The sequence below is a fragment of the Emydura macquarii genome, unplaced genomic scaffold (assembly GCF_026122565.2).
Source record: "Emydura macquarii macquarii isolate MOO-44397 ecotype Brisbane River unplaced genomic scaffold, CSIRO-AGI_Emac_v2 contig_1253, whole genome shotgun sequence".
Taxonomy (NCBI): Eukaryota; Metazoa; Chordata; order Testudines; family Chelidae; genus Emydura; species Emydura macquarii.
The window spans coordinates 33,821,046-33,935,271 of NW_027131390.1; the positions used below are offsets into that span (position 1 = coordinate 33,821,046).

The following is a 114,226-nucleotide window of genomic DNA, read 5'->3' on the forward strand; positions in this document are numbered from 1 at the left end:
GTAAATTTTCTCTTTCTTCTCGGAGCAGCCACTCTCTGAAGTGAGAGGTGTCAGCACCTTCTGGAAGCAGAATGGGATCGTGTAGTTGTGTCACTTGTTTTTCAAGCATTTTCTGAAAATCAAGAATGGATTTTAGGGCTTTATTCACTGGAAATGCTTTCACCAGGCACCAGTCTTTGCACTGAAACTTAAAAGCACAGAAAAGCAATTTGCTGAGGGCCAAGCCCTCCCCTTCACCACCAAAATGACATGGAAAGGAGGGACACATATGCAGTTTGTAGATGTGACTGGGGTATACAAACCCCACGCTGGGCAACACAGAGTTAACGAGCTAATGTGGCTCAGGTGGCCCTGCCCCACCATATCTAAGAGAATTGTGGAACATGGAGCGAGGAGCTTAAAAGGGAGAAACCCTGTTCAATCACTGGCAAATCAGCAAGCAGAGGTAGCTGGCTGGCAACAAGAACTCTTTAGTTGCCTGGTGAGGGAGGCCCTGTTGCAGATCCACTTGTGATGGGACCATTCCTTTCTGCTAGGCCATGAGCCTATTTCGGCCCACAGCTTTACAGAAACCCACTGAGAGCTTTCCCATATCTCTGGGATGATTTGTGTGTTTACTTCTTTTATTGACAACCCCCAGAAAGGACAGACTAACTGGAGTTCCATCGGAGTGCTGGGCCTCAAACTTGGACTGGCATGCTGGAATACCTGGACCCTGGAGAGTGGGGTCCTGGGTGAGTGCTGGGCCTGGCCCAGAGCCCAGGGGGTTCCCTGGGGTGGCAGCGTGGTGATAGTAGGCCACTGCAATTCTGTGGCATGTTCCCCTTTGGGAATGAGCAACCACACCTTTTATCACATCTTTGCCCCACCCCTGGGTTCCCTGCCCCATCCCTTTGCTTCCTGCCCCACCTGAGCACTCAGAGCCCTTTGGGGCTACCTACACCCCCCTTTAGAAAATGTTGGCAGCCTGCCAAGGAGGCAAACTCCCTCTTTGAGTGACTCAAACTGCCAAATGTGACCGTGCAGACTTTTGAGAGGTCTGGTCTTTAGCTTTTCCATTTCTTTGTTTTAGAAAGTAGTTACCTGCTCCCTGCGGGTTATACTGTGCCTTTGAGAACATCAGACACGTTTGGGAGACAACGGGAAAGTACCACAGTAGTACTGTAAGCTTTGCATTTCACCCTCAAAACTTTAGCTGTGCAATCAACTCCCAGAATGTTGTCTGTCAGTCAGCTGCCAAGATCCCTCCCATTTCATGTTGCTAGCAGTGGACTCAACAGGGCTGAAGAGAGGTGGTTGAGAGAGAGGAAAGTGAAGAGGAAAGCACAGCAGGCCTCAAGCACTCGGACTGCGCCAGCTTCATCCTCTTGCCATGCACCTTACACCTGCCCTATGCATAGTAAGGACTGTTGCTCAAGAATTGGACTGTGTTGCAACTTGCAGTGCCGCAGCATGATACCCAGTAATTGAACTAAAACAACGAGAATTCTGTGGCACTTTAAAGACTAACAAATTTAATTTCAGCAGGCATAAGCTTTCGTGAGCCTCAGCTCACTTCCTCAGACGCAATAGGTAGAAATGATACAGCAAAAGGTAACATATAGGAGGCATCATATACATATACAAGCGCATGGAGAACAATGGGGTAGGTGAATAAAAGCTGGGTACTTGAGGTCTAATGACAACCATTGAGTAGGAGGTGAGAATGGGTGATCAAAGCAATTTACCTCTTGTAATGAGAGAGCCATTCCAAATCTCTGTTTAAACCCAGTTTAAATGTGTCAAGTTTGCAGATAATTTCTAACTCAGCAGTTTCTTGAAGTCTGTTTTTGGAGTTTTTTTGGAGAAGTACAGTAACTGTACAGTACAGTACAGTAATTGAACTGCTTTGCTGCTTACACCATTGTCTTTCAACACAGATGGTTGCCACCAGAAACAGTAGACTCACTAACTGTGCTCAGACGTCAGCTTTATAGGCCATATACTCTGCTAGGAACAGAAGAGCATGTTCTCAAAACTATGGTAACAGTCCCACTGACCTTCTAATTCAGGATTAGCTATTAGGTAAACTCTAATGAGAGGCTCTGCATAATTGTAATGTTTTTAGCTGACTGCTGTTTTGTGTTTGTTTTTTAAACAAAACCTTATTTAACTCCTTTAATTAACTTACTTGTTCTCTCATATAATTTTTTTCAAACTCTAACTTGAGGGTAGTCAGATACTGCCGGTATTCATTGAATTCCTTTAGCGTGCACACAACCTAAAAAGAAAAAGAAGTTGCATAGAAAATGGTTATTTGCTCTAGATAGCCATGGATAAAAATACTTTCATGCAGAATGCATATTACTGTCTTTTCAGAGACACTTAGGTTGCTTATCAGTAACAATGGTTCTCTGAAGATTCTATCGCTGCTAATTTCCCACTGAAGGAGTTGCTGCTATGCAAGCCATAGAACTATTTCAAAATAGCGACCCCTGGGAGATCATACATCTGGGTCCTTTGGATCCAGCCTTCTAAGTCAAGAGTGTAAAACCCGGCTCTGTCTAATCATCCCTAATTTCCCCTCTCTCTGCTGGATGGTGCAGTCATGGAACCAAAACCTTCCTTCTGCACAGAATTAAATTTAGCATTTGTGCTAAATTTTTTATATATATTTTATAGGGCTTAAAAGAAAAGCTGTTAGGTCTGTCTGACATGGCAGCTCCTTCGGCTGTGACCATGTTCAGGGATCATTCTCATGATCTGTTATAAGATGAAGTCTGCTGTCTTTGGAACGGGGAAGCTATCGAATTGGTACCAAAGCTGCACTGAGGAAAGGATCTTTATTTGTGGTTTTTTCTTATAAAAAGAAAGCCTGCAAATAATTCTCAATTTAAAAACATATCTTCTGTACAGCTTTCTTGGAAAGATAAAATTCCATATGATTACTCTGGGGAATATCATCTTTTCTTTAAATTGTCAAGATTGCTTTAGGATTCTCAGTCTTCAGGATGTGAACAGTACTTCCATATATCAACAAGATAAAGGCACAAGAACTGTGTCATGTTCAAGCTGGGCAACAATTAATATCAGTACAAGCTTCGAGAATTGTCTGTCAATACCCCTGAGCACTGGCTGTTGGCCATTTTACCATATCTGCTCCTTTTGCTTTCTTAGGTCTGACTTGTCAGTCACACTAAAGCCCTTTTACCCTGCTCTGATCATGCAAATGGGCCTTAAAGTGGGTGACTAAAATTTGAAGCCTTAATTTTCATCGTTTCATGCGATGCTTCACAGGTTCAGGTGAACCTGTGACAGAGCCCCTTCTCTCTCCTGAAGCAACCAGCAGAATCTGTCCATACACAGCACTAGGAGAGATGATACTGATCCATATCCCAGCAGAAAATGAGGCATGTCCAACACTTAACTGCCTAGTGTGTTTGTTTGCCATCATCAATGGCTAAGGGGTGCATGATGCACCTTCTCCAAGTAACATACTCCTGCCTCGCATCGTGGTGGCTTGTTCAGTTGGCTGTATGACCATTTACCCAGCTACATGTGTTTTCTAGGAAGGCAAGATAAAGTCTAACATAATATGGGTGTGAATTTCAAAAGCGCTTAGCGTTGGCCCCGCTCTGTTCCCATGGAAATCCAAAGTAATAGCTGCCCTTACTTTCAATGGGAACTGAGTTAGGACAATACCAAGTGCCTAGAAAATCCCATTTACATAAACATTCATAACATGTTATTTAACCTACTTTGTTATCGTTGGTGACATAACCTCCTTTCTTTAATCTCCGTAGATTATTTTTGCGCTTGTAATAGGAACGCAAATGTGGATCATGTAGACTTTTATACCTTGTTGTCATTAAGCGACAGTAAGGATCACCAAGATCAAAGCCACTAGGAGGTTGATAAAGCTGTAAAAATATATATTCAAAAGTATTAATAGATTATTACCTATCTGAAAAAGAGATATAGAAGTTTCACAGTTCCTAAACAAACCAGCCAACACTTTCAAACATCAGTGGGTTGGATTAATTCCTGCCTTTAGCAGTTGCACTAGGTATGAATTTTAACCAAACAAAAGAGTGCTATATTTGTGGTACTCTTAAAGTGAGGGAATAACTTGTGTCTTAATTTAAAATTTGTCAGCTTTTGGATAACTGCTCTATTGGTTGCGGTACTGAGATAACTAATTATTCTGGATATTTATAAAGAATTTCGGTTGCTCTGCTAACATTTACAAAATTGACTTCTATAGACACAATTTTACACCTGTAGTGAATTGTGCCCAAGTTCTGTATTTGCAATCTATTCATGTCTTTCTCTGGAAATTCTTCATGTCTTTTCACCGCAGTTGTAAAACTGTGGCTGCTGTTCATGGTAAGTGCAGGACTGGACCTGCAGAAATGGAAACCTGGTTTGAAAATCAGACAAGATTTTATTAAATTATTTTGAGTTAATATAAAATTCGGTAGACAAATTTTAAAAAAAAATACAGGCAAAACTCTTTTGACGTTCTTTTCTTCAGTTTTCAGTCTATTGTCCCGAAACAACATATGGTGGAGACTGGGGCTGGTTGTACTGGGAGACAGTGGGGGAAACATAGAGGAACTTGGAGCTGGTTGGCTGAAAGGGAATGAGGAACACTGACATCAGATGTGCAGTTGGGTGGACTAGCACTGACTGGAGAAGGAGACTGGGATTGGAAACCAGAAGAAGGAAACAGAAAAGAGAGAGAAGAGAGGAGATCTGACAAGGAGCTGAGGTGTGGGGGGAGAACTGGGGCTGGCTGGCACAGATAGGAAATGCCAGAATTATGGTTAACTTTTGAGTGCTTGACTTTGCAACCTTAATAATGTTCTTTCAAGATTAGGTTTTTTTGCATGTAATAGGATATAAGATGTCAAGACATATAAAAGAGTAAAAAGATCATTTTCCAGAAAAGGATTTACCTTACCATATAAATTAATTACAGTAAACTCCATGCCAAAAAACTATTCCAATGCAATAGTAAACTGGAGAATATTACTACATGTAGGAACCTAGGAATTTCCGTTCTAGGTTAGACCATGGGTCCATTTAGTCAAGTATCCTATCTTTCAAGGGGCTAGTGCCAGCTACTCCAGAGGAAGGTACAAAAAAACATGCAATGGGCAGTCATTAAATTATCTTTTCGTGGTGGGGTGCACCAGGCATTCGCTCCCCCTGCCAAATACCATATGCTTTGCCATATCCAGCTGTAGGAAGTGGTCCTTTGAGAAGGGCAGTGAGTTTAGACCTCCAGTGGTTTCCTAGAAAGGCCTCCTAGGATCTGCAGCGATGAAACCAGTGAAATTTGGTTCTCCAGGAGCTAGTAGGGCTGGGAACCGGCAGAGACCTCTCAGGACCCAGCAGGCCAGTTAAAAAGGTCTGGCTGCTAACTCTGTGTTGCCAACCTCAGCAATTTTTCACCAGCTGAGTTACTTTTCAAAGGCCTCTGAGACAGAATATCTGGAATCGGCGACAGGTGACTTTTTGGGCTGCAGCTTACTTTCCTGTGGTGAAATTTGTGCGATGTTACTTCAGGCTTGTCTACATGGTGCAGTGGTAAAGTGCATTGGAGGGAATTTGCAGCGCGCCAACGGGGACTACACAGGGCAGTTTCAGTGCAGCACGTTAGTACACTCTACATGTACACCCCTTTGCTGCCGTGGCGTGAAGACAAGCACTATGATTCAGAGAAAATTACTAGTAAGTCTTTGTTCTTTCTGTCATGCCACTTTCAGCTGATTGTCAAAAGCATGAGACCTGGATATGGCATTACAAAATTCAGCTGGAGTAGTTGCTTACAAATCTAGCTGCTTCTAGCTGTTCAGGGTAGCATTACTGTCAAATATAGTTGCCTCATTTGGCAACTGTTGTCACATGTGATAGTAATGCCAAATATTTACATGCTGCTGTAGTTTTCTTAATGTTGTTCATTACCCTTGACTATGGGAAAATATGCCAACTACAAGAGGAAGTACAGAGTTGAATAGGAAAAGAAATGAAATGATGGTTGAAGCAAAGTCCAACTAATGAAGAGTTCAGCCTATTGTACTGCATGCAGAACAAAGTTGTGACCACAGTTAAATGAGATAAGAAAGCATGCTATCAAAAGTTCGAAGCATAAAACTGCTATGGCCCCGATTACATCAGGGCCATCACAGCTAAGACTGGAAGATTTGAAGTGTATTGCTAAGAAGGAGTCAGTGAAAGCAGCTGAACTAGTAACTGCTTACCATATTGCATATCCTTTCTCTATTAGGACAGTTGATCATGTGGTTGATTTGTTGAAGATAAAAATGCCTGGAGAAATTATATCTGATTTGCAGATGCACAAGACTAAATGCACTGCTCTCATCAAAAATGTGATTAGTCTTTGTTTTGCTGAGGGAGATATTAGAAATTCCAACTTTTCTCTTCTAGTACATGAATATGCAGATGTTGCAGTTCGAAATAGCTGTGTGTGTATGTTTGTTACTATGGCAATTCATTATAGAAGATCATTAGTGGTTCCTTAAGTCTGGGTCCAATCATCTGCTGTTGTTGAGATGATATCTTCTCTGCTCTTGATAGTGATTTGAGAAAAATGAACATGGAAAATTGTATTGGAAATGGCATAGATGCTGCCAGTATATGTGGATCCAGTCAGCCACTCTTCACCAAGCTGAAGAGACAGTGTCCAAATTTGGTATTGTTTGGTGTGTTTGTCACACAGTTCACCTCTGTGCTTACAGAGCAATCAAAGACTTCCATCTTGTATTGACTTTCTGGTGAGGGAAACGTATTCTTGGTTTAAAGTGAGCACAACACTTCACAAAGCATACCAATAAATATACACTTTTATCAATGATGGTGAAACTCCTACAGCGTTTGTTCAGTCTTCTCAGGCAAGACAACAGTCTTGTTCTGAAGCCAGAGCCAGAATCCTTGATTCTTGGATTGAGATCAAAACACATTTCCAAATCGCAAGTTCTCAGGCGTATTGCTGCACAGCTCGAATACTCAGTGACATGGATGGTAATGAGAGTAATAGGCTGTATCTTCTGTTTCTGAAACCAGGCTTATCTGAGTTCCTGCTCAATAATTTCCTTTTCCAGAAAACAGAAGCAGATAATTTCTCTTTATTGAAAAAACTCAAAGCATTTGCCTTTTCCCTCTTGAAATGAATCTTTCATCTGGTGCATGTCAGATTGCATGCCAACGTAGATTTTGTTTTAATTTACCTTCTTGACAAGGTTGACTTTGGTTTTGAATTTCACAGAGCATTACAAGCAGTCAACCTCGATTTTGCTTTCAAGACTACTTTGAAAGAAAGGTATTTCAATTTGCTGTGAGTAGCTGTGGCAGAAGTATTAAAGAGACTTCCTCCAGCATTGACTGTACTTCACAAAATCAGACACTTTTCTCTGTCTCATTGTTTGAACCAAATTAGTCAAGTGACTTTCCAAGATCTGCCTTTAGAACTACACTTTGCCCAATGTGAAATGTCAGAGCTGGAGAACCAGTGGTGCAATTTGATATTAAAAGATTGGACAGCGACAACTGAACCAATCCTAACTGATGCTGGCACATTCTGGTGCAAAGTGAAAGACTACAGGGATCTGCTTGGCAGACATCCATTTGATGAAATTTCACAGTATGCATTGAATATACTATTCCTGTCAATATGTAATGCTGTAGCTGAGTCTTTTCTACAATGAATTTGGTAAAATGCAAGATTCGAAATAAGATGCTGGCAGATTTACTGAATGCCATTTTAATTATCAGAGTTTCCCTCAGCGACTATGGAATATGCTGCAAATCATTCACTCCAACATGAGAGATGATTTTCCAGTTTAGAATTTATGATTTTAAGCCCAAAAACCAAAACAATGGCGGTGGCACAAGTCATTCTAATTTAGCAGAAGACAATTCTGATGATGCTGAGATGATATTCCATGTGCTTGAACAGGAGGCTGGAATCAGTGGTTAGTTTGACTTCTTTTCCAACTAGCACTCGTTTTTGTTGTTGTAGTTTCGGTTTTTTATGGCTTTTGTACCTATTTTCAAATAAACTACATACTTTTCTCACCTGACCAGTAAAAACTCTAGCTTTGATGTTGATAACGCTGCAAAGTTTTATCAAATGGGAGTTCTGGGTGAAGGATCTTTCTTTTCCCTTAAACCAAGAAGGCAGGCTTGGTCAGAGCCTATTTTTGACTGCACTTTACATGCAGGTCAATGAGAGACTTTTGATTTATTTTGTGGCAGGTGAATCCAAGAGCTATCCTGAGTTATACATTAATTGGAGCATGGAAATTAGACTAGCTCGCTTCACAAGATGCACACTGGCTCAAGCAAGCTGGTGACACCTTCCCCTGGGAGAAGTTTCCTCTTAACTCCCATTGCTTAGAGGCTGGCTAGAGACTTAGAGGTAATATCTTTAAAGAATCGCAGTTATGACTACATAGCATGAAAATGGCTGAAAAGTTATCACCCTGAAAGAAAGTTACAAGTGTTTTTTTTTTAAATGATCTTTTCGCTGCCATGAAATTAAAAAGCAGAGTCACAGTTAGAGCGCTCTGAGGTGTTCTGACCTCACCCTGAGAGCTTAGCGAAATGTCTCCAAGACAGTGAGATGTTCCAGTGAATTTACAAAGGACTCCTGAATCCTGAGCAAGTTATATACAGAAGAGAAGATGAAACAAAAGTGTAGAAAAACAATTTCCACGTGAGGAAGATGACCAGATCAACAACCTCCAGTGTGCTGGGGTTGTTGACATATGCGAAACATGACAGCCAAAACCAGCTGATAACTCGGTGATGGCTTCAGCTAAAAGCACTGAAAGAGCTGGGTGTTCTGAGGATCAAAGGGAAACAAAGAAAATTGATAAAAAGCTATGGAAACACAATGCACACCAAAGCCAAGGACTAGGTAGATGGCAAAGAACTGGAACATTTAATGGCTTCCGTTCCAGTGGGGAGCTCCTCTGCTGAGTCAGTCATTATCTGACCCAGAGTAAATGGAACTGGACACAAAACAGGATTATAACTGAAATCAGTGGGAGTTGCAGTTCCTTAGAGCCTCTGACAATCATGCCATTAATTTAGTTGTTGAAATATGAAGCTCAGATTTGAATATTTTGATGTTTGTGTTCACATGCGTGGCAAACAGATCCACATGGAGAAACCATAGATGAGATTTATCTTTAAATCAGACACAGACATATGAAGAAGGTAGTCAAGCAGTGGTTTATGGGGAATTTAAAGGAGCACCTGAATGTACCATGCTGAAAACCTTTCCCAGTTCTAGTCTTCTGCTAGACTGCTTTCTAGAGCTTGCAACACTGGTTAAGACCCCCAGGCCAACTGAGCTCTCCCCTCTCAGGAAGCATGATGACAGGGAGAAGTCTCCTGGGTTGGGATGGAGTGAAGTATATTGGGTCCGAGTGAGCATCTGTGAACAACCTCAGAGCTGATGGGATCAGCCACCCCCATCTGTAGCAGGGTGAAGTCAGGACATCTGTTAGGACCACTGAACCTTTGCTTCACCTTTGCTGCATGAGATACAGGTGGGGAAAGGCATGCAAAGTGTGGATGGTGAAGGTGTCCCTTTTCAAAGCAGTCCTCTCAGCATCACAAGCAGCAGACTGGTAGCTTCTTGATTAGATTAAATGACAGAGGTCTATTTCCAGCATCAGCCTACATGGGGAAGATTAACCACTTTCAGATCCAGATACCACTCCTGGCAAGATCTGTCAGCAACTGATTTGGTCTGTCTGTGACTGTTCTCTTTCTCTGCTGGGTAAGTGGTGACCCCGTTCTCACACCTCCAAACATCAGAGGCACAACCTGGTGCCTCTCTGCTTCTTCCTGATATACGACGTGCCCTGATTATCCACTGGAACCAGGACCACCTTTTGGGACTCCAAGTCTCTCACAGTGCTTAGTAGGCAGACCTGCTTTCCTACCTAGAACGTCTGTGTGTAGCTGCTGTTCCTAGCATGAAGTCCCTCTGTGTGGTCTCCACTCCCAAGAGTGGAGGTATCCAAGGTGATTACAACTTGTGCTGGTGGAATTGGAAAGTCAGATCCTAAGTGAAAATTGTTAGTGACTGCCACAAGGGCAGAGAGGTCCCGAGACCATCTGCCACCTGCATGCACCCTGTGTAGTTTGGGTCCACTGAGGTTGCTTTCTGTGCAAGCATGCCATTCAGTACTGTCAATACTGTTGAGATCATAAGATCTAACATTTGTCAGCTTGCCACAAATCCCCTCCATCAGACTTACGAGATCCTGAATAAAATCCTGGGGTGGGAAAACTTTGAGCTAAGCAATGTCTACCAGGGCTTCTACTTATTTCAGATGCCTGCTGAGGAACAAGCTGGCACTTTGGGTAGCTTATCATGAACCCTGTTGATTTCAGCACCTGACGGTTGACTCATGGATGGCAATTCCAGAAAGGAGAACATATGCACTCCCAGCCTATGCAGGTAGATAACTACGTCCGAGCTTTACAGGAACACACATGGCACTGACACTGGTCTAGAAGACAGTACACAGAATTGGTAGCACTGTTCCCCTACTACAGATCTGAGGTGTATCCTGTCATTGAGATGTATCCCTATACATATATTAGGCTGAGATTCTCAAAGGATCCTAAGGGAATCAAAATCCCTTAGGCTCAATAGAAAATTCCAGCCAAAGCACTGGCACTGTCCATAATGGATGGCCAGTAGCCTTGCATGATTGTTGAACTTCCTTTTGAGCAGTGCTTCTAATTGACTAGATAATGATAAAAGCCCTTGAGATGGGTCTGAGCCCTGCTGTCTTTTGGCTATCAGGAAGTACTAGTACTTGGAATTCCTTCCTTTTCCCAATGGCATGGATTTGATGGCTTTCTTTAATTACTTGCAGCATTTTTCCTTATGAATGAAAAACTCAAGAGCTGTAGCTCTGCTCAGAAATACCTGGGCATGCTGCCTGTTAGAGCCATGAAAAAATATATGTATTTGAATTTCTATGCTTGAGAAATTATATTTTGCTAGGATAACTGATTTATGTGTTGACCACCCATTTTTAAGTGCTGTACTTCACACTGTGTAGCAAGTTTATTAACATACAGGGTTATATGAATTATAATAATAAAAGCATCTGCTATTCTCTAGCATACTCTGTATGTTTAGTGGCAGGAGTGAGGATTATAGAAAAATTAGATGTTTTTCCACTTTCTATATTCAATTTTTTACCTTTTCACCCAGATTTGTTCTATAAAACAATGTATTGGAGCCTGGCAGCAAGGGGAGCTTGGCACCAAGTGGCATATCCAGGAGCTGAGTAGGTCCTATGCCTAGTAACTGTCGTCTGTGACTGACCTAGAAAGAGAACACAGTCATGGGATTTCAGGCTGGCTTTTAATAATTCACTTGCATTGTAATGATCATAAACAACCCATAAGTTAATAACTCAAAGATTAGTTTCTAGCAGAGAACAAATGGCACAGCTTTCTAAGGGTGAGATATTTCAATGCTGGTCTCTAATTCTGAACACAGAATTTGCAGGTGTGGTTGAGATCACTGAGATGTCTGTGTACCTGACTACACTCACATCAGGCACTGAAATGTCCAAAGGCCTGATATAAAGGCCACCGCGATCAGTGGGAAGAAGTACATTGCAACTGTGGGTGAAAGCCAAAGGCTGGGATAAAATGAGACTGTGAATCTAACCGTAAATCTTTATTTTTAAAATCTAATCTGTAACATCCAGGTGACACCAACAGTAAAACTCAAGAGCACCCCAAGAAGCAAAGACACATTTGCAAAGATTGTTATCGTGACATTCAGGAAACTGCAGGGTGGGGCGGGAGGGAAGTGCCCGCTGCCTGCATCACTGTCAGTGTTTCCATGGTGCATGTCACATTTTCCCTCCCACTGGGCTCAAATTCACCACCTCCACCTCCCCCAGCCCCACCCCTGGAAGCCAAAATCCCACACCCCTTCCCTGCCCCCATCAGCTCAGCCACAGTCTAGGGACCCTATGGCAGCCTCAATGCTGCCCACCTGCTCAGGACCCACTACGTCCTCTGTTTCCCCCAGGCTGGAGCCCCACCCCGACTCCAGCTTTCCCCCCAGCCTCACAATCCCTGCTCTAATCCTCCCTCACCTCACCTCCAGCCAGCCACACAGAAAAGCCTCATGCCTCCAGTCCAGCTTCTCCACCCCGCCTCACACCTCTCAGCCTGCCCAGCACTCACCTCTCCCAGCTTCTCCTCCGGCCTCAACACTTCATCCGCAGTCTGGGAGCCGGCGGAGAGATAGTGCTCCATGGCCGCCTTCAGCGTCCTGCGCCTGATGCCTGCCATCTCGGCCCTCCAACTGCCGCCTCTGAGCTCAGGCCCCACTGAGGGCCTTTGAGCGGCGGTTCTAGAACTGCTGAGCGCTCTTGCCCTGAGAGTGTTCCATCACAATGACCTTGTTTCCCTCATGCCAGGTGCTTTATCTGGCTTTCCTCATTTCAGGGGACAGGTTCATGGAGTAGACTTGCTCCCTCTTCCTGAATGATGTCCTTGCTGTCTCACCGCAGAGCCCTCAGAGATGGTCTGTCCTGTCCACCATACCTTGCCCTGAGGAAAGCAGGCTGTGGCACAGAATCCTGTGCGATCTGTCAGCAGAGGAGGTGATTCATGCAGTGACCCTATTCTCCATGGCAATGAAGAAGTCCTCAAAACTGTTGGGGACAGCTGCTTTATCTCCCACATAACAGTGATATCATTAACGTGGCATCGGGGTGGCATAATGCTAAACTGTTTCAGTGGCAAAGCCTTCCTGTTTCTGTTCCCTGTGGATATGGGAGCCTCAAAGCATATTTCTCCCATCCCTGGAGAAGTTGTGAAGTGTGGTGGCAGAGCAAGGATTTAACATTTAACTTGTGTCTCTTTCTGATCTTTTCCAAGCAACCTGTGTCCTTTCTGTCATCCTAGAGAAGCACAGGACCCTGTCTGAGGGGAGGGCCTATTTGCCCACCTGCTACGTGTGCAGGTCCATCACAACATTGGACAGAACCTGCAAGGCAACAAGGGTTCCAGAGGTGTGACTGAACTGCAGGTGGAGGCACATCGGTTAACCCTGTGTGGTACCATAAATACTGCAAAATCAGAGTGTTCATGAGAGATAGAGAGAGTGTGTGTATTTCTGTTGTGCCTTCCAGGGCTTGGTGTAGAGCTTCCAGCACTGAAAGCTCTTTGGGGCTGGGAGTATCTCTTACTATGTGTACGCACAGCACCGAGCACAGAGGGGTCCTGATCTCAACCCCAGGAGCTATTGTAACACAAACAATAATACACCTTCCAATACAAATAGCCAGAAGGGCCCTGTTCCATGGGGCTTCCTCTGTGAGGATTAATGCACATGACTATATAGTCCAAGCAGCAAGCAGAGACACTGTGACTGTATCCCTTGGGTAAGAGAAACTATATAAAATAAATAAATGACTTATGAAGAGTGAATGTGAGTGGAGCTGATGTCCCTCAGTGAAACTGTTCTTTAGGTCTGCAGTGGAAGCTACAACGCTCCTCCTCCTCCTCCTGAATGCGGGATATTGCTGGACGTTCCCTTATGGGAAGCAGCAGCAGGCATGGAAATCGCTGACAAGCCTGGAAGCTCTCTGTCATGAGCTGCGCCTGCTTGCAAGGAAGCTACGTGTCCACTTGGCTGTTCTTGGCAGCCTAACGGCAGCCTGGCTTCTGGGCTCTGTGCACAACATGCATTTTCCAGGGATGCTTATGCTTTTGTATTACAGATCCATGCTTCAGTACGAGGCCTGTTGCCTTTTGTATATTCTCCACTTTCTCAACCAGGGCCGTGAGAAGCATGGACTGGCAACAGCTGCATCATGGTAAGACTAATTAACTGATAAAGAAACATGGTATTCAAGACAGCAGCCTCTTCCAATGAAGGTATAAGCATGTGAATATACACCTCTGTGTCTCAGGTACTTGTGCTGATACCAGCTCTTGCCATACTCATCAGGGAGGAAAGGGATGAAGCATATGCAGTATGGTCTGAAGTTTAGGGTTAATGTTAGTTGCTTAGATCCGCAATTTCGACAGGACAGGAAGAGCCCCCCTTATGTGAGACATTCAGAAGTTCTAAAATAGCAGGAAATAAAGGTTGATGGTACCTTCATCCTGGTGTCCCGAGGCTCTGTGCATACAACCTGGTGTCAACAAAGTGGCTGAATCCCATCTCAGGAGAGGACAGAGAAAATGAGACTCTACCTGAAACCTGAATTTAGGAATAGTTTTTGGAATCTCTTACAAGGTTTGGGAAACCTAGAAGGGGAATATAAAATTAAACTAGTACCAGATACTGTGCTCTTTGCCATGTCAGCATCCAGAAAAGTCTTCTCTTTACTGATGCCTAGTGTGAAGGAAGAAACATGGGTGAAGTTTCCAGAGAAGACCAGTGTGCAGAGGCTGTGTGTCCCAAAGGTCAGACTGCAAAGTTCAGATATGTGTAGTCCCTAATAAGCTTATTAAAAACATCTCTGTAGGAAACAATATGTATTTCCATGCATAGAGTACACCAGAAGATAACTCAGGAATGCAAATTGGCATGTAGAGAACTATCAACGTACCCAGTGAAATTCACTCAAGAAGAAGGTCTGCATTGGAGAACCAGTGTTGCTTTTTACTTCTCAGTCCATTCTGCATAACCAATCTTAGGCTTTATTTATGGTTTTGGTTTAATAAGACAACTATCATTTGCAATCTGAGTTCTCAGGAAGATATTTGGAGGGAAATAATTGGGGTCTTTGGAACTCGTGAGGGTGACCAACTCTAACCTCTTTAACTGGACCTGGCTGATTTTTCCATCTGGAAACTGGTAGCTAGACAGAACCATTTTCAAGTCCCTGCTCTGACTGTCCCTTTACCCATTGCTGCTAAACTAGAAATGAGGCAAATGAGAACACAGTGCAGCCAGTACAATGACAGTTATGGATATCCAAGGCATCTGGTCTGGGGACAAAAGTCCTGACTGGATTTCAAGAGCTTTCAGAACCAGAGCGGGCTGGGGCAATATAGCTAAAGCAGCAGGCTGTCTTGCCTCTTCTCCCCTCAAAGCAGCAGTCTCCCTCATCAAGCATAGCTGGAACTGAGGAACCAGGGGCTATCATGTACACAAAGCTATTGCTTTAAAGCCACTCTTCCAACAGATTCCCTGCTAATTAGAGTGTTCTTATTAATGATAATCGCTGATAATTAGAGGGTTCTGAGTCCTCAGGGAGGTCCCCAGAACCTGGGGCATGCGATTCCACAGCAGGTACCAGATATTAGCCAGTTGTATCTGACTGCTGCAATTTTTAGCTTCTTTCTCGGGGGTACAAAGGTTTTTGACATATTCAAGAATTCTGTGCTCTGAAGGTTTCAGAGAGGTGGCATACCGGTAACGCCTGTTCATTATTCACCAGCAGATTATTTTGTGCCATGGAACCTTAAAACCGAAGTTGCCTGTAGATGTTACAAAACCGGGCCGTTTTCACCAGAACCAAGGTTTGCCTTGTCCTGCGTGGCCAAACGTTCCCGACACACACAGTGCTCCGCTTGCTCAGCCCGAATCGGCTGCCTCTCGGCGGAGCTGTGTACACACGGTGTGTGAAATGCTATGGAGGCAGTCGGCAATTCCGGTGCTATATAATCCGCAGGGCAGCCGTTCGTGAAGAAGCAAAGAGACTCACATGACATTTAACAATCAATAGCTACATTTGCGTCCGGGAAGAGGTCGCGGAGCAGTTGTGCTGCAGGCAGCGTAGGGCCGTGACCCCTTTAAGCAGCAGAGCAGACGGCGAAGTGAGCTGCTGTGGCGAGTGTCGGGCGGTCCAGTCACTGGCTCCTCGGGGCGCCTGGGAACCAGGAAGCAGCTACATCACGTCACCGCCGTTGCAAGTGGGGAAAGAAAGTGCCGAGCGGTTAATTCGATTTGGAAGCCGATTGCTGTTTAAAAGGGGAGTTGGCAGGCAAGGTGAGTGGGCTGAGGGGTTTAGTCCTTGCTGGTGCTCCTTGAAATAATGAGCTGAGCAGGGCACAGTGGGTAAAATGTTGCACAGGTTTCAACGTTGCAAATACTGCTACACCCCAAGAGAGGGAGGCAGGAGTGGGGGATGTTTCCTTCTTTCCTCGGTGGCCATTTCCAGTCTCTCCTCTCGGCCTCACGCTGCATTGTCTCTCTGGGGCACTGGTTCCCCTTGTCCTAAGACTCCTCAGTGCTGCCTCCTTACAGGTCTATCAGCATTTGGATGCTATGCGAGACATGTGGAGAGACAAATGGGGTGCCTTTTTGAACACTGACACTCAGTGCAGAGACTTGGTAAGGGATTGGGTGGAAAAATATTGGGGGGGGGGGGGGAGGGAGACACTTGCCATGTACGTCCCAGCAGCTCAAGCTTCAGGTCTTCTCTTGCAGCTCTCCCTGCCTCCTTGAGATAGCAATCCAGAAGGGGTGTCAGAGTGCTGCATGTTTGCTAAGGCAGTCCAGGCATGGCAGGCTGAACTGCTGTCTGCTTTTCAGTGCTTTTTGGGGGGGTAACTTTTGCTATTTTTATTATATCTATAAATGTTTAATTCTTCTAAGCTATTCACCTGAATAATATCATGTGGTAGTGAGTTCCCCAGGCTAATTATGCATTGTATTTTTTTTTACAATTCTTTTGACTGGTTTTCAACTTGCTGCCTTTTAGTTTCACTGAATACCATAATACGCAGAGTGGGTAAAGCACAAGGTGGTAGCCAGAGCAAAGTTTCTCCCAGTTTTTGTCTGTTTCATGTCTTTGTTGTGTAGTTAATGTCTCTCTAGAATTCCCCGCTATCTAGAATGTTAATAATGGAATCACTGTGTGATGTCAGTTGCAGTGTTTCAGCCCTTGCCTTCTGGGATGGCTCTCTCCTGTGCACTGAGGCTGATACGCCTGCATACTTGGCGGCCGGTGAGTCTGAAACGGGTATCTTTGAGCACTGGACCAGATGAGGACTGCAGAGAGGTGACTGGGAGGAACAAAGCAACAAGAAAAAGGTGGATGAAGGAGAAAAAGCCTAGACAAGGCTGCAGCTTGCCGGGCCTGGAGTCCTCGTGGGAAGAGAGGTATAGAACTTTTGCAGCATATGCTATGTGAGTCCAAGGAGTCTGCACATTTTCTCACTGCAGATTATGTGTTTGTAAAGCTGTAATGGGACCAAACTATGTCACTAAAAACTAAACACTCACTCTCTGGGGCGGGAAATGTTCAAGTGTGCACAGATCAGAGTGTCTAAGGTTCATCTACATGATCAAAACTGCTGAGTTTAACAAAGATCTTACCTACACAAAAAAGAAAGTTGTAACATAACCACCCTTGCAAGTCCCCAGCACAACCATGTTGCATTTAACACCCCATACACAGTTACTCCCAGTGATGCACAGATGTTCACACCTGCAGAGGGATAACACACTGGTGCTATATTTTACCATGTGACTCTGCACTGCTGAAGTGCTAGTGTAGACAGCAAACTCTGGTACATCAAGTGAACCAGTGCAATTAGCCCTTCCAGTGTAATCCAGCTACGCTCCTGCCCATTCTCTGTTGACAGCTTGGAGCACTGGCTTACAATCACCTTACAATCATTTTACAGCAGGCTGCATGCAAACCCTAGAGCAGCTCAGCCAGTAACAACTTGCCCGATCCCAGCTTTCCCTTCTCCCAACCCTTTTGATGCAGACTAAAGAAACATTGAGATGGTTTCTCTGGAGCACACACTGATAAATAATAACAGAACAAGAGAGAAATTAAGAGGCAAAGGTAAGGGGGAAAACAACATCGTAGGTGCATAAGATTTGCCACACTGGATAAGGTCAGAAATCCACCTAGTTTGCCAGCCTGTTTCTGACAGTGGTCAACACCAGATGTTTCAGATGCAGGTGCAAGAAACCCAGTAAGGGAAAATTATGGTATACCTGTCTGTCGGGTAAGGTTATGCTAAAGCCAGGGAGTTAGTGGTTGGTGTATATCCTGATATATGTTGGTTTAAATCCTTTTTTCATTCATATCCTTATTTTAATGTAATCCTTTTCTTTTGTGTCCTCTTAATTGCTCTACCTCAATAATATCATGTGGTAGAGTTTTTCACAGATTAATTATGAGCTGTCCGGTAACATCCAGAAATCTGTTGCCTAAGTGGTTACTCAATGTGTATGAGCAGTTCCGATTTTCCTTTCCAATATGTATAGCAGTGCAGCTGACTACACTGTTAAGATGTTTGCTGAAGAGAAGTGATAATAGATGGAAAGATGATCTGGTGGAAGATACAGGATGGTTGTCTTAAATGACAAAATCTGATCTAATAAGGATAAGACTGGGGGGCGAGACAGAAGTGAGACCATTGTCAAACTGGACAGAGCAATGAGGACAGTGAGACAAGGTCTGTGAGATAGGCTGAAGGAAGCCCATGGAGGGTTTTCAAAATGAGGCCTGTTTAGAGCGCAACATAATCTCTTTACCCCTTCTCTCTCTCCTGTTTGAAGTCTTTTCCCCCAAACCCAATATTAGATGAGCACTCTGGTTCTCCTACCTCTCCAGCCTGGAGTCAGTCCTCATGCTGACCTATCTTGGTCCGTTTGAGAGGAAGCATCACTTCTGGCATTGTCAGCTCAGTGTGACTCAGAAAGGTAGCCAGGATTTGCAGGACAACTGGCCTTGGCTGGCCGGTGCTATGCAAGAGGCTAGGTCAATCCCTCTGGGGGGAAAGGAGGACATCCATTAAAGGTTTCTTTGCTCAAAGTGCATGTCACCAAAAGAGGAGCAGTGAAGTGACGACTTGGGATTTAAATTTGGTTTTACAAGTTTAAAGTGCACATAAGAATTACCTGCTTTGGCCATGAGGTAATGAGCAAGCCATTTATTCAGGAGGTGTCTGGTGCAATGCCCCATGCCACTCCATGTGTTACATGGGCCCGAGGTTGGCTGTGTTTAGGAAGCAAGTTGTTCTGGGGTTTACAGTTGTGTTGTGCTTTTCAGGCTAGCCAATGTGGCAACTCCACTGTGGAGACTTCCCTATGAAGAGCAGCTGAAGGTAATATGTGCTCACAAGGAGTTTCCTCTGCCAACCATTCCTCCCCACCTGCTCTAGGGAACTTCCGTAGACTCTTTCACCCTCATTTAATCCTCTAGATCTGTTCTGATCCCATTTACTGCCTGTTTCATTCTTTTAATTTAGAATAACCTCATAGATGGATCTATGCTATAATGAGCTGGATAGAAATATATGTGTGTACTACTTTCTCTACTAGATGGAATCAAAACTGGTCAGCTGTGTGTCATAGGCCCTATAGTGTTATATTGAGATTCTCCATTAGCTCAAGTAGTAGAGGCTTGTGCTTTAAGAACAAGAGGACCCAGGTTCTCTCCCTGCTGTTGCTGTGAAGCCCTGATTGGCCATGGTGTACAACATAAGGACAAATGTGATGCTCCTATTGGGCTATGTCTTTGTTACAGTATTTTCTCCTGCCCAGTGGGGGTGCCGCCCCCCCAGTTGTGATGAGTAGGCTGTCCTGCCCTAGTGCAACTGTTAGTGTCTTGGAACTTCTCTACAGATGAAGGCTGAGAGTCAGAAGAAGGTGTTGCAGACACTGGCCTCTCATCTGAGGGAGCTTGGTACAGACAAACGGGAAATCACACAGAGTCCTGATGGGTGTTGCTGCCTCCTCTGTCCTATTGTGCCCTCTGTGAGTACTGGAGAGAAATCTTTCATGGGAATGTCAGGAGAGCTAAGCTCCTGACAAGTCTCTTCACCCTTCATCACTCCCATTGCTACACCACCTTAAATATCTCAAGGATCCCAATCTCTAATAAATCTCCTGCCCTGAATTCACAGGGCATGACAGGGGAAGAGAGGTGGCTAAATTGCTCCCCTAGCAAACACTGTGGGGTCTAGGTATTGACACACCCTTCCAACCTATGCTCTTTGACAGTCATGTGCTACATTTCATCCTGCCCTTAAAATGCCAAAAATTGATTCCCACCTCCCATCATTTCTTGCTTCCTGGCTTCACCCTTTCCTCTTCTCTCCCCAGCCTGTCATTGATGGCTACCGAAACAAATCCACATTCTCTGTAAACCGAGGACCTGATGAGAACCTGAAAACTGTGGGGCTCTATGTGGGAACTGGCAGAGGTCAGTAAAGGACAAAGCACAAGGCTGAAAGCTGCTTAGATCATGCTTCGTCATAGGCATAGTCACGGCCCTCTGTACTCTCTGATGGCTTGGATCTAATTGTGCAGCAAGGCCCATGAATTCTGCAGAACTCTGGTGGGAACATTGGCAGTTCTGTGGCTACAATGGATAATTATTTTTAAAAAATGGTTTCTGATAAATTTGGAGGTAAACACTACAATCAGGATAGGAGCCCCTGCTATTTCTGTTTATATGAAGTTTATGTTGATTTTATGCTGTGCTCATATTTTCAGTACGCTGCAGGTGTGTGTATTGATAAAGGCTAACCACACTGCAGAACCACATCAAGGGGGAAGCTGAAGGTTTTGGCAGTTGAGTAGGTGGCAGTTGTGGCTTGGGCACTTGAGCAGTCATGGCAGACAGTTTGGGATTGTGGGATAAGCATGTTGGCTGGCTCTTCCTGCTGAAAGTTTGGTAGTGAAATTGTTAGTAGTGTTGACATTTAAACTATCATCTTTAGGCTTCCTGATTAACACTTCATAAAAGTAATGGTCCAGTTCACACCTCTCTGAGCTGTTGTTTCTAGCTGTCTGCAGGCTCAGGAAGGCACAGCTGCTTTTGTTCATACCCAGGGCTTCTCTGCATGGTGGGGTAATGTGCCCTACGAGGGTATGATTTCTAAAGTGCACAAATGTGTTGCGCATTAATTGGTCTATATGTAGACCCTCCTGGTGCACACTAAAGGTTCCTTAGTGTGCTTTAAACATAGTACTGTCTCAAACAACATTAGGAACGGCACTACATTAAATCACACTAAGGAACCTTTAGTGCGCACCAGCAGGGGCTACGTGCATGAATTAATGCGCAACATGTTAGTGTGCTTCAGAAAACATTCCCTCCCCCCCCATGTAGGGTGCATTACCCCATTGTGTATACAAGTCCTCAGCTAACATTTTTAAGCTTTTCTTTGTAACTTTGAGAGCTAGCCACAATTTTTTAAAAGGAAAACTTAATTTCCAGATAAAAATTCTGTGGCAAGAGGTGAATTCTATGGCAAAGTTCACAGCTGTGGAATATAGGGGGCCCTGGAGGTAACCAAAAACCCGAGCTCTGAGGTCGATTAGTTGCAGATGGATCACTGGCGAGGTAGATTAAAGAGGGAGCACAGCCTCAGCCAACCACACCCAGTCTGTTTTCCTTTATATTTTCAACCCTTTTCAGTACCTGATGCAGTGATTGTGAGCATTTCCATTTAGAAATAAATCTCATGGGCTCATTTTGCTTTGCCTTCTGATTGCTGAACTGCAGTTTTTGGTCATCTCACCATAAGCCTGTCTGAGCAATGCCAGGTCAGTCTAGACTCTAAACTTGTCACCGCTCTAGACCCATTCAATTACTGTCCAGTTAACAAAACCAAGTCACTCTGCTTCTACTGTCTAGTATTAAAAACACCTTGCTCAGAGAAAGCAGTTGCATTAAAATGAATTTAAATAAGTTGTCGGCGCACTAAACATTTCTTGCACACTATTGAAATTACATAATTGAGCAAGGACAAACCTGATACTTCCTTGAGGCTCCCTTACACTGTGACTCAAATACAGTAGATTGGGGGAATTGAGACACAGGTATGTTTGTTGTTCCACTCTAGTGCAGTTACCAAAGCTCTGAGGATAGGCTTTCCTATTTAGCTATTGGGCAGTACCTGGCATGAGTACAATGATTTACTATTCCCTGTTACAGAGCACTATAAAAAGGCCATGATGAGAGATTAAACACTTGTCTGTCTTTCCACAGCAAGGAATATTGTCTGTGTGCGATCCAACCACCTGAAAAACATGCCTGAAAAACACAAACAAGTAGCCCAGGTAATGCAGGGCATGCATGGATGTAGATAGAGAGTAAAAAAAAGGACATGATAATGTTTATTTGCAGGAAAACACTATAATTGAGGTTACGCTGAGTTTTCATGATAAGTACATTTTTCACATGCTATGTAACATGCTGAAATTGTCCAAGCTTGGTCCTGACTAACAAGTAGATATTTTTGAAACCTGAGTGCAGTTAATTTGTCCATTCTTGCACATGCATTCAATCCCAGAGCCTTAAAACTGCCCTCCAGGGTGAATTTAATCAAATAACATTGAATTCCTGTAAATCACTCTCTTTCTGCAGGGCAGATGAAATGTTAAGATTCTAGGACAGTAATTCTCAAATAGCTGAATTTTACAAGCTGAAACTTCCAAAGTGGTTTGTTTTCATTGGGAACTAATATTCAAGATAGCTTTTTAATAGGTACATTTAAGTGAATTTATAAGCAGTAGAAAAATTAGTTTTGCAGATGCACAGCATAAATCATCTCATAAGGCTAGAATTATGATACTAGAAATAGGACTATAGATTAAAGACAATTCCTAATGTCAGTGATATTTATCTGTACAACTTCATTTGAACTTAGTGTTATGAAGAGTTTCTTCAGCAGTCCCCACTGGATCCCTGCCTCCTATTTCACCAGGGTGGACACTGGCGTGAGCTCACAGTACGCACCAATAACAACGGACATACCATGGCCATCATCACCTTCCACCCCCAGGACCTTAGTCAGGTGAATATGTTAGTGACAATGACAGTTTCCCACCACCACTGCTCTGGAGCCAGGGACAGTGCCAGTACCAAGCGATGGGAGTCAAAGTGGTGGCAGTACCAGAACCATCTAGTTGATGAGGCTTATGGAACAAAGGGAATGTTGGCAGTATCAGGACAAGAGCTACTAATCCCATGGGAGCATATCAGAGATGATATCAAAACTATGCTGCTCACGAGGGTTATAGCAGTGCTGATGCCAGAAACCAGTCTGATGGGGTTTTATAGTAATGCCAGTACAAGGACTGCCTGGTTCATGGTAGATATAGCCATGACAGTGCTTGAACTGCTAGTTCACATGAGAGAGCTGTGATGTATAGCTGAGGATAGGTATTCTAATAATCAGCATAAGCAAATGCATCTTTTTTTCTCTTGCTCTCGGCAGGAGGAACTGTGTACTCAGAAGGCATTGCTTAAGGAGTTTTTCACTCGTGGGCCTGGAGCAGTCTGCGCCCTGACCTCACTCTATTTCCAAGAGAGGTGCATTTTTTTGATGCTTCATAAAACTTGCATCATGTCAGAAAGTGGAGGGAGGGGCAACAGGAATACTGAAAATGAAACTCTACTGCTAATCCCTATTTCTCACCCATATCCTCAAACCGGCCACCCAACTACTCTCCCTTCAAGACAATTCTTCTAGAGACTGACAAATAATAATGAGATTTATTTGAGCAGCCCTTCTACAGACATCATTTTAGAAAGGTGTGATGGTGTGCAGAACCCCTGGGGTACAGCTGGGGAGCTGTGGAACCACTGGGAACTCTTACAAACTCTTTAGCTGGGATGAGCTCTCCACTAGACTCTGGCTGGTGATGCACAGGCAGCCTTTCCAGACCCTGTTATCACCCTTTCTGACAGCAGGTGGCACCAAACACCCAACATAATTCAATGAATGCTTTCCAGGCACTTACAAACCAACAATAGAGATGCTCCAGCTGGCTCCCCAGCCGGGACCCCAGGACTATACCATCTAGCCCTGGTCAAAAAGTTCTACACACGAACAAGATTTGAATTAGCAATGTCGCACTCTTGTTAGCTGGTACAAGCAGTTTCTTGAAACACAGGCTGGGTAACCTTCCAGGCCTGGGACTCCCCTTCCTCCAAAGTCCTTTTGTCTTTCAGATGATCCTTTAGGTGTTGAGTTGGGGAGAGAGAGAGAGAAGCCAAATGAATAATGATGGTGTGTGTCACGCTCCCCCTTTTATAGTCTGTTCTAGCTTGTTAGAACAATCTGGGCTTGTGACTTGTGGGGTTGTCCTCATTGGTCAGTCAAGCCCCATTGTGAACCTACTTCTTACAGTGAAGCCTTCACTTCTTTTCTTGATGGCCCATTAGCATGTCTGGTAGCATTTACAGAAATATTTTATAACTTCACATACTGTGGTAGCACATACAATCCAACAGGATATTAATGTATAGCAGATCAAGACTTTTAAAATAATACCAAATAAGGCATACTTTGTACAAAGCATATCATCATTACATAACATTGGTGAATATGGGGGTTTTGGGGTGTTGTTTTCAGACACAGGGTGTCACCAAAGGCCATGTTTTTCATTTGAGTATCTCAAAGTACTCTACAAACATTAGTAAATTATACCTTGCAAAACTCCTGTGAGGCAGGTAAATAAATATTATTACCCCTGTTTTACAGATTGGTAAACTAAAGAACAAAGCTTCAGTGACTTTCCCAAGATTGCAAATAGAAGGTCTCATGCCCAGTCTTCTGCTTTGACTACATCAGTTAATTCCAGGTTTTGAAAGTGACAGCATTTTTGTAAATGATCACTTCAACTTGCTGAAGTATTCACAGAAAATAACAACTAGATCAAAGAGGAAATCAGTCAGAGAATTGCCATAGATGGAGATCAGGTCTAGATCAATGGATGTTGGGCTGGGGGAAGATGTTCTCTCTGTGCTTTAGCACTGTAGTAAAAGGAAATGAAATAAACTGGCTCTTTGTTGAAAACCCTGTTCTCTAATGGATTCTTTTCTCATCTCTCCTTTAAGCACCATGACTCGAAGTTCCCACCAGCAATCCCCCTATCAGCTCCTTTATGGAGAACCACACATCTTTGAGGAAGTGCTGGGCTTGAAATTCCGCATCTCTCCAGATGCCTTTTTCCAAATCAACACGGCAGGGGCAGAAGTTCTCTACCAGACGATTGGGAAGTTAAGCCCGGCTGATAAGAAAACCGTCCTTCTTGATGTCTGCTGTGGAACTGGTGAGCACTGACAGTTGCTGTGGAGCTGACACAAATCTGTGTTTGACAAGGGCATGGTTTTATTCTCTGGGGTGTGGAGAATATGGTCTCTCCAGAATTCCCATTGTCTTGCTCCCTATTTCTTCATCTTAGAACCTTGGATTTCTCTCTCTCTCTTTTTCCAGGTGCTATTGGTCTCTCTCTGGCTTGCCAAGCATCCAAGGTCGTTGGTGTTGAGGTGGTGGAGCAGGCTGTAGAGGATGCCAGGTGGAATGCAGCATTCAATGGTGTGAGGAAGGAGTTTAAAATCAGTTGCTGTGATAGACGAAGTATCTCATAGGTGGAGGTCTCCTAACAGTCCCAAGGTGGCCTGCAGACATTCCAGTAAAAGAGAGAAGCTTCATGCTATAACCAGCCCACTGCTTCCTTTCCTACTTCACAACAATGCTCCTTCCCCCTCTCTATCAACTCTGTGATGAAAAAGGGGTATGAAATGGTCTTGGTGGCAAATGGAGGGAGATACAGATACAAGGAATTGTGGGAATGGCAGCACGGGACTATCTAGACTTGATGTCAGGTCCACGTGCCTTTGCTACCTCCACATTGCAAAGTGAGCAAAGGTCAACATACACTCTGATCCACATCCCCAGACGAGCATGCCAGCTTGGGTTCCAAATGCACCTCAAGGCTTTGAGTCTGGATGATGGGGAGGTAAGGGCAAGAACTTGTGGCTCCCCACACAGAAAGCTGGCAATATAGACATATCCTTAGAAGAATGGGGGAAAGTGGTGGGGGAAGATGATCTGGAAGGGCGCAGGCAGGAAGAGTCCATAAGATGTTCTATGTTGATGTGGAAAGCATCCCTATGCCAGGTATGCATTTCTCATGGGGACACCCTCTTGGGATGAGATCCACTCAGGCACAGCAAACCTCAGGGTTTCCTCTCTCTCCATCTTCCAGTGGGGTTAACTCTGTGCCTGCAGGGAACGTTTGGATGAATGATTTTTCTCACAGGAATCTCAAACTGTGAATTTCACACTGGAAAGGCCGAGACGGTGTTGCTGCAGTTCCTGAGTCTGCAAGAGGATGTCCAGCCCCTTGTTGCAGTGGTGAACCCATCTCGGGCTGGACTTCGTAAGAATACGTTATTTTTTTCTGAGCCCTGACAATATCTGTCTTGTTTCGAAGGAAAAATACAGAGAAGAAGAAAACCTCTAACTAGAAACATAGGAAATGTCATCTTGTCATAGGCCCATCTAGTTCAGTATGCTCTCATCAACAATGGCCAACACCAACTGCTTCAAAAGAAAGTGCAAGAAACCCTGCAGTAGGCACTTACGGAATAACCTTGGTCTCAATTATGTATTGTGGCACTGAGTTCTACAGACTAACTATTGTATGAAAGAGTATTTCCTTTAATTGAATTAAATGATGATGCCTTTCAATTTCATTAAATGTCCCCTTGCTGTGGTTTTGAGAGAGGTTGAAAAGCAGTGCCCTATCTTCCTTCTCTATACCATTCATTATTTTCTATGCCTTTATCAGGTTTCCTCTCAAAACACTTGCAGTATTTTAAATCCTTTTTTAAATGAAAGTTTGTGCATGCTTCTCATCAGTTTGGTGAGAGAGTTCACCTCCCATCCTTCATTCGCTTGGGAAGCTGAGACAAGCTCCCTCACATCAGTACTCTGCCTCAAGCAGCTGGGATCCTACTAGCATGGTCTGCCTCACAACCGTGACACTAACCAGCTACCTTGGACCCTAACAATGTGAACTCCCTTGCATCTGAGCACTGCCTTTTTCTCCGCCCTCCCTTCTATTGAGGGTGGTTGGTTTGGGTCAGCCATGTGTTGTTCTGTGACACTGGCCTTATAGGAAAATGTTGACCAGTCCTTAGGGAAATCTCATTCTGGGGGTGTTTCTCTTTGTAAATGTCTGATGTTTTTCTATTCTCAGATTATCGTGTGGTGCGAGCCATTCGAAACTGCAAGGCCATCCGGACGTTGGTCTATGTTTCTTGCAAGCCTGAAGGAGAAGCTATGAGGAACTTCCTTGAGTGAGACGGAGACCTTTTTTCTTTTGTTCTGTTATGAGGGGGAAGTGCCATGCCCAAAGGAAATGAGCACAACATAGGAGTGAAATTGCTTGGGGAGGTTTTTCATTTTGACTGAACTTTATTGGGGTTGCTCTTGTAGGGCTCAGCCCTGCCTGACCAGCATGTGGCCAGCAGTTACTACACCTGTGGACCTACTGTTCTCTCTATTTACAAGCTGCAAATTGTGATAAAAGACTTCCAGATTACCTTAAAGAGATCAATCAGGATGTCGGTTCAGTGCATACCTGCTGTTTTTAAAAAAGAGAGGGGGAGGAAAAAGCAAGTGAGATGCTTAAATGCATTCATAAGGCATATAAAATAATACAAAGCCTATTGTAATGGCACTACGTCAAACAAGCAGCATGCCTTCATCTGGGTTACTGTATGCAGTATATTCACCATAAACAATATAGACTCCCATCTGGCAAAGTGAAGTCAATAGGACCATTCACATGCTTTTAGTTAATCACACGTATTTTGCTGGCTCAGGGCCATATAACAGATAATGAAAGGTCCACAGAAGAACAATGCAGATGGTCAGATAATGCAAAACCTAGGATTATTTTCTAATGGTATAAAAACTTTTCTAGCTCTGGCGATTTGTGAGAAATCAAATCTTAAATTTGTCCCTGATCATTCAGATTAGCCATACTTTACTGGAATTGGTCCGGGACTGAAGAGAGCAGGTTCCAGACCTCAGACCAGTATTAGTTTCAGTCTGAATGGTTGATCTTTCCCAAATAATTATCTTTAATACATCCTCTGATTCTTCCTGTGCTACATATAAGGGTGGAGAGGAGTCAGCTGTACTTCGAGTGCTTGCTCATGTCCATTCCAACATAGGTGTGTGCTTGCCCTGAGCACTGTCGCTGGAAAGTTTTTCCCTCAGTGGTGTCTGTAGGGTTGGCTCTGGTGCCCTCTGGAGTCATGCTCTCATAGCGCCAGTGTATAGGGCCCTGCCACCTCCTCAGTTCCTTCTTACCGCCCGTGACGATTGCTGGAACTGCTGCTTATCCTTGCGTTTTCCCACAAGTACCTCTTTCAATGGACTATGTCATCTGTAAATAGTTCTTATTTTAGAGTTTAAGTTTGTCAGTTAAGTAAGTAAGTAGTGGAACCCGCTTAGTGGGGTTAGCCAGCACCGGGGTATGTCTCAGTCCCCGAGGTTCAAGCCATGTGCATCGTGTCATAAGCCAATTCCAGTTAGTGATCCTCCATCACCAGTGCTGAGAAAGAAGCAGAGAAAAACTGATTGGGGGCAATCCCCAACCCCAAGGTCTGTGGGGCATAGAGACACTGACAGACTGCGACCTGTGCTGGCCCAGTCGGAGACACTAGCAGTGCATACGGTACCATTGACTCCGGCCTTGAGAAGGGCGCTGCTGAGTCTGGCACCTTTGGACTCTCCGCCAAGAGGGAGCCATCGGAATTCGACAGCCCGGATGCTACCATCCACACTGGAGGCATTTGAAGCAGCAAGGGAGTTACTGTCACTCCTGGTACTGCCACCTCCGCCATGTGGGAACTGATCATGGTGGCACCGAAAACAAGGACCTTTGTGATGCCGAGATACCAGGTACCATCAAAAGGCAATCCAGCCATGATGTCGCAGCACTGGTCTCCTCCCTCCCGGCACCATTCTCCACCCCCGGTCGCCAAGAAGCGACTCCTCAGAGTCAGATTCTGAGATGAAGTCATATGCCTCCCATAGGAGCAGACAGTGCTCCGATCGGCGATACCCAACGGCTGGGATGGGTACTTTGTCCCTCCCAAGGAGCATGAATTCCTGTACATTCCCAACACCAGGCTCATTGGTAGTTTCAGTGGCAAATGAGCAGGAGCAGCAAGGGCTGACTCCCCAGGCCAAGGACATCAAAAACTAGACCTTTTTGGCAGGAAGGTGTAATCAACTGGCGGTCTCCAGCTCAGGATTGCAAGCCAGCAGGCATCCCGGAGCCGTTATGACTTCAACTCCTGGAGTGCAATGTCAAAATTCGAGGAGTTCTTGCCACAGGAGTCCAGGGTCAAGTTCTTTGCTCTAGCTGAAGAAGGGAAATAGGTGGCAAGGGCGTCCCTCCTGGCAGCTTTGGACACAGAAGACTCTGCAGCCCAATCTATGGCCTCAGCAGTAGTTATGAGAAGAAGCTCATGGCTTCAGTCCTCAGGGTTGCCCGATGAGGTGCAGCAGACAGTGCTGAACCTTCTGTTTGAAGGCAAGTCGCTCTTTTTTAAGCAAACAGACTCTAAGCTACACAGTCTGAGAGACTCTAGAGCCACTTTGAAAACCTGGGGTTGCATACAATGGCTCCCACCAGGAAGCACTATCATTCCCAACTGATGGCCCGCTTCTACCTACCACAGCAGAGACACAACTACAGCAGGAGTAGAGGTAGTAGGAGTAGGAGTAAGAGAAGGCCTCCGTCCCAGTCCTTGTCAACCTCTGTGCCTGCCCTCTTGAGACAATCAGCGGGGTCAAGCAGGCCTTTTGGTAGGATGATCGGGTATGACATACCAGGACAATGTGTGAATCCAATTTCCCCTATTTTTGAGGACCACTTATCCCACTTCTATCGGGTGAGGGCCCGCATTACTTCCGATCATTGGTTGTTATGCATGATAGGACTGGGATACACCCAGCAATTGAGTTGTTCCCCTCCTCTTCACCCTCCCTTCCCGTCCCTCTTCAGGGACCCTTCTCTTGAGCATCTTCTAGCCCACAAGGTGTGGTCTCTCCTAAGGGCAGGAGCAGTGGAAGAGGTTCCACTGGAGTTAAGGGGCAAGGGGTTCTACTCCCATTATTTCCTAATCCTGAAGATCAATGACAGTCTCTGACCGATCTTGGACCTGTGAAACCTCAATAGATTCATGAAGAAACTGAAGTTCTGCATGGTCTCCTTGGCCTCCATTATTCCTTCTCTGGATTCAGGGGACTGGTACACCGTCCTTGACATGAAACTTCCTACCTCCCGGGGTTGCAGAACAAGTTAGAGGATCATCCCAGCAGATCCTTTCCCAACCATTACAAGTGGTCCATTCACCCAGATGTCATGAGCACTGTTTTCCAGAGGTGGGAAACTCCCCAGGTAGACCTGCTCACGACAAAGCACAACAGGAAGTTTCTTCAGTTCTGCTCCTTCCTAGGCCACAGCTCAGGCTCACTCACAGATGCCTGTCTCCTTCCCTGGATGGTCCATCTCTTCTATGCATTCCCTCCTATCCCTCTCATACACGGGGTCCTGCTGAAGAACAAAGAGGAACAAACCTGATCCTGATAGCCTCGGCTTGGCCACATCAGCACTAGTTCACCACCCTCCTAGAACTCTCTGTGGACACGCCAATCAGCCTGCCCCCGTTTCCAGACCTGCTGTCTCAGGATCGTGGCCATCTACATCATCCAAACCTCGAGTCTCTTCGTTTCACAGCATGGACGCTGCATGGCTAAACCACACAGAACTAGTATGCTCTGGCCCTGTTCGCGAGGTGCTTCTAGGAAGCAGGAAGCCATCCACTGGAGCCACTTACCCGGCAAAGTGGAAGAGATTCTCAATCTGGTCAATGCTGGTTTTGCCTACTCAGTCAACACTGCCCTTCATTCTAGATTACCTACTCCGCTTGAAATAGCAAGGCCTAAGAGTATAATCCGTTAAGGTCCATCTAACTGCAATCTTGTCCTTTCACCCAACAATCTAGAGACAATGTGGGTTTCAGCCGAGCAGTGTTACAGTCAGTATGCCAATGAACTCTGAATCCTCCACATGCACAACTGCTTGGGAGTCATGTTGGAGTGGACATAAGCACACACAAAGATTAAAAACAGTTATTAACCTTCTGTAACTGTTGTTCTTCGAGATGTGTTGGTCATGTCCATTCCAACCCCACTCCCACCTGCCCCTCTATCAAAGTTAGCTGGCAAGAAGAAACTGAGGGAGTGGTGGGGCCCTACGTACCTACATACTGGTACTACAAGGGTGCGACTCCAGGGATCACCAGAGCCAACCCAACAGATACCAGTGAGGGAAAACCTTTCCAGTGGCGCTGCTTAGGGCAAGTACACACCTACATTGGAATGGACATGAGCAACACATCTCAAAGAACAACAGTTACGAATGGTTAGTAACCGTTTCTTACTAAAATAAAGGAAATGGAGAGGGGAAGGATTTTAAAACACCGACTAAACATTTCTCTCGATAAATGGGGAAACTGATGCCTTTTGATCCTTCTATTTTGTATAGGCTTTGCTGCCCACCGGACCCTGGGAAGAAGCTTGCAGGAGAGCCATTTACCCCTGTGTTGGCTGTGCCAGTTGACCTGTTTCCCCACACCATGCATTGTGAGCTGGTGATGCTCCTCACCCGCTGAGAGGCCATCCTGGTTTATGTGTTTTCCCACAAAACAGGACTTCATACCTTTAAAAGTTGGGGGTGGGAAAGAACTACAAATATTCAGAAAGCTGGAATGGATGTGGCTCTGCTTTAATTTATTGTTTTTAAAGTTGTAAATTAAAACCCTCCCTTGGGAATTCTCGGCCTGCCTTACTGGGCTGTCCCTCGCATATCCAACAAAGCATGAAGCCAGTGTGCACTGACATTTTCTGTGTGAAAAGACCCTTTGTTGTAGTTTCTCCTTTCCACTCAAACCCTCTCTCCTTTGACAGGCTAGCAAAAAAAAAAAAAAAAAAGAGGCTAGAAACCTCTTAATCCCCACTTTGCTGTTCTGGGTTTTCATGGGCAGGATTTGGTGAAACTGCTTTAAATATACTAAATACAAGTCAAATCCTTTGTACGTTTTGTGCTATTGCCATGTTATTTAGATATCATTGAACCAAGTAGATAATTAAGATTTAAAGAAGTGACTCTAACTAAGATAAAATTGCAGGGACTATTATGCTTCATGGCAGAATCTGATCACCTGTTAGGGTCAGGAAGATATTTGTCTCATAAACCCCAGCTACAAAGTACAGCAGCTAGCACTGACCACTGTTGGAGAAAGGATACCCAACTAGATGGATCATCAATCTGTTTGGAAATGGTTATTTCCCCTCCACGCATACTTTCTCTCCTGTATATTGCTGGCCAATGCAATAAGAACTGTCCTTGCAAGGTGGCAGCAGCAAGCTGCCATTTTCTTATTGCATTCACTATAGTCTGCACTGTCCCATTCAGAAATCTGGCCTGTCTCATATTTGTACCTCAATCCTCACTCTTTGACATGCTGTATTGCTCCCATTCTATCCTTAAGCTTTGCAGATTGCTAGCTCTGCCCAGTTCTTCAAAGAATGATGTTGTGACAAACTGGGGTCGTCTGTGTCAAATTGTAAACCCAATTTTGTTTCAAGCGCTCTTTGTTGTATTGTAAACTTAATTTTGGAGTGTGACTTTTATGTTATATTACAACCGCCTCTGTGGATTACAGCATCCATTTTGTATCAAGGATTTGACACCTAGTGAAAAAACTATGTCTGAGAAGTTGTGGCAGTCAGTGGTATTGACTGACTCTCCCCTACAGGAACAATGATTTTCTACCTGTAGGGCTATTGACTTTTGAATGGCTCTCTATAGAGAAGCTGATGGAGGTGGGGAGGGGCCCCCACAGAGGACTGGAACCCAGAACTCCCTCACAGGAAGCATAGGGTAAAAGAGGGACAGACACTATTTTAGAGCCATGATGATGTACAAAGAATCCAGGCCAAGAAGATCGGAAGAGCTGCCCTGGGGTTTGGGAGGGCTGGGGCAGTGGTTCCATGGTTTAGGAGGAGGAATTATAGGTTTCCATGGCCTGAGAAGGCTGTCAGACACAGGGTCTGCCCAAGAGACTCTGAGCTAGGATCAGTTACCAGTCACTACCCAGACCCAGCAGGGTTTGAAGTAAGTGGGCCTAGGAGTTGGTTCCATCTACAACAGGCTGGGGCCTATCCAGAAGAAGGGCCAGGGCCAGGTTATTACAGATGCAATCTGTCTGTCTCATTCTTTTGTTTGCCACTAGCCCACTGATACAGGATAGCTCTGTGTTGAACTGGGGTTCTGTCTGTACAACTTCAGAGTTTTGGATGACTTTACAAAATTGTATCATGAAATTACTCTGTCATGGAAAGCCTATATGTACGTGAATCCATCATGAATTGCAGATGCTTTGAAAGATAGGATTACAATTCATAAGATCTGGACAAACTGGAGAAATGCTCTGAAGTAAATAGGATGAAATTCAATAAGGACAAACAAAGTACTCCAACATACTCCACTTAGGAAGGAATAATCAGTTGCACACATACAAAATGGGAAACGACTGCCTAGGAAGGAGTACTGTGGAAAGGAATCTCGGTGTCATAGTGGATCACAAGCTGAATATGAGTCAACAGTGTAACACTGTTGCAAAAAAGCAAACATCGTTCTGAGATGTATTTGCAACAGTGTTGTAAGCAAGATAAGAGAAGTAATTTTTCTGCTCTACTCTGTGCTGATAAGGCCTCAGTTGGAGTATTGTGTCCAGTTCTGGGCACCACATTTCCAGAAAGATGTGGACAAATTGGAGAAAGTCCAGGGAAGATCAATAAAAAAGATTAAAGGTCTAGAAAACATGAAACGGGGGAAGATTGGAAAAAATTAGATTTGTTTCATCTGGAGATGAGAAGAGAGAGGAGGGACATGATGACAGTTTTCAAGTACATAAACGGTTGTTACAAGTGTGATGGGGTGTCTGTCCCACATTGGCACTTAAGGGGTTAAAAGCAGCCCTAGGAAGACTGCGTGGGAGGCAGCCAATAGAAAAGCGGATGAGAGAAACAGCCAATCAAAGGTCAGCAGGCCCATATAAAAGGAGCTGTAGGTCACAGCACAGCAGACATGGCCTGGAGTCTGAGGAGGGAAGGCTGTGTTTCCTATGGGCTGAGAAACCTATAGCACCTGAGGCAGAGCTGCTGCTAGCACGTACTGGGAGAGCTAGAGGAGCTCCTGGTGGGCTGTTGAAAGCTCACATGGAAGGCCCTGAGGAGAGCGGGTAAAGAAGCTTGGACTGGGAGGGAGTGGCCCATGGAGATAGCAGGAGGAAGAGGATGTAGCAAAAAGCTGTGACTCACAGGGTCCCTGGACCTGGAGCAGTGGGTGGGTCTGGGTCCCTCCCCCTATTCACCACAGGGAAGTGGCAGGATAAGTGACTGCAGGTGCCACTGAGAAAGTGGTGGGATGAGACACTGCAGTGACTACTGGGAAAGTGGCCATATTACCGAGTAGCCAAAACTTCCTGTGGAAGGAGGGAAAACTGATTGTGACTTAGCCAGAGTGCTAAGTGAGGAAGAGGACAGTGCAGTTTTGGACAGCTGTGTAAAGGGCTACAGGCCAACTGCAGTGAGAGAGTAACAGTGTGCAGATATGGGTGTTGGCTTGGACCTATTTCCCAGACAATCAGCAGGAGGTGCCAGACCATCAGTGAGTGGTGCAAACCCCTCACACAAGCAGAGAGAAACATTGTTCTTGTTAACCTTTGAAGATAGGACAAGAAGCAACAGGCTTAAATTGCAGCAAGGGAGGTTTAGGTTGGACATTAGCAAATAACTAACTGTCAGGGTAGTTAAGCACTGGAATAAATTGCCTAGGGAGGCTGTGGAATCTCCGTCATTGGAGATTTTTAAGAACAGGTTAGACAAACACGTCAGGGATAGTCTAGTTAATATTTAGTTCAGCCTTGAGTGCAGGGGACTGGATTAGAAGACCTATGAGTTAGCAGGGTTGGGTCACGTCTCTGCCAGGCCAGAGAGAGCGGTGAATGATGAGCACTCAACTATCATCTATTCAGAGTACAACACCAATAGGTTTGCTCTACATGGGAGGAGACACTTTCTCCTCTTGTCTGAAGGGAAGGGTGTTAGGGAATAATGGAAAACTACCACAAGGTGGAATAAAAGAAGCAGGTGACCCCAGTCGGGGTCTATAAAGGGACTGGAGGATGGGGCAGGAACTGGGGGAGAGAGCCATCTTGCAGCAGATTAAGATGAGGAAGGCTGCTGCAGTGGCAGGATAGGCAAGGGACTGGAGGACCTTGACTGCCAGAACACAGATAAACCCCCAGGGAACAGTGAGCTAGCGAGGAACCCTGCATTTAGGATGTTTTATTGTTTTGTGTGATCTGTACTCTCCTGCACTGTAAATGACTTCTTATAAAGAGCATAAAGTTGATAGATTGAACCAAGTGTGTGTGCGTTGACTGCTGCACAAGTACTGCATGCTTCAAGAAGATAAACTGTAAGCCATAAGTTTTTCATCTTTGGGGTGGAGTTCTGGGAGAAGGGGTATGTTTGAGTACTGGGGTATCTGAAGTGTCAGTTGTGGCCAAAGAGGCTAGATGACTGGGCAGCAGGTTCTTCTTCAAGTACTTGCTCATGTCAATTCCAAGCAGGTGTATGCACGCTGCATGCACAGTCATCAGAAGGCTTTTCCCCCCACAGTACCCATCGGGTCGGTGTAGGCACCCCCTGGAGTGGTGCCTCCATGGTGCTGTATATAGGAGCCTGCCGACCCACTGCCTCTCTAGTTTCTTCTTACCACCTGTAACCCTTCCGTGCCTAGTGCAGCCACCTGAGAATGCCAAGGTCAGGGCAGGCTGTACATGGAGAGCAGATTCTCCCAGCACTGGTGGGTGGCACTGAAACAGACTTCTCAACCAGCCACAATCTGTGCTTTTGATTTACCACACCAGTTATCAAGAAGCCAGCCCACAAATACACACAGCCCCCTTTACTGCATTCCAGTCTCCGGCTCCCACTCAGCCACTAGGTCCAGTAAAGAGACCAGTTATTTAAACTCTATGCTCTTTACTAAAAAGGTTCCCTCTGACCCCAAAGGGTCAGTCACAGTACCAGATCAAATATAAGTTTGGATCTTACCCAAGATACCACACTGCCAGCCAATCCTTTAGTAACTAAAACCATACAAAGAAAGAAACAAACCATAAGAGACATGTTAAAGGATTAAAGCGATCAGATACATACAAATGATTTGAATGTCCATATACATCAGGTTTCTAGAAGAATTGTGGAGTTTGCAGGCTTGTAAAGTTCCTCTGGTATACATCCAGTAATTGGATGGGTCTCAGTCCTTTGTTTCACAGCTTCAGTTGCAGATGATTTGATCCAGAGGTAGGTTGGTAGCTGAAGCTGAATCCCGACTGGAGAACAAAATGGATTCCAAAGCCTTGCCTAATATTCCCTCTGCCCCCTTACACACTGCTTGTGGAATTTTACCAGAATCAAACTGAAGTCCAGAGTCACATGAGCCAGTCCTGGTGACTCCTTGGGTCTGTCTTTGGTCTCTCCTCTGGCCTCTGTGAGTGTCTCAATGGGCCATTGAGCAGGCTATTGTCCTGCCACCATCCTGTCTAGGGTGTATCTCAGGCATTACAATTTGAAATACAGGTATATCAAATATATCCATAACTTCCATTACATATATCACACATGAACATAAGTATTATCATCTTACCTAATACATTTTAACCTTTCTAACAGTGCCTGACATGGCATATCTCACATGAATTATTATGATTTTGACATATTGATGTCAAACCATATACTAAATGCCCCCCCCCCCAATCTAACCAGCGTGACACCCCCAATGTGAGACTGGTGTAGAAGGGAGTAATCAGAGCTCCTTAATACACCTTAAGGGCCCCCCTGATCCAACCAGCATGACACCACCCATGATGGTCATTGGCGCTTCAGTCTTCTTGCTTCTGTAAGCATTCCCCATGTTGTTCTTAGCGGTTCCTCTAAATAGTTAGATAGTTAGTTAGTCACTGTTGTTTGCACTTATATAGTTATAGATAAATGTTAAGTAGTGGCAAGGGGTTCTCCCATTTCGGTGACTCCCCTCCCTGGGGCTCTGGTGTATGCCTCAGGCCCAAGGCTTCCAGCCTTGCGGATCCTGCCACAAGTCTATGCCAAAAGGTGACCCACACAACTCTTGCATAAAGTGTTTATGAGAGTCGCACCAGACAGACCTCTGCAGGATCTGTGAAATCTTTTGCCCGAGGAGCCACAAGGAGAGGAGTGCATGCCTAAAGCAGATTCTCATGGAGGCAGCTCTTTGGCCACAACCCCTGGACCCGGCACCAGGCGCATCGGTGCACAGTGCCTTGGCGTCCATTAGAGACCCTGGGCCGAAGAAGACCTGGGAGCAGAGAGAGCCTCGGCACTGACACTCGCCGATGCCAAAGCCAGTTTGGCACCACTCCACTTTGTCAGTGCCCTGTAAAAAGCACAGGGCAGACAGGGGCGCTCACTTACAGTGCAGCCTATGGACAAGGACGCTGGTCCATCGTGCCCGTGGATGCATTTGGTGCAAAGTTCCCTGGGACTGTCAACAGTGGCTCTACAAAGGGCACCTGTGAGCTCAGTGAGCGTGGGCTCCTGGGCGAAGGTGGAAGAACTGGACCTCCCCTCCACGCCGGATACATTTGAGGCGGCGCAGGACCTGATTGCCATGACGGCACAGCACTCCCCGTCTCGGGAGAGAAGGTGCCAGACCCAAGACGTCCGGCACTACTAGTTGCGGCGCCATCCAGAGGCAAGCCACCAATGATACGGTGCAAGTTACTTTTGCTCAGGCACCGGTCGCCCTCGCCTCAGCGCTGGTCACCTGTACCGCAGCACTACTTAAAGGCCACAGCTACCTCAGTGCCACCGTAGTCTCTGAGATCTGAGTCCAGATCATCCAACTCAGAGGTAGACTCTGGTACCTCAAGGAGGCGCAGGTCAGAGAGACTGTACTACAAGGAGGATAGGGGGCACTCACCCCTGCTGAACCTTGGCCCATGCAGTGGCAGATGCGCCAGCAATGGCCCTTCTGGACCCCTGGGGTGTATCATCAAGCCCAAGGGAACCAGCCTAGGGACCCTATTTGATCACCGCGGAGAGCTAGGCGGCTGGCATCCCGGAGCACAGAACTATGCCGCGCAGCACCAAAGCCAGTGGATGCAGGGAGGTGGTGCCATCGGGTGAAGTTGGTGTGGCACATGGTGCCGAAGAGGAAGATCCCGGTACTGAAGCAGGCCCTGATGCCTGTAGAGAGGTCCCGGGTTGGGTGGACCCTCCAGGCCAGGACATCCCTGAGGCTGAGGTGGGACCCAGGGCTTCATCTTCTTCCTCTCCTGACGAAGTTGTAGCAGGAACATCTACCACCGCTATTCCCATGGACAATAGGGCCAACCAGGAGCTCTTGAGAAAGGTGACCCTAAACTTGGGTCTACAGGCAGAGGAGGTTCGTGAGTCCATAGTCCCAATGGTGGACATTTTTAACTCCGGAAGGTCCCTCGAGGGTAGCTCTGCCTCTGGTTAAGACGGTCCAGTCCACAACAAAGACACTGTGGCAGACACCAGCCTCTATCTCACCTACAGCAAAAGGGATCGAGAGGAAATATTTGCTCCCTCTAAAGGGTATGAGTACCTTTTCACTCACCCCCAGCCTGGCTCGCTTATTGTGTCTGCAGGAAATGAAAAGGAAAGGCAGGGGCAGCAGGGCCCAACACCTAAAGCGAAGGAGCCTAAGAGACTGGACCTGTTTGGGAGAAAGGTATACTCCACTGGGGGCCTACAGCTGAGAATCGCCAACCAACAGGCGATTCTTAGCAGATACAACTTCAACTCGTGGGACACGATGGCGAAGTTTAAAGACCACCTTCCGGCTGAGTCCAAGACAGAGTTTGGAGCCTTGGTGGAGGAGGGAAAAGCAATAGCCAGGACATCACTACAGGCTGCATTAGATGCGGCAGACTCTGCAGCAAGAGCCATGGCTTTGGGACTGGCCATGAGAAGAAGTTCCTTGCTGCAGATGTCAGGCCTCCCGCCTGAGGTCCAGTCCACCATCCAGGTCCTCCCCTTTGAAGGAGCGAGGCTATTCTCGGAGCAAACAGACTCTAAGCTCCACAGCCTCAGGCACTCTAAGGCGACCTTGAAATCCTTGGGGCTGCGTATGCCTTCCACACAGGAAGCACGCCAAGCCCCAGTGCAGCCAGAGGTTTTATCCACTGCATCCTTGACAGGACTTCTCCAGGAGAAGGGGTAGGAATAACAGGTGCAGAACACCCCAGCCATCCAACCCTGGCAAAGGCTCAGGAAAACAGCTGCCAGGGCCAAAACAGAACTTTTGGGGGTGTACCTGAGGGTGACACTCCAGGACAGTTACCAGATCCTATCCCTCCTTTCCGCAGCTGATTATCCCAGTTTTACCACGACTGGGCCTGAATAACATCAGACAGATGAGTGTTGCGCATGGTAAAAGTGGGATACTCCCTCCAGTTTTGTTCTTCCCCATCCCTCTTCAGGGATCCCTCTCATGAGCAACTTCTCAAAGGAGAGGTGCAAGAGCTGCTTTGCACTGGAGTGGTAGAAGGGGTCCCTCAGGAGCTAAGAGGGAAGGGGTTCTACTCCAGATATTTCCTAATCCCGAAGGCAAAAGGGGGGCTCAGCTCTATCCTCAATCCGCGGAATCTCAACACATTCATAAGAAATCTGAAATTCCACATGGTCTCCCTAGCCTCGATCATTCCCTCTCTGGATCTGGGGGATTGGTATGCCGCCCTTGACCTAAAGGATGTTTACTTCCATATCTCAATAATACCCTCCCACAGGAGGTTTCTCAGGTTCGTAATATGACACAATCACTACCAATTCACTGTCCTCCCGTTCGGCCTGTTGGCGGCTCTGAGAGTTTTTAAGAAATGCATGGCTGTGGTCACTGCATTCCTGAGGAAGCATGGTGTCCAAGTATACCCAGGGAGCAGGAAGATGCCCAAGTCATCCTAATATGGGCGACGTGCCTCAATCTGGATCTGCAGCTGAATGTGAGCAAATCATCACTAGTGCCCATGCAAAGAATAGAATTCATAGGGGCAGTTCTGGACTCAGTACAAGCCAGAACGCTGCTGCCAGAATCTCGTTTCCAGACTATGGGCTCCATAATAAGGACTTTCAGTGACTTCCCTACCATGACGCTCAAAGTTGCCTAACATTTCTAGGCCACATGGCCTCCTGCACGTACGTGGTCCAGCATGCGAGGCTGCGACTCAGACCTCTCCAGTTGTGGTTGGCATCGGTCTACTGCCCCCACAGGGACAGTCTGGACAGAGTGGTCTCTCTCCCCCTATAGATTGTAGAGTGCCTTCAGTGGTGGCTCGACCCCCGACATGTCTGCAAAGGGGTCCTATTTGACAGACTGCAGCCATCATTGGTGCTGGTTATCAGTGCTTCAGCCTTGGGGTGGGGAGTGCACCTTGGCGAACTGAGGACTCAAGGCCTTTGGTCCGCAGAGAAGCTGTCACTCCACATAAATGTCAGGGAACCACGGGCAGTCAGGTTGGCCTGCCAGGTATTCCAGTCTCACCTGGCAGGGAAGGAGGTGTCAGTGTTGACAGACCACACCATGGCGATATTCTATATGAACAGACACTGGGGGAGCACGTTCCTCTCCCCTGTGCCAGGAAGCCATCAAACTCTGGGACTTCTGCATTGCCTGCTCTATACACCTGGAAGCATCCTACCTGCCCAGCTCCCGGAACGTGCTGGCTGACTATCTCAGCCGCTCCTTCAACATCCACGAGTGATCTCTCCATGTGGATATTGTGAGAAACATTTTCCAGAGGTGGGAATTTCCCCAAGTAGACCTCTTCGCAACACAGTCCAACAGGAAGTGTCACCAGTTTTGCTCCTACCAGGGGCACCGCCCAGATTCCATGGCAGATGCGTTCCTCTTTCCCTGGGTTCACCACCTATTCTATGCATTCCCACATTCCCTCTTGTTCACAAGGTCTTCCTGAAAATCAGAAGAGACGGGGCCTTGGTTATACTTATAGCCCCAGCGTGGCACAGACAACACTGGTGCACAACGCTGTTGCAGCTATCCGTAGACACCTCGATCGCCCTGCCATTTGTTCCAGACCTGATCACGCAGAACCATGGTCAGCTGCGTCATCCAAGCCTAGAGTCACTTCATCTCATGGCATGAAAGCTGCATGGTTGAACCTGAGGGAGGCAGAGTCTTTGGAGCAAGTGCAGGAGTTTCTCCACTACAGTGGCATACTTAGCTAAATGGAAAAGGTTCTCATTGTGGTCAGTACAAAAAGGTATTCCTCCAATGCAGGCTCCACTGCCACTTATACTGGACTACTTACTGCACTTGAAGCAGTTAGGTTTGGCGGTTGCATCTGTGAAGGTGCACTTGGCAGCTATATCCGCTTTCCACCCAGGAGAAGGGGGCGTTCGATAGTTGCCAACCCTATGGTGTCCTATTTCCTCAAGGGTTTAGAGAGACTTTACCCTCCAGTACATTATCCATTCCCGGCATAGGATCTTAACCTGGTGCTCAATAAATTGATGGGTCCCCCCATTAGAGACCTTAGCTTCATGTTCCTTACTATACCTCTTGTGAAAGGTAGCATTCCTCGTCACTATCACCTCAGCAAGGAGAGTGTCTGAACTCAAGGCGTTGACCTCAGAGCCCCCGTATACAGTATTTTATAAGGACAAGGTGCAGCTGCACCCACACCCCATTTTCCTGCCCAAGGTGGTCTCTCAATTTCACACTAGTCAGGAGATTTTCTTGCCAGTGTTCTTTCCAAAGCCGCATGCCAGCAGCAGGGAACATAGTCTCCACTCCCTGGATGTCAGACGGGCATTGGCATTCTATATAGAGTGAACTAAACCTTTTCGTAAATCGAATCAGCTCTTCGTCACTGTAGCAGATAGGATGAGAGGACTCCCAGTATCCTCTCAGAGGAGTTCATCCTGGATTATCTCTTGTATAAGACTTGTGTTACGAGTTAGCCAAGGTGCCAGCCCCAGCTCTAACAGCGCATTCCACAAGGTCTCAGGCCTCGTCAGCAGCATTCCTTGCTCATATTCCCACGCAGGAAATCTGTAGGGCCACAACCTGGTCTTCTATACACACATTTACTTTGCATTATGCCATTACCCAGCATTCCAGGGATGATGCGGCATTTGGTAGAGCAGTGCTCCAGTCAGCAGCACATGCACACCTGATTGGAATGGACATAAGCAACACATTTCTAAGAACAAGAGTTACAGAAGGTAAGTAACCGTTTTTTCCAACACTTGGAGGGGGTGCCAGATAGGTCAGCATCCTGAGCATGTGCTTAGGGACCCTGAGATTGGGGCAATGGCTGGACACCATTCAAGCTCCAGGAGCTTGAAACACGCCTAGGAAGCTAGACCCACAGGCTTGGATGCTCCTCATAGCAATCCTAATGGGTGGCCAGAAAGGGGCACTCACTAGGATCTGCAACAAGTCCCACATTACACCTTCTCTGAGATTCTTGCACATCAAAAAGGGGTCTCAATCTCTCTCAAAGTGTGTTGTTAAGGTTAGGAAAGTTAGTTCCCCACTCAGTGTTGTTGTATAATTACTGCTTGGCTTCTCTTGGTAAGATTTGAATGGATTTCTGCTCAACTAGGGTACATTTTTTGTGATAAAGAAAGTGATACTGTCTGTATTATAAATTGGAGAAGAGATGATGAATTTAAATCAACGGGTAATAAAGGATTTAGGGAGACACTTCATCTGTGAATTGAGCCATGGATTAAACATATTGTGCAAAAAGCTATATATCTTGTCTATTGGCCGAAGGTATAGGTTAGTGGGTTGAGTTTCAGCTTCAAACACCAGACTCCACTAGAAGCACATGTTGAAATTCCAGCAGGGATGACCGTCTTTTATTCTTCTGAGGTAGATAAATTGAGCCCCATGCAATTTTCTGTTTGTAACGTTTGAATAAGCCCTTTCAAACTGAGGTGCAGACTGCTCTGCCTGGACATTAACAATCATAGAGCAGTCCTAAGGATAGGGGTTTGCTCTCGTGTCCCTAGCCGAAATATCCTCACCTCCCCACTAAAGTGCACTGTGTTATGCACCTGGCTGCCTCCCTCCAGCCCAGAGGTGTTTTTATTTCAGTGGTGAAGTGTTTTCTGTGTATAGTATAAAGTACTTTTGGATCTTTGAAGAGGCAAAGTGCTACATAAATGTAACCCTGATATAAATCATATTTATTTACTATTATTTATTCTGTTATAAGGCAAGTGACTGACAGCACAATACAATTACAATAACCGGTAGAACGAATGTGGGGCATTAGGACCCAGAGGTTGCTGAGTGGAAGAGGCAGAATCTCTCTCTCTGTGTGTCTGTAATTCTCACTGCCTCTCTGCAGCCTTGCTCCTGATCTCCTTCCATGGTGACTGACCACCTCCTGCACAGACAGAGAGCAAGAAGGCCTAGTTAGGACGGGAACTCGCTGGCCCAATGGCATCTCCCAGAACGGTAACCATTGTGGCTCTCTCGGTGGCCCTGGGGCTCTTCTTTGTCTTCATGGGGACAATCAAATTGACCCCAAGGCTCAGCAAAGATGCCTACAATGAGATGGTGAGTACAGTGGCCGTGATGGGAGACATGCTGCTAGCAGAGCAGCACGTTCTTCTCTTCCCCACAACCTTGCAGCAGGAGCAGCCATGCAGGAGAAATTTCTGCTGAAGGATATACAGGCAGCAACTGCTGTGGAGCCTTGAATGCTGGATGGGGGCGAGGGGAGGGAGAAGGCAGCGGGAAGCTCATTCTCCTTATTTGGTGGGAGACAAAGAAACAAACAAATAAAACCCAGCTGCTGAAAAGCAGATAACCCTGCCAACAGGCCTTGGTCTGGTGCTGTTTGAGCTGATTTCGCAGGTAATCTCTGATGACTAGAAAGAGGGAGGGCAGTGCAAGGAGTCTGAAATCTAAAGCCAGTCTGATGCCCCTGTGGAAAGAGGGAGAGGAGGGGAGTAAGTCACACACCAAGGGGTATTTCCCTTCCCTTGACAAGAAAAGGAGCTGGGGTGGAGGAGGGGAGTGTGCCTGCTTTGGAAGCCAGATACTCAAAGCTCCTTCAATTATCTGTGCCCCAAAATGGGGATGATGACACCGATTGACCCTACCTCTCAGGGGTGATGGGAGGACTAATTAACGACTGTAAAGCACTTTGAGATCCTTTGTCAGAAGGTGCTAGAAAAGGACAATTCCCCTCAGCCTGGGTAGCCAATGAGCCTGTCTGCCTCTCTGTAACACAGGCGTGGGGTTGGAAAGAGAGCAAGGATCAGCACATGCGTTTGTCTGTCACTCGGTGAGTTTCCTTCACTCTTTCTGCGCAGGGCTGAATCCCCTGCAGAACTTGACCTGCCCCGAGCTGCAGGCTGCCAAAGCAATTGTGCTTAACTACCTCTTCTGTGCTTGTATGTGTTCATTCTCTCTTCTTATTTACTGACAGGCTAGAACGTGTTGCTGAGCTTCTTTGGATCCTTGGGAAACAATGGTGGAAGCTTCCAGCACATTCTGTTCTCTATCTTCCATGCACCTGCTCAGCTGCCTTCCCCTAGCTCCCAAATAACATCTCAGCAGCCTTGCCACTACCCACAGAACGGGTCTTGCAGTAGGGGGATGGTATGAAGCCATGACTTGGAGGGCGGGGGGCAAAAGGAAGGAGGGAACATCCAGAAGCCACTGCTTGCAAGCTATGATAATTTAAGTAAGATTAAACAAACAAGATTTTGAATTTAAACACACCACAAAATCCTTGATCACTACGATAAAAATCCTTTGCTCCTTTCTGCTTTGCTAACATTGGTGCATTAGGCCTCACAACAGCCCTGTGATGTAGGTAAAAATTATCATCCCCATTTTACAAATCAGGAAACTGAGGCACACAGATTAGACATGATCACGATCATCTGTAATATACTGTATTGTAACATAGCCCATGGCCCACTAGGACTTAATGGTTATTGTCATGCTGAACCCCATAGGTTTCTTGTAACTCTATCAGGCAACAGAATTAAAATACAGGTCCCTGCTACCTGAGCTAAAGGAAGAACCTCTGTTAGCTCTTTACAGCATAGAACCTAACACTGAGCTGAGCAGTTCTAATCTCCATCCAGCAAAGGACATACTCATGAGCCAGTTTATTACTGTATTATTAGGTGATTAGGGATTATTACTACCAATTTTAATTTTTAAACCAATATTTTTTACACATCTGATTACAAAAATTGCTGCTTTGGGAAGAGGCTTTGCTTTAAAGTATATATTTTTTTAAAAGCCTGAAATTGTAGAATTGGAATAGAAATGCTAACAGATAGCAACAAGAATGCTGTGACTTTTTTTTTGGTCTAGTCTTAAAGGCATGTGAAACATGTCACCAACTGCTCTTGGAAAGGAGCATCAACTTTACAAAGCTGAAGAAGCAAAGATGTCTGCCTGCATCTGACTGGTTGTTATGATCGTGTTTCCATAATGACATTGAGAGCACTTGTACTGACAAATTGGCTAAGTTGCTGGTCAGCTTTACTGAGCTCATATTAGATCTGAATTGATTGATTGATTCTCTCCTCCTAAAAAAGATGAAAATGGGTTTGAATCCAATATGTCAGGATATCTGTGGTGACTGCCGGACTAGTATACTCTAGTGGAAGTGAAAATAGCATTTAGGCATGGTTAGAAAGCCAGAGGCCTCTTTAAAACCCAGAAAAATTGAAAGTGTACTCAAAGAAAAAATTATCAGTGGATGATGCTGCAATGCAAGTGGGGAAATAAGTTAGGTTGTTCCATCCAATACCTGCTTTTCCCCCCTCAAGTTGTTACTATTAGTAAGGCTGTTTGTAAACCCAGCATAAGCCTCAAACCAGGATGACAAATGCCAACCTGCTTTCCATAGAGGAAAGAAAAGATCATAAAAGGGTATGTGGATAGAAACAGCTTGCTCTAGCAAATCCTAACCTTGATGTACAGCCCTAAGCTAAGTTTCAACTGTATGTGAAACTTAGAACCCTGGGAGTTTCTAGGCTACTTTGAGATTCACCATGCATCTTTTTACTTTCTGTCCCTTGGCTCTGCAGGGATTAAGATGCATTATTTTGGATCTTCTTTTTATTTAAAAAAAGTGTGTCACTTTGGGGGAGAGAGTTTTTTTTTTTTTTTTGGATAATATTTTTCTGCATTGTTCATTTTAGTAATAAATAGCATCTTCAGATTTTAGTAATTCATTTCCCAAGAACATGTAGATTGTATGCCCACTGCACTGTGTCTTAGCCAATTCCTAGCTTGACAGTCACTGCCTTGTATTCCCATCTCAAAGAATTATGGTTTCCAGTTAGGAAAGAGGAGAGCATGAAAGGAGATATTGGGAGTTGGGGGTGAGTGGGAATATTGTCCAACAAATTCCCTAGTGGTGATGCCAAACATCTGCTTATACCACCCCAGGGATATCTATACAACAGCGATGGGTGAAGTGATCTTTATGTACAGTTTATATATCAGGCTAACTCAGTAAAACACTGTGCAATCCTGTGGGATGAAATGTACAATATTGTCTATCCTTCTATACCCTTTACTGTTGTCTGTTTAATGAGTGCTGTATTACTGTTTGATTCCAGAAACGAGCCTACAAAAGCTATGTCCGGGCCCTTCCCGTACTGAAGAAGATGGGAGTCAGCTCGATCCTTCTCCGCAAGAGCATTGGTGCTCTGGAGGTGGCATGTGGCATTGTCATGACACTGGTGCCAGGACGCCCCAAGGACGTGGCCAACTTTTTCCTCTTGCTGCTTGTGCTGGCTGTGCTCTTTTTTCACCAGTTAGTGGGTGACCCACTCAAGCGCTATGCCCATGCCCTAGTCTTCGGGATCCTGCTCACGTGCCGCCTTCTGATTGCGCGCCAGCCTGAGGAGCAGCCACCTGAGAAGAGGATCCTGATGGTGAATGGTGATGAGCAGCCACTTGTCCACGAGGCAGCTCCTGAGAAAGGGAAAGTGAAAGTGTCTTAGTGGAATGCTTTAGAGGGACACGGACCCTCCAGGAAGCTCTCTCCAAAAAAATTAAAAATCAGTTATTTTTTTAGTCTTTTGTTTTTGTTTAAAAGGTTGTATTGGGGATTTAGGAGAGCCAGTCAGTCGGCCAGTCACCAGATGATGGCTTGTGCAACCCACATTCATAGAAATATCTGCTTCCCTAATCCTATACATATACATTGTCTTTTAATTGGGGGGGTGTACCTTGTTGAGTGTGTATTCAAAGAAGAGAGCCCGTACTCAGACCTCTGTGACAAGTCTTCTGTGTGGCTGGTTATGGGGGGAAAAAATCTGTGATCCCTTTATACCTCGCCTGCCTGGGTTTCCCCTTTTTGCATGGGATCTAACACTGGCACTTGACAGAGAAACTATTTTTCCTGCTTTGCATGAGCCAATTGTTGCATCCCTTCCACCTCTCTCAATAAAGAATAAGGATTCCTGTTGAGGGGACAGGGATTAGAACTCTCTGAAGGTTGGTATTTGCCCACTAGTAAACCCTGGAGCCCCCAAGACTGCCTGTGGTTGGCAAAAAGCGGAGCTGTGTTCAGAGTCTCCCTGCAAAAATAAGTAAATAAATAAATCCCCATTTCCTGCCAACTGCTCACTCAAGACTTTACAGAATTGCCAGCTGTTGTTATGGGTGCCTAGAATCCTCATTCCACGTCCACACAGGAGGTCATGGAGCAAGTGGGGGAGCAGTCTTGTCATGAAGAGCCTGATTCTCTGTGTTGTATCTGAAAATTTGGGAGATGCATTTACGTTTTATTGCTTTTTCTTGGTATGTATTTGTTTTTTGGGTTTTTTTTTTAGTTATTCATGAAAATAAACTTTTTGAAATTTGGAGGAAAATGTCTTGGCAGAGTTAAATGACTTCCTAGAATGACATAGCTGAGAAACACCTTATCTGCCCAAGATTCCCTTCCTGGGCAAGTATGACCATTTCTACCATGAAGGGAAATGTAGTGCTGAAGAGAGATTTAAAAATTTTATTGAAGATAATGTTTAAAAAGTTATGGGACAGAGTTGAAGTGAAATAGTTACTGAACATCCAGACATAGTGTACAGATTATCGGGGGGTACAGAGTTTGATAGAGAATCGGGGAGCACAACGAGAGGATAATCTGTGGTATCCTGTATGGGGGGGGTGATAGTTTTGACGGTTAGGAGTACAAGGGATCGACAATGAGGGAACATCACTTGTTGTGGGGCTTACAGGGGATGTAGTTAAGGGGAGTGGATAGGTCCGTAGCAGTGGGTTGTCCCTCATCAAATCGGTTAAGTTGGTGAAGTTAGTCCATCAGGCCGTAAGTTTCTCACAGTGGCACTCCGGCTTACTCCTCATGGTACTGCCTGAGTCCGGTGATGTGCTCGATGTAAATGTCCCTCGACCACCGGATTGTGTCGGATAACATGAGGCGCCACATTGGAAAGAACAATTTGAACTACATCACTGTGTTTTAAATTTACTATAGCCATTTAAGAGACCTGACCATTATTATAAAGCAGTCATTGAAAAAGTCTCTGCTCAGTGTGAAGTAGCAGTCAAAAAGGCAAATTTGCTAGGGTATGCAAAGAAAGAGCCAGAGAAGAATACTGAAAATATTATCACTATATAAATCAAGAATACACATTCACCTGGAGTACCGTGTTTAGGTCTGGGCATCCACTTTCCTCCTTATTTAAAGATGTAGCAGAAATAGATCAGGTACCACCTATATTGCAGAAACCTGCAATCCCAACCCTTGAAAAATTGTATACAATACATGAGACACCATCCAACTGCATATATGTTAAAGATGCCCACATTGTTCAGGGAAAACTACCATTTTCATAAGTTTGTCCTGCATTTATATAAACTCCCCCATTTTTTATTTCAAGTTCCCTGAGGCCTTGTCATGATGCAGTCATAAGGATACCTTGCAGAACAGATTGGGTTGGAGTGAAAAAGACATTTGTGGGGAGAACTGGATAAATATGGGGGATTGAGGCTGATATCATTTGCAGAACTTCAGCTGTGCTTAGTTACCTCACAGCAGCTGCATATCCTAGAGAATACAGTGAAAAGTGTACAAGACACCATGCTTGTGTAAAATCTTCTTTTAAGCGACTACACCAAAGTCAGACTACCCCAAATGCATATGTAATTTGCTCCTTTTTTTTAAAAGTAATTTCTTACTTGATGCCCAAAATAAAATGTGTTTATTTTTAAGTACTTTTACAGAACCAGTAAGACATGCACATGCCTAAATGAAGTGCCCACAATTGCATTGTTATGATCCTCATCCCGTCCTCTACATGACTGCCATTCTCGTCACATCTAAAATTTACATAAGCTTTTGGGAGCAGGTTCATGTCTTTAGTGAAGTACCTCACCGCTTTCAACATCCTATCAAAAACAACGAGAATTCTGTAGCACTTTAAAGATGAACGAATTTAATTTCAGCAGGCGTAAGCTTTCATGAGCTTCAGCTCACTTCCTCAGATGCAGTTGGTAGAAATGATACAGCAAATAGGAAATATATATAGGAGGTAACATATGCATATCCAAGGGTATAGAATAGATAACAATGGGGTAGGTGGATAAAAGCCAGGTACTTGAGGCTTAATGACAACCATTGAGTAGGAGGGTGAGAATGGGTGATCAGAGCAAATTACTTCTTGTAATGAGATAGCCATTCCAAATCCCTGTTTAAACCCAGTTTGAATGTGTCAAGTTTGCAGATAATTTCTAACTCAGCAGTTTCTCTTTCAAGTCTGTTTTTGAAAATTTTTTGGAGAAGTACAGGATCTCTATGAAACATTCTTAAAACTACAATACCCACCTGGAGAAATGAAGAAACAAATTGACAGAGTCAGACAGGTACCCAGAAGTCACCTACTATAAGACAGACTCAACAAAGAAAACAACAGAACACCACTGGTCATCACCTACAGTACCCAGCTAAAATCTCTCCAACACATCATTAAAGATCTACAACCTATCCTAGCAGATAATCCGTCTCTCACTCAGGCAGTGGGTGACAGACCCATCCTGGTTTACAGACAGCCCCCCAATCTGAAGCAAATACTCACCAACAACCATACACTCTACAAAAAGTCCAATCCAGGAACCTATCCCTGCAACAAACCCCATTGCCAGTTCTGCCCACCCATCGACTCTAGTGACAGCATCACCGGTCCTAACCACATCAATCACACCATAAGGGGCTCATTCACCTGCACATCCACTAATGTTATATATGCCATCATGTGCCCGCAATGCCCCTCTGCCATGTACATTGGCCAAACTGGACTATCACTACGCAAAAGGATAAATGGACACAAATCAGACATAAAAAATAATAACATCCATAAACCAGTCAGAGAACACTTCAATCTCCCAGGGTACTCTGTTGCTGACCTGAAAGTTGCTGTACTTCTCCAAAAAAACTTCAAAAACAAGACTTGAAAGAGAAACTGCTGAGTTAGAAATTATCTGCAAACTTGACACATTCAAACTGGGTTTAAACAGGGATTTGGAATGGCTATCTCATTACAAGAAGTAATTTGCTCTGATCACCCATTCTCACCTCCTACTCAATGGTTGTCATTAAGCCTCAAGTACCTGGCTTTTATCCACCTATCCCATTATTATCTATGCCCTTGGATATGCATATGTTACCTCCTATATATATTTCCTATTTGCTGTATCATTTCTACCAACTGCATCTCAGGAAGTGAGCTGAAGCTCATGAAAGCTTATGCCTGCTGAAATTAAATTTGTTAGTCTTTAAAGTTCTCATTGTTTTTGCTGTATACAGACTAACAGGGCTACCCCTCTGGAACTCTTCAACACCCTATCAGTAAAGCATAATTAGTGTAAAATCTTAAAAATCTCATCAATTCGATGCAAGCTGGAAGCACTTCAAATGCTATTGAAAACCTTCCCTTCTCTCCACCTCCCGTTGTCAGATCCTTTGCAGTTCCCCGACCTTGGGCTAGTATTACATCCTCAGCTACAGCTATCAGTTTTTCTTTAAAGAACAAGACAGGGCCTGCTTTTTGGAGCCCACCAACAGAACTCTTTATTTGCTTATATTGGGTTGTCCTCTATTTTTGCCCCACGGTGTGTTGGCATGCTACTTTTGGACCACTAGTCATCCCTGCTTGCTAGTGGTGAAGAGATAAGGGGCCAGAAATTGAATCCAGGCCCCTGCACAGCATCCTAGCATGCTACCTTCCCCTTTCAGGCTCCTTTTTTAATCCTCTCTTCATTTTCCCCCCTCTTGCGTGTAAATTCAGTGATGTCCCCTCCCATCATGCTGCCACTTCAGCTCTTCTGAGGGCAGCCCCTTTCGAGGGCCTCTCCTCCGTAGTAACCTGGCTGTCTTATGCGGGGTGTGGCGTTGCCAGGCCAGCGAAAGGAAGGGCTGCGCCCGGCGGGGCGTCCCCCCCTTACCCTGAGGGCGGGTCGGCCTCGCTCTTGGCTAAACGAACTGAAGCCTACTCCACCCCACGGCGGTGCGTGACTGAGCCACCTTTCTTTCGCCAACCGACGTCCCTCAATAGCACCATTGAGCACGCGCACACTGACGTCACAGTCAGTCACACGTCACGAATGACCCACAATCACCCTAATACGCCTGCGCAAAGGCTTCAAGCACGCTCCTTCCCCCGCCCCTGCGGGAAGGTGCGCATGCTCAGAAGGAACATCGATGCTCTCGTGAGATCAGTCTTTGTCTCTACCAATCCACAGCTAATCATCTCAGCTCGCCCAGTGATCGTCATCTCCTTGCTGTAACGTTCGGGTTTTGAGAGATCTACGCATGCGTGGGAAGTGGCGCGGAAGTTTGAACTGGACGAGAGTTCGGGACGGTTAAAATAAACGTAACTGTGGAATCAGGTAAAGGGGGGATGGGATGTTATGTTATGTTTGTTATGTTATGTTAGTTACCAACAGCAGTGGGGGCAGTCACCCGGGGAAGTAGATAAATGGGGGCGGGCGTGTTATCATAGGGGCCGCTAACACTCCCCGGGCCGGGGGAAGCGGGGCCCGACGACAGCCCCAGGGCAGGGCCCACGGGGTAGTTGCAGCGCGAAATAGCCGCAGCTCGGGCTCTGCGCCTCGCTAGGGCCGGTACAGAGGGGCGTGCTTCAGGACCGGCTTCTGCCCTGGGTGCCGACTGCCGAGCGCAGGAGATAGGGAGCTGGGAGGCCTGGCCTGGCTGCCGGCTGGACAGTGAACTGCGGCACGGGCCCAGCCACGAAGTAGGGCAGCGCAGCGCGGGCTCGTTTAGACCTGGGGGCGCTTTAAAGGGACCCGTGTCTGTTTGATTTTTAAGAAACGGGCTATTTGTAGCCTGCGAGCCCTGTACGTTGTTAGACGCGTGGCATCGCGCTCCGCGTCTGGTGTGCCTAAGAACCTTTCTGGCCGGGGCGAGTCTGGTGGGCCACACAGTCCCAGGCTGCTCGTGCGTGGGGTAGAGCAGCAATCCTCAGCGTTCCCCGGTGGGCTGGCGAGCACTCTGATGGGTGATTTGAGCTGAGTTGTAAAGCAGAAAGTCAGACTGGAAGTACTAATCCGTAGGAAAGAGAGCATGGTTGTAACCTCCCCTGCTACCTGGAACACGGCACTGCAGTCCAATTAACATCACTTCCCCTTGAAGGGAAAGCTGGAGAGCAAGAAGCAGCTGAAGGCAGGTCCCAGGAGGACAGGGACACAGAAAACATTAGGTGCCTGGCTGTGGCAAAATTGCAAATTCTATCCTGCAGGAGTCATAACCCACAAATTGAGGACCCTTGGGGGTAGAAATTTGTCCTCAACAAAACAGTGAAACTGACTGCGCACAAATGCAAGCAAATGCACAAAATAAACTGGGGGAAAAAGTGATTACTTTTGCTAACTTTTTTTGTTTTAAAAACCTTTCTGGTTTTCTATTTTAGGTTTTATAAGTAACTGTAAATGTTTTTCAGACATTTAATTTTCAAGTTGACAGGTTCCTCTTTAAAAATCCCTACTTTTGAGGTTTCCTTCATCTTTTTCTGTTGGAGGGAAGAATTTGGGTTGTTATGCACACACTGGATGTTCTTTGTGTATAGGTACCCTTCTAATGGGTTTATCTGAGTTTTCTGGAGCATATATGGCAAGTCATAGTTACTGTTACTTTATGCCAGACCCTTAAATTGATTTGTTGGAGAGGCTGTGGATTAACTGATTTTCATCTTCTTTCAGGCAAATGTCTCTTTGATGTTCCTCAACTGCTAGGGCTATATCTGACTTTGGGACCTTGGTTTACATTTTTGCCTCTTTGGTGGGAAGTTTTGGAGCCAGACTGGCAGATGAGTGAGTACTTAATTAGCCCTTCCCAGCTGGGAGACTGAAGGGATGCCGCAAAGAGAGAGTGCCAAGAATCCAAAGCAGGCTTTGCGGATTCGACATAGTAGCCAAACTGATCTTTCTGCATGGCAAATAGGAGATAAAACAGCTGACCCAAAGACTGTGGACTTGAAAAGTGCTGAGAAACATGAGAAAGAGAAGCAGCAATCTGCCAGTGACCAGGCAGGCAATAGCACACAAGACCGTCTGGAGCAAGCTCTGACCTATTTTGAGAGAGGTAAGAGCAGCGATAGAATTTTGCTTCTGATATTGAAAAGGGCACTATCAACTTGAAATCTAGTTCATGTTTAAAATAGTTTCAGATGCAACTTCTGTCCCTGTGGCTGTTTTTGTGGTTTTATAGTCATTTTCGTATCTTACTTTTTTTCTTTTCCCCTGTTGCTCTGTAAAACATCCAGACAGAGAACAAACTATACCAGGGGGGAATGGGAGCAGTGGATGGTCAACACCTTTGAAAACCAGGGCATTTTGTCTTAAATGGTAAACTAAGAATAGAAGACAGATTTGGGGGCAGAATGCATGTGGACATACACATTTCTCAGGAGAAAGATTATTAGGATGCATTTTAATCTCTACATTTTTTACTTTTAGTTAAAGACTGCATTCCACTGAAAAAGAATGAGGTTCTACAGAAACACTTGGCTACTGTGGAAAGCATTGCTCTGCAGAGAGGGTTATCCACAGAAGCACTTGATGTGTTGCTGAATGTGGCACTCAGTGGCAGATTTGGTAAGACATTCAGAAATTGCTAGAATGTCCACTGTGAATGTCTCTTCCTCCTCTCCTCCTTCTTACCATATCCTGGGCTTTGGGAGAATGTTATGGTGGTTGTATTGTCAAGGTTTGGCTCTTACTGTAAATTTACTGTAAAGTTCTTTAATGTAAATTCTGAGTTCTTGCTAAAATAAGTGTGACAAATTTGGTGGGGACAGAGAATACTTCTGATAGTTTTTACATATATATTTACAATTATTAGATTACTGCTTGTCTTCAATATTTGAAAGAATACTGCTGTCACTTATTTTGTCCTTACTTTATAGTCTTTTAAGGCTTGAAGTCCCTGGAAACCTTTTTCTCCTTTTCCATGCTGGGGATTGTTTGAGTTTGTTCTCCTCTTTTTCATAATGACTTCATGGAATGAGCTGACATGGCTGCTTATTTTTAACTTCAACTTTTGCAGTGTCTCATACTGAGAAAGGAACAGTGTATCAGTGCAGAATTGATAAGTGTGTTCTTCAAAATTACTGGCCATCATTTTGCTTTTAAAGTGGTGATGAGCCAATGGATTTAAAACAAATAACTATCCTCCACCTCAAAAACCTAAAGATATATTTTAGATTGTGGAGGATTTTTTTCTTCTGATTATTATAACTTTAGTAGATCCTTTTTTTTGGCCTAAAATAATTGGTGCCTCTTTAAAAAACTAAATTGCTGATGTGAAACAAATCTCATATTTTACATGTTATTGATAACATTACAAATCATGAGTGAAATTTTAAACACTTAATTTGCTTCTCATGTATGCTGACTTTTTACTTGTCTTGATTAATCGCAATAGACTAGTCTGTTTCACTTTCCAGCTCTCGTGTACTAGCACCATGCTGGAGATGCTGAAAGAGAATGCAGTTCAATATATTCTATTTGACATTTTGAAAAGAGTTAAGGAAACATTTCTATTGGTTTTATGTTCTGGAATAACTTATGTTTACATAATCCAAATTTAGTCCATATTTGACCTGCCAGTTTCATTTCAATTTTCCCCCAAGTCAGATTGGCCAGAGACTTCGGGGGGGGGTTTCGTCTTCTTTTGCAGCATGGGGCATTAGGTCACTTGAAGGTTTAAACTAGTGTAAATGGTGAATTCTCTGTTACTTGAAGTCTTTAAACTAGGAGTTGAGGACTTCAGTAACTCAGCCAGAAGTTAGGGGTCTATTTGAGGATTGGCTCGGTGATGTTCTGTGGTCTGCAATGTGCAAGAGATGATCATGATAATCCCTTCTGACCTTAAAGTCTATGAATTTAAAATAGGCACTCTAATGCTTTACATACAACAGTATTGAATAGTGTTGCTTTGTAGTCCTATGTCTCTCTCAAGCACTGTCAGGCCATGGCAACAAAAGAACAGCTGCTAATGCATGTGTGTTCTATTTTTTTCTTATGTTGTTTGTTCTTTAGTCAAATATTAATTAGTCAGGCAAAAGAAACAGGAATTCTAACTAAAGAACTAAACACTCTTTCAATACTAAAATCCTGAGGTGGTCTAACTTTATTTCCACTAGACAATACCTATAATTAGAATGAACTTGGCACTGGCTATTGTGGCTAACAATATATGAAAATGAAAGTGGTGGTTTTAGTTTTCAGGCCACTTGAATTTATAGTCTGAAATGGTTTCAGATACTCTGACCTTATGCTGATTCAAAGGAATTCCTTTTTTCTCCAGTTTACTTCCATAAAATTCCAGGTGTCTGGGCTAATAAGAGTAGTACGCACATCTCTAGGTTGTTTTTTTGTTTTCAATTACGCTGCTGTAAATCCAGAGTAACTGCATTGAAATTAATTGAGTTGCACGTGTGTATAAGTGGTCTGAGGAGAATCAGGTTCCTACTAGTTGATTATTAACTAGTCTTAAAGATTTTTTTGTAAGAATTTTTTTCCCTATAATTTTTGTTATTAAAGATAGGTCCTTGTTAGATTCTTATTACAGCCTATGATAGCTGCAAATAGGTAAATAATCTGTCCCAGAAGTGATTTGATGGTCTCACCTGCATAAGACAGGCCAAAGTACCTGGAACTTGCAGCAATGTCTCATTTATATGTTCTCTTTTCTAGCTGATACAGTAAATAGTCGGATCTTGAAGTGCCTGATTCCAGCCTCAGTAATACCAGAAAGTTCGGTGGTTTCGGCTGTGTCCTGGCTCTGTGTTGGCAAATGTTCTGGCAGCACCCAGGTAACTTTACAAACACTTGCTACTGTATAGCTGTACAGTGATAGCTACTGGGGACAGATAACTCAGAGCAGGCTGCTTGTAGGAAGAGAAAATCCAGAGGCTTAATGTGCAAAGTCATCACATAGTTTGGTACCCTTTAGCAAGAGTGGCAGAGAAGCCTAGTATTGAAATACCAGGTCTCTGAGCAGAAGTTGTGCATACTTTCCACTCAACTCTGCTATTCCGTACTTTTACATTTCTTAGGGAAGCTACTTACATCAAGATGTTCAATGTGCCTCTGTGGTGTCAAGCATTTCCCCAAAATTCAGCAAGGTGTTCCTGCCTATCATGATATTCAAGATCTGAACAAAATATTGCCTTGAATAATCCTTGAAGGACCACAGACTGAAGTCTTTGTCTTGGAATCCCATATGTCTTACTGGTCTGCATGGGAGACTAGTCAGAGTAATCTAAATTCAAGTAACCAGTTCCCTAGAGGTTAGCATGTGCTCAGAACTAGGGCACTTTCTCCATTCTAAGTTTTGTGTTTACTGTTCTCACTAAGCTTTAGCTTCATAACAAGATTGGCTATAGCAAACTGTTCAATAATATCCCCTGGCTGCCTTGCTGATCTGAAGGGGGTGTATAACTTTTTAAATAAATCCTCTGTGGAGTGGGTTGGTGGTCTGCCTGTTTTGGTTTCTTTCCTCGTTTACTGCACAATGACTCTTGTTTCTCTGCAGCTGCTCTTCTTAAGATGGCTGATCGCAATGTTTGACTTCATTGATCAGAAAGAAAAGCTTCATGCCCTCTATGGCTTCTTCTTCTGTTCCCTACAAGATGAGAAGCTGGTAAGAAGAAGAGAGGAATGTTCCTTTTGGTTCTGAACAAACTTAGTGTTCACCTGCACTGTACATCTTACTACACCTAGCATTTTTATTACATGCTAGTGTGGGGTAGCTAGGGAGTGGAGCCATTTCCTCTAGTACCGCAATATGTGTTTATAGTAGAGTGACTGGCCCTCCTCACTCCGCTGTTTTCTAGTGATTCCAAGATTGCTTCTGAACCTAAGTCATCCAGCATGGAAGTTCAACATAAGATTACTCTAGTTAGGACACCTACAGTACCGGTGTGTATAGAGCATGGAGTCCGGGATGCTTCTTTAACAAGAGCAGAGTGTTAGTGAATGCTGTCTTAATTCCCAAGAGACGGTGACACTGCAATGTCTAGCGTTGCCTTTGATGTCAGACAGTGAACAGGTAAAACTCCTGGTCCCAAGATGGAACTGACTGCACACCATAGGCAAAAAAGAACATTTTGAAGTAATGCTTATTTAATAAACAGAGAATCCAAACGCCATTCCACCTAACTAAGATTAATGTAACTTAAGTGGGAATCAAGCAGTCATGTGGCTTATTTTTACACGGTAGTTACATAAATTCCAGAGAATAAAATATTTAATGTCACCATTATATCATGTCAGGAAGGTATGAAGTACTGATCTCTTCAGAACTGTACTTGCGGTCAGAAAAGCATGTAACATTTCTAACAGTCCCAGGGGGCAGCATAGGCTTTATGGAAAACTTCAAACAGAAATGAAATTAAATAGATTTCTGTAGAAATTACCCTAGAAATCTCGGAGGCCCTTTCTATTGACAATTTTTTTTAACTGACTTATGGAATACTCTAGCAGGAGCATCATTCTATTTCTGCAGGGTTTAAAAAAATATAGTGAGTATTTCTATTAAATCCTATAGGCATTTTCCATGAGAGAGCAGAGACCATAACTGCTGCTAATTGTGAGAAGTCCTGCATGATGTTTAAAATGTATTGCAGTACAGTAGACTTGCATGAAAGAGACTATATTTCCTGCAGTGTGTTTGGCTGGTTTTGCTCGGCTTTGCTCGTGTTCTCTGCTGAAAACTGGACTACTACAACTGAATTCCTATCATTTAAATACTAGTTTCTGGCACAATAGGCCAGTTCAAAGTGCAGCAAAGATTGATATTTGGCACAGAGAAATTAGTGCCAGACCCCCAATGCATTTGCTGCAATTATAAGCTGTGATAAAAGAAGTTGGTTTTTGATACAATTGTGAGCTGATTTTATGGACACTAATTCGGCTATGTCTGCACTGCTGAGGGAAGTCGACTTACTTTAAGTCGACTTTCAGCAGCTGATTTTTAGAAATCGCATAAGCGTGTCTACACTATGCTGTTTGCACAGGTCTCCTGCGTTTACACTGACCAGCCTTAATTCGAATTGAAAAGCAGTGCAATGTGGGTAGCTATCCCACAGTGCAACTAGCCACCGTGGCTGTTGGGATGAGTGTCATCATCCCATGATGCAACGCTGCTTCCCCCTCCCCCCACAAAATAAACAGGGAAAGTATTTTCGCGCCGTTTTTTTACTCCCCGTGATCGTCATTGCTGCAGAGACATGGAGCCAGCTCAGCTCTGCACTATTATTGTGAGCATGACAAATCCATCGCGGCTTATCAGTTATTTTCGAAATAGAGCAAGAAGCCGAAGCACAGACAACACCGATGCCATTGAGGCTGCCCTGCTACAAGCCATCGAGGAGCACAATTCCTGGTTGCTGCAGGCTGTAACGAGTCATCTGCAGTCCGTGGAGTGCCGGTTCTGGTGCAGGGAAACAAGCACAGACTGGTGGGACCGCATCCTTATGCAGCTGTGGGATGATGATCAGTGGCTTCAAAACTTTCGTGTGTGAAAGGCAACTTCCCTCGAAGTATGCTCGGAGCGGGCCCTGTCCCTGAAGCGCGTGAATACTTGCTTGAGACAAGCTATGACGGTGGGAAAAAGAGTCGCCATTGCTCTGTGGAAGCTGACAACCCCCGACTGTTACCACTCAGTTGGGAATCGATTCGGCGTTGGTAAATCTACAGTGGGCGCTGCCGTGAATCAAGAGTGCAGTGCCATAAATAGACTTCTGCTACGAAGGCTAGTGACTTTGGGAAATGTGCAGGATATAGCAGAGAGGTTTGCCACGATGGGGTTCCCAAACTGCAGGGGGGCCACTGATGGGACGCACATCCCTATCATAGAGCCTGCCCACCAAGCAATCGAGTACATAAACTGCAAGGGGTGCTTTTCCATGGTCCTGCAGAGGCTTGTGGATCACCGGGGTCGTTTCACTGACATCTGTGTGGGGTGGTCTGGGAAGATGCATGACCTGCATGCATGCAGGAGACCTGCGCGTGTATTTCTCTAACTTGGAGCTGTTCTCTGTTCTCTAAGATGCACATGGACACTTTTTTCCATGACCAAAAAATTCACATGCTTACTCCTTGCTCCCTTGGCTAATGAAGCTGTACACCGGTCACCTTGACAGTGACAAGGAATGTTTTAATAAGAAGTTAAGCAGTTGCAGAATGGTTGTAGAATGTGCCTTTGGGTGTTTAAAGGATAGATGGAGGAGTCTCCTTGCTTGGCTGGACATGACTGAGAAGAACCTCCCTTCTGTGATATCTGTGTGCTGTGTTATTCATAATGTGTGTGAAGCGAAGGGTGAGAGGTTTCCCCAGGGTTGGACTCTGGAGGCAGAAAGACTGGCTGCCAGTTATGAGCAGCCCGATGTCAGCACTACGCTGAGAGCTAACCGCGGAGCGCTTTGCATTAGGGAAGCTTTGAAAACCAGCAATGAAATGCAGGACTGATTTTTGTTCCTGTATGTTTGCCTTTGGTGACCCCCTGCCTCCCATCCCAATCGATATCTGTGCCCGTCAAATCCCTCCTGAACAAGATATGATTTAATAAAGAAACGTGTTGAAATTATGCAAAACTTTATTTCTGAACATTCAAGTCATGGGGGAGGGGGAGTGTTCATTCACTGTCTCAAGGGGTAGGGTAGTAGCTTGCTGGCCAGCTGTTAGCGTGGCCGCCGCTGCTATGGAGGCAAGCACAAACTGCAGCCTGGACAATCTCCTCTGAGACCTCTTGGGGGCGGAGGAGGGGGAGGGTGGCAAAGCCCTTGGTTGAGGACCATTATGGAGGGGCTGCAGAGGGACTCTGTCCTGCCTCCGCTCTTCCTGAAGCTCCACAAGCTGCCAGAGCATCTCTGCCTGGTCCTGCCTAATTTGCAGCATTTCCTGCGTGGTACTGCGATCATGCTCCATCATTTCTCAGAGACTCTCCCTGTCCGTGTCCATATTCTGGGACAAGGTCAGCCTCCACGATCTTCGCTATGTCTCTGCAGCAGCTGAGGTGTTCATGAGCTCGCCAAACGTGTAATCTCTTGGTGTTTTTTTGTTTTTGTTTTTTTTGTTTTGTAATCTGAGCTAGTCTTCCCACAGTATTTCTTCAGGCTTGGTCCAATGCCCAGCTGTTTACAGAATGAAAGAAAAATAACAAGGTAGCTAATGTTAACATAGTGAAGAAAATGATACAACTGTAACAATGTAGACAATGATCCCCATGATGCAATGTAGACGATGATCGCAATGCAGTGCACAGGGCAAACACAGAGCCTCATTCCATTCCTGATCTCCCAGAAGGATCTGCTCGTGATGTCATTACAGAGAAGATCAGAGGACAGTGTGGTGGTGGTGGGAACTCTGCTGGTCTTTTAAACCCTTACAGAGAGGAACTGCGGAGAGCGTGGGTGGGGGGCAGTCTATGCTTAAAACAGATTTGCTGGACGCAGCAGGGTACCAGCAGTGTTCCGCCATGATGCAGGGTCCCTTGATTACAGCGAAGTATCCTACCATGGAGGGAGGAACAAGGCAGCCCTCCCCTGAAACGTTTTGTGAAGGATAACAGATTAATACATTAAAGTTTCTGTGAGATATCAACTACTGCTAAACGTAGCATTTCTCATCACATAAATCAACTGTTCCTTGGGTAACCCCACAGTACAGTCACCGAAACACCTGAAATCCCCTTCATACCCTCCCCCCATCCAATGTAAAAGGACAGAAATGCTAAGAAGAAGAAAAAAACTCACCAGATGTGCCTTCCCTGGGATCATTAGTGCTGCCCTGTGTGCTGCTGGACTGCTTGGGGGTCAGGAATATGTCCTGACTTTCTGGGAGAACAAACACCCCGCTCTCCTGCACTCTGCTCTCCTCAGCTGCTTCCTTCTCATCATTGACTGTGGACTGTGACATGGCAGAGGTATCGATGCTGTGGGGCAGCACCGTGGTGGGATCGCCACCGAGAATTGCATGCACCTCATCATAAAAGCGGCATGTTTTGGGCAAGGAGCCAGAATGGCTGTTAGCTTCGCTGGCTATCTGATAAGACTTGACACAGCTCCTTGATCTTCATGTGGCACTGTTGAGTGTCCCTCTTGTGTCCCTTCTCCAGCATGCCCTGGGATATCTTCCCATAAATGTCCAGATTCCTTTTGCTGGCTTTGAGCTGAGTCAGAACGGACTCCTCACCCCACAGCCTGATGAGATCTAAGACCTTTGGTCGACTCCATGCTGGAGTGCATTTGGGATTTGCAGTAGCCATGCGGAGAACAGTGACAAAGCTCTCTCCACGCAGCACAGGAAATGAAAATTCAAATCTTCCTGGGGCTTTTCCTGGTAGCGTGACCACTGAGCAACACAACATGACTGTCCAAAGCGGTCAAAACGGGGCATTGTGGGATACATTCCAGAGGTCAATTAATTTGATTTAAGTGACGTTGTGTCTACACTGACACTAAATGGATTTAACAAATTCGATTTAAGTGCTACGCCACTTGCAGAGGTTGTCTTATTAAGTCGATTTTACAGGCACCTTAATTCGAATTAACAGTGGTGCCAGTGCAGACGTGACTGTAAGTAGGTTGTCTTAAGTGACTTTAAGTCGACCTAAGTTGCTAGTGTAGACCAGGCCTTCATGTCCTTTTTTTCTCCCTGACTTCCGAATTGTTTAGCTCCTGTTTGAGAAACAAGGGCCATCTACCAAATAGACCCTGACTGAACAGCTCCACCAATGAATGTGCATAATGGTGTCAAATGAAACTATTGACATACATACACATTCAGTTCTAATGCAGCGTTGTACTGCTACTGTATACATATGACAGCAAGGCCTTATAAAATATTGTTTCTTCCTGAGGAGTCTGGTGCATGTTCTGCATCATGGAAACTGATTGAAGCAGTTCAACCTCAGTATGAAAGCAAGATCCTGAGGAGGTTTACTGAACCTGTTAAGTATGTCCAGTGTAAGTAGTTTCTGAATTTAGCCTGTTAACCATCCTGATGAATCAGATTGCTTAGTGATATTTTTTCTCTGCAGTGCCCATATGTTTGCCATCTGCTGTATCTGCTGACCAGGAGAGAGAACGGTGAGTCCATTCAGTTAGCTTCCTGACAGTTCCTTTGAGTCCAGTTCATTGGCCATACAGAACATAAATATGCATTTGACCATCCGTTTGTGTGATACAGGGCAAGTTTCATGTGATCAGAAAAGGGGTGAACATTATCTTTCCTGGTGCTTTCTTCTTACAGCACTAATACGATGACTTCAAAAATTCATAAGTTTTAAGGCCAGAAAGGACCCATTATGATCATTTAGGCTCACTGCATAACAGGCAAAAAAAACCTTTGACCAGTAATTTCCGCATTAAGCTGATAACAGGTCTGTCTATTCCTACTGTTTCTGTTTTTTTTCTTGTGTAACTTAATCTGTTTGAGCACAATATAAACAACTGTCTGATGTATTATATTCTGCCCATAATAGTCTTAATTTTTTTTCTCTTTTCCCAGTTAAGCCTTTTCGCGTGAGGAGACTGGTAGATCTACAAGCAAAGATGGTGAGTCACTAGAAATCCTGAAATGAGTAAGCAGTGTAACTAGAGTTAGGCTTGCAACTCTTGCGGCTAATGTTTTCACAGGGCATAGGAATGGCAGGTACCATTGCAAAGGATGGGGTTGTTCGACTTCAGAACAGTAGCTTCCAGCCTTTGGAATGCCAGGGGCTGCATACACAGCTTGCCATTTCACACGAGAGCTGCACCTAACCTCCACACATCCTTAATTTGAACTTTGTCTCTTCCAAGCACCCACAATGGCACTTACTAAAAAAATAAAAATACACATTTTACAGCTAAGGGTGATTAAAATATTCACAAACTTGAAAGCGAACTCTTGGCTCCCCTTTTCCTTTCCTGCACTCCCTTCTTTCATCTTTCACTCTCCTCTTCACTTCATATTTCTTATACTTCTGTAGCACTATTATCCAAGAATACCAAAACAGTGGGCAGATATCTCCATTATATGAAAGGGAAATGGAGGCACAAATTCTGTGACCCACCTAAGGGTACCTAAGTCAGTAGCAGAGCCCGGAATAAAAGCTGGAATGCTGACTCCAGGTCACTTCTTTTAACTACCAGTGTGATGCTTCCCAACCCATAGTGTTTATTTCTGTGCCTTTTCTCCCTCTGCCCGCCCCCCCCCCCCCTTGTTTGATTGGTTGTCTTGTGTTCTTTCTCTTGACTGCCACTTCCTTAGCTATCCTCCATTTCCCTGTCTTCTCTTCCCACCGCCCCTTGCATCTATAATCAGTCTTGGCCACCACTTATTTTTCTTTGGCACACTTATCCTTTGCTTCCTACTCTTGGGATAGCCTCCCAACTGCAGCAGCATCTTGGTTATCCCAGCATCTCTTCTTCCTCTTACTAGAAAGGTAGTTGGAATCTGAACCCAGAGGAAGGAGCAGCTAGTGCTCTTCCCTTTATCCCTGACCTCAGACCAACTGAATTTTTAAAACATCTACCAAGTGATATCATGGACCACAGAACACATGCTGATGGCTAACAAGCTATCGGTCACAGAACTAGAATTTGACACAGAATGCAATGTGTCTGCAGATATGCAGACATAGAATATAAATGATATAGGATAGAGCTTTACTCCGCTCAACAATAACACTTCTAGTTTTTATTGACTTTGAAAAGTTTCACACAGTGCTCAGTTGGAATAATGGTAATTGTGATTTGCAGGATGTAGGGGGTGAAAAACTGAAAATGAGAAAGATCCTCAACACTTGGATATTGGGGACTTTATCCTTTCTTCCATCCACCAAAGCTATTGACATTAAAATAGTTGTCATCGCCTTTATGTTGGCCTCTCAGAATACAAACATTCCATGAAAATAATTTAACTTTTAAAAATTATCAAGCTGTCCTCTTTCAGCTATGCTGTCTTTGATTAGGATCTGACAATGGCGGGAAACAAATGACTTGAGACTTCGCTGCTGAAATTTTTACAGAAGGGTTAATGGGGGTGGGAGGGTGGAGTTCTGTTCCAAACTGCTCAAGGCAACTAAAGCATTAAAGACCAAAGTCTCCCTTTTTCTGTCATCTGACCAGCTCAGTATTAACTTGTCTGGATGGGATATTGAGCAGTTGGCAACTGTTGATTCTGGGAAACAGACAGTTTTAGAGAATGTTCAAAAGATGGATACACTCATATAGCAGTAGCCACCATCCCAAGTTCTGGGCCCTTGACTGACTTCTGTGGAAATGTCAGAGTATCAAGCTTAGTGTGAAGCTGTGGGTCTATAGGACTATTGTACACCAGTGAAACGTGGGTACTGGGGAGGCTGAAGAACACCAGACTGATGTCTTCTATTCTCCTTGTCTTCATCAGCTGCTCCATATTAAGTGGCAAGACAAGATCATATGAGCATATTGGTAGCTGAACCCACACACCAACTTCATCAGGATTGGTTTAGTCTTGCTGGCTTTTTTGATACAGACATATTATTAGGTTGGAAGACCAACGAATTATGAAATGCATTTACCAAGGAATGTTGCTATGTGTCTGGCAATCATGTGGGCACTAACAATTTCCGTGGTGCCAAAAGATTGCCACTTGGGCATAGACTGAGCATCCAGCTAGTCCGTTTTAGGGACATAGTTAGAAATTAATCTCAATGGCACTTGATTTGCAGGGAGGCTATATCCGTTTGGGATTTGCCATGTTGCAAAGGGTTCTTGGGATGCTTCATGACTGGAAATAAGCGTGTTTGGAAGAATTGTTTAGAGGGAAAGAGTAGGCTGCAAAACGAGGGGCTGTGGCTACATTCCGGTAACCTAGCTGGAGACCTCTATCACAGAAGGATTGGTATTATTCACAGAGGTCTTAAATGGTGTTAAACTCCTTCAATTGTCAGTTTTTTCTTATCTGTGTGGCACAACACCCCCTCTCCTGCCCCCAAGCTTTAGTGTCAACTTAACCTTTACATGGTACCTGTAACAGATAAGTTTAGAAAATATCATTTTATTATTGTATACATCTTACAGATCGCACAATGAGAACTCTTCCTCTAAGAGCTAGCTATTAATATAGTTTACAAAATCAGTAGCACTTCAAGAAGTTTAACTATATAATGCCACGTTCACTACTGGTGCAATGGGGGAGTATGGCTATCCCTATAAAACCACTTGTGTGTGTATTTAGGCAAAATAGATATAATTTATATACATTTTATACAGTAATTTTGATTGATTAGTCATCTTATCTATGCCAACTTAAACTGCATCTTCTCTTCTCTTCCCACCCCAACTCCCTTACTATTTCCAGTCCTCAACAGAGATGTTCTTTTCTTTGTCTTCAGTTGCACAATGCTACTTTGGTCTAATTAATGACACACTGGTGTGTAGACTTGCAGTATCAGTTGGGGTTTCCTTGCTGTTTCTTATGGTGCACATTTTAACTCTTTTCATCTTATTCCAGGGAATGCAGCCTCATCTGCAGGCTCTGCTATCACTGTACAAACTTTTATGTCCTGAGCTGGTGTCCATAACTCTACCTGCAAAGATAAAGGTGAGGAATGGGGTGATTCTGATATGATTGTGTTGGGATTCAAGTCCGTACTGTGCTTTCTACATAAGCAGCTTTGCTTCATGATTCAGTAGTGAAAGAATAATTCTGTACCCTCTTTCCACTAAATAAAATGAAACCATTAGCGTTTTCTATGGGAATTGCTACCGTTTATTTATACTGAGGTGAGAAGACATTTAAATGACTCAGCAGAGAAGGGCACATAGCTAGCAGATATAACTTCATTCTTATTACTTTCACCTTCCCTTGCCTGTTTCCCTCCTGTTGTCATACTGTTTTTATGTCTTGTATATTTGATCATAAGCTCTGTGGGGGAAGGGAATATCTTTCTATGGTCTGGTCTACACTTACCTTCAACTTCGGCAGCAGTCGACGGGAGTTACGCAAGCTACGCAGAATAGCTTGCATGACTCCCGTCAACTTCATAACTCCTCTTCTACATGGCATCTTCACTCCACTGCGCCACTTGAGGGGTGGTTTTGACGCGTTGACTTCTGGATCGATTGAACAGGTCTTCGCTGACCACTGAATTGATCTGGATAAATTGATCTGATGGCGGCAAATTTGCTGCCATCAGTGAAGACGTACCCTATGAGTTTGCTGGGCATTGTCCAAACACCTTTTGGGTGCTACTGCAGCACAATAGTAGTAATGGAAGACACCAGTCAGAATAAACATTAGGTTGTTTTAGAGCCTGATTTCTAAGTTGGAAAGTTTTAGATATGTGAAACCTAATGGTGGGGAAGCTGACTGTGTGTCCCCCAGAAGGATCTGCGGGAATTTCAAAGTAGGAATAGACTGTCTGGCTTTATTTTCATACACGTTTGTGTGCTGTGTATGCAGCAAGGCATTTGGTGGAGTTAAGATATGTACACTATGTATTTATATGCTTAATACTAAGTCAAGTTTTCCTTGTGGCATTTGTTTTATTCATTTCAGCTTATTTTACATTGCCCGAGATTTTCAGTTTTCATTGTGCTGCAGATTTATCTGTGGGAGTAGTTGGAGCTTTTGTTGTCCCACAGTACATGGAAGATAGACAGATAAAAGCCAAACTGTTTCCAGGCTTAGGCCTCATTTATACATACAACTTGCATCAGTTCATTTAAAAAAAATTTATAATCTATTTTAGCTGATTTAAGAGTTCCCACATAAGGGTTTGCATTAATTAAGGGTTATGGTTTTAAAACTGATTGATTGTAATTTCAGTGATGCAAACTTTGTTCAGACAAAGCCTTATGCAGGCAATTTTGCATTTGATACGTATTTCAAAAGTTTTCTTCGCAGTCATGATGTCTAGAAACTGTAATCTATTGTTCAATGAAAGCTTTCATTTCCTAGTTCATTTCTGTGGCAGATTTCTCTGCTGTTTAAATGCATGGAGTCTTCACTATAAATGCACACATACCTGGACATGTCTTATTTAATAAATGAAATACTGTAGATCCAGTCTTTATGAATGGACTGCTTTATAAATTAATATCAGCATCAGGAATGTAAAACAGCTGCAAATTCCCATGCTTTTGAGATTCCAGGAACATTTTTTCTTACATTTGAGAAAGGGCATATGCTTTCAAAAATTACTTACATATCTTTCAGATTGTAGTCAAAGGGTAATAAGTCCAGAGAAATAAAAGCTGTACTTTACGGTGATAGAGAAACCTAGCACCTTCTGGGTTGTCTAATACAGCCATTACAATAGAGCACATAAAAGTCACTGTAGTGACATATTAAAATGGCAATTGATTTCTCTGTCACTACGCCTTAGAGCTTGGCCTCACAAATAGATTGTATTTTCAGACCTACTTCAGAAATTCAGAAAGCTTGTGGAAGGCAGCAATCACCGCCATAAAGCGAAGAAATCAGGGAATGTCTCCAACATCCCAGCAACTGATTCTAGGCACAGCTCACCTTCAGTCTCGCAAAAGAGTAAGTTATGGGAACTTATGTGAATCCTAGACTAGAGAATACCAAGTAGTCGTTTTATGCTCAATCGTGGAAGGAGTCAGGATCTGGGTAGGCATTGGGGAAGGTAGTGTAACTTAATGGGAAATGAGAATGCCCTATTCTGCCTTTACATTGCAAGTCTGGGATGTTATCTCACTTTTTTGCTGGATAGCAAGTGAGTGAATGATTCCCAGTTTGTGCTGATATTAGTTGTCTTGTTTATACAGTGTATTTATTTGACTGCTTTGAAATCCTGCTTGCTACTGTTCATTTTGGTTTCCTGTTTCTCTCTCCAGAAATGGAATACCCAATTGATTTTGCCAGCATGCAACGCAGACACAAACAATCCAACTAAGAGCAAGGAGGTCAACCATACTGACATCCTTAGTCACAATGAATCCTTCCCAGTGGAGCAGCTACACACCTTCTCCCAGCTCTTACAGAACATCCACCGCCTAGAGGTGAGTGTCATGAAGGCCTCAGGATGAGCATGTGTAATCTTAGAGGTGACCAAGGGGGTGTATATCAATAACCTATTTATTGGGGAATAGGTACACATGTTATCCAGTTCCAAATGGATATACAGTATTTATTGGGGAGTGATATGAATACCTGGGGCCTGTATGTATTCCCTGTTGCAGGGGGATTGGACTGGTCTAATAGTGTCCGCTTTGTTTTGACACCTTTCAGAAGCAGACACTCAGTAGTTGGTTGTCCTGGTTTCTCTTGCAGTTTCCTTCCCAGATGGGCTCAGTGCTAAGGAACTCCTTGTTGCTTCACTACATTAATTGTGTCAAAGATGAATCTATCTACCTGAGGCTCTACTATTGGATGGGCCAGACTCTGCAGGAAGGTAGGCACTTAACATTACCAGATATGGCAGGGAGGCGAAGGGGTATATTTGAGGCTGTAATGCAGTGGCTCTCAGCCTTTCTGGACTGCTGTATCCATTTTAGGAGTCTGATTTGTCTTGTGTATCTCCAAGTTTGACCTCACTTAAAAACTACTTGCTTACAAAATCAGACATAAAAATACAAAAGTGTCACTGCGCACTATTACTGAAAAATTGCTTACTTTCTCATTTTTACCATATAATTATAAAATAAATCAATTGGAATATAAATATTGTACTTACATTTCAGTGTGTATATATAGGGCAATATAAACAAGTATGTCTGTATGAAATTTTAGTTTGTACTGACTTTGATAGTGTTTTTTATGTAGCATGTTATAAAATTAGGCAAATATCTAGATGAGTTAATGTATCCCCTGGAAGACCTCTATGTTACCCTCAGGGCTACACATACCCCCGGTTGAGTACCAATGCTATACTGGTACTTAGCTGTACAGGCATCTGTGATTGTTTTACTGGTACATAAAATTACTATCTGAGATAACAGCATTGACTTTAACACAATGGTTCTCAAACTTTTTTTTCCTGGGGCCCCCTTTGAAAATATTTCAGGCTGTGATGCGCCCCCTCCCCAATGCCATGCCACCCACACCCCTATGCCATAGTACCCTTACTTCTGCACTGCTGCTGGGGGCGGCACTGCCTTCAGAGCACCTGGCCAGCAGCCGCTGCTCTCTGGCCACCCATATCTGAAGGGCTCTGGCTGTCAGCCATGCACAGGGCTGACTGCCGCAGCCACAGCATATGTGGGGGCTGACAGCTCGCAACTTCCCCATAATAATCTCACGACCCCTTGAGGGATCCCAACATTCAGTTTCAGAACCCCTGTTTTAACAGTACCAGTCCAGGGGAAGGGGGTTTTGTATTCTGCTTCTGGTTGTTGCATTCTTGTCTGCACTCCTCATACTCCATTACATTATTCCCTCTGGTTTAGAATGCACTTGGTCTAAGATTGATAATGAGCAGTATGAAGAAGAGTTCAAAGACTTCCTGGATATTGTCTACAAAACCGAGTGTTTCTTGCAGGTAAGCACCTACTTAATGAAGCCCTCTACTCAATCAAGCCTTTGGTTAGGATGTATTTGAGGCTCATCCATTTCCTGTGGGATGCCTTAAAGATTACAGTTTTAGAAGCAGCAACAAGAGATCAGCAAAAATGTGTTCAAAGGGTAAGTCAGGATTCCTGAACTGACCCCTCTTTCTGGAAGAATGATAATTTGGGAAGCTGTGGTCATTAACTGATGGATTACATTGGGGAGGAGAAGAGGAGTGGTCTCTGCTCTTCTCTAGTGAATTGTGGCAGGGAGTGAGAAAAGGGAAGGGATTATGATGAATTTTTTTGAAGATTTTAATCTTGTATCCTTCAGGAGGGATTCTCTTCCTGTGAAGAATTCTTGTGTAAGAGCCTTCCCCTCTGGGATGGTGTCTGCTGTCGATCGCAAATCCTCAGGCTCGTGAGCTGGATCCCCTTAAGCAGCTTCTCGGGTATGTGGTCTAGACGATGAATGATCTTGGACTGTATCTGGTCGGGGTGGATTGGCTTCTTCCACAGATATTTGACTTCTCTCCTCTGTTTTCAGAAATGAAACCACTACTTTGTGAACCTCTGGCACAGCTTTTTTTCACATCATCCCTTTATTTTAAGGTAATACATGGTCATTATACTGGTCTCATATGTATTCAGTTGGTATTGCCATCCCCACTACTTGAGGTAGGTGAAGCAATCTACAAACAGTAATATGGGCATCCCAGTTTGGTGTTAGGTCTGGGCGTATCCAGCATGGGTCCTCTCCAGTTTCCAGAGGGGTTAGAAGATGTAGTGGAGAGGTAACTCCTTTGGGAATCCCTCTGGCCTTGAAATCGCTCTTTATTTTTTTTAAATTTTTTAACACTAGAAATCAGGGTGGTTGAATTGGAAATACAAATATATTTTGCACCCACCGTGCTGCTGATTTAGGATGGTACACTCCAACAAGACAACTTCTCTAGTGTTTCATCGTTTCAGTGTGAGTGCTGTGTCACTTGTTACACCCTCTGTTACACTCCCTGTCTTGAGTGCAGGTATTACTCAGACCTACCTGGAGGTTTCAGCTAACTCTCTCCTCAGTCTTCCTCATGGTCCTGATGATAAACTGTCTGAAACCTTCCCAGTATATTTTGAAAATGATGGCCCATTTTTATTTAACATTTAAACATTTCCTTTATGATGTACGTAATCCCTGCTTTCTTTCCCTCCTGCAGTGTAGTGTTCTTGAGAGTCTGAAGGAGCTATTGCAGAACTGGCTGAGTTGGCATGTGATGCAGTTGGATATGGAGTCCGATCCTAAAATCAGTCCTTTGTAAGTTCATCTGTATTCCACACAATGCAGTATTTGTATATGTTGTGCATGAAAATATCCTGTTTTAATTACCGGCCACAAAAGCTGACTAGAGAATCAGATAATGTGTTACTGCTTCTGTGAAAATTTAGCTTAGTTGTGAATCCTGTTCTTTACTCTTTTTTTTTTTTTTATTACAATCACTTCTATTAAGGTTGTTATCAGAGAAGATTAGGGTTGGAAGGGATCAACTAGTCCAACTCTCTGCTCAAAGCAGGACCAACCCCAACTAAATCATCCCAGCCAGGGCTTTGTCAAGCCACATCTTAAAAGCCTCTAAGGATGGAAGTTTATTTGTTTTATTCATATTTTGTATCTTGCCGTAACTTCACTTAAATGTACATAGCTTAATATTTTTGCATGTCTTTTCAACACTGTAGTACTCAAAGTAGAATTAATGTACCAATAGCATGAACTACTTAGAGCATTGTATTAAGGGAGTTCTGAGGTATGGTTGAACTGCTTCTACATAATCCTTGTGTTCCCCGAGTCAAAATTGCTTTTTCACTTATTTCTACTTGACACACACAGTATTTTCTAGGCTTAGGAAAAGAACAAGCATTTGCCTAGGTTCTCATACCCAACTCTTCCTCATAGTATCTAAACATTTAATTCACATACCTTCTTTTTTGACCTATGAATGCTTTTTAAATGGTCAAAGTAGCAATTGGGGTTAGTTTTGCCAAGCCAGGCTTGAGGTTTTAACACTGAAGTAGTGATGCAGAAAGCAATCGTCATAAAAATACTAACACTGAGAACATACATATTCAGCAAATTGAAGAGTCAAGATCCCTCCAGCAATGATGCTATGCCATGTTTTATGTAGTATTTTGGATAACTTTGTTCTGTTAAATTGAATTTGTGAATATATTCAGGTTGCTGACTTCAACATTGAGGGTGGGGAAACCTAGATTTCCCTTGTCCTCCTGCTTAATTCTACTCTGTATTTTAAAGCTGATGAGTTGTGTTAACATTGTCTATATCTCCTACTGCTGTTCTAGGAACACCACTCTTTCTGGAGTGGTGAACTCTGTGGCTGAACTGATCCACTTCGTAGGATGGATCTCCACTGTTGCACTGCGCTTGGAGAACAATGCTACTTTCTTGCTGTACTTTATTCTTGATTTCTATGAGACAGTATGTATATCCTATTACTCTTGGCATTTTAAGTTGCCCTGCTTTTCTAAAAGCAGTTTCCACTCATTGTGCAAAAGCATAACATTTTCCTTCCTTGTAATGATTTGTAGATATTATCCCTGATTAAGTGCTAGAACCTCCTAATTGCTGGCCAGGTCCACTAGTCGTAGATGATAGCTACTCTGTCAGAGTTTAAGGCCAGAAGGGACTACTAGATTATCTTGTTTGACCTGCATATTTCAGGCCACTTAAACGCCATCCAGTTACACCCAAATTGAGCCCAAAAGTCTGGATTAGTCTGAAATAATACAGTCCTCTGGAAACTAAAATTGTGTGCCACAGGCAGAGAATAGAATGAACCAAGATGTACTAATGCCCAGGGCATCTGTAATGGCAGGGAATTGAGTAGGTGAGAGATGCCCAGAGGATCCTAGCAAGCAACACAAGCCTCATGCTCCAGTGGAAGGCAAAAAAATCCCAGGATCCCTGCCAATCTGACATGCAGAACAATTCCTTCCCGGACCCAAAAATGGCAGTCACGTGTGAAAAACCCACAAGCCAAGCATCTGAGAGAGAATTTCTATGTTGCCTCAGAGCACCAGCCCACACCACCTTGTGTCCCTTCTCCAGTTGGGGTCATCTCTGATGCTTCAGAGAGAGATGGGGGAGGAGGAAACGTCCTTCCCAACTCTTCTAGGAAACCAGCTGAAGCCTGAAGCATGGATTCGAGTAGCTACCATAGAGAATTTTTTATTTTTAAGATGGAGAGTGGGTGTTGTTGATATTGACACACATGCATACACAAACACCATGCAATAGCAAAATATTAAAGGAATACTGCTAACCTGAATATTTTAAAACTAATTTGAAAAAATTCAAATTTCAGGTAGAATGCCCTTTAATTTTTAATAGTTCTCTGATTACTTTTCTTTTTAAAAATCTATTTGAAATCGACAATACTGTTAAGATCTAAACTTACTATAATCTATTAAAATCATTTAAATTAAAAACAACACTCAAGCAGGTCATGTTTGCTGCCAAAGTTTTTTAAATAAAATCAACTACAGAACCAGGAGGAAGTCACTGACTAAGCATCTTGGGCCAGAGTTTGCTGAAATGATAAACCAGCTTTTGACAACTGGTTGAATCAACTAGTTCATTCAAAGTTGAAAAATCTATAAGGAATTGAAAAAGCAAGAAAACTTGTCTTCCCCTTCAATCAATGAATAAAAATGTGTGAGAGGATGACATGTCCTAGTTTTAAAATCTTAAAGGACATAATGACCAGAAACAATTAGTTCAATTCACTAATACTTCCTTTCTTTAACGAATCAGTTAGTTATTTAAATGTAAAACGTATTTTGATAATTTTTTTTCTTGCCTGGCACATTTAAGGTAGTTTTATTAACTAACAAAAACCATTCAAATGCTGTTTTTGTGTGCTTTTAATTGAATTCCAGCTTCCATCTATATACAACTTGACACAAATAGTGAGTGTAAAAAATGTATCTACTAAATCAGAAATGCATCATTCACCGTTTTCTAATATAATAAGAAAATGTAAAAATTAAGAATCTGAATAAATATGTTAATCTATATAATTGATTAAATAAATGCATATAGCTATAGCGTAGTGTCCCAGTTGACAAAAAGTACCAAATTTAACATAAAGGCTTTATTTAGTTCCAACCCCCCACGTGTTTTGATGGTTACCAATCAATGAGAATCAAACTTTTTGTTTAGGAGTGTAAAGCACGAAGGATTTTTCCCCAAGGATCAGGTAGCACAGACAATACTGAAGAGGTTTTATTGACACACACAAATAACCATAGCTATGGGGAAGCCCAAGCAGCACAGCTTTGTGCTGGCTACTGGTGCTTCGTTTTGCTATCAGATACAACAGACTTATATAGGATCACACTTACATAGTGATTGTTGTTATAGATATTATTTCCAGATACCACACAATTTATGACCTCAGGAAGGGCAAATCCCGTTCCCAGAGTCTATATTATTTATGACCTCAGAATAGGTAAACACCATTCCCGGATGCCACATAGTGGGGGCTCCTGGTGCCAGGAAGTCTAGGACCCTGGGCAGGCATTTAACCTAGGGCATCCTATCAATATTTTCCTGATTCCACAGTTACATAGTATGTAAATTCTATATCTATACACTTGTGAATACATTCAAACTACTAGGGTTATACTTGGTGAGGGGTATAGGATGAAAGGGGGGGGGTGGTAAACAGACAAAAATACAAAAGGCAGTTGTGTGGCTCTTATAGATCTTAAGATCTATAAAGACTAGAAATTGTCTTAAGCCTAACAGCTCTCTCCTGTTTGACAAATCGAACTCATAAGTGATATATGATCAATTTTTTAGATACTTTGATATTAGTAACAACCACAGAGGAAGAATTATCCAAAAGGCGGAGGGTAGAACAAGAGCAAATGATATAATCAGCAGTTTCGGTACAACAGTCTGAAGTTGTTACTAGCATGCCGCCACTGGAGGAAGGGGACATAAAGCCGGAAAGTCCTACTCGTTAGACAGAATTGTTAGACACGTAACCAATAGACTTAAAGTAAAAAGAGGAAGGAAAAACATGGGTGGGAATGACAAAAGGATACGTGAGAAGAAAACCAAAGGAGAGGATGGAAGAGGTTTCAGGGGGTAAGGGGGAGGCAACGATTAACTGAGTAGATATATTTGCAAAGTTCGCAAGGGCAGAGGAAGAGAGAGTGTGGGTGGGGGGAATACCAAGCCATATATCTAACATATCTTCTTTCAGTAAATTAAACAAATCATGAGCTAACACATTACAAGCGCGTCCCTTAGATTGAGATATAGTTATATTAATTATGATGTCAGAGGATTTTTTAATTGCGTTATAGAAACCATCCATGGCTGCGTCAATAGCAACGAAAGAGTATGGTACACCATCATTTGTGTATTTTAGGGCCTGGGTAGTCTGGCTCTTAACCCAGGCATTGTAAGGTGTTAAGGTGGTTGAAACATACATTTTGTAATGGTGCAACAAACTTAGACAAATCATATTTAACTTTAACGGAAACCATAATTACATCATGTAAGAGTGTCTTATTAGATCCCAAATGGATAATGCCATCAGGAGGGGTGGGGTGGAGCACAGGGCAGGTGGTAGGGGGAGTGTACCCACAGGTAGTTAGGTTATAACATTTACATCCGAACATCCCAGACATCTGACCGGGTCCGAACAATGTTCTTGGCAATACCGTCCCTCCACTCCAGGTTCCCATAACAAGGGTGCAAGTTCTGTCCATCCTGCTCCTAGACTGATTTTTTCCTCATAATAATTTTGTATGCCATATTCAAACCTGTATCTGCACATACAGGTATAATTTCCCAAACCGGTGGAGCGACTGTAAATATTGTGGATATCAATATTGTCAAAGGCTATGAAAAAGGTGAGGTTGGTCCTTTCAAGGGGGAGGGCCTTGAAAAGTAGTCTTTTGGTATTATGTTTGGAGAATGGAGCACATTCAGCTGGACCTGGTGGATATCCTATAGTGTGGATGGGCGGACAGTCCTTAGGGTTAAAGTTCCAGGTACAGTTGCGTCCAGTATGTTTACACGCAGGTAGTCGTAGTCCGCTCCGTGGGGTGGGTAGGAGGAATGAGGCTCGTCTATCATCTGAACTGGGGATGGGCCCAGGAATTACGATGGGTCCCTTTCCAGAAGGTGGGGTAGTAAGCCATACATCGGGTTTTCTTACCCTCTCGCCGTCCCCCCCCCTTTGGGAAGTTGCATGTATTGGCCGGCCTTGAGGCAGGTGTCCTGCGTGATCTGGACTACGGGTGGATCCCAGGAGTATGTGGCCTCAAGGCTTAGGAGAAGAATCGTGAGGGGGAACCACATTTCTACCTGAAAAGACAAAATTGATGCACCGAACGCACATTAGATAAACTTATTTATATAGTTTAATTCTGGTTTTGTGTATCCATGTTGGGACTCCTTGTACCTTTACAGATGTATCTGTATTGGCCAGTACCATATGCGGCCCTGTGTATTTTGGTTGGAGTACCCCAGGATTGTATGTTCTTACCATGACCTGATCTCCCTCCTGTATGTCCACCCAAGAGGGGGATTCTGGGGAGTCCTGAGTTTCCTGTCTGTCTTTGACAGTTAGTTTCAAAGGCTGCAAAACTTCAGTTAAACGTTTGATGTATTCTCATGCAGTATCAGAAACCAGAGGGAGGGGAGCCGGAATTACACACACACACACACACACACACACCCCCCCCCCCCCCCCCCCCAATGACATGGTCATTCCAGTGATGAGTTCGAAGGGTGAGACTCCTATAGTGGCATTAGGAGTTGCTCTCATCGAGAGGAGAGCCGCGGGTAATTGTGAGAGCAAGTTCCCTGTGAGAGCAAGGCTTTTGTGATCTTTTTTTAGTGTCCGATTAGCTCATTCCACTAGCCCAGAGCTCTCAGGGTGGTATGGGCAGTGAAATTTTTGTTTAATGCCTAGAGCAGAACAGACTTCCTTCATGATGCGTCCTGTAAAATGGGTTCCCTGGTCTGAGTCCACTGAACATGGTAAGCCCCATCGGGGGCCGCCACTGTGCTAGCATCATTTTTAGAAGTGGGGAAAGCTTCAATCCATTGGGTGAAATGATCAATTATAACCAGGCAATATTTTTTTCCTTTTACAGGTGGTAAGGGGCCTATGAAGTCTATTTGAATCTTTTGCATAGGACCTGTGGGTCGAGGCTGGTCTCTCATTGCCACCTTAAGTTTTTTGCCTTCATTACATTTAGCACATACAAGACACTGACGACAGTAGTCATTTATGTCTGCTGTCATCTTGGGCCACCACCATTTTCCCTTGATGTGATACAGCATGGCTTTTGGGTTTGGATGGGTTGGTAAGTGATAGAGATCACAAAGGTGAGCTACAATTGATTTGGGGGCTACAAATTGCTGATCCTTTGTGATCCAAGTGTTAGCATTATTAATTTTACAAGCATTTTCAATCCATGTCCATTTTTCCTCTCTAGTGCATTGTTCTTGTATTTCAGTTAGTGAGATTTGCTTCATGTCAGGGGTTTGGGTGGCTGCCACTTGGAGATTTTCCTGTGGAATTGATGCAGCTGTTTCAGCAGCCTTGTCTACAGCTGCATTCGCAAGAGAGAGAGGGTCATTGTTTCTGGTGTGTGCCTTGATCTTAACCACAGCCAGCTTGGAAGGTTTTTTAACTGCTTCCAATAAGTCTTTAATGTACCCCCCATTTTTAAGAGGGGTACCGAATGAAGTGAGGTAACCCCTATTAACCCAGGAATCAAGATAGTCATGAACTACCCCAAATGCATAGTGGCTGTCTGTGTAAATAGTAACAGCCTGGCCTTCCGCCAGGAGGCAGGCCTGTGTTAGTGCCACTAATTCAGCTACTTGAGCAGAGCAGGAAGGTGCAAGGAACCCAAGTGGAGGCATGTACCTGACAGGTTGCAGACTGCCCAGCCAGAACAAGGTTGTCCGGCGACATAGTATTGGGATCCGTCAACAAATAAAACAAGATCAGGAGAGGGGAGTGGTTGTTCAGACACAAGTCAGTCCTGTATAATGGTGTCCTCAGAGAGAGAGCACCGATGAGGTTTCACTGTTGTTGGCATTAGGGTAGCGGGATTAAGAAGGTTAGAATGCGCAATTGTAATGTGTGGGCTTAGAAGGGTGCATTCCCACTTTGACCATCGTGCTGAGGTGACCTTTGAGAAGCGGCCCACGTCCAAGATTTTGTGAACTGCATGAGGCACAAAAATTGTAAGGGGGGCTCCAGAAATCAAAGGTGTGGAAACAGTAACGGCCCAGGAAGCTTGGGCCCCTTTAAGAAGGTTTGGCCTTTAAGCCTGCATTGGCTAAGGCCTGGAGTAGCATTTGAAGGGTGGAGGAAGCAAGCAATAAATTATTAATATATTGCAAACAAGTAGAATTGGCAGAAGCCCAGTTTACCGAAGACAGGGCCTTTGCCATAACCCGGTGAAAGAGGGTGGAGAGAATTATGATGTCCTTGGGGCAAACAAGTCCAGCTGAATTGGGTGGGACCAAAGGTAAACACAAAACAGTGTTGTGACTCTGGATGCACGGGGAGGTTCCAAAAGCCTTTTGCAATGTCTAACACAGTGAAGATTTAGTAAGAATGATCAAGGCCCGAAAGGGCGACTGATGGGTCATCTACAATGGGGGCAAGTTTATCTGCATATTGATTAATGGTGCGGTAGTTGATGGTAAGGTGCCAGGAGCCATCAGGTTTTTTAACTGGCCAGATAGGAGAGTTGGTGGGGGAGGAACAGGGAACAAGTATGCCTCATTGGTGTAAAGAATGAATAATGTCACCTACCGCGTTTAAGGCCTCAGGCTTGAGAGGATATTGTTTGGTAGGTGGGGGAAGTTGGCCAGTAACCTGGATGGGTGGGCAGAGATGAGCAGGCACCAAGCCGCAAGATAACTTGTCCTCAGATGGAAGGAAACTTGGAACATAATTCTTGAAAAGGGTTAGAGGTATTCCAGGTGAGAGTCACAAATTTAGCAGTGGCAATAGAAGAAAGAGACTTGTTGCTGCGAAGGGGAATGGTTTATATGTATCAGACAAGGATCTTTTCTTTTGCCTAAACAGGTGGGCTAGTACCTTAATTTTCCCAGATATAACCCAATACATTTTATGTTTTAGTGTAGCCAAACTGAGAATTTGCATTTCAGTATATCCAATAACCAAAGCAGTTCTCTTTTCCATTTTCATTTGCTGCTTGTGTGATAGCTATGTGATAGTGTTTAACTATTGCCCCATAATTCATATAGCTTTAAGGTTTCCCAACCCTATTTGGACTAAGACCACATTAATATATATATGTTTACAGTGCTCATTGATTCTCTTCTGCTCAATGTAGTATACCACACAATGTTAGTAACAAGACAAACAGCACAAAACACAAACTTTGCTGCAATAATAAATTCATAGTGTTCTTCAGCTGTTTTGCTGGCACCTGCTTTTTTTTTTTTTTTTTTTTTTTTTTTTTTTAAGTTCTGAAAGACAAAAAGAACATTTTCTACCCCCTTTTGGGGGGCAGATTATTGCTTAAAATACTTTTTTTACAAATCTTTTTGCTGATTGCAGACAAAACAGAGAAATTATCACCATATTTTCCTGTGGTTTTATTTTATTGGCAGGCCAGGTTTGCAATGTTTCCTACCTTTTAAGAGTTAACCTGTTCCTTTTAGTATCAGGACTAGCTTGTTTTCCACCTTCCTTTTTTGGAGGGTTGAACTTTGAGCTTTCTGGTGTCAAGTAGTTTGTTTACTGCCCAGATATGTATATTATTTGCAGTTCCTTTGTGCTACTTTATCACCACAAAAAGGATCCAAAATCTCTCCCCATTTTTCTGGTTCTGGCTGCCTTTTCCACAGCCACAACTTTTCAGCATCTTTTAAAGACCACTTTATAAAACATGGACGTATCCAAAGGGTTAAATGCTAACCAAACCAATTCATCTGAAACCTACAAAGCAGAGTTTTTACAAACCAAGAGTGTTGGTTTAGGTCCTTAATACCATACAGATTTACACAATATATTTGCACACACAAATTCTTTTTTTTCCCTTGCACTGCTTTAATTATTTTCACTCAGCTGTACACAAATTACATTCTCTTTTATGCATTTGGAGGCAGTTAAGTTTCAATGGAAACCTCTTTTTTTCCAGTTAATGATTTAAACTAAATCATGCATATTTAAATGATTTCAGTCAGGATTATTCGCAGACCATTCCTTTGGGAAAAGGGCCTATTTTTCCTTCAGAATGGCTGCAAAGAAATCAAGAATTCTTTTCCTATAATATATATTTTAACAACTTTTGACTGTTCAATTCCCTCCAGCTTCTGTAGTGTTAATTTTCCACTCTTTCTTTTAATCACTTTCTCATCTTCCAAAACAACACCTCCATCAGCCTAGATGTCACCATTCAAAGTACTGTCCTAGGGATCTGAATCCGCAGAGCCTGTACTTACTTGAATACACTTCCCACTTTTGCTCACAATACTTGGCAGCAGGCTCATCTTTGTCTTGAACACATCTCACTATCAGTCCCCAGTTGCATTACCCAGGGCATTTTGAATGGCTTTTTAAAAAAAAAAAAAATCAGTGCAAGCATGGGTCATCTTAACTTCTGATTTAAACTTAACAGAGGCACAATTGTCATTGATGTTCCTTTAAAAAGACCTTGATCCATGAAAGGTCGGGGCATTTAGCTTTAGTCAGGATATGGAGATTCCTAGGATGTAAGGTACATGTTGTAATCATTTGATTTATCTTTTTCCAAAATATTAAGTTTGGGTCTTTGGGCTTTAGATCTGGGAGATCCTTTAATAAGCCCCTTATTTCCTCTGTACTGAAAGGAGTATACTTATGAGCAGGCTGAGCTGTTCTGTTATCTCCCTGTCCCGTCCATTTTTATATTTGTTTTGTAAGCTGTTTCCAATTAATTTCCTTCTGGTTATTTTTATTATTAGTGTCTGAACCAAAATCGGTGTGCTCCTTCTGTTGCATGATAGCAGTAATACAAAGTGCAGAGGAGTTACACTCTTTCAGTTTAGCCTTTAAAGTACTGTTCTCTGTTTGGAGTTCCTCTAATTTCTGGTTCAGTTCTGCCTTCTGGCTTTGTGCTGATGTGAAAGCCTTTTGAAATTTTTCTAACTCTTTTATCTTTTTTTATATTCACAGTAAAGTATTACTACTTTTTCTAACTTTCCCTTTGTCTGACCAGACCACCATAACAAGCTGTCTTTTACACTTACACTCGTCCATCCATCTTTTATCATAGCTTTTTGAACCTTTGCATGTTTTCCTTTTAGAAATTCAATGATTTTTCCTCCCGTTGAGGGCATCATTGAAGCACCCTGGGGCAAGTTGTGCGACATTGTCACCCAGCTTCCTAAAACCCATTTAAATGGCGTTTCAGGGGAACCAGCCAAGCATGCCCTTGTACTCAGCACCACTGAAACACTCAGCTGGGTGTTCAGCACAAAACCCACTGAGGCACTCACCTGGGTGCTCAGCACAAAATTTTCTGAAAACACTCACCTGGGTGTTCAGCCCACTGAGACACTCACCCGGGTGCTCAGCACAAAATCCTACTGAGACACTCACCTGGGTGCTCAGTGCTTGGCAGTGCAGCCTTCACCGAAGTGATCCCTGCACCCCAAAAATGTGGCCAGAACTACAAAACTACAATATCAAAACACAGTTCCTGTTCAGTCCTCTTGTCTATGCACCTTACATGTGGTTCATATTAAAAGGGGTGCAAAAGAGGTATCTTGGGAAGTCCCAGACCAAGGGTCGTGCCAGAGGTGGTAAGTATAAAAGATACTCACCTCTGTCCTTAGTCGTGGGAAGCTCTCGAGGATCCCAGTTGCACCCTGCTCGCTGCGCCAAATTGTAAAGCACGAAGGATTTTTCCCCAAGGATCAGGTAGCACAGACAATACTGAAGAGGTTTTATTGACACACACAAATAACCATAGCTATGGGGAAGCCCAAGCAGCATAGCTTTATGCTGGCTACTGGTGCTTCGTTTTGCTATCAGATAGAACAGACTTATATAGGATCACACTTACATAGTGATCATTGTTATAGATATTATTTCCAGATACCACACAATTTATGACCTCAGGAAGGGCAAATCCTGTTCCCAGAGTCTATATGATTTATGACCTCAGAATAGGTGAACACCATTCCCGGATGTCACATAGTGGGGGCTCCTGGTGCCAGGAAATCTAGGACCCTGGGCAGGCATTTGACCTAGGGCATCCTATCAATATTTTCCTGATTCCACAGTTACATAGTATGTTTTAAATTCTATATCTATACACTTGTGAATACATTCAAACTAATAGGGTTATACTCGGTGAGGGGTGTAGGATGAAAGGGGAAAGGGAGCGGGGAGTCTTCATGGATAGGTGGTAAACAGACAAAAATACAAAAGGCAGTTGTGTGGCTCTTATAGATCTTAAGATTACTAAGACTAGAAATTGTCGTAAGCCTAACAGGAGAATAACCTAAAAAGTACAAAGGCAAAACAAGATTAAAACTTATTTAAATTAAGGTTTCCTGCTTGCTGATTTTAATCATGATTAAATCCCACTTTTTGTGTATCAGGCTATATGTGGATGGAAACAAATTAAATTCAAAGTGCACAAAAACGGCATTTTCATTTTAAATCTCTTGGGGGCAAAACTTTTTGCTGCGACCATGGAATCCCAAAAGGCCAATTATAAGTACTTTAATGGTCTAGCTGATAAAATTATTTGGTCTCAATTATGTGGTTCACTGTAATTCCTAACGCAGATTTGCTGTTAGGTCAGGTTAGGTCTAGTCCAAACTACAGATACAGGAGCAGCATGCAGGATCAGAGTGAAGGTGGCTGCTGTATATTTGCACCACCCACTGCTGGAGTGTAGGTTAATTTTGCAAAGTTTAGGCTGACATTTACACAAGCTCCTGCACAAGGGTCATGGTGGATTTTATATATATCAGTGGCAATTTTTAAATCAAGATTGGCCTGTTTTATACAGGAAGTCAGATTAGATGATCACACTGGTCCCTTCTGGCCTTGGAATCTATAAAGGATTTGATATGGTTGGGGAGGGAACAGATGGAATTGCTTCTCTTCCAAGGTGTCAGAGTTAACAGGTGGGCAGACAAGTGATGTAATGCTCATTTTTCTTTGTAGGTGTTGTGGGTGGTGATAACCCATCTGGATTTGTTTTCTTCCTGCAGGTATCCGATGTGTATCTTAAGTATAACCTACCTTTGTTAGTGATGCCTCCTGCTGGAGTTTTCTACCCAGCGCTGCTCAGCTTGGATTCTGTCAGTCTGAACCAGCTCTGCTACATTATGTACAGGTACCAAAGATGGGAGAGGGCTTTCAACTTTATCACATCATCTTCTATTCTGATCATCTGTTGGGGAGATGCCACTCTTAGTGTTGGCAAACAAGAGCATAGGGATTCCATGAAATCTTCTGTGTTCTCTCCCTTGCTTTCTGTGAAAGGGGCACCCAAGCAACAATAGAAACAAGTTTCAGGACACTGCTTTCACCCCCAGATGCCACTTCTGAGGTAGGTAGGTGTTCCCATAATACTTTGAGAGAGCTTAAGTAATTCATCTAATAGGCATCAGTCAAGAATTGAACATAGAGCTTCTTACTCCCAGGCTGAAGAGGAGCACTGTGCAGTGCTGTTTAGGGCAGTACTGAGTATGAGGTGTTTGTTACATATGAGTCTAGGGGGTCTGAAGGCTGCCTGCAGGCCTGGAAGAGTGCATTGTTCATTTCTCTGCAGGCCCTATTGAACTGCTGCTATTCTTGGTGGTGGTAGTTCCAATGGCTGCATCTGATAAGAAAAGTCGCCAATTGCTGACAGCTGGCGTAGGGCTGTCCATGTGGCTTTCTCTCTGAGGAGACTGCAGGGTAATTAACGTGACAGGACGCTCTCGGGAGATAAGAGCAGCTAGTGCTTATTTATACAGAGCAATTGTCAGGTTCCATTACTTCCAGTGGCTTCCATTTTTCTATACTCGCTGAATGAAAGGCTCCTTTTTTTTAAAGGCACACTGATTTTTGTGCTAGATTTCAGGGCTGCACATTGCTCTCTGCATATAGCCTGTTGAGTCATTGTCCCTGATTTGCTTGGAACACATTGCTCATGCAACAAGGAGGTCCCTTCTAGTCCTATGTTCTGTTAGTAACAGACTTTGAGGCTCCTTAGTAAGAGATGAGCTCTCATTCAAGTATCTTTCTTCTCCCTAGTCCCTGTGCCAAGTGGTGAAGTCCCTTTTGAACTCCTCCTTCTGTCAGTATTTATATTTGGAGGAGGAAGAAAGCTCAGTAGTCATACTAGTGGAGGATAAAAGTTGCCTTTAAATTGCTCTAAAGCAGCAGTCCTGTCCTTCTCTAGTATTTATCTGCATTAGAATTCAGAGGGCACTTAACAGTCTTTTCCATTTGTTCATTTCTTTAGGTATCGAACCAACTTAGTAGCTGCCAAAGAAAATGAGCAGGTTAAAAAGGTACCATGAACAAAGCTATGTGGTAAAGTACTGAGGACAGTAATAAAGTGGTTACAAACAAGGAGTTGGGGAGGCAATGCTTTAATGACACAATTGCATGGAATGAGGGTAGTACACTAGTGCTGTAAGGAAATTACTCACTGAATTGTTTTCTGGTCCCATTAGACAATACTGCAATTCAAGTTCAGTAGCCAGACTTACCAAGAGTACAACCAGTACATAATGGCCATGGTGGGCTGTCTGTGGACATCCAGTGCATTCCAGAAGGATATCCACCCTCAGGGCATTCACCTAGATCCGGAAGTTCTAAAGAAAACCAGAGTGCAGGAGGTCAGGAACAGCTTCAACATTGTCCACCACCCAGCTCTGATGGGCTATGCTATCCTCTTCCTGCAGCAGGTAAGGGTGTGAGCAATGCTTGGCAGCACAACAGTGGGGCCACTGTGAATCAGACACTCCACCTTGAAAAGCTAGAGAACTGCCCCCCTTGTGCACTTATTGAGTAATCAAGTCAGCTGTGATTTCAAGCATTGGCACTCTGCTAGGTGGGCTGAAACCAGTGTTCTATGTTCATCTCAGCCCAGCAGTTCTGTCTTAACAGCTCAGTTTTGTTCATATGCTTGGTGTAAAGGTGCAAAAATAAGTGATTTTAAACATGTTTTGCTTTTAATCTCCATGATTATGGTGTGGTCAAATAATTATGGCAAATGAGTAAAAATAAAACGGCTAAATATTAAATGTCCAATAACTTCATTAGTGCAGATTAAGGTTGTCCAGTGGTGCCTTGTGCGCTTCTAGTATGTGGAGAGTGGCTAAACTTAAACCTCTGAAAACCAAGGGAATACATAGCTAAGGTACATGCCACTCTTGCAACACAACCTTAACCGTGTCCCCTGGAGCTGGCACTAACTATTGGCAATTGGCAATGGTCAGTGGGCTGGCCGGCCCATAATAAGCAGACATGAGGATGTTCTACGAGAATTTGTGGTGGGCTCCACAGATTTGAATTCCAGCATTTATCTACATGTGCTTCCAACTGTCTTCACTGTGTTAGGTCTAGCTGTATTAACATGGAGGAGAGAGAAGTTGGAGCAGGTTGGTAGAGCTGTTGTGATATCATGAGGTGCATGTGTACTTCGAAAGATCAAACATACGTCATTTCAGCACTGAGTTTTGTACATTGTGTCTGCAGAGGTGCGCTCAGGTGTCTTCTTGCTTTGGGAATTGTTAGCATTCTGTGTCATACATGACAGTGGTCTTCAGAGCTTAGTGAGGAGGAAATGAAGGCAATGTCTCAGAAGGACTCCTCAAGACATGGGTGAAAGGGATGTAACGTTGAGCAAGTCTGGGGTGGCCTGTGTGGAGTAAGTGCAGGGTATGTCTATACTGCAATTAGACACCTGCAGCTATGGCTTTGTAGGCTCGGGCTAAGGGGCTATTTAACTGCAGTGTAGATGCTCTGGATGGATCCCAGGCTCTATGACCTTGTGAGGTGGGAGGGTACCAGAGCTTGGGTTGCAACCTGAGATGGAACAGCTACACTGCAATAAAACAGCCCCTTCGCCTGAGCCCCGTGAACCCAAGTCAGCTGGCACGGGCCAGCCACAGGCTTTTACCTGTTGTGTAGGCATATCCTCAGTGTTTGAGTGTAGACCAGGTGTAAGTAGCTCCTGTTTGCTACTCCTGTCTTAGATATGAGTTTTGCTACAGCAAACAGGTGTTTAAACTTGCAGTGCTCATGTGCTGTCTTGCCAAAGGGTTCTGCAACATCTGTAAGGGTAGTGATGGTACATGTTTTATTGGCATACTGGGACCTTACTCTGCCATCTTTGAGCTAAGGTCATGTTGTGGGGTGGCATGTATCTTAATGTTGTATTCCTGGTTTTCAGAGTCTAACTTCAGCATTCGCATGGGGGGCAGGGAGAGGGACTTATTCTCAAATAAGTATCCACATGTGGAGCGGTTACACTTCAGCTTCACACTTGACCTTAATTCAAGTTAACTTTCAAATGTAGGCAAGCCTCATTTTCACTGTTCAGGAAACATCATTACGTTATCCTAACTGTCTTCTCCCTTTGCTCTCTAGTCACTCACTGCTAAATTCCTTGACAATACTAATGTAAAATCGGAGTCTGCACATGAGTTTTAGAAAACTTTAAAATATTGCTTTTAAACCAGAAATCTTTGGTCTTGGGACAGAGCTTCCAAAAGGAGCCCCTGCAGAATGCAAACCGAGCAAGGGACATGCACAATACACATTCTCTGAAAACTGCCAAGGGCAGGGCTTGAACTCTCAGTGCATGAGTGCAGCTTAGATTCAATGACCAAAGCATGCTACTTTGAGTCACTCAGTTGCTGTAATTACAAAATGTAATTGTATTGCTTATTCACTTACCTGAATTTCAAAGGGATTATCCTTATGTTGTTAACAATGCTTTTACATGATAAACAAAAATTGGGAGAAGAGAATTCTGACTTCTCCAGTATTATAGCAAGACTGTTTCTTTGTCAAGTCAAGTTCTTCTCCTTCCCTCTTTGTCCTGAGGTCCCCTTACACCTCCCCAACCCTTGTAGAAATAAGACCTTGCTAATGGGCAATACAAGCATTCCTTTTGCAGTACTGACATTCTACTTCGAGTAATTGCTCATATCCATTCAAATATAGGTGAGTGCGCTGGTTCCCGGAACTTTTTTCCCCTTAGCAGACCCCGTAGGGTTGGCTTAGGCGCCCTCTGTGGTACCGCGCTCATGCCGTGGTATATGAGGCACCGCCGACCCTACAGGCCCTCAGTTCCTTCTTTCCGTCCCTGATGGTTGCTGGAACGTCTTGCCTCTTGCCTTTCGCAAGTAGCATTCCCCTTACTGACTTTGTTAATCGTTGTTGAATAGTTTGAAATAGTTTAGTATTAAGTGTAGTGTTAAGTTGTTAAGTTAGTTAGAATTAGAATAGACGCCCTTAGGGGCTTAGGGCTGGGCTATGCCCAGTTCACCTGGCTTCAAGTCTCAAGTGCCTGGGGGAGCAGCATTGGAGGGATAGGTGCAAGATTTGTAAAGCCTTCAAGCTGAGGACTCAGAAAGAGCATGATATTCGGCTGAAGGCTATTTTGAAGGAGGCGGCGCTCCGACTGACCTCCAAACCACCGCATTCCACCTCGGCACTGAGCGTCTCCAACAGCACTGGAGTCGACCCGACCCGACGCCGCCCATCCCCGGTGCCCAAAAAGAAACGGCGCCAGGGCTCGGATCCTATGCTCCCCTGCACCGCCTGCGTGGCCGGGGTCGAGCGAAGAGATGCACCAGCCACGGCCCGTTGAGCCTGCTCCGGCGCCTGCATCTCCACGCAGGGAGCCTCCCCTGACTCCTGGGGGTGGGGGAGCGCCCCTGCAAGGACCGTCGACACCGGAGGCTTTCCATGCGGCACGGGCCTTATTGGCCATGCCCACGCCTCTTTGCCCCCCTCGGCTGAGGGTGCGAGGACCGGTGTCCCAGGGTAAACCCGCGCTGGGTGTTTCCGGTGGATGGTCGATACCCCCGTCAGGGGTGAAGTCTCCCACCAGACGGCCAGGGAGAGTAGAGCGCGGCGGCTCCCCTCGCAGCTCCGACTCAGTCGTCGAGCTCCTCCTACCCGCGGCACCAAGGTCGGTCCCCGGCTCCAGAGGCATTGCGTTCAAGGCGGCACTGCTCCAAGTCCGCCTCGCGCAGTGCGCGCAGCTCCCACACCCCGGCACCGAGCCCTTCACCACCACGGCACCGGTCCCGATCTCCGGCATGGAGCCCAATGCGGAGCCCGGCACCAAAGGACCCGGCACCGAAAGATACGACCACCTCGACCCATCGCCGATCGCGATCTTCGGAGTCGGGCTCGGCACCGAGATGCCATGGACAGCACCGTTCCCGGTCCACAAAGGACAAGCAGCACTGGAAGTCCTCGGGGCCGAGAGGGAGGATGTTGTCCAGCTCGTCGGGGTGCGCATTCTCCCGTCGGCACCGCTCGAGGCGGCACCGATGCTCGTCTACCTCGTCGGGGTCATCGAGAAGTCGGTTCCTGGCGAAGAGGAGCAAAAGCCGGAGGCATCGGCAGCACCAGTCCAGCAGCTCCGGGTCCTGCAAAGGCACGACGCTCCGCAGCCAGTACCGATGCCGGCACTGGGGTGGCTGCAAGGGCCCTGGCAGTGGCCTTATTGGCGCCCATGGGGGGCACAGATGGGACAGGGGATGGTCAGTTCCATCTTCAGTGGCGCAGCCGGTGCCCCCCTCACCAAGCCAACAGGCTAAGGGCCATTCCTCGGAGGAGGAATTGGACCCTGGGGAGGGACCCTCCGCGGGGCCCCCTCAACAATCCTCCTCCTCTTCCCTTGATGAGGCGGCCGCCAGAGACCACAGGGTGCCCCCCCCGACTTCAGGGCCCACCAGGAGCTCCTGAAAAGGGTGGCCTCTAATTTGAACCTAGAACTCAAGGAGCTCTGGGAGGAGGAGAATCCCCTCTTCGGAGTTGTTGGGTCAGCAGGATCATCAAGGATAGCCCTACCCATGCATGAGAGAGTCCTTAAGCGGGCCAAGGCCCTCTGGCAAACCCCTGCCTCGGTTGCCCCCACATCCAAGTGCGCCGAGAAGAAATACTATGTCCCGGCAGAGGGGTTTGAATTTTTATTTACACACCCGGCCCTGGGGACTCTGGTGGTTGATGCGGCCAACCAGAGGGACAGGCAAGGTGGCCTGGGCACCATGTCAAAGAACAAGGATAACAAGAAACTTGATTTGTTTGGCCGTAAAGTTTATTCCACCGGGGCTTTGCAGCTCCGGATAGCAAACCACCAGGCCCTTCTAGGGAGGTACAATCTGAACCTCTGGGACTCCATGCGGCGCTTCGCAGAGGGGTTGCCCCAGGACCAGGCGGCGGACTTTGCCACAGTCCTGGAGAAAGGTCTCACAGTGGCAGGGATGGCGTTGCAAACTGCCAGTGACGCTGCGGACACCGCTAGCAGAGCCATGGCCTCTGCAATAGCCATGAGGCGGTGTTCGTGGCTGCAGTCACGGGGGTTGTCCCAAGAGGTGCAGCAAGCTATACAGGACCTGCCCTTCGCCGGGGCAGGCCTGTTCTCGGAGAAAACGGACAAGAAGCTGCACGCTCTGGATTCAAGAGCTACGCTCCATTCCTTAGGGCTCTACACACTCCAGGCGTCAGTCTCGGCCGCAGCCCCAACACCAGGCACAGCCACCCCCTAGGCCATCACCTAGACCCTCTCAGCCCAGTAGGGTCTGAGACAGGAGCAGGGGGTTCGGACGACGCAACCACTCCAGCTCGTCTGCAGCCTCCCAGCAAGGGCCCTCTAAGGGGGCTAATAACAAAAAGCAATTTTGATGATGTGCCTGACGGTGGCACCAATACCTCTCTCCCGGATCCACTTTTCCTGTTTGCAGACAGGCTAAGACCTTTCTATGCCAAGTAGCAAAATATCACCTCAGACCATTGAGTCCTCGGCATAGTTTTCAGGGGATACGCCATTCAGTTCACGGCTTTCCCCCCGGCCTCTCCCCCACCCCGTCCCTCTTCTGGGACCCCTCTCACGAGCAACTCCTTTTGCAGGAGGTGAATTCCCTCCTCCTCCTGGGGGGGTTGGAAGCAGTTCCTCTGCAAGAAATAGGGAAGGGATTTTACTCCAGGTACTTTCTCATCCCCAAAGCAAAAAGGGGCCTGAGACCCATATTAGATCTACGCTGACTGAACAAATTTATCAAGCGTCTCAGGTTTTGCATGGTCTCCCTAGCCTCCATTATCCCTGCTCTGGATCCAGGAGATTGGTATGCCGCCCTCGATTTGAAGGATGCGTACTCTCACATTTCCATCCTTCCCAGCCACAGGCGCTTCCTCCGGTTTAAGGTAGCTGGCTGCCATTACCAATTCTCGGCCTCTCGTCTGCCCCCAAGGTATTTACCAAGTGCATGGTGGTAGTGGCGGCCCACTTGCGCCACAGAGGGGTGCAGATCTTCCTGTACCTGGACGACTGGCTGATCAGGGGTAGGTCCAGGACCCACGTTCGGAACAGCCTATCCATCACCTGTGCAACATGCACCAGACTGGGGTTGCTCATAAACGAGCAGAAGTCCACTCTCACCCCGGTGCAATGCATAGAATTCATTGGGGCCACCCTGGACGCTACCCAGGCCAGAGCCTTCCTCCCACAGCCTTGGTTCGAGGCAATGGCCACGATAATCGCCTAGCTACACAGGTGCCCCACGATGACAGCCAGGCACTGCCTGCAGCTGTTAGGGCACATGGTGGCCTGCACGTACATGGTGAGGCTGGCTCGCCTCAAGTTCAGGCCTCTCCAGGCGTGGTTAGCTTCGGTATATGCACTGATCAGACACCCCTTGAACAGGGTGGTCACGGTTCCCCCAAGGGTCTTGGCCTCCCTGAACTGGTGGAGGACGCCCGGGGAGGTGTTGAGAGGGGTTCCTTTCCGCAATGTGGCCCCATCAGTCACCCTGATTATAGACGCTTTGGACGTGGGGTGGGGCGCCCACATCAGTACCAACCTGAGCACCCAAGGGCTGTGGTCAGAGGAGGAAAAGAGCCTCCACATCAACGTACGAGAGCTCAGGGCAGTCTGCTTGGCCTTCAAGGTGTTCCTCAGATTTCTGAGGGGCGTGATGGTTCAGGTCCTGATGGACAATACAGCAGCCATGTTTTACATGAACAGGCAGGGGGGAGCACGCTCCTCGGCCCTTTGCCAGGAGGCCATTCGACTGTGGGACTTCGCGGTGAGGCATGACTTTCATTTATCTGCCTCTCACCTCCCGGGGGTCAGGAACGACGAGGCAGACCACCTCAGCAGGTCATTTCTACCCCGCCACGACTGATCACTACACCTGGAGGTGGTGACTTTCATCTTCCGCAAGTGGGGTGTTCCCCAACTGGACCTGTTCATGTCGTCCTGGAACAGGAAGTGCCTGAGGTTCTGCTCGCTGGGGTCGCGAGCCGGGCTCCATCTTCGACGCATTCCTCATAGACTGGAAGGGGACCCTCATGTATGCGTTTCCTCCCATTCCGCTCCTGCCCAAGGTCCTCTTGAAAATCAAGAGGGACAAAGCGGACATAATACGCATCGCCCCAGCCTGGCCGAGACAGCATTGGTTTAGTATGCTGCTGGACCTGTCGATCGCACTGCCCGTGGAGCTCCCGAGGTGTTACGACCTTCTGCACCTGGACCTGGATTCCCTCCACCTGATGGCCTGGAGGCTCTGTGGCTGACGGAGGGAGAGAGAGCCTGCTCGGCGCAGGTCCAGCAGATTCTGCTGAGCAGCAGAAAACCTTCCACTCAGGTCGTGTACCAGGCCAAGTGGAGATGGTTTACCTGTTGTGTGGAGTCCCGGGGCATCCCGCCAAGCTGCTCGCTTGCGGCGTTCCTGGAGTATCTGCTCCCCCTAAAGCTCCAGGGTCTGGCGTTGGCCTCCCTGAGGGTCCATCTGGCGGCTATCTCAGCCTTCCAGCAGCTGCTAGAGGGGAGGTCCCTGTTTTCCCACCCCATGTCAGTCAGGTTCCTCAAGGGGGTGGAGAGGTTTTACCCGCAGGTCCGTGACCCGGTGCCTCCCTGGGATCTAAACCTGGTCCGCTCCAGTCCTCTTCGAGCCCGTGGCTACATGCCTGCTGCTTGTCTCTCTTGGAAGGTAGCCTTCCTGGGGGCCATTACCTCAGCTAGGAGGGTTTCCAAAATAAGAGCTTTAACCTCAGAGCCCCCCTACACTGTATTTTATAAGGACAAGGTGCGGTTGAGACCCCATCCAGCCTTTCTGCCTAAGGTGGTCTCCCAGTTCCACTATAATCAGGATATCTTCCTCCCCATGTTTTTTCCAAAACCGCATGGGTCGGAGGAGGAGCGGAGATGGCACTTGCTGGACGTGAGACGAGCCCTGGCCTACTACATCGAGAAGACACAGCCGTTCCGGAAGTCGACTCAGCTGTTCGTGGCAATGGCAGACCGGATGAAGGGCTCACCTGTCTCTACCCAGCGCATCTCCACGTGGATCACCGCCTGCATCAAGTGCTGCTACGAGCAGGCAAATGTACCACTTCCAGGAGCTGTTTCAGCACACTCAACCAGCGCCCAGGCCTCGTCTGTGACCTTCCTGGAGAGAGTGCCCCTGCAGGACATCTGCAAAGCCGCTACCTGGTTGTTGGTGCACACCTTCACATCCCACTACGCCATCGTGCAGCAGGCGAGAGAGGACGCAGGATTCGGCAGAGCTGGGCTGATGAGAGCAGCTCACCAGTAACTCCTACCCACCTCTAAGGTATGGCTTTTTAATCACCTGTATTGGAATGGATATGAGCAATCACTCTAAGCAGAAAACAGGGTTACTTACCAGTAATTGTTGTTCTTCAAGATGTGTTGCTCATATCCATTCCACCCACCCTCCGTCCCCGCTGTCAGAGTCGGCAGAAAGAAGGGACTGAGGGCCTGTAGGGTCGGCGGTGCCTCATATACCGCGGCATGAGCACGGTACTCCAGGGGGCACCTAAGCCGACCGTATGGGGTCTGCTAAGAGGAAAAAAGTTCCAGGAACCAGTGCACGGTGGTGTGCGCTCACCTGTATTGGAATGGATATGAGCAACACATCTCGAAGAACAACAGTTACTGGTAAGTAACCCTGTTTTTCTCTACATGGAAACCACAAACTGGTTTAAAGGTTGTTAGGAAAACAAAGGAGAGGAAAAGTTCTTGTCTGTAGTGACAGCTTTTCCTGAAAACGTGCTCCAGTGTTGAGTAAATCTTTCCAGGGCACCAGAGGGCGCTGCTTTGCAGCAGACTCAGAGAACAGTGCCTAAAACAGTGAGGCAATAAACTACACCTCACAGGGTTCTCTAATCTAGCTCCCTTTGATAGTGTTGAAGAATGTTTGGATGGTGGATCTTGAGCCTTTGAGGCACAAGAGTTCAACAAGTCTATAAATATTCCTTGTTTCTGCTCAGAAGTATTGACTTCTGGCAGAGTGCTCTGGGTGGTACCTTGCCATTTATGGACTGGTTTAAGGAGTCCAATGCTACAGCTCCATTCTAGTGCATATTCACAAGTGCCATAGTTTCCTTGCATGCATGGAGCTCCTGCCTGAAGAGGGTACTCAGCAGGACTGAGGCCTGGCAACTCAGGACAGAGAGTATAATTTGATCTGACTTCTATTTACTAATATTTTTCCCCCCCCCCACAAGGCTTGGCCAGAAGATAAAACGCTGAACTTCAACTTAATTAAGGTAATGAATTTTATTTTTTAATTTTTTATTTTTTAATATTCTATGAAAACAGGCTGTATTTAGCTATAAGTTAGTAATGAGTATAGTAGTGCTGTTCACCATCTTCAGAAATAACCTGTCCAGGAGAAGAACTAAGGAGCCTGAAAGGAGGGTTTAAGCTCTGATTGAGTTCTCATGTGTCATGACCAGATTAAAGATGAAGACTGACTCAGGGACCCAGAGAAGTTTGTTTCAGTTATGTCCACTACAGAGCTCCAGCTCTTCACAATAAAAACAGGACAGTGTTACCTGATGACTAGAACTGTGTACTTTGGTCTGGGAGCATTCTGGCATAGCAGCCATGGACTGAGACTTATACACCTTGACCTACAATCAGTTCAGCCTCAGGACAGAGAAGTTCTAGTTACCTCTTTATTATTGGAGAATTTGCTCCTGAGGAAATTCTACTCTCACAGATGGATTAAGCTTGTCAGTCTAAGTACTGTTCATACTCTGGGGTAGCAGTATATTCTTTTCTTTAATTATAAAGTGAACATACTGCTAGTGAATGGTGCTAAAGACAGAAATCCTCCACTGAATAGGTTCAGCATGGGCTGGGCAGTGATGATTCAAACTTCCCCCTTGTGCTGCCCTGCCAGTGTGCCTCAAACCTGAACTAGGATAACTTCTCATTCTGGGAAGAAGAGATCTGTTTTATGGCTCATTTAGTCCTCCGCCACTTTGCTGGGCCTACCAAGGAGACAACCAATGGGCTTCTGTCTACCAGAAATGGGATTTAAGTAGTTATCAAATGGTAATGAGTTTAGATCACTATCAAGGTAGGCCAGATTTTAAATGGTGACCTACAGATAAAAGGCTTGGTATTCGATCCTATGAGGCATCAGTCACTCGGGAGCCTGCAGTGGGATGTAATCTTTGTACAGGTGCATTATCATGTGGCAGGGTAGGTGTATTCAGGCTTTTACATATTTCCAGGTTGAGGCAAAAGGAAGGTGTACAACTGCATCTATGGCCCCAGACACTTAACTGCCCTATTTCTGTTTCTATAGGGGAGGAGGTGGAACTGGTATCTGGAGTATCTGTACATGCAGGGGTTCCAAGGCCTGAAACTCTTCATCGAAAGCAGCATCAATCGTGTTTCCCAGATTTCCCAAACCAAGTCGGGAAACATGCAGGTGTAACAAATTGGTTCATATGGATCCTTCTGATTGTCCAGACCAGGAAAGCAGAGTATAGCAGGCCCTGCCTCTGACACCTCTTGTCTAGGGGAAGAAGTAGACGGAGCAGCTAGTCATGTTACATTTTGATACTGGCACCCCCTGAAGAAAACAAGGACAAAGAGAATGGTTGAACTGGCCTTATTCAACAGCACACTGAATCTGGCTGTCCCTACTGAACTTCTGTGATGTGATGCTGCTGCACTTGTGTCCTGTGCAATGTCACTTTTCACTATAAATTTCCTCATACTGGAATGTCTACTTCAACTAAGCGGCGAACACTTCTGCTTTTTTTAGTTCATTATGGCACTTAGCATTGCTCTTTCACTTACAAGTGATTCCCAACCTCTGGTCTGTTCTGTCTCCCTCTGCAGTATGTAATGAGGAACACCGTGTGTGTGCATGTGTGCGTGCACACGCACCTTTCTAGAGTACTGTATATATGGAGTCAGGGGACTGTAAGGAACCTGCTGAATTTTCTGTGGTGGTATCTATATATACTGGTTTTGAGAGGTTGTAACAGGCTGGCCTAACTAACCCCTTAGATTTTGCTTTCAGTATGAAAGCTCCTGAGGATGCTTTCCTCTTTACCACTGTCTAGGACATTTTCGAATGGCAGCTGGAAGATTTAGTGCCGAAGTTCATGTTTTATGGATGCTTTGAGCACCCGAGGGGCATTGCTAACAGCTCACTATTTTCTAGTGACAAAGCTAAATGCAGTTTTCCCTTTTGTGCTTCTAGCAATGTACATAACTGTATATTATATATATTTATATTGTGTAAAATATTGCCTAAGTGCCACTGCAGAGGAACTCTCTTGCAAAATGTTTCTTCCTTTCCACGCTTTTTAAAACTCTCATCAGTTAAAAGAAACTGAACTCCATTTCCCCAGCTGGATATTTTGGGTGAACTTCCTGCTGGTGGTCAGGTAAAGCAGGGTCAGGACTCTTCAGCAACTTCCATGCTCGGGAGAGGGGAAAGAACGCTGATCATGGTTCCAAGTAACTTGGTCAATCTGTGTACTTTCTTTCTGCTTCTGGAAAGGAGACGCTTCAGAAATGTTGAGGTGTCTTCCTTTTTCAGGAATGGTTACCAGCACATAGTGACTTGTTGCCTCTGAAAGATCCTGCTTATTCTTTTGTCTCCAATATCATATTAGCCTTGGGTCATTCTGTTGCAGGCTAATGTCCTTGCTAATAAATTCTTATGCTCAAACAGTTGGTCTGAAAAACGTTTTTTACTTTCATCAATGGCTATGTACACCAGCCACATATCCTTTTGGTCCTCAGTTTGGCTCCTGCCAGCCAGCTGGGGCCTATTTTCCCGGGGGGGGGGGGTGAAAAGGGGTGGAGAGAACCTTTTTGTTGAAGGACTTTCAGAATAACTTTGACAGAATAAACTTTTATTAGAAGCTAACTAGTGATGTTTTGAGGCCTTTTTTTCCCCTCCTGTGGGGCATAAAACTAGGTCCCCTCATGGAGCCCTAATAGGAAAAGACACTTCCTCATCCTTCTTTAAAGGGTAGCTCATGGCCCAGAATGGATCCTAGTGACACCCTCACTGCTCCAGTATCCCCTCAGGTGGGGCTCTCTTACCTGGTTACTGAACTTTGCCTGCAGGTCAGATCTGGAAAGCATGGGGAGAAGGAAATTTCATTTTAGGAAGACTATGTAGGCATTGGACTGGATTTCAAGTTACAGGATCAGACCCTCAGCTGGTATTTATTGCCATAGCTCTACTGACTTCAGTGGTGCTATGCTGATTTATATCAGCTGAGCATCTGATCTGGTCCCTGGTTTGGAAGCCAAGAGCCCCTAACCCCTCCAATGTCAGGCATATTGATCTGACCAAATGCATCTGGAAATGCAGATGCCTCAGACTATCAGACTGAATTGATTTCTGAAGCCATCTTAGCTCAGGATATCTGCGAATTAGAATTTTCTGTTGTGGGGAGAGGCTTCTATTTGTGCGTTGTCTTTAATTCAGTGGGTTCTCATTCCTTAGCCCGTGCTGGCCTCTCAGAGCTGGTTGGCCTGTTCTGAAAGAGTTAACAATTTCAACCTGTTTTCTGCTGGAATGAAGAAACTGGTTCCTCTGTGTTCCTGCTTTCTATTCTCTTGTTGGCCTACTTCCCTGTGCTTGCATTTTGCATTCCTAATTCTATGAATAAATCAGGACCCAAGGATTTAGAAGGTGGCACAGCTGTAGCCACTCAGAAAATTGAACCTCTGAGGCTTGGATAGCAGCTCTAACAACTGCCAATGTGTGTGCTCATGAAGTCTTCTAATGGCATGTAACTGGTACCAAAGGACAACGATTAGTGCTTGCTTCAGTACCCATATCAATTGAGTTAACCCCTCGCACTTGCTTTAACCACCATTTCCTCCTGCTTCTGCCTTTGTCTGAGTTAATGCTCCGTTATAAACCCCAGGGCTAGGTAGTAACCTCCTGCACACTGTGACAAAATGATTTATTGCTGATCTTTGCCCACAGAACAAAAGAGAAGAATGAAGATGTTAATTAGGGGATCAACCCAGCTGGTCAAGTGTCCTACTTTGTCCACACAAAACGTTTGCTACCCAGGCCAGCTGCTTGTTTCTGTGGTGAGGCAGCTTCTGAGTGGGAGGGGTGAGGCGGGTTCCATCTGTTTTTCAGCCATGGGAGGCACATGATCTTTAAAGAACAAAGAGCAGAAGCAAGCTCGCTCTTCATGATGATGATTTTGAAAGGTAGAACAGAGTCCTGGTGCACTTCTTCCCTCTAGAAAAGCTCAGCTCAGAGCTAGCAGTACCTGGCTCTTTTTTAATGCACTGATTTTCACGCAGTGGTTTCCAGCTGAGTAGGCTGAAGGGGGAGGAAAGTGGTTTCTCAGATCACGCAACCAGCAGCTGGTTCACTGAAGATTAGAATTCAGGTTCTTCCCAGTGCTTTTACTCTAAGCCCTAGACACTGTGGTTTCTTCATATTTGGCTTTTCGAAACAGTTTACATATATAATAAAATCAGTGAAGTTCTCGAGATAATTACTGGTCTCTGGTGCTGACTTTTGCTACCAGACATTATTTTAGAGAATCGTGAAGGTAATGGTGGTGTGGATCCAGCAAAGGATTACCCAGGAGCTCTATAACAGCCCAATCCTGCAGTCAACTGCACATGTGTTGAAGCATGTGGGTAATTCCGTTGACTTCAGTGGGATGGACTTACTGTGCAGAAGTTAAGCATGTGCATCAGCAGTTACAGGATTGGGCTCAAGGCACTGGAACAGACCTTAGGAAACTTCGGTCTGTTTCCTGATTCTGCACAGACTTTTTCTATTTTTGGGCAAGTTGCTTAATTTCTCTGACTCAGTTTCCCCAACTGTAAAGTGGGGACGGTACTTTCCTGCCTCGTTGGGGTATTGTGAGTCTTAGGGATGTCTACGCTACGTTTCAAAACCCATGAGCCTCGGCACCCAGGTCTGCAGACTTGGGCTCCTGCTACAGTGCTAAAAACAACTGCTTTGAAGCCAACCCCCTTCCCTGGACATCAGACCAAACACCAGCCCAAGCTATAATGTCTGCGCTGCTGTTTTTAGCACTGTAGCACGAGCCCCACTAGCCCGTCTGGAGACCTGCACTCTGAGACTGGGTGCCGCAGATTTTAAAATGCAGTGTAGATATACCCTTCGTGGCTCAAGGTAAAATTTCCAAACGCGCCTAAGTTCCATTTTCAGAAGTGACTCAGGCACTGAGGAGCTTGTGTCATTGAAGGTCAATGGCTTTTAAGCTTCTAAGTCACTGAAGTGCTTTTTGCCAGTTTTACCCTCTAGGTCCTAATACACTTGAGAGCCTCACCTAGAAGTGTACTGTTAGCGGTGGTTCCCGACCTTTTTGACTCGAGGGCCACGACTATAATTTTTACAACCCTGAAGGGGCCAGCAGTCTCTGCGAGCAGCCCCTCACCCCCCACTGCAGCCAGAGGGAAGGAGTTCAGTGAGGAGGATCTCCCGTCCCCTTGGCTGCACAGGGAAACTGTGCGCTCCACCTGCGTCCCTAGGCAGCGGCTCCCTTCTGCAGCAGACGGGGAGATCAATGCTCCCCTCCCTCTGGCTCTAGCAGGGACCCAGCGCCTAGGGTCCCACACAGAGCACTTTGCCATGCTCCCTGCTACAGCCAAGGGGAGGGGAGTGCTGATCTCCTGTCCCCTTGGCTGCAACATTGCAAGGAGCCTGCACCAACAATGCACTCCGCCTGGGTACTTAGACAGCAGCTCCGTTTTGCAGCCAGCGGGAGGGGAGCTGCAGGCCACTTTTGGCCCGTGGGCCACAGGTTGGGAACCACTGCGTTAGAATGTTCCTTGTATTTATTTTTCATGTGTAAGTTGCACTGTCACGCTGTTCAGGCTGCTTCCCCCTAACGGCTAGACTTTTAGCAGGCCTAGCCTGGATGTGATCTCACTGGGAAGAGACTGATCTCTAGGGAGGGGCCAAGAGAAAGCCTCAAGACTTTCTGGGGCTGCAACTTGGTGCATTATACATGCATCACTAAGCAGTTTCCTTTCTCTTAGGGCACCTCTGTTCTGTGTCTAACTGAATTTCCAGCAGCTCCTGTGTGATGGCTCTCCTTCTCCTGTGTACAAAACCCAGTCAACAGGCAGGGAAATGGAAAGGCACAGCATAAACATATTGACAGCCTTTGAAGAACAAAAAAGGGCTATGAAAGCTGTCTGTGCTCCTCCTCCACCATTGTCAGCTCTCTCGTCCCCTGGTTTATCTCCTTTCTATTTCTCTTTGCCCCCCTCCCTTTCCTATTGCAGTCCTCCTCCTCCCCTTCCTCCCGTATTCTTGGTTGCTCTCTGCCTTGAAAGGATTATTCCTCCTCTCTGCAATCTTTCTCATTTCTGCCTATTCAGTAAGGACCGTTGGAGTGGTTATGCTGGAGCAATCACAAAGGGAGCCAGCTGGATTTCTGAGCATGGGTAATCTGTCTGTCTGTATCTGTTCCACCCCAGTAAAGTGTCACTAGAAAGGACCCCATTGGTTTTTTTCTAAATGATTTAATAAAAAGTGTTTGTCAGGATAGAATCAGCACTGGGGGATTCCCTTTATGTATGTTAGTGCAGGGGAGGGAGGGATATCAATTCAAACAAAATAGCAAGAATCTAGTGTGTGGTGTCTGGGCAACAAGATTCTCCTCGGTCCAAAGTCAGAACCGCCCGTTCTATTTTCATTCCTTGCCCTGGAACAAGGAACTCTTTGTCCTCTCTTACTTTCAAACATGCCTGCCTTGCTACTGTTCTGGAACATCAGGCAGGTTCAGATCCTTAGGTGTGAGAAGTATACCATTCTCAGCTGCCTCTCTGTCGGGTGCTGAGCTACTCTGGGCCCAGTTACTGATGCTGTGGTGAATGCTCGGAGAGGAGCACCTGCTGCATCAAAATTATATGTAAATTCCCCGATGCTGGATGGGGTGGTGGTGTCAATGTTTTCACATGCATACTGCATCAAAAAATCACTCAGACCCAATTTCAGGCACATGAACGTTCTCCCTAGGGAACGGCTCTCTGCACCGCTTCTGCCATTGACCCATGTTGTGTTACTTGGGTCCTTTGTGTTCCCTGCATTCTCCTTTTCCAGAGGAATTGTCTTTGGTGCTTGTATATGGTATCTGGAAGGATTCTCGAACCTCTTTCTCCCCTGCAGAGACTTGTAATACTTCTTCCTATTGCAATTTGCTCACTAGATTTCTTAATTCCTCAAAATCTTCTTGGCTGGAATCCAGTACCTTGGACTGCTGTGGTGAGCCCTTCCTTACAATCCTGAATTCTAGTAGCTCATGGTCGCTGGTACCAAGTGTCTCCACTATTCTCACCTTCTCAGTCAGTTCTTCCCATTGCATTGCTGGGTCAGGTATCTTCCATGTAACTTAGGAACCTGTTATCATGTATGTTTGGCTGTACTGCCTGAGTATGTTCTTGTGATTTAGCCTACTTCAAGAATGGGTCCACAATGACTGAGTGAAGGGAAACTGGCGCCTTTTGGAGTAATAACTATACCAAGCTCTTATATAGCATATTTAATGGGTAGATCTCAAAGTGCTTTACAAAGGACATATCAGTATCATTATCCCATTTTACAGATAGGAAACTGAGGCACAGGGAAAGTGATTTTCCCAAGGTCACCCAGCAGGTCAGTGGCAGAGCTGGGAATAGAATCCATGTCTCCTGAGTCCCAGTCCAGTGCACTCTCAATGGACTGTTCAGAGTTCTGCTGAGTCACAAGCTAAGGACAAGAGATGAGATTTGAAGAGGCCGTAGAGCTATCTTTCTGAGCATTTTGTATAGCACCCTCGCAGTAGCATCTCTGCACCTTTTCAGATAACGGAGGCAGCGTGGGATAAAGCTCATCCACTTTGAGGAAGGCTGTTACTTGAGAAGCATAGGGAATGGGTTGGAAAGGCTGGGTTCAGGGGGAGGCTGGCCAGTCCTTGGAAGACTGAACCAAGCTGGGAGACTGAATTCTGAAGTGGAAGGAAGCCCGTGAAGATTCCAGAAGGTGACAATGATGCATCCCCTCATCCATGTAGAAGCGAGGAGAAGGAGAGGCAGGACTCAGAGGGACCATAAAGGAGGCAATCGCAATATGAAAGGAGGTGAAAGAGTGAGCAAGTTTCAGCAAGTAGCCATCTGAATGTGTCTGATACAGGCGTTGTTTTGGAGGTGGTAACCTAACGATGGAGATGTGGGAAGCAAAAGATGTTTTGAAGTCAAGCTGAATAAAGCAGTAGGTGAATTCTGAGCTGAAGATAGGGATGCTGATGTTCTAATTGCTGGTGCTGTTCACAGTAGGATGTTAGTAGGGTATCAGCTTTAGTGTTACAGATATTCAGTCATTTGAAGAAAACTCCTGCAAGTAAAGAGTAAAGGAATAAAGACTGCAAAAAGGGGAGACCCTAGACTTTAGGCCCAGTTGAAACTAAAAAGCCTTGTGCTGACATCTTCCCTAGTGCAGTGGTTTTCAACCTGTGGTCTGCAGACACCGGGGATCCACAGACTATGCCTAAGATTTCCAAAGGGGTCCACACCTCCATTCAAAATTTTGTAGGGGTACGCAAATGAAAAAAGGGCTGTTCTAGTGTGATTCTCTACAAACACTGATTGTTCATTTGCATTGGAGTCGTGCCCTGTATTTTGCAAATTGAGAGGGGGGGTGTTATTTAGGGGGGTCCTAATTCTGATCTCATTGGGGTGCATTGGGATTAACTTAATTGAAATTAATGCTGTTATACTGTGAAGATCACAATCAGGTCCCGCTTTGACTGTCATTGGCATGTCTGATGAATTTGTCTTGGTTTGTTTTATCTGCTGTATGTTCACATGTTAGTTTTCCTCTGGAACATAAGTGTTCCTGCATATTGATATGTATCAGTGTGGAGTGCATGTATTTATATCAGGTTTTCATGTATGTGTGAGATGAATACTTGGTGTTATATAGCCATCAAGTTGTCAATGGATTTGTATCTCGTTTCTGCTATTGATATCTTTTTACCATTTACAGAATAAGAAAAGACAGATCCTTGCTGATCAGGAAAGGTTTGGAATAGGCAATAAAGTATCTTTCTGAGGTTGGATTCTTGGAGTTCTTTGTTTACAGGATTTCCCAATTAAGTTCTCTCTAGAATGTAGCTCAAACAGAATGCAGCAACTCACATCTGTAGAAGACTAATAGTTGTTTCAAAATACCAGTCTTTTAAAAATCTTACACTAGTTTCCAGTAAAACTTTGCATTAACTTTAAAGTTTTATTGCTTACATAAAAAACACTTAATGCCTGCCTAACCTATGTGCCAGTTCTGAGCTTGTCTCTCTTGTTGCTGGCTGAAGGCTGAATTGATAGCCTATCACCTTAAATCACTGGGTGCTGAGAGCATTTTGTAATTGTGCTTCCCAGCTGTGAAGCCTACTTTTCATCTGAGGTTCTCAGTTTGTATCTGCATCTCAAAATATATTGAAGCAACAGGAGTTTGCTGCTTTTAACTGTCCTTAAATTGTTGATAATTTAAGACAGTTGTATTGCAAAATGCCCTGCTTTTGAATCTTTGATGGATACTATATAAATGATTTGTTTCTCCATGCTGTTGTCTGTGCATGTCTAGCTAGGAGTGTACGGATTGACATGTACTCCACATGTTTATCCATGATGTCATGACTCCATCCATGAAGTTCTAAGGGGAGATGTTTCTCCATATTGTCATATCTCACTATATAATTGTGGTCTGTCAAACACCTGGGTGACCCTTCTAGACCCAGTTCCTTTTTTTTTTTCTGTGCCTCTGAACAATCTGTTGGTTCCTGACACACTGATGAATCAATAGGGAACATAAGATGGGAAAGGAAGGTTGAATGCAGCATAATGGCCCTGGTCTGAATATGATTTTCCAGAACACTAAGTTTTGTTGCATAACGTTCCTGCTGCTGTCATGAAATTAACAGAAGCTATTGAACAGCAGCTAACAGACGAAGGTCTGTCTGCCAGTAGATATATCGCTCTCTGTTCATTTGATACATTTAGGATGAAAAACTGCTTTACAAGCCAGGACAAGCACCATTCGATCTGTTGCTGCGTCCTTAATTGTCTCAGTTGTGGCTAGGCAACACAGTTCACATGCTATTTATTTTAAGATGCTTTTTCCCTTTTCCAAATGTTTAGATGAGCCTTATATTTACCCACAGCACAGGTGTAGTGTATACAGCATGGGTGTGCCTCACTCCTGATTAGAGCTGGTCGGGAATTTTTTCAGTGAACTGTTTAAAACCCCAAATACCAATTCATTGAAACCAAAAGTGTTGGGGTTGGTTTTCACAAATCTCCTAAATTGAAAAATTACAAGGGAAATAAATATCAAAATTCTCTGTGTCCCGTTTCCACGTCTTCATAATGAAAAGTTTTGGAGGTTTGAGTCAAAATTACTTTCCATTTTGAAATTTTAGTACATTTACACTAAAAAAAATTTTTTTAAGAAAAAGACCAACACTGAAATGAAGCATTTCAGAATTATCAAAACACTTTGTTTTGGTTGTTCTAAACTGCAATTTTTTTTTTCTTCAGATTTTGAGTTCAGAAAGTTTTGAAACTTCAACTGCTCATCCTGATTCAGGACTGGACGTATTTTTTTGCCATCTTGAAATTTTCATGGAACAGGAAGCCCATTTCCTGCTCAGCTCTACTCCTGACCTGGAGGGCTCACCTCAGAAGGAGAGGGGACAAGTCTCCATGGCCCATTCAGTTCCTGGGGTCCTAGTGCTGAGACTGGCAAAGTTCGTAGCAATTCTGAGATGCGCACTTTGCTCAGCGGGAACTGTGCTAAGACCTGTCGCATTTATTTCACAGAACATTGTAACAGCTCTGCCACTTCTCACCCTGGATCAGATTTAAACTGGCGATTTAAAGGTGAAAGGCTTCCTATCCCATTAACATCCCCATTTCCTCCACACATTGGGAGTAAGGGCTTCTCTGCACTTAATGCTACAGCAGCACAGAATTCTTCCAATGACCATAGTGCAGCCCACACAGGGCTTAGGACAATTTAACAACACCGCAAAAGGTGTGGATTTTTCATTTCCCTGACCGACATAGCTAAACCGACCTAATTATATTGTGTAGACCAGGCCTAAAAGGAGAGCTAGTTCTGCTGCTGGGGTCCTAAAACTATAGAAGAACCAGCTCTTAACTCCTGCAAGCCCCTTTGTGAACATTTCATGGACCTGGTGTTGAGTGGACTAGGGGCACTGTTGCTTTCTGCAAGTGTCCCCTGGCAAACACAGGAAAAATTCCTCATTGCAGTGTTGTAGTTTGTTGGTACCAGGATATGAGAGAGATGAGGTGGGTGAGGTAATCTTTCTTACTGGACCAATTTCTGTTGGTGAAAGAGATAAGCTATCAAGCTTTACAAAGCTGTTCTTCAGGTCCAGGAAAGAGATTGTCACAGCTAGATACAACACGGGACAGATTGCTTAGTATGAGAGGTGAACACATGTTGCCGGAGACTATTTAAGATGAAGTGGGCACTTAACATCCCTGCAGTTATAAGACAAAGAAGGGTTAGTGGGTTTACAGATTGTTGTAGTGAGTCATAAAATCAGTATCTCTGCTGAGTCCATGATTTTTAGAGTCTAGCAGAGTTATGAATTTAAGCTCCAAGGCTTTTCTTTTGAAAGTGATATGTAGGCTTCCTTTAAGGATGAGGACTAACAGGTAAGATATGGAGTGATCACTTTGTTTGCCCGCAGGTCTTTTATCATTTTTCTGTGTGAGTTCATTTGGGAGCATAGTGATTGTCTGGTTTCACCCACATAGTTATTTGTGGGGCACTTGATGCACTGGATGAGGTACACCACACGTTGTGATAGGCATATGTAGGACATGTGGATCTTGAAAGGTGTGTTGGAGGGCGGGGGGTACTGATCATCATAGCAGTGGAGAGATGAATTATTAAACAACAGTATAATGCTTTGAAATCCTTGAGTGGAAGGTGGTAAAGAAGTGCAAAGTGTAACTATAACTATTTGTGACATAGGGGCACAGATCCAAACCCCACATCTGATTGTGGATTCAGCGCTAAGTTAGCAGCTCAGCCCCTCTGTCTCTAGGGGCTGAATCCAAACAGCACCAAACTTGGCAAAGTTTGGGTTGGGATTTCATGCCCCAAATTTGGGATTGTTGGACCTGTCTAATTATTTTCCTTTTGCAAGAGGAACAGGAAATGGGCCTAAAACAAAATGATTTTTTCCTCTTTGAATTAAAAATAACCAAATTTTTACTGAAATTATTAAATTTGTGTAAGGGTAAAATATAAAAACCTAGGTATGCTGCTTTATTCCTTAACCAGCAACTTGTCTAGCAATTTCCAGCACACACACAGACATATGTACCTTAAAACAAAAGCTGCCATCCCAGAAACACTGTTGAAAGGCATCAGCAGGCTGTAGGGAATGTATGTGAATCCAGCAGTCTGTCAGGTCTCCAGAGGTCAGGCTGTAGTGCCTTTGTGGGTGTTTGTATTTCTCTCTCTCTATCTCTGTGTGTATTTTGTCTCCTCCTTCCTCCGTGTGCGTCTCTCTTCCTTTGCATCTCCCCTCTTCTATTCCTTCCTTCCTTCCCTAGATCACTATCCAAGGAATCTCCAAAGGTCCAGGCACTTCACAGAACTGTCCTTGGTGTGCTCCTGAATTGCCCAGTCAAGGGTATCTCTGCCTAAGGTTGGAGAGATGCTGTTACTCCTGGTGATCTGATTGCATAGCAACACAGCAGCACAGGATGGTGGAGGAGGAGAGACAGAGAGTGTGCACACAGCAGCGCTGAGCTTCAGCATGCATCCCTGTCACAGGGACTTCTTTGCTGATTCACAGAGGCAGCCCCAGTCCCTGGCAGTGGAGCCCAGCTGCTGCCTTCATTTCAGACCTGACGGAATCGGAAGGTAGGCCACAGATAAATTGTTTCCTAGCCAAATCCTGGCTCTACAGGGAGAGGGAAATTACCAAGGTATGGTTAGCTTCAGCGATGTGCTGTGTGTGTGTGTGTGTGTGTGTGTGTGTGTGTGTGTGTGTGTGTGCGCGCATCCGTCTGTCCACAGCACACTGTCTGTATGTGCGTCTGGGGAAACTTGCATGGAAAAGAAAGGGGATGGGGGGTGGGGGAGAGAGAGGCAGCCAAGACTTTGATTCCACAGGCAGGAGCTCAGGGAATGGTAAGTAGATGCAGATTCCTGAGAAAAACCGTAATAAGCTTTGCAATTATTTCCAGCTTTGACTCTTGTAAATCAGCAGTTTATTTACACTGACAGAAGCTATCTGCCCAGTTGAAGGGCTGCTCGGATCAGGGCATGGTGGCCTTCTAGCATTCTCCTTCAAAGACTAGCCTGCAGGGCAAAGCAGAGTCTAAAGCCCTTTTCAAGTAGGGAGCTGGGATCAGACAAGAAGCAATAGGGACTCTGGCCTTTCGTTCACTTCCTCATTCGCTCTTGCTGCTGCTTTTATAGTATTTTCTTCTTCCACCACAAGCTTTTTCCAGCCCCTCCCACTTTTTCTCCTGCTCCCTTCTTCTCCCACTAAGGACCCATATTGCAACTATCATTCTTCTGCTTGCAGCCGGCCAGGACTGCTTCCGGAAACAATCAGTTCTGCTCCATAATAGTCTAGAAAGGACATGGGCCGCTTCCTGCTCTCCAGAGTGGAGCACTCACCTTCGGCCTTCTTCCCAGTCCCAGCAGCCAAGACCTGGGCACTGCACGGCACTGCAAATGATTATTTCTAGTGGCCCGGCCCAGCCCAGCCCAGCCCCCGTTTCCAATCACCCCCTGTTTTTTCTCACCTACTCCCTTGCTTGGTATGGCAAAGGTGGTAGTACTGGCAGTGCGTTTACTACCTGTCAGGCCTCCTTGCCGAGAAGCGCACACGGTGCCACTGGAGCTGTGGAGAGCCGTTGAATTGCCCTTGAGTTTTGAATGTTGTGTTGGCGGTTGGGGAAAGCGGCTTTTGACAATTTGTGGGTTTGGGGGGGTTTTAAGTTTAAAGGTTTGATTTGGTTTTTTTAGAAGTCTGTGTTCTCCTTGTGCCCCACGACCGGGTCCTTCACATGTCAGCTCCCCCGTCCTCCACTAGTTAATCTCTCCTGAACTGCTAGAGTTTGCTATTCAGGTAGTCTTTGTGTTACCCGAGGGGGGATCCTTTCCCTGAATATCCAGTTCAAGGCCTTGGGGGTGCTGATCCCCAAAATGCACACGCAGTGCCATGGGGGGTTTCCATTTCTTGGCAGACCTGTTCTGAGTGCGCACCACTAATGCTTTGGGGCTCCCATTTTGCACTGGTGCATGTCAACACCCAACACTTGCAGGTAGTGTGTTCCTTTTCCTGGCAATGCATTGTAATGCCACGCAAGCCCCTGGTGATGCACAAGTGCGTAATGGGCCCACCTATGCAATATTGAATCGCTTCTTATCCAGTGGGATAAGACCTGTGCCCACTTAGTTATTGCATGCTGTGTAATAGAAGGCTTTGTCCAAATTTTCTTTGTTAACCAGTAAAAAACTGGGACAGTCTTTTTCCAGGTCACAGCCTAGGACATATAAACCTTACATATTAAACACTGTGTAAAGTAGAGATGATTAAATATATAGCCAGTAGCACAGCTGATCACAGAGGGCAGGACAAGAGGCAATGCATTCAAACTACAGCATAGCAGATTTAGATTAAATCTCATGAAAAACTTCCTAACTATAAGAATAGTAGGCCAATGGAACAGACTGCTCAGAGAGGTTGTGGAAGCTCATTCACTGGAGTTTTCAAAAGGAAGATGGTTAGCCATCTGTCTTGGGTGGTTTAGACTCAACAAATCCTGCATCTTGGCAGGGGGTTAGACTAGATGACTCTTGCAGTCTCTTCTAACTTGTGGATCTATGATTCTGTGATCAGACTGGAATACCTCTTTAAGATGACATTTGACCATCAAACAAGGTTAGGCAAAATGTGGTGCTTAAGGGGTTAAGTGGGTTTCAGTAAAATAAAAGATCGAAGTTCTCTACAGTGTCCAGTGAATTTCAGACTACACTGATATTTTAAAGAATGCTGTGTACAGGGCCTCTGTTTCAGGCTCGGTGCTAATGCTAAAAGCACAAAGGCGCTGTGGTTAATCCTGTGTAACAAAACAAATCCACTCCTCAAATGGCCTGATTGTCATAGGTGTGTGAATATCAAGCTGAGTGCTTAAGAGTAGAGGGTAAATTGCTTGGTCCCCCTTCTTTTACCATGTCCTATAAAACAAGAATAAAGTTGCACTTACACATTCTGGGAAAAGAAAATAATACTTCATGCAGCATACACTCCGCCTACGAAATTCACAGCCTCCCAAGGCTGGAGAACTACATGCTGTGGTTGGATGGCTAAGAGAGCTTGGGTGATTGTGTGGCCAGTAATAGTCAGTGCACAAAAATGTGTGTTAATGCAACATTAAATGGGTGGTGCATATTCCAGACCCTCATGTAAGAGTCATTCCTTCCCCTCCAAGAGCACAGGGAAAGAAGAGTACAGAGTGTCTGAAAGACAAGACAAAGAAAAGACTCAGGATAGCTTACGTAGGGAGAGGAAGCATGGTCTCGTGGCTAAAGAGTTGTACTTGGACTCTAGAGATCAGTGTTCAAGTCTTAGTGCTACCACAGACGAGTTGTGTGCTTCACTTCCCCAGTCTGTAAAACTGGAATAATGCTTCCCTTGCCTGTCGTATCTACCTAGATTGTGAGTTCTTCAGGGGGTGACTTTCTCTGCCTAGCACAAGGGGACCACAGTCAAGGTTGGGTCTTCTAGGTGTTACTGTAATAGAAATGATTACTGAGTCATACAGGAGGGTGAGAAGAGATTGGTGAGGAGAATGAAGTAGGAAAGCTGGGCTTAGTCAAAGTGGGCTTTAAGGAGGGAGCAGTTTGCCCAACTTTTCCAAGCACGGGGAGGCACAAGAAAAGTTGCATTTAACCTCCTCCTAAATAATATGCTGTGAGTTACATAAAGCCAGACGAAGAGGAACAGTAAAGGCTACATGGTGAGAGTGAGAGAGTGTGTGTGTGTAGCATGGCCTAGTTAACGTTGCTGTGGGAACACTAACTCTTCTGCATTCCCTGACTTCTGAGAGTGCAGTTTCTCAGCCTGGGTGTTGTATTAACAGAATGTATTTTTCCCATGGGCAGTTGGGGGGAAAGAGAGCCTGCTTCTTCAGGAGGACCCTCTCCTTAGTGTTTGCCATATACACACCTAGATCCTCCCCACTGGCCCCCTTCCCTGGCCTAGGGTCTAAGGGCCTGATCTTGCAAGGTGACGAGTGCTGTCAGTTCCACTGATGTCAGGCCCTTCATCTCTTCATGGGATGAGGCCCCAAGTTTCATTCGTTAGATGACCCAGCCCATGGAATGTGGCACTGGGGTGATACCAGTTGCATCAGAGGTTTCATTTTACTTTAATGGGGGTCCTTTGCACATTAAATGTTTCAATGCATGTGATGCAGGGGACTTAGATGCTTAATTAAGTTAGGGAAAAGGAGTTTTCTCCTGTCTGAAGAGGAAGGAGCTACAAGTTCCTAACAACCAATTGTCCCAGGACACGTCTGGTGCTAGGCCCGGTCACATCCCATGCATGGGCATTGGCAGCACCTCTTCTTTTCTCCCTCTGTGGGGTGGGGTTCCTGTATAGGGTGTTGTCTTGGATCTTTTCCTCCCTGCCCAGAGACAGGCAGAGGTGTGTGTGACATGGGGGACAGCGGGTGGTTCTACTCCTGGTTTGAGAGAAGGTGGAGAGAAGACCAAAGACACCCACTCCAGGAAGGAGCTCTTCCTTACTTGTAGACCCGATCCCTAGGCAGCAATGTCTCCTCTTTGTCTGCCATCAGTCCCTGACCCCAGTGTTTCAGGAGGGAATCCTGCTGGCCCTGGTTCCCAGGAACAAGTTACTTACTGCATGTCCAGTAGACAACTTTTATTCTGGAACGAGATGCAGTATTGTGAGTCCAGCTGTTTCAACTTGTTCAGGATCCTTTTAAGATGTAACTAAAACTGCAATGAAAACTCCTCAGCTACATATACATGAACATATAATTTGAACTTTGAAATATCCTCAACTCTCCTTCCTTCCCCTTCTGAGAATTCACTTATTCTTCCACTGTGCAGTAAATTAGACCCAAAAAAGGCATTAACCCTTGAAGCAACGGAGCAAGTATGTATTTGTATTTCTATTGCTATAACTGGATAACAGCTGAGAAGCCTGATCTCAAACATTCACCAAATAAATTGTTCCCTTTTAGGCCAAAACCCCAAATTGCAAGTTTTAGTCTCCAAGGGACATTTTTGAGGAAGTTAGTGATAGAAACACTTACTTGGCCTCACCTGCAAGCTATGCTATGAAGTTATTGTGTCTTCAGTGTGCTAAACAAGTTATACAGAGTCTGAAGTCCAAAGTTTGGATCCAGAGCCAAGATCCAAACTTCCCCCAAGACTGAAGGTTTCTTAATCTAGTTGGCTATAGAGCTATGGACCAGCTGCAAAGTTTGTCTCGAGATGAAAACTTCTCTGAAATTTGAGAGGGTTTGGATTTGGGTTTGGTTTAGGCCCATTTCTAAAAGTAAGGGCAATTAAATCATGTGCTTCTGGGTGTAAACTGATGGTCATAGAGGTCAGGCACGCGGTTTGCAGAGGGATGGTCTAGTCACCTTCCTCCCAGATGTGAGATTGGACTTTTGCCGGAGGCAGGATGCCAAAGGAGATGGAGCAAAGGTCTGACTTCATTCAGCAAATCTACCTAAATGCTGCCACTTGAGCAAATCAACCAATGCTGCTGAAATGGACTTCTGAATAGAGGCAATTCTGTAGACTTGATTCCCCAGTGAAGCAATAATCCATATTCTAGAGTTGGAGGCAGAACTGATTTAGCAATGGCTATTAGTTTCTTTTGTCAGACTGCTTTTCAGTCAGTACAATAGGCCAATCTCTCCATTACTGATTCTGAAACAGGTGCAGCTTGATAATCAAAAGGAAAAATCTGGGGGGATTGGTTTTGTCTTTTTTTTAAAAACACCACCATCCATTTTATCTTGAAACCACTTGAACGCTGCACCATTCTGGCATATAAAAGTAATACCAAGACCTGCACATGACTTATTTCTCAGCAAAGAGATAATTGTGATCTCAAATATGCCTGATCACTGAAGTTGTAAATGCATTTTGAAGTCCTGGTGCAGCATCATGAAATGCATAACACTATTGTGTGCACATGGTTTATGCTTATTGTACTGCAAATGGGGGAAAAATTGGCCAGTTTCTGCTGGGGTATGAGGGTAGGGCCGGCAATCAGCATTCTGGGGCAGGCCTGCACCATTGGAGAAAAGCCCAGCCAATATTATATGAGGATGTGCACTTTAGGAAAAGGGTCAGTTGTAATTTCCACTGGGAAAAGCTTTGCCTTGCATTCATGTATGTGAATTCTTACCAGCTCCTATTCACACAGGTGTCAGCATATTTCCCCTCCTGTTCTGAAAGGCACACAGGGGAACCTGCTTGTCTCACACCCAGATGGGTTCACCAGTGCACCTGCTGGGCTGCATACTCTCCTGTGTCCCTCTCTGCAGGGCCAGAGGGAATACTTTATGGACGAAGTCTCTGACTAGGAGGTGGAGGCTGGAGATGTATGGGAAACCCTAGTCACACACCCACAGTGTGTCTCCTCCTCCGCCGCCCATCACCAGTAGCATGGCATGCAGATGGCTACTGGGATGCTTCTGCACTCTGCGACCCCGCTGGTGGGAGTCCAAGCCCAAAGAATGATTAGTTAGTGCTGCTCTGAATAGCATTAATAGGTGCCTTTTTACCCAGTGCCCCAGGAATAATACAGGGAGGGGATTTTATACCAAAGGCCGAGATGTCTTAGTATTCCCCAGTGCATGCACTCCTACACAAACACAATGGGCTCAACCATTCTGTGCTCTAATGTGGCTGCAGGTCCAGGGTCCTGACCTCTGCTCCATCCCCAGGGATGTACTGTTATCACTTCACTGCACAGAGAGGGCCAATGTAGATTCCCTTGGGTGAGATAAACAGCTGCTGATGGGTGAATATTTATCTCCCTCTCCACCATATGGGTCTGGCTCTTCTCTTGGGAGCCTATCTGACAGGATGAGGGGAATTTACTGCGAGAGCACAAGCAAGACAGACACAGCTGTGGCCGGAGGACTTTCTCCTCACCAGGCTATCCAATGCTATCGGAGGCTTTGCAGAACGTGCGGGCTGTTGAGAACCCATCAGAAAGTTTCTCAGTGGTTCAGAGTGGGGCCATGTATGACAGGTCCCCATCCTGAGGGGGGCAGCCTCACTCCTCCTTTCTCACAGACCGCTTTTGAAACACCCCTGCTGCTATGGCTTCAAAGTGAGAACTGGTGGTTGGGGCTATATTAGAATTCCCTTTGAAAACCCGGCTTTTAGGTGGTGGGTCATAGACCTAAGGGGAGTGGGAGAATCCCTTAGCACTGCAGTGGGCATATTTAACCTTGTGTATGCAATACTTAGCCATCCTTCCCCACTTGCCCATACATTTAACCCCATTGATTGCTACACTGCACAGACATGCCACGCATGATGTTCATATTCTTTGTGCATTTAGGCCCAAGATGAATCCCCTCTGTTTGTGATCAATTGGTCTGTTCCTCTCAGGGCACTGGTGCCGTCTTGAGGTTAGAGTTGCAATTATTGTGTGCTATTCCCAGCTTGCCCAGTGATTTGCTTGGGAAAAACATTTAATTTCTGTGTCTTGGTTTCTCCAGAGCTTTCTGTAAAACGGCAAATTAACGTTGTTGATTGTCCAGGGGTGTTGAGCCTGATTTTATGTTTGTAAAGCACGTTGAACTCCTCATCTGAAAAGTGCCATGGAAGGGCAAATGCTAATGATGCAATCTATGAACTTTTCATGTTGTCTGCCTTGATATTGTCCTCTTTAGTCACAGCCCCAAGCCTTGTGGTATCACAGATTAGTATAGTCGTATATTGTGCCTTATTGTAGAATGTTGTCCTTTCTCAGCTGCTTTGCTGCCTAAATGGAAATGCAGGAGCAGCACAATGGCCAGAAGAAAAGAGTGGAATAGGTGAGAGACCAGTTAATCATTGTAATGTATTATGTATTATACATTACAAATGCCTTTTTCTAGGTGCTGTAATGACCCATGATGGAGTTTGTGTTTGTGGTGGGTTTTTTCATGTATAATGTATAGTTTATCTGTCTTTGGAGCTGTAGACATATGGCTTTACAATCAATATTCCTTCCAAACACAGGATGTATTAATTATTCCTGTCCCTCTGAGATCTTTGAGGGTAAATAGCAACAGTGCTAGTGCCCATGGCAGTTCCTCCCTCTTTCCTGCTAAGCTCTATAGCACTAAGACATTTTTGCATGCTGTAGTATAATTTGTGGAACTCATTGCCACAGGGATTTGTTAAGGCAAATTGCTTACAAAAGAGGATTAGATTGTTTATATAAGAAAGAAAATAGCATCTTCAGTGACACTAGTTCTAGGATAAAAATGACAAGGCCTTTTAGTCTTCATGCTTCAGGGCAGAAGCTGATCTGGCAGGTGGAGTCAGGAAGAATTTCCCCTCCATTGTTCCATACTGTACAATGAGTGCATTATG

At 45.0% G+C, this 114,226-nt stretch overlaps 3 protein-coding genes across 4 annotated transcripts; all 3 read left to right on the forward strand.

The window, feature by feature from the left end:
• Positions 1-15,776: 15,776 nt before the first annotated feature.
• TRMT2B (tRNA methyltransferase 2 homolog B) lies at positions 15,777-33,012 on the forward strand. Its single transcript, XM_067548407.1, has 13 exons — positions 15,777-16,006; positions 16,888-17,122; positions 19,032-19,086; positions 19,607-19,738; positions 20,087-20,186; positions 21,981-22,051; positions 22,642-22,788; positions 23,212-23,306; positions 24,837-25,051; positions 25,216-25,317; positions 26,045-26,164; positions 26,987-27,086; positions 31,358-33,012. Exons 2-13 carry the CDS (start codon positions 16,917-16,919, stop codon positions 31,482-31,484), a joined length of 1,470 nt encoding a protein of 489 aa, XP_067404508.1. The 5' UTR covers positions 15,777-16,006; positions 16,888-16,916; the 3' UTR covers positions 31,485-33,012.
• A 10,282-nt stretch (positions 33,013-43,294) lies between these two features.
• On the forward strand, positions 43,295-47,841 carry TMEM35A (transmembrane protein 35A). Of its 2 annotated transcripts, none has more exons than XM_067549760.1 (2): positions 43,295-43,543; positions 46,582-47,841. In XM_067549760.1, the coding sequence occupies exons 1-2, from the start codon at positions 43,424-43,426 to the stop codon at positions 46,966-46,968; spliced, it is 507 nt and encodes a 168-aa protein (XP_067405861.1). In that variant the 5' UTR covers positions 43,295-43,423; the 3' UTR covers positions 46,969-47,841. The 2 variants fall into 2 exon arrangements, with proteins under 2 accessions (XP_067405861.1, XP_067405862.1); XM_067549761.1 differs by having other exon boundaries at positions 43,306-43,441.
• A 3,901-nt stretch (positions 47,842-51,742) lies between these two features.
• CENPI (centromere protein I) lies at positions 51,743-96,258 on the forward strand. The gene is made up of 21 exons (XM_067548408.1): positions 51,743-51,874; positions 53,204-53,585; positions 53,960-54,097; positions 56,201-56,319; positions 57,042-57,149; positions 62,550-62,598; positions 63,020-63,066; positions 65,993-66,082; positions 67,901-68,029; positions 68,344-68,508; positions 68,780-68,900; positions 69,895-69,986; positions 70,328-70,445; positions 70,541-70,605; positions 71,202-71,299; positions 72,340-72,475; positions 83,285-83,409; positions 84,526-84,574; positions 84,740-84,973; positions 93,783-93,824; positions 94,874-96,258. The coding sequence occupies exons 2-21, from the start codon at positions 53,357-53,359 to the stop codon at positions 95,003-95,005; spliced, it is 2,286 nt and encodes a 761-aa protein (XP_067404509.1). The 5' UTR covers positions 51,743-51,874; positions 53,204-53,356; the 3' UTR covers positions 95,006-96,258.
• The last annotated feature ends 17,968 nt before the right edge of the window (positions 96,259-114,226 follow it).

Bases quoted from the DNA above. Each gene is read 5' to 3' on its own strand.
- TRMT2B (XM_067548407.1), top strand. From the start codon at position 16,917: ATGGCTCTCTCCTGTGCACTGAGGCTGATACGCCTGCATACTTGGCGG. The intron at 22,052-22,641 runs GTAATGCAGGGC...ATTTGAACTTAG, and splicing joins AACACAAACAAGTAGCCCAG to TGTTATGAAGAGTTTCTTCA. The intron at 25,052-25,215 runs GTGAGCACTGAC...CTCTTTTTCCAG, and splicing joins TGATGTCTGCTGTGGAACTG to GTGCTATTGGTCTCTCTCTG.
- TMEM35A (XM_067549760.1), top strand. From the start codon at position 43,424: ATGGCATCTCCCAGAACGGTAACCATTGTGGCTCTCTCGGTGGCCCTG. The intron at 43,544-46,581 runs GTGAGTACAGTG...GTTTGATTCCAG, and splicing joins AAGATGCCTACAATGAGATG to AAACGAGCCTACAAAAGCTA.
- CENPI (XM_067548408.1), top strand. From the start codon at position 53,357: ATGCCGCAAAGAGAGAGTGCCAAGAATCCAAAGCAGGCTTTGCGGATT. The intron at 56,320-57,041 runs GTAACTTTACAA...GTTTCTCTGCAG, and splicing joins AATGTTCTGGCAGCACCCAG to CTGCTCTTCTTAAGATGGCT. The intron at 63,067-65,992 runs GTGAGTCACTAG...ATCTTATTCCAG, and splicing joins TAGATCTACAAGCAAAGATG to GGAATGCAGCCTCATCTGCA.